The sequence below is a fragment of the Mesoplodon bidens genome, assembly GCF_964165515.1.
Source record: "Mesoplodon bidens genome assembly, chromosome: 8".
Lineage (NCBI taxonomy): Eukaryota > Metazoa > Chordata > Mammalia > Artiodactyla > Ziphiidae > Mesoplodon > Mesoplodon bidens.
In genome coordinates, this window is record NC_138165.1 from 84,162,622 (window position 1) to 84,306,800 (window position 144,179).

Sequence of the window (144,179 nt, forward strand, 5' to 3'; positions counted from 1 at the left end):
TTGGTTCTGACAAAGAGATTGATGTGATTGATGTGACCCGCCAGGCCGACTGCAAGATGAAGCTTGGTGATTTTGTGAAATATTATTATAGCGGGAAGAGGGAGAAAGTCCTCAATGTCATTAGTTTGGAATTCTCTGATACCAGGCTTTCTAACCTTGTGGAGACACCCAAGATTGTTCGGAAGCTCTCATGGGTGGAGAACTTGTGGCCAGAGGAGTGTATCTTTGAGAGGCCCAATGTGCAGAAGTACTGCCTCATGAGCGTGCGGGATAGCTATACCGACTTTCACATTGACTTTGGTGGCAGCTCGGTCTGGTACCATGTGCTCAAGGGTGAGAAGATCTTCTACCTGATCCGCCCAACAAATGCCAACCTGACTCTCTTTGAGTGCTGGAGCAGCTCCTCTAACCAGAATGAGATGTTCTTTGGGGACCAGGTGGACAAGTGCTACAAGTGTTCTGTGAAGCAAGGACAGACACTTTTCATTCCTGCAGGATGGATCCATGCTGTGCTGACCCCCGTGGACTGCCTTGTCTTTGGAGGGAACTTCTTACACAGCCTTAACATTGAAATGCAGCTCAAAGTCTATGAGATTGAGAAGCGGTTGAGCACAGAAGACCTCTTCAAGTTCCCCAACTTTGAGACCATCTGTTGGTATGTGGGAAGGCATATCCTGGACGTGTTTCGAGGTTTGCGAGAAAACAGGAGACACCCTGCCTCCTACCTGGTCCATGGTGGTAAAGCCCTGAACTTGGCCTTTAGAGCCTGGACAAGGAAAGAAGCTCTGCCAGACCACGAGGATGAGATCCCGGAGACAGTGAGGACCGTACGGCTCATTAAAGATCTGGCTAGGGAGATTCGCCTGGTGGAAGATACCTTCCAACAGAACGTTGGGAAGACAAGCAATATCTTTGGGCTGCAGAGGATCTTCCCAGCCGGCTCCATTCCCTTAACCAGGCCAGCCCATTCCACTTCAGTATCCATGTCCAGGCTGTCACTGCCCTCCAAAAGTGGTTCAAAGAAGAAAGGCCTGAAGCCCAAGGAATTCTTCAAGAAGGCAGAGCGAAAGGGCAAGGAGAGCTCAGCCTTGGGGCCTGCTGGCCAATTGAGCTATAATCCCATGGACACATACAGTCATCAGGCACTGAAGACAGGCTGTTCCCAGAAAGCAAAGTTCAACATCACTGGTACCTGCTTGAATGACTCAGATGATGACTCGCCAGACTTGGACCTTGATGGGAATGAGGTCCGGCTGGCCCTGTTGACGTCTAATGGCAGTGCCAAGAGGGTAAAGAGCTTATCCAAGTCTCGGCGAGCCAAGATCGCAAAGAAGGTAGACAAGGCTAGGCTGGTGGCAGAACAGGTGATGGAGGATGAATTTGACTTGGATTCAGATGATGAACTGCAGACTGATGAGAGACTGGGAAAGGAGAAGGCGACTCTGATAATAAGACCAAAATTTCCCCGAAAGTTGCCCCGTGCGAAGCCTTGCTCAGACCCCAACCGAGTTCGTGAACCAGGAGAAGTTGAGTTTGACATTGAGGACTATACAGCAGATGAGGACATGGTAGAAGGGGTCGAAGGCAAGCTTGGAAATGGGAGTGGAGCTGGTGGAACTCTTGATCTGCTCAAGGCCAGCAGGCAGGTGGGGGGACCTGACTATGCTGCCCTCACCGAGGCCCCTGCCTCTCCCAGCACTCAGGAGGCCATCCAGGGCATGCTGTGCATGGCCAACCCGCAGTCCTCATCATCCTCGCCAGCTACCTCCAGCCTGCAGGCCTGGTGGACCGGGGGGCAGGACCGAAGCAGTGGGAGTTCCAGCAGTGGGCTGGGCACAGCATCTAGCAGTCCTGCTTCCCAGCGCATCCCAGGGAAGTGGCCCATCAAGCGGCCATCATACTGGGGAACCGAGAGCAAGGAGGAGGAGGAGAACGCCAGTCTCGATGAACAGGACAGCTTGGGAGCATGCTTCAAGGATGCAGAGTATATTTACCCTTCCCTGGAGTCTGACGATGATGACCCTGCTTTGAAATCTCGACCCAAGAAAAAGAAGAATTCAGATGATGCTCCATGGAGTCCTAAAGCCCGTGTGACCCCAACTCTACCAAAGCAGGACTGTCCTGTGCGTGAGGGCACCCGGGTAGCTTCCATTGAGACAGGCTTGGCTGCAGCAGCTGCAAAGTTGGCCCCGCAGGAGCTACAGAAGGCCCCAAAGAAGAAATATATCAAGAAGAAGCCTTTGTTGAAGGAGGTAGAACAGCCTCGCCCTCAAGAGCCTAATCTCAGGGTGGCAGTACCAGCCCCAACTCTGGCCACTACACCCCAACTTCTCACCTCCTCCTCACCCCTGCCTCCGCCTGAGCCTAAACAAGAGGCCCTCTCAGGAAGTCTTGCTGACCATGAGTGTACTGCTCGTCCCAATGCCTTTGGCATGGCCCAGGCAAACCGCAGCACCACACCCATGGCCCCTGGTGTCTTCTTGGCCCAGCGGCGCCCTTCAGTTGGCTCCCAGAGCAATCAAGCAGGACCAGGAAAGCGTCCCAAAAAGGGTCTGGCTACAGCAAAGCAGAGACTCGGCCGTATCCTGAAAATCCACAGAAATGGCAAAGTGCTTCTGTGATCCCCTTTGTGTCCTGCCCCTCACCCCTTCACCCCCATTGCCTTCTCCGTTGTCAATTCTCAGGGCACTCCTGGATCCTACCTGCCCCGGACAAGGTGCTGAGGCGCATTGTCCTGCTTTCTTGGAACTGACCAAAGGCATGGACTCTCCCACGGGCCCCTTCACCTACTCCCTCAACTCCCTTCCCTGCTTCCACTGGAGCATCCTGCCTTCCTTTTCCATATCTCTGAGTAGCCAGTAAATGGGAGAGGTTTCCAGCTGACTAGAGCCCTCTTTTCTGCTGCCCCAATCCATTTCCCTTTCACCAGCTTTGTCTGCCCTTTACTGTCATCCCCACTTAAAGCTGGAAAGCAGGATGAGGAGAGGCATGAGGAGAGCCTGGGCCCCTCGGTATTTCCCTGGTCATGAAGTGGGAGGCCCAGTGCTGAACACTTTCTGCGGCTCCAGCCCTGTCTCCAGAAGCCTGCCCACCTCTGCCCATTCTCCTGCCTCCTCTTAGCCCAATGGATGTGTCCCACTCAAGACTCGTTCCTGGGAGAAGCCTCTGGCCTCTGCCGCCTCTTGCCAAATGCTTCATGGAAATAAAGAGGAGGGCCCAGAGTCTTCGTACTGCCCCACCGTGGGCCATTTCCAGAGTGGCCTAGAAAGGCCATGGGCTGACTTCATTCATCCTTGGGAAGGAGAGAGATTCCTGTCACTTCTCAAGGTGGGGAGAGGACCAACACCCAAGACTTTGACCGAGACTTTGTAGCCCATTGGAGGAAAGAACTTTTGGGTGGCTACAGATGAAGCCACCTCTCCCAGGGTGAGCTCCAGGGATTTGCCTAGAGTTTGAGGTGCTACAGAACATTCTCCACATAGCTTTGGCTGGGCTCCAGGAGGCAAAGACCATCTCCCAAACGCCTTGAAAGCATCTGCCACTGAAGCAGATAGCCCTTGCTCTACGGCCTGATCCCTTCACCCGTACCACAGAGCACAGCCTGGACCTTCTGGAGAGGATGTGGCAGGACAGCTCACCCCAGGTTCTCCATCAGGAGCCTCCCTGCTTCTCTCCCCACCTTGAGGTCTTGGTCTGAAGAAGACTTCAGAACTCACATCTTCACTCCTGGACCTTTACACTCCCAGATGTCAGGTGGACGCTCAAGCAGAGTGCTGATGTGGGGGGAGCCCGAGCCTAGGAGCGGAGATGCCCACCTGTAAAGGAGCAGATCATCTGAACCTCCCACCCCCTCTTCCCTTTGTGAGTGTTTCTGTTGTCCAGAGAGTGCCCACCCCCTCCCTCCCCCTCCCCCAGCTCCCTCCACCTCCACCTGTCTTGCCTCCCTGGTGACCTGGACTGGATGTAGAACGTCTCCCTCTCTCCATCTCAGCACTGCCCAAGTGGAGGGCTTCATTGTCTTCTACCCCCCACTTTAACTTCACCTCAGTTTTCCCAGTGCTTCTGGGGAACTTAACAGCTACCGTGCAGGCCACAGGGAATATGTGAGGCTTCCCTGGTCGTCTTCGTGTCTCCAGTTTGTCTTTCTTTTCTCCACAGCCCGACATTTACTCTCCTTCCTTGGAATCAGGGGTCCCTTAGCCCCAAATCCTTTTCCTATCTTGGGGGCCCCAGGGGCCGAGCAGTCCTCCATCTATACACACCAAAGGCAAAAAAGCCTTGCTACCTCCCCCTTAGCACGTGAGGTTCCCACTCCCCTCCCCTCTGTTTCTGCCCAGCTTTGCTTTTCTTGGGGATTTCAAAGCAACAGTGGGTATTGAGGGGAGGCAAGGAGGGCAGCCCGTTCCCTGTGTAGGCAACTGCCTGACTAGGCCCTGACTGCTGTAACCAAGACCAGGACCCCAGCCCTTCTGCCCATTAACACCCCCCTCCCCTTGATCTTTCAAAGGCAGCTAATTGCTAGCATATCCCCCCTGGTTCCAGGCCTCTTTCCCTTCTGTTTCTTCATTAAAAGTTTTGTGGAGCTGAAACCCAACCTCCATTTGACTGGGTTTCTGATTAATTTAGTTGGGCTCTCAGAGCTGGCTGTTTGTTGTTTTGTGTTTTAAATGAAAAGCAAGTTTACCCTCAGATTTACGCTTTTCCAAAGAGGCTAGTGTGCCGTTTCTTTCTTTCTTTTTTTTTTTTTTTTTTTAATGTTTCAGGTTCTAAGTGAAGTGAGTTGGGGAGGGGTTGGGAGTGGTTGTAACCAAGGTTTAGAACATGATGAGAGAGTTACCTCTGGTCTCCAATCCCCAGCACAGAGCTGGGGCTTGGATAGGGGGCAGGGAGAGAGGATTTCTATTCACCTTTAATATATTTTTACAAAAAGGCAATTTAAAAACAAGCCCACCGCTTCTGTACATGTCTAAATATATTTTTAGAAGTGGGTAGGATTGTGAATTTCTGATGCAGGGCCTTTTTATAAACAGGTTAGAATAGCATCATACAGACTTCTCTGTTGGGTTTTTTTCCCCTGTTTTTTTCTTATGTTGTGTTACTAATGTAATTTATATATATTTTTTTAGATCCTCCCTTTCCTATAGAGATAAACGTGATTTATCTTGGCAAAAAAAAAATGAGAGAAAGTAATTATTTTTACAATCTGATCCTAAATGTTATAGAAGCACCCTATTCTTAAAGGCTGGCCCCATCATTTGCAAATTAATGCACTGCTGAAGATGCAAACTATCTATATAACTGCTCTCAAATTTCATTCAAATTAATTGGAAGTCCTTTTAAATGTCTTTGAGAATTGCTTCAAGTGGCAAAAATCAGAAAATCTACCCATGGGTCACATCAGCTAATTGCTATTTACTTCTCCACTAGTCATTCTTTCAGCCTAGTCTGCAAGTGCACAAAACTGAAACAACTCTCCGGATGACAAATGCCAGTCAAACCAGTTATTTAGCGTCATGTCATTTTAAAGGACCCGTTGGTTTCCTGAATATTTTTTAACAAGTCAGAATGATGATGTAATGGATTGATTCCAGATGTAACTTGTTAAAATTATTCTATCAGTAAGTTGTACCTGCCATATGCTCCCTCCCAGTTGGTATTGGGGAGCCAATAGGGGAATAAGGATAGACTAGTGTGAAGAGAATAGAGGGTGACAGTCAGTGTATGTGTTTGTACAAGCACACTGTTTAGGACAGATACCTGACAATGTGTAAAGCTAAGTGTTGGAAAAAGAAGCATGTTCTACTATTCTTACCAACTAACTTACTCAAGGAAATTCCCTTGGCAGCAAACTGGGGGGAAAGAGGAGAATAAATGTGAGACCATATATAGGAAAATAATGTTTAGTAAAATGTAGGTGCTAATCAAATGTGTGTCATTGTTAGAGAGAGGCTAGTCTGTGGAAATGAAACCACAGGGTAAGATATCAAACTAAGCAAACTTATGTGTTTAACAGAGTATTAAATCTTTCATTAAAGTGGTTTGATGGTGGCTTTCTTTTTCTCGAAATGCAAGAATTAGTGTGCCATTTTCCTCTTGCAATTATTAGTAAGGTTCAGATTAAAGATACATATTTCTTTCCAAGAATCTCTCCAAATTGCCCTAAGCAAGGGATTCTAAATGTATGTTCCAACAGAATATATAGTTTTTAAGATCTTCTAAATAAACATATTCATAAGATGACTACTTAAATTTCAAGTGCAAGTTGGTAAATTGTCTTTAAGAGAAATGTTTAATCAAAGCATTATTTTCTAGACTGGCACTATAAAAAGTTTTACTAAAGGTCAAAACTTCCAGTCCCAAGTAATTATATCGTCAAGAAAAGAAAAAAAGTAAATGAGCAGACACTAGCTAGGCTTTTAAAAATATATATTTTGAAAGTCTTTATACATATATATGTATAAAAATATATATTTTTAAAGAGTTGTCCTAGGATTTCTGGTTGGGATGGCAATGTCACACACCCTCAGCTTCTATAAAGCTGGGGTGACCATTTCAGTTTATTATCTTATTATACTTATATCTTATTATAACTTATTATAGGACAGTTGGAGCCCAACTACAGTGGTCTTTACCTTCACTTCGCTTCAGCCACTCACTTCAGAGGCTGTGCTCAGAATACAGAGCTGCTCCACCTCTGAAATCTGAAGCCTGAATATCCCTCTTCCCGACTAGTACCTTTCAGTGTCCCCTTTTTTACTCCTCTTACACGTGTTTTTTCCCTTCAACAGGGCTTCCGTTTTCTTCATTTCCAACCAGTCTTTCATCTCTCTAATCCTCGTCTCTTCTTTTTTTCTAACTTATGTATACCCTTGATTCCTTTGCATCCCTCTCCTTTGTCAGCATTTGCCCAAAAAAGTTCTAACACAGGATCAATATAATCATGACCGTTCTTTTCTCCTACATTCAGTCAGATGAGCACTGAAGGAGAAAAATAATAACTAGCACTTAACAAACACTTTGCTACATGCAGCACCATTCTAAGTGCTTTGCATGTATGAACTCATTTTATCCTCACTAGCCATAGGGAGATTTTTGCCCATTTTACACACAAGAAAGCAGTTTCATAAGGGTTAAGTAACTTGTACAAAGTATTACATCAAATAGAAGACACCGTCGATTGTAGACATCTCATTATCTGAGAAAAGCAAAAGAAAAGATTGCAATTCTGATTGTAAGGTGCCTTCATTTGATAGATAAAACCTGATTTCAGTGGTGTTCAATGTGAAAATTTCCATCTAAGAATCCATCAAATATGACACATGAGGGAGATATGGTGCAAGCCCAGGCAGTTTGGAGCTTCATCCATATGCTATTCTGCCCCATAAAAACCTAACAAGCATGCAAAATGGTCTGTTACCAATTCATGGTCTCAAATTTTGCCTGGGCCTTTAATACTTCCTTTAGTCTCTTTCTCTCCCTTCTCTTATCGCCTCTCTTCTTTCTCTTCTTTTCAAAGATTATTCAAAGCCTTTTCACTCTCCTTAAATTCCTTACTTAATACCTCCTCTCATTCACTTTTTGTGAATGACTACGGACCTTAGTTCATTAAGAAACTGAGACCATTGGTCACCATCTCTCTCAACTCCTGCTCTCCAGCCAACATACCATACACAGATGTATCCATATCCTTGTTCAGAGAGCAAAGCTATCCCTTCTGTGTAATGCTGACTTCCTTATTCCCTTATCCCTGTTGCTTCTATGTCTTCTGAGGTTGTTAGTTATCCTTCTGTCTTGAATTTAAACTCCTCCCTGTCTGTTGGTTTCTCTCCCTCAGCTTGTAAACATGACAAAGACCCAACCTCTAACCTCCTGTTCCAATTCTTCTCCCTCTTCTTTGCTATGCTTCATAGAAAGTGCTTCTCAGGGGCTGTCTGCATTTCCTGGCTTTCCATTTCTGCCTCAGCTCACCATTTCTCCCCCAACACTCAGTCAAAATTGTTCTTAATAAGCAATTTGGTGACGTACTATTTTTTAGAGCCAATGGAAAATTCTTTGTCTTCATTTTATGGACTCCCTTTTCTGAATCTGTGTGCTGTGGTTTATTTCTTCCCCCTGTGAAAATCTTTATCTCAGTGGTTTGCAAGGCACCACATTCTCCTGGTTCCTCTTAACTCTACTTTTTAATCACTTAGATATTGGCATTTCCCAGATGCAATCCTTAGGTTACTATTGTACCCACTTTACATACTTTCCTATGACGTTTTTAACTATTGCCCACAGGTTGACAAAATCCCGAATTTAGACTTCTTTCTTGAGCGCTATGTATGTGTTTATCTTTAGTCCCCTCCTCTTCCTTGACTATTCAGCTTCTCCTTTGGATGTCAGTCACCTCAAGCTTAACGTGTTGAAAGCAAATTCTTTTTTTTATTAGTTTCAGGTGTACAACATGGCGATTCAAAAGTTTATCTATTGTAGTCTGTTTGAAGTTATTATAAAATATTGGTTATATTCCCTATGCTGTACAATATATCCTTGTAGAAAAGCATATTCTTGAGTTCCCTTTCCCAAACCTATTTCTCAAACCATTGCTCCTCTCTCAGCTGATGGTTCCAAGCCTCCATTTGCTTAGCCCCCAAAACTTGAAGTAATCTTGAATTTTTCTCTTTTTCTTGCACAACACATCCAGTCTATCAATAAATCCTGTCCTTTCTCCCATCAAAATAGATTCAGAATCTGATCACTTTCACCAACTCTACTGCTACCACCCTTATCTAAGCAACTATTCCATCTCCTCGGGATTATTGCAGTAGCTCCTAACTGGACTCCCTGCCTCTGCCCTTGCTCCCCTCTAGTCTGTGCTCTACTGAGCAACCAGAGTGGATTTCTGACCACCTTTCTGACCTTATCTCCCACCACAATATCCAGAAAACACTCTTATTACACCACGTAGGTTCCAAGGCAATTATGCTTCCCCTGTGCTCTACCTGGAGCCTTCTCTCACATACGTATGCATGACTCACTCTTTCACATTAATAAATCTTTACTTAAATATCTCTTCCTTAGAAAGGACTTCTCAGTATTCCATATAAAATAGCTCTTCCCCCATTATCCTTTCCTAGTCCCACTTTACTTTTTCTTGGTGATCCTTTGTTTTTTTCTTACCATAACTGACACATTACACATATACTTTACCACAGGCTTCAGAATTATAAACACTCATTATTGACTCATGACACTATTTGTTTAGTTAATTAACTAGTTGTGTGTTTGTTTTTGATACACAGCTGTAAACTCATCATTTAACACAGAAACTAGAGTCACAAATCATTATACATATATAATTTTTAAATTAAAATATAAATTTTCTTCTCCCACCCCCACTACAGTGTAAGCTCCATGAGTACAGGGACTTTGTTTTATTCCTTCTGTGTGCACAGCATCTAGAATAGTGCCTGACACACAGACACTTGAAAATAAAGTGAGCACTGCATATTTATATACCAATATTTTCAAGGGTAATGTAACTTTCAACATGTCTAAAACCAGAATTAAATCCCCACATCTTTACCTCTGTTCTCCTTTCTCTCTCTGCACTCCTTCCCTTGACTTCCCTTCTTCCTATCACTTGACTTGTTTCCCCAGAAGCACAGGACTGCTTGGAGGCTCCCTCCCTGCCTTTGATCATGCTAACTTCTCTGCCTGAAGGAGACCATTCCCCCACCATGGCTCCAGGAAAACTGTATAACTTTTTCTTCAAGAAGGTCACCAGTCACCTCCTCAAACACACTGTCTCTGCCCCCTCTTTCCCCTTTCCCTTTCTCAGGGTTCTCCCACACCAATCTCTATCCCTTGTGCTCACACACTATGCTTCTGTAATTCTCTTCTCCAAGAGGCTGAGAGCTCCTTGAAGTTCAGGAAGCAAGTTGAAGCCCTCATTTATGATCTTTTCCCACTTCCTCAGAAGATAAATAGAAGCAGACATGAGTATGTTCAGTTCACAGATTGAGAAACTGATTTCAGAGGAAGAGAAAAAGCCCAGAACCCCTAGGAATCCTCTCGAGATCTCTTGCTTTCTACCGCTTGGGTAGAGGGAATGTTCCTCGTGTCTTTGGTAAACCTTGCTATAAGCCTGGGTTCCTCCCTGTGCCCCTCTGGAAGGTAACCATGGATACTGTTGAGCTGGCACAAAAGCCTTCAGTTAGTGGAGGCTACCAGTGGTTTTCAGGATGCTTAGAGGGTTTTGAGGTGAGGGGGCAAAACCTGGAAACCGTGGCAAAGGTAAGACTTTTGCCTCAGGCTCTTGGTCTGGGTGTATTTCAGTTCGGGTGGGCCCTAATTCTCAGCAGAGCCCCGAAAAGGTGACAGGCCTGACTAGGATGTTAACTAGCTTTGAGCTGAGAACCAAAGAGAATCCCAGACGTCTCCTCTTCTTGGAAAGCAGGAACCCCTCTGTGAAATCTTGAGCAGTGGGCTGACGCAAGCAATACGAGCAGCAGCTCGGGCTCCTGGGGTGATCCAAGCCACAGAGCCTGGAGATAATGGGGTCTCCTGTCCCCAGTCAAGGGGAGCTTCCAGTGGTGCCTTGTCCCTACCCACATTCTTGCCTCAAGGGTGTGTTTCTTTTTGGAGCCCAGGACCACAGGCAGGCAGGAGAAATTCACACCCAGGATGTCACTGGAATGCACCTTTATTTCCTTACTGACCGCTGTGAGGGCACCCACGTGCATTCTCCGACCCTAGGAGTCCTGAGTCTTCCCTGCTATCACTTTATTCTCAAACAAGGAACGTCTGGAGCGTAGAGATCTAGGGAGCCCCACTTGCTCCTTGAAGGGCGCGGGACTGGGCCCCAACTTTCCAATTCCTGGCCAGCAGTGTCACGCCTCCCAACCACACAAAGGCTCAGTTCCGCTGGTGGAGGCGGGGTGGGGGTCAGTGTCAATGAGGTGTGTGCGGCTAAGCCTCCTTGTTTTCTGAAAAGAAATCTTGAGGGGAGGGAGGGAAGAGGAGGGTGCAGGAGATGGACTTGGGGGCGAGAGGTGGCGGCCGTTTCCCAGAGTTTTGACGTAGACTTGAAGAGGCGCCGAGCACCCCCGCTGCTTAAGAAGAGGCACCGTAACCCTCAGGACGCTGAAGGTGGGGACCGTCGCTTCCTCAGGGCGAAGTCTGAACATTTTCTCTCCACGCACTCCAAGGAATCCAGAGAGGGCTGCGTAGGTAAGTGCGGACTGGCTCCCTTCTGTGACCTGGGAGTCAAGCCGCGGAGTAAGGAGGCTAATGGGGCAGGAAGGACACAGGGTGTCCCAGGCAGCTCCGCCCTGAGGAGGGAGAGGCGCTGGAACCAATTGCGGGATCGAGACGTAGGGAGCCCAGCGCGGGGCTTGTGGCAGGACACACGCAGGATCCCAGGGTTGAGGAACTTCCAGGCTTGGGTAAGACACTCCGAAAGGAAGGGAACCTGACGGAGCCAAGGTGAGCGCTGCGGCACGAGCGGGCATTGAGTCCCGGACTCGCCGACTTCAGCACCCTGGACAGTATCCCGCCCCTTGTCTTCTAATAAAACTTAGCACTGACAGCTTCGACTTGTCCCCTAAGGAAAAACAACGTTTGCGGCCCCTCGACTTTGATATTTTAGTTCAGAAGAGAACATATTAAATTTGATTTTGTTCAGGTAGGTATCCTGTGTAAATAATCTGAAATATGGAGGAAATATTTTTGAATAACTATGTATCTCAACACGCTTCTTCAGGAACGTGCCTGTTCAAAGACAGTTTCTGAAATACCGATTTAAGGGAGACTCAATATGTTTTGCTGCTGTACAGAAGAGAAAGATTCCATCTTATGGTGTTATCATGAAATGTTTCCAATATAGACATAGTCTCATGAGAATTCCCATGAGCTGTGCCTTGCTTGCCTTCATGATGCTAACATCTAAAAGATTTGGAAATATAAAACTGAACGTCAGCTGTATATGCCCTCCTGCTTTTTCTTTACACTAGAGTTGTTTAAGTGTAATATACATTTTGTATACCATATACATTCGTGAAGATTCAGGTAAACCTTTTTATCTGGGAAAAATTTGGTTTGTTTATTATTATTATTATTATTTTTGCGGTACGCGGGCCTCTCACTGTTGTGGCCTCTCCCGTTGCGGAGCACAGGCTCCAGACGTGCAGGCTCAGCGGCCATGGCTCACGGGCCCAGCCGCTCCGTGGCATGTGGGATCTTCCCGGACCGGGGCACGAACCCGTGTCCCCTGCATCGGCAGGCGGACTCTCAACCACTGCGCCACCAGGGAAGCCCAGTTTGTTATTATTTTAAGTACATAATTTCTCATTGGATTTGTCTGAAGTGTAACATAATAATTTCAAAGTGTATATGGATGTCTTGGTTTTATTGCAACCGGCTATGAAAGCCAGAAAAGCTGGATGAGAGGCAAATAATTTTTGTTAAAATTCTTGAGATTTATAGCAAGATGAGAAAAATGAGAAAAGATCCTCTTTATGAAAATTATGTCAGAATTGCAGAACATTTCAGGTGTTTGTAAAATGTTTATTAATTCTACTCTAATGGGTTGAATAACCTTGGTTCCCATACTTTTATCACACTATCTTGTGTTTATTTTTATTTATAACATTTTACAATTCTTATACCTTTTTTTAATAATAAAAGGAACCATAATAGGAAAGCATCCAAGGGTAAAATATGTTCAAATTCTTAATTGCATGGGAGTCCTGGTTCAGGATAGCTAGGCGAAATTATGCAATTATAGAATAATGAAAGCCATGTAGCAAGACTGAAAAATTTCACTTAATACTCTTTTAAACTATATTTCTCTGTACTAGGGAAAAACAAGTTTACTTATTTATCTTACAAAAGCACATCTTAGGAATAAATCTTTCTTAATCTAAACATCTTGGTTTTATACTACCTGGCTTGATAATGCATCATTTTAGATAGAATGGGGCTTGTGAGATGGGAGGTAGGATAGGACTTTTCCCAGAAATGATGGTATGTTTCCTTTGCTGGCACCAAGGTTCTTAAAGGCATAATTATTTTCTTTACTGAGTGGAGCACAAGCAGGAACTCATATGAAATATTTCCATCTTGTGCAGTTTCAAGGCCATGGCCGATCCTGGGAACAGAGGAGGGATCTACCGCCCCTGGAGTCTCACCTGCTCCCTGCTCATTGTGGGAATGTGCTGTGTGTCTCCTTTCTTCTGTCACAGCCAGACAGATCTGCTGGCTTTTAACCAAGCTGATCCTCAGTGCTGGGAATCTTCTTCAGTACTCCTCCTAGAAATGTGGAAGCCTCGAATTTCCAACACTGTTTCAGGTTTCTGGGATTTTATGATCTACCTGAAGTCATCTGAGAACTTGCAGCATGGGGCACTGTTTTGGGATCTGGCCCAACTCTTCTGGGACATCTATGTGGACTGTGTCCTCTCCAGAAACCATGGCTTAGGAAGGAGGCAATTGGCTGGAGAGGAAGAGAAGATCTCAGCAGTGCATCCACAGCACACAGGGAGAAAAAAAGGTGGTCAACCCCAGGTCCCATGTCTTTTGAAACGATCAATCAAGTATGAATGTGCTGAATTGTGAGGAAGAGGGAAATGGCTTTAGGGGAATCCATTGCCACACATAGCCTCCTCGGGGGTGAGCCCAAAGAGCACGCAAGTGATAGGAAGATAGATAGCACTTCCTTTTGTAATTTGCAGTAGCTGTTTTTATCAACATATTGTCTTCATCTTCATACTTCAACAGCAGCAAAGAAGAATCAGAAAGAAAAGTAGGAAAAGACATGATCCCTAAAATACAATATCAAGGTATAAAGGGATGCCCCCAAATTAGCATTATTTTTTTCAGTTAGGCTGAACATTGGTAGTCATAACCTGTGTTCATTTGCTATGGAATTGGGAAGATTTGAATATAAGCCTGGGGAAGGCTCACAGCACACAAGCTCTTGCCCCTTTTAAATAGAAAAACAAAAACAGAAACAAAAACTAATTGCTTTCATGTAAATGGGAAGGACTCCTTGAGATGTACTTACTTAGTTGATGGATAAATGGTAGAAAAATCAGCTGGCTTGCAAATTCACTCTTCCTTGTTGTTTTGAACAAATTGCAAATAAGTAATTAACTTCCAGCAAGCTGAGTAATTAATTTTTAGAAATCTGGAACTTCCTACAAATTTAGAGATTTTTCACTGAAGTAAATATGGTATTCAAATGCAGTCTTCTCCAGGGGCACTAGAAAAAATATCCTCTATAGAATTAGAAGGAGGGTGAATAAATCACTGTAAGCTGAGAATAACAGCCTTATTCATACTGTTTTTGTTCCTTTTTTGGTGTTGTTTCAACCAATGTGCTTCTAAAGCTTGCAGCAATGGCTGTTTGGGTGGTAGTAACTATTTATGCACTAGTGGAAAACTGAAGCATAAATAATTTTTGCAATTGTACATTTGATTGTGAGAACTGCTATATGTTCCTGTAAAAAATCTATTAAAATAGCAATTAACAGTAATAGTTATAGATCAATCTTTCCCCAAGATACTGTAGAACCTTTAAATATCTAGTTTGTTTTAACCTCAGTAACAAAAAATATTATTAGCTGATCCATAAAGCCAGATAGATAATCCACCACAATTATTTATAGATAAATTTATTATTTTGGCAAGTGTTATTGTCACTTAAACCAATTTCCTTTTTTAGAGGAAATATTCTTTTAGCAGCTTAGCTACTAAAGCAGAAATACAAAATGACTATCTTTAAATGTTGGTTACCAATATTTTAAAAATATTTTGAACAGAGACTTCCCAGGCATCAGCAACAGTAAAGACTGTATATTTTCTTCATCTGTACTGTAGGCTCTTTTTTCCATTCTTACTCTACTTAACAGTGGTATTCAAATTACTACCACTATTTCTTGTTTTTGTATTTTGCACTCACTTTGAATTACTTTAAGTATCTATAGAATAAATGAAAATAATATTTGTGTTCAACTTAACAGGAAAATAATTATCTATAATTATATAATATAATTAATTAAATTAATTATATTATATAATTTGTATATTAAAATTACTATATATATAATCTCAAAAACAGCTTTCAGTTTGCTTGCTTGCAACAGGCTACTATAATAGTCTGAGACTACATGTAATTTTCTGAGCATACTTCAACATGGCATTTCTTTTTTTTGTTTTGTTTTGTTTTGGTTTTGGTTTTTGCGGTACACGGGCCTCTCACTGTTGTGGCCTCTCCCCTTGTGGAGCACAGGCTCCGGACGCGCAGGCTCAGTGGCCATGGCTCACGGGCTTAGCCGCTCCACGGCATGTGGGATCTTCCTGGATGGGGGCACGAACCCGTGTCCCCTGCATCGGCAGGTGGACTCTCAACCATTGTGCCACCAGAGAAGCCCAACATGGCATTTCTATCTTTTTTTTTTTTTTGAAGGTAAATTTGTCTTCAGCTTTGGAAGTCACTTCCTTCATCTTGCTACAGAGTTGCTATTGACCCAGCTGGTCTGCAAACTTTACTAGGAGTTGCTTTGCAAATATTAGGGGTAAACATTTCACCTTATTGAAGTTATTTTAATGATTGACATAAACAATTGTTGCAGACCAGGAAATAAGACTTTCCATTCCTATTGTATAATCAGTCAAAGAGGGTCTTGGGTCAAGAAGACACCCTGTCTGAAAGTTAGTTTCAGGAACATGGAGATTTCATCTCAAGAGGCTTGATTAAATCTCCAGTGGCTCAACTGGGCTCTGGATGTACCTGCACAGATTCTTCACTAATTTTTTTTTTTTGTCCCCGGGGAATTAATATGCTACTAGGTTGGGATGGGGGTGAGGGTGAAGAGGTGTTTGTCTCCACAGTTCTCAGGGAAATCACATCATCAGAGCAGAAGGGAAAAACTAAAGTAAGTGTCTACATAATACCCGGAAAGGTTCTTGCTATTTTGATATCTTCAAGTTAAATAGTTTAAATTCACTTGAGAAATGTTGCAATGAATCATGCCTTATTAAAAACACAAAACTCCTATATAACTTTGTATGTTAATATATTTGTTAATATTGCATCAGCAAATATGAAAACAAGAGATATCAAATAGCTACATAACCTTGGGCAAGTTAATTGACTTATTTAGCTCTTAGTTTCTTCATCTGAAAACGAGGGATATCAAAGAATTAGAAGGCCCTTAAAGTCTCTTCACATTCTGTGTTCTGAAGTTCTGTGATTTTATAAACAATAAATGTATGAAAAGTATGGATTTAACTACAGAAAGACTCTGGAAGAGCTTTACTCCAAGGACAGCTTACTGAGCTGAGTGATGACCTAGACATTGTGGTGGTTTATAACTTTAATAAGCAGAAACAGAGGCGATCCAGAAATGAGAATTCCAAAAATTCTGAGGGCCAAAGATATCATCGTTTGAGAAGACACAAAAGAGCATTGTTATTTTGTCTAGAAAGATACAAGCTAACAGCTGAATGCCAAAATAGTCAGAAGGCTGAAGAGGGTATACCCAGGCTTCACCACTAAATTATGATGGATTCTGTGAAGGCAGAGAGAGAGAGAGAGAGAGAGAGAGAGAGAGAGAGAGAGAGAAATTGATTTAGGAAAAGTGTAGGCTGATAATATCTCCCAAATAGAAAATAACAGAGTTGAGGTGAACACAAGGGTTAGTAAAGGCTTCAATACAAATGAAAGGATTTTGAAGTATATCTTTGTTTGTGTCAAAAATGATCTCTTCCTTCAACAAATCTTGCTCTGCCCCTGAGAGGAACAGAAAAACTTGCCTGCCTGAGCCTGGCAGTTTGGATGGTCTAGAAAAATTGTGAGTCTTTGCTTTCCTCTGTGATGTGAAAGTTAAAATTTAGATTTATAATTTGATGATGTCTGTAGTCAGTGTCTAACTAGCTGGCAAATGTTCATAATGCTTATTTTTTAAACATTAGGCAGAAGAGAAAACAATGCTTCAGAAATATGTTAGATTCACAAATGCTTGATTTTCTACTTTACTCACTCTGAGAAATTTTGTAAGCAACATATTCAGAAATTACCAATCTAGAAATCTATTCTAAAGAATCATTCAGAGCTGTAGCCAATTCTGCAGTATAAGGCTCTTCACTACAATATTATTTATAGCAACAGAAAATTGGAAATAATCTAAATGTCCCATAATAGGGTAATGGTAAACTAAATTATGGTATAAAGTATGTATGTGTAAAACTATGGTTCTCTCTGGAAGATTATATTATAGGTGGTTTAAACATTTTTCTTTATATTTTTATATTAAAATTATATGATGACAATTTTTTACTTTTTTAGTCAGAAAAATATTTTTTAATACATATTAATCAAATAATTCATATTATATAATTAAACTTCATAGGACACAAAGTTTTGCATAAATAAAAATTTCAAATACACCTCTGCAATAAATTTATACAGAATATTAATAGCTGAGTGGCAGAAACAGCAAACATTCTTTTAAAAACCAAGTCATTGATAATTAGCCTGAAAATAATTTGGTGACCTAATGACTAGTTGCTTTTCTCTACTTTCAGGTGTATATCCTCAGCCACCAAGAATCCCTTCCTTAAAGAAGAAAGAGTTGATTGAAGACTTGATAAACAGGCATGCACATAGGAGTGGGTCTAAGTTCATTGGAAAAGTGACCAGTAGCCTGGAAATAAAGAGAAAATAAATCGAACCTCAGAGCTAATGCACATATTGGAATATAAATATATATATATTTTTTCTTGACTACTGATCATTTATTTACTTGGAATGGTGGGAGCATCCAGAGACAACTCTTAAGCCACATTCTCTCACAGTACTTAGTTTCATCCTCTTAGGACGCTAGCATGTTCCTTCAAATGGCAACATTACTGCCAGATCATCCCACTGTCTGAAACAGTTAAAATAGCTTCCAAAGATGAGTAGGGGATCGTGCTACTCAGATTCTTTGTATTCATCTGGATCATTGTTTTGGGATGCTTGACATTGTTAATGAACTAGAGTGCCACACATTTAACTTGAATACACTGCATGACTTTGAAATATTAACCACTGGATTGCTTATGCACAGGCATATAAGAGACTATATTTATTAATTACCAGTTATTGGTGGTAATTACCTGAATTTTGTTTGAAAGAATATTTTTGAATATTTTGAACTGAGTGAAGCAAAAAACAAAACACATAACTGGTGAATAAAGCATTCTTCTAATAGAAACAAAATTAATAAAAGCTCTCGACCCCAAGTAATGTTATTAGAGTCTTTTTATTTCAATATTTAATGTTACCATTAATGATAATCCAAACTCTAATAAAATAGCAGTAGGTATAAATTTTTTCTCAGCATATTTTCTATTGGATTAAATATTAAGATTATAACTGGTTACAATTTACAATGCAAAGAAAACTAAAAATCAAATGAAGAGCATTATGAGAAAAGATCCCATAAAAATATTTGCTCTCAAAATGACCAGGCTTGAATGAGGTTCATAGGAAAGAAGTCCAATTAACAAATATATTTGAGTTCCAGACACAATGCTATTTTTATCTCTAATTATGCTCATCTCTCCAATCATTCTATTATAACTGATGGTTGACAACCAGTTTGAATTTCAGATATGTTAGCATTTCACTTGCTTTTCCCAGGTCCAAAGGAAGCCTCAGTGTTTTCACTGAAGGTTTATGGCCCTCCTTAAGTGAAAAATCTTATCCAAAGGGTTATTATTAGAAGACACAGCTGCATCTGAAGATTAGCCAAATCTCAACAATAGGGGAAGGAAGTCTGGGGAAGGAACAGGGGAGGGGGTCCAGCCTCAGCTTTAACTTGATTAGAAGAATAAGCACATTAAAAGCTCCCACTCTTTGACTACCATTTCTACAGAGGCTCATGGTTTTGCTTCTGTGCTACTTTCTCTAATGTCTTGCATCATATTCTTAAAAACCATTATGTAAACTCATTACCTCTTATAAATCGCTGAAGAGATGCCTGCCCCTTGCTCCTCCCACACCTTGGTACTACACAAGGGGCTGCCAATTTTTTCTGATGCTTTGTGGGCCATCCAGTCTCTGGAGTAACTAATCAGTTCTGTCTTTGTAGAATTAAAGCAGCTGTAGATAATATGTAAATACATGAGCACGGTGATGTTCCAATTTTAAAACTTTGCTCACAGACACTGAAATTTGACTCCATGTCATGTCCAACTGTTACAAAATATTACTCCTCATCTGATTTTTTCAATTATTATTTTTTAAATGTAATAATTTCACAGCCTGCACAAAACTGGCAGCGGGCAGATTTGGCCTGTGGGCTGTAGTTTGCTGACCAGTGCTCTGGGGCATACTTACCAAACTTGTAAGGAACAAGCTGGAATGAAGTAAGAAGGAGAGTGAATATGTTGAACAACAAAACCAAAATAAAAAATTCATGATAGGCTGAAAAGCAAATTCAAAAAGATTAGGATGAGATTGAACAGGGGTAACCTAGTCTTAATCCTACCCAGTTGGACATTATTTCACTCTGGAAACATTACTAGAAGTTATGGATCATATAAATCATAGCCCAGAGCCTCTCTGAATGTAATAGGGACTGCACATCAAGAAAACAGGTGAGGGCTTCCCTGGTGGCGCAGTGGTTGAGAGTCCTCCTGCCGATGCAGGGGACATGGGTTCGTGTCCCGGTCCAGGAAGATCCCACATGCTGCAGAGTGGCTGGGCCCGTGAGCCATGGCTGCTGCGCGTCCGGAGCCTGTGCTCTGCAACAGGAGGGGCCACAGAGGTGAGAGGCCCGCATACCGCAAAAAACAAACAAACAAACAAAAAAACAAAGCAAAAAACAGGTGAAACAATGGAACCATAACAATATTTATTTAGAGAAAGTGCAAGCAGTGGTTAGAGTACAGGCTTAGGAGCTGGGTTCCAATCTCATCTTTGTCAAGTAGTGACCAAACGACTTTGGACAAGTTACTGACCCTCTTTGTGTCTCAGTTGTCTCATAAAAAGAGATATCTTCTTACCAGGTTTGTTGTGAAGTTTAAATTAGTATTAATACATACATGGCGCTTAGAAGCTAAGTGCTCTCACAGTCAAAAAATGTTGGCTACTACTTTGGACATTATTAAGTTAAGCATCTATACCCTAATCATACATACAGAGGATGGAGGCACACAAGTACTTTGGCCAAATTCAATAAATGTGGGGTTTTAGTGAGAAACATTCATGTTTTTAAAATAAATTTATTTTGAGATAATTGCTCATTCATATACGTTGTAAGAGATAATACAGAGACATCCTGTATACCCTTCATCCAGTTTCCCTCCATAGTAACATCTTGCATAACTATAGTACAATAACACAACCAGAAGATTGACATTGGTACAATCCACAGAGTTCATTCAGATCTCACCATATCTGCATGCACTCAAGTGTGTGTCCGGTATGCACATATGTGTGTGTGTGTGTGTGTGTGTGTGTTTAGTTCTTTGCCAAGCCTATTCTCCAGCAGGAGCATCTAGATAGAAAATTAGGTCATCAATTCGGTAATTCAGATATTGAAGAAGATCGTTGCATGAATTCTGTAGATCACACACTTGAATATTACTACCAATGTTTTCAAAGAAGGGGCCTCTATTGGAAATGCAGCACATCTGGATTTGACTCGGCTCCTTCCCATTTTCCTCTATCACTCCTCACTCCCAAGGCTTTACTCTGAAGAACTAAGACACATGAGTAGAGACATTAAAAAATAAAAGTTTCTTCATGCTTCATGCCAGACTATTGAGAAAGAGGTAGAAGGTTTAGTTCTTTTAGTACAGATTTTGAAAACATGTTGCGTCATCACCACAAGGGGCCTTTGAGCCTGGACTCTTTTTCACTTCAAGTTGGGCAAAGTGATCTGATCAACAAGGGCAGAGAAGGCCCTGCATACTCGCTCAGCTCCACAATACAGGTCCATATTTACGGAAGATTGCAGGTCTGAAAACAACAAAGAGGAAAGTCCTTCAGAGAAAGCACCTGTAGGTTCTCAAGCTGATCTTAATAAAGCTCTAGCACAGAGAAGAAATAAAATCCATCTCCCTGCAGGTCCTGATGGCAATGCCCTTTCTCTAATCTAGTTTGCAAATGAGATGGGTATCATTTACCGTGATCAATTACTAATTCAACCAAGTTGTGGGTTCTTAAAGAGCATTTTCCCATAACTTCAAGCACGAATCTGAGTAGCCAGAAAGCCCAGTCTAGAGCAGTGGTTTTCAGACTCTGGTGTATGTTAAAATCATCTGGACAGTGTTAAAATAGATTGCTAGGTCCCACCCTCAGAGTTCTGATTCAGTGTACATGATGGTTAATTTTATGTGTCAATTTGATTAGACTGTGGTGTCCAGATATTTGATCAAACATTATTCTTGGTGTGTCTGTGAAGGTGTTTCTGGATAAGGTTAACATTTGAATTGGTAGACAGAGTAAAAGCAGATTGCCCTCCCTAATATGGATGGACCTTGTCCAATCAACTGAAGGCTTGAATAGAACAAAAAGTCTGAGTAAGAGAATTCCTTCTGCCTTACTGTATTCCAGGCGAGACATCAGTTTTCTTCTTCCTTTGGACTCAAAAGGAAATATCAGCTCTTTCTAAGGCTCGAGCCTGCCTGCTTTTGCATTGGAACTACACATTGGCTCTTCTGGGTCTCCAGCTTGCTGACTACTGATCTTTAGACTTGCTAGCCTCCATAATTGTGTGGGCCAATTCCTTAAAATGAATCTCATTCTATATCTATATATACATCCTGTTTGTTCGGTTGCTCTGGGGAACTCTGACTACCACAGTACATCAGGGATGGGGCCCAAGAAATTGTGCTTCTAATAAGTTCCCAGGTGATATGGATGCTGCTGGTCTAGAGAAGATGCTTTGAGACCTCTGCTCTATAGTTACTGATTAATGGTTTGAGTGGTCCTCTATGACCTATTGTAATAGGAATTGTGTTGTAGAAAGCGCTACAATTCAGCAGTTATTAACCAAAAGTTGGATATGCATAATTTTTAAGCTAAAAGTTTCATTTCTAAGAATTGATCCTACAAAGATATTTATACCTGAGAACTAAGATATATGCTATAACAATACTCACCAAAACATTCTTATTATAATAAAAAATTGGGAGCAACTTAATTATACACCAATAAATAAATTATGGTATATTTATACCCTGGGATATTATGCAGAACTTAAAAAATGACACTGCCCAATGTCTAAGATATTTTGTCAAGTGGAAAAAGCAAAACAAGTACAACCTAACTTATGATGAGAAAGTAAAAACACATATATGCAAAGAAAAAAGTCTGAAGGAAAAACTCACTAAACTGCCAACATTTTTTACCTCTGAGAAACAGGTGGCAGGGAGTGAAGGATATGATGATGAATTCATTTTTGAAAAACATGCACTTAGGCATTTTAATTTTACAATGAGCATGCTGCATAATATTGTTTGTATAATTTAAAAAATAAGATCACAGGAAATAAAAACATGTAAAGGCTTAGTTTGTTATACACTTTAGTTACATAATTTATTATGGCTCCATCTGTGCTGTTTTCTGTTGAACATAAGAGGAGAGGGTTCATGTTTTTTTTTACTGTCTATTCTCTAACACTGCCCCAGAACTACAAGGACCCTGAATAAACAATATTTTATTGCCTGAATAAAAACTTTGTCCAGAGGCAAACTTATTTTAGGATATTCTATTCCTCAGCCCACAGTTATAAAAACTTTAAATACAATAAAGAAATAGAGAGGCAATAATTCATTTCATACATTGGTTCTTTTTTTCTTGTTTGGTTGTTTTATTTTTAAGCTCTAGTCCCTTGAAATGTTAAAACTAGCCAAAGATATGCACCTAACACCAAGCATGTTGCTTGGCATAAACTTGGAATTCCATACATATAGGGACTGAATTAATATAGTATATAGTCAGAGGCCTAGTGAGATGTTAGATAGACAAACCTGTGAAATCAGCAGTCCAGAGGAAATCACAATGGGAGAATAATTCACTTGAGTGTAGTTAACAATCTATCTGGTCTCTGAATGAATTTGGGATGTGAGAGAAGGCTATCAGAATGATGGGTATAGAGGTTTAAAAGTATTAGATTATCTACTCTAGGATTACTCTTCTGGCAATTGAAATACTGAGCCCATGTCTTCCTTACAATAATAATTAATGAAGCAAACCAATATGTATTGAATATCTACTCTGGACTAAGACCTTGAGCTCCAGATTGTACATGTTGACTGCCACTCTGATATTTCCATCTGGCTGTCTCCAAGCAATTCACACTTAATGTGTTCAAAACAGAATTCTTGATTTGCTGACCTCCCTCCATCTCAGCTTTCCCAGCTTTCCTTATAGCAATAAGTGTATGACAATCTACCAAGTCCAAGCCGCCACCACCTGCCCCTCTCCAAGCCACTTTCTACACAATTACAAAGTGTTTTAAAAACATAAATTTACCCCTTTCAAAATGAATGCCCAGCATCAAGCACAGCTCTTGGCACATAATTAAATCTTGATGACTATTTGTTGAATGAATGAGTGAATGAAGGATGAACCAACTAGACATTTTTTTCTACCTTCATGGAGCTTAATGCTGGAACTCTTGTGTATCTTTTCCCATCCAGAAAAATTACTTGTACTTTTATATATATATATGTGTGTGTGTGTGTGTGTGTGTGTGTGTGTGTATGTACATATATATATCAGAGAGAGAAATATTCACTAGGCGTTCAGTATATATCCTTAGGATTCCCAGGCAGCATTTGAGAAGTCTACCTTCTAAATATGTGAGATAAAGATCCAGTGTTGAACTTCTCTTACCTGTGGTTGCTAAAGCACTGCTCTTTATTTTTCTACAACCTGCTAAAGTCCAAACTTTATCTTCTGATTATTTAAAATAATAGTTTAGATGATGGTTGCAGGTGGGGAATAAAGGAACAGGAATAATTCTTCCACATCCCCACTCTCAACCATGCCCTCCTAATCCCATCATCTCTCCCTCACCTTCCCTTCTCATCCTTGAAACCTACTGTGGTAAACGGATGGCAAAGAGGGATGGAAGAGAAGCTGGGGAAAGAATTTCAGAGATGTAAGTAGGAAATTTCACTCAGAAAGGGAAAGAAAATAATTTAATGAGAAAGTAAGACTAGAGCATTAAGGGTTTTTTTTTGTCACCACAGAAGCAAGTAATGTTAGATGCTCTTTCAAATCTAATTCCTTTACTGCAAATTTGAACAAAATGTTTGCTACTGATTTTCAGTCCAACATGTGGAATTTAAAGAGGTTTGGGGAACCCCTTCTACACACTTTCTCTTTTCCATTAAGCTCTCAGGGTCTCCTGAAATCCTATTATCCTAGATCTTGATATTGAAAGACTCTATTCAGTTAATGTCAACAACTGCCCCCAAACTGACCATCATGCTTGCCATTTTCATCTTATTAAGTCTTATGTAATATAAAGTTCACCTTAATTTCCAAAATGTGTTGACTCCTTAGCAAAGCTCCAATTCAAAAAACTAGTCAGCTACTAGGATAATCACACACTGGGTGAATATGTTGACAGTCTGAGCAAATATTAGTATATTACAAACAATAGATCTTTCTAATTTTTCCAACAATTCTCAAATTAAAAAATAAAAAACAGGGGCAGTAAAATGATTAGAAACTTCCTGTTGTTATCTGATGCATCTGTAACAGAGATAGAAATAAAACAAAAATGACCAATACCTTAATTTAGTTTGTTTGCCCCTCCACATCTTCATATGTGTGGTTATCACATTTCTGTCTCTGATTACATTTGCTGTGGTTTTGATAAGCATGCATAAATTATGGGGTGTATTTTTATAATCCATATTGCCAGTGGCTAAGTAGAGTTTACAAACACAATCATATTCAATACCTGATTGAATAAGGATACAAACTTAGTAAGAAATATTTGAGTGAAGAATGGCAGTGTTTAATAAATGTAGATATTAGCCATGAAGATTAACATAGATCCTATGCTTAAAAGCCTCAAAGAAATAAAACTGATATAAAAGAAATGACTATAAATTTAAATCTTGTCAATTAGTACTCACTGAATTATCACAAAGTATACAATGCAGTAGAATAACAAAAAGGGAAAGATGTACTTCCTTGCTAATATCATAAGCACTTTTGTATAATAATGCATACTACCTACAGAAACATCTCAATGGTCCTATTTAAATTGTAAATGGAAGCAGAGGTAAATTTTTTGAGAATATATTTTTTACATTATCTACAAGATTGGATAATGCTAACAGCATCTTTATACCTTATTGCATTATCTGAATTTAAAAATAAACTTTGCCTTTTCATGATTTCCCTTTAAATGATATAATGATGGGTGTATATATAGATACAGATACATTTATATGTATAGTTACTTAAAATATGCATGGATCTTTTAGGTGTCAAACTGCATGCAGTGCTGGGATATTGTCTCCCAAATATGTGTAGTAGACCTAGTCTATTAGGAATCTGAAATGTACAATATAGCCTACTACATTTGTGAGGGCTGACCCAATACAATATTTTAAAAGTCAACAGCTTTCATAAACTCAATTGGAGAAACAAAAAATAAATAAATAAAAATGAGATGAATATGTGAAATCCTAAAATAGTTTCTAAAATAAAAGTCAAAATTTTATGTGAAATTTTCCTATAAAGGTCAAGTGGATATTGACTTTGCTTTGAATACTCATCATGACCCCACTGATGTTTAGATGGAAATAAGTGGGTGGAATATTGTGTTGGCCTAAGAATCAGGCACAGGGAGTTCTCATCCAGTCTTTGTCTCAGGCAGCCTGAGCATGCTGCTGGTATCTTTGTGATCTTGTTTTCTCTAATACAGGATTATAATTCCAACTCTCTTCACAGTAGATATTTTTAGAATCACCAAGTAATTACTTCATTGACTTGGCTCTACCAAGTTCAATATATAACTGACATTATCATGTTCCCATTTTATAGCTCACCAACTATTATGGGCTGAATTGTGTCTCCCTCCCCAAATTCATATACTGAAGTCCCACTCCCAGTATCTCCAAATGTGACTATATTTGGAGATAGAGTCTTTAAAGAGTTAATTAAATTAAATGGAGTTTACGTGGCTGGATCCTAAACCAATATGAGTAGTGTCTTTATAAGAAGAGGAAATTTGGATAGGGGCATGCACAGAGGGAAAATGGTATGAAAACACAAGGAGAAGACAGCCATCTACAGCCCAAGGAGAGAGGCCTCAGAAGACACCAACACTGCTGACACCTTGATCTCAGACTTCCAGCCTCCAGGAGCATGAGAAAAAATTTTTTTTTAATTGTTTAAACCACCCGATCTGTGATACTTCATTATGGAAGTCCTAGCAAACTAATACACCAACTCAGAAATATTTTGGGAAGGCCTTCTTTGATGCAGAAACGCATGAGGATGTTATCCTTGTTTTATCACCAGTCTCTATATGATCACTCCAACATAAAAGATCTTACACTTTCTTAAAAAGAAATGGATACAAATATAGATATATTAAGATGACAAAATACTCTATAAATAAGACAGTCACTGTAAAACAGAATAGCTATAATAAAGAAGTATTAATAAAAAAAGCCTTTAGATTTAACAATGAGACATAGCTTATGAAGGTGATGATGATGATGGTATTACTAATAATACAGAGACCTTAATCAATTATCTAGGAAGAGAGCATCATTCTTACTCCCATTTTGAAATGGTAACATCAGGCTGCCCAGTTATATATGTTTTAGTACTAATGATAATAACAATTGCAATAACAAAAAAAATAGGTATTTATTGAATTATTGGTATGTGCCAGGTGCTATACTAAAACTTCATATGGTTTATCAGTTTTAATTCTCACAATAACCCCATCAATTAGGCAACACTAGAAATCAAGTTCAGAGAGATTACCAATGTCCAAAAGACTCACAACTGTTACTCACTAGATGAATCGTAGCTGTAGGGCTAATACAGGGCTATAGAATCAAGTGTTTTAAAAGGCAGCCTGACTCCCTGGTCATCACTATCTCTAGTGATTGTGAAAAATCTTACCTGAAGGCATTTCTAGAGTGAAGGCATCCGTGAGTTTTGACAACAATTCTTGCAGTTCCTCTTCCTCCAGCTCATCCCTTCCCTCCTGGATGTTAACTGCCCCTTTCCTTTCCACAGGTGCCAGGGCAGGACGGTTCATTTCAGCAGGGGCAATGTGGGAGGTGTCCTGCAGCAGTCCTTCCTGGGAACTGGGTAGGGACCTAAAGATTTCTTTTGACGTCTTTTGTGCTTGGCTTCGTGCCCTGGTGCTTTGCGTTGACCTTGGCTGCAAAGTGGCCTCTGGTGATTCTGAGTTTGGTGGAACATGTTCTGCATGTGCTGGACCTTGGTAACTTCCATCAATTACAGTGGACTTAGGAAGTGTTTCCTCTTCTGAACCATCCTCAGTGGCAACCTTGATCTGGGAAGACTCTCCTCCCCTCTGAAAACTTTCTTCACCATTTCCATGGTCACGCTTGGCAGCCATATTTTGCCAGGAAGATGAAGGATGAAGGGGCTGCAACACTGCCTGGGTAAAGAAAACTTTACTTATGTAGAAATGAACATTTATTTTACTTTTTCATTAGGCATTAAATTTTAATATTCCAATAGGACATTTTAATGCAAGATTTTCTCTTTTGTCTCTAAATACATTGCTATTAATTTTATTTTATGGTGTTAATTCAATGTCAACCTAAAGGTAGAACAGCTCAGATTCTAAAACATCACAGAGAAAAATCACAAGGAATTTGGGAAAATGCTAGGTTCTGAAAGCTCAGGTTCTAAAAATATCATAAGGAATATCTGGAAATGTCAGGATATCTTGGATTGATAGATAAAAAGTATTACAATAAAACATTCATAATGATTCACTTAGGTAGGTATGTTGTGAGGGGTTTCATAATAAGCCATAGGAATAAAATCTGGGGGGTGCTCTCTCTACAAAGCACAGCCCTCAAAGTGTGGTCCACAGACTCCTGGAGGTCCCCGAGACCCTTTCAGGGGTCCATGAGGTCAAAATTATTTTCACAATAACACTTAAAGGTTATTTGCCTCTTCATTGTGTTGACATTTGCACTGATGGTGCAAAATCAAGAGTAAGTAAAGCTAAAGTTGTTGGTGCTTACCGCACATCAAGGCAGCATCACCAAGCAGTGCTAGTAGTGATGGTATTCTTACCATTGTGCACTTGCAGTTAAAAAAATAGGCAGCTCCTCTTAAGAATATCCTTGATGCAGATGAATGGATAAAGAAGATGTGGTACATATACACAATGGAATATTACTCAGCCATCAAAAAGAATAAAATAATGCCATTTGCAGCAACACGGATGGACCTAGGGATGATTGTGCTAAGTGAAATCAGAGAAAGACAGATGGCATATGACATCATTTATATGTGGAATCTAAAAAAAAATGATACAAATGAACTTATTTATAAAACAGAAACAGACTCACAGACATAGAAAACAATCTTATGGTTACCAAAGGGGAAGGGAGGGGAGGGATAAATTAGGAGATACACACAACTGTAAATAAAATAGAGAAACAGCGAGGGCCTACTGTATAGCACAGGGAACTATATTCAATATCTCGTAATAACCTATATGGAAAAGAATCTGAAAAAGAATATATGTATTTATGTATAACTGAATCACTTTGCTGTACACCTGAAACTAACACAACATTGTAAATCAATTATACTTCAATAAAAAAGAAAAAAAAGACTATTCTTGAAGGTGTAGCAAAAATTCTTATTTTTCTTAGTAACACGTCTTCTTAATATTATATGTGATGAAATGGGAAGTATGCATAAAACACTTCTTATGTTTACTGAAATATAAAAGTTGCCTCTTGTGCAAAAGAATTAGATGGGTATTTGGCAAACATTTTTTCAAAAATGAATGAAGTGAGACTGTGACAGTAAGGAAAACAATGATATGTGTTGCCAATTTTACAGTTGAGCTTTTAAGCAAAAATTAGAATTTTGGAAAACTTGCATTCACTACCATAAGCTTGCTTGCTTTCCAATTCTTAAAGACTTTTCTGATGAGATTCATGGTAGTATTAATGAATATGATTTTTTAATGATTTTTTAAAATCTTGTATAATGAAATGAGTGAGCATTAGGAAGTTCAGCATAGCTTGGTTAACTTCCAAATGACCAATGTATGATGGTATAAAATCATGCCTGGATAAAAGATTCATTCAAAAAGCACAACAGGGGCTTCCCTGGTGGCGCAGTGATTGAGAGTCCGCCTGCCGATGCAGGGGACACGGGTTCGTGCCCCGGTCCGGGAGGATCCCACATGCCGCGGAGCAGCTGGGCCCGTGAGCCATGGACGCTGAGCCTGCGCGTCCGGAGCCTGTGCTCCGCAACGGGAGAGGCCGCAACAGTGAGAGGCCCGCGTACAGCAAAAACAAACAAACAAACAAAAAGCACAACAGAATAGTGCATTTTAATGAAACAGGGTGTGAACGAGATATGGTTTCAGATTCAATATTGCAACCATCCTTTAAAAAACAATCATTTATCATGTTTTGGTGTAGTATCAAAAAAGAAGATCTCCAATTATCTGAAAAGACTATTAAAATACTCCTCTCTTTTCAACTGCAAATCTGTGTGAGGCCATATTTTTTCATATTCTTCAGCCAGAACATCTTGCAACAGATCAAATGCTGAAGCAGTTAGGAAAAATGCAGCTGTCTTTTCTGAAGCCAGCCATTAAAGAGATTTGTAAAAAATGTAAAACAATGCCAGTCTTCTAATTAAATATATATAATTACTATTTAAAATTTTTCCATATATAATGGGTTTATTATTTTCATTTTCAAATTAGTTAATAAATTTATTTTAAAACCACTTATCAGTTTTAATTTTGATTAGGGTAACCAGCAATAGATATAACCCACAGAAGCTCCTTGGGATCCTCAAAAAATTGTAAGTCTCTAAAAGGGATGCTAAGACGGGCTTCCTTGGTGGCGCAGTGGTAGAGAGTCCGCCTGCCGATGCAGGGAACGTGGGTTCGTGCCCCGGTCTGGGAAGATCCCACATGCTGCGGAGCAGCTGGGCCCGTGAGCCATGGCCGCTGAGCCTGCGCGTCTGGAGCCTGTGCTCCGCAATGGGAGAGGCCACAACAGTGAGAGGCCCGCGTACCGCAAAAAAAATAAATAAACAAATAAAAGGGATGCTGAGACTAAAGGTTTAAGAATCAACGCTATAAAGAACCTCTTTGCCCCAGGTCTATTGTTTCTAAATGGTACCGATGCTGTTCTCCCCCAATGGCACTTCCTTCGCAAAAGTGGAAGATATCGGCTGGCTGATGAAAAGGGGAGTTGGTCAGGGTATGGAGAGAAGAGGGAAAGGGAAGAGGCTGATCAGAGTGAGGTGCAAAGCCTCAGGCTGCAGCCGACCCTCAGCCAGAAGATTCTAGGTCAGACTTCCAGTTGGCCCAGATAGTCGGTGTCTCCCACATTCTATACCTGTAGATTCTGTCCCATTAGCTGTAGCTTTGTCCACAGACTGTCCTGGTTGGTTGTGAGTTCGTGAATCTTTGTTTCAAATCTGCAACTTTTTTCTTCCTGGCGGGCATATATGGCTTGCAACTTGTCTTTGTATTGGTTTAACTGTTTTCTAAGGAGCCTGCAAAGAGGACAGGTCTGAGTGGGTTGGAAGGGCAAGAGGTCAGCACAGCAAGACATGCAAGAGCCCTAGCGAGATGTACTCTGGGTCCTCTCTGGGAGAAGATGCCGGAGTAACCTGCACCTCGACTATTACCTAACATTGATCAATCCTGCTTTAAACTGTTTGTTCACCATGTACAGCTGTCCTTCGTGTCTATTATATACACAATTCCCCCAAGAATTTCATTGGTTTTAGAGGTGTTTTCAAAAACTCATCATGCATGTTATGGATTACTTTTGACAGCACACCTTCAGCAGCTCCTTAAATGTGAATATTGACTTTATTCATTATCCTTTTGTCCAGAAACACTCCATTTAGAATGATAGCATACATGTCATGGCTAAATACCTAACACCCAACCAGGGAGGGAACAATGATGCACTTTGTGAATTGTGGGTCTTGGCTTCTCTTCCTAAGTCTAGTTGTTCATTGGTTTCAGAATGAACCAAGTAGTCAGTGTAATTCTTTTAAAACATAAGGCAGGGGACTTCCCTGGAGGTCCAGTGGTTAAGACTTCACCTTCCAATGCAGGGGATACGGGTTCGATCCCTGGTCAGGGAGCTAAGATCCCACATGCCTCGCGGCCAAAACACCAAAACATAAAACAAGCAATATTGTAACAAATTCAATAAAGACTTTAAAAATGGTCCACCTCCAAAAAATATCTTTAAAAATTTAAAGAAAAGAACAACAAAGAAAACCCATAAATCAGATCATGTTACTCCTCTGCTCAAAGCCCTCCAATGTTCCCCTCCTTATTCAGAATAAACCAAAGTCCCCATAGAGGCAGCCAAAGCTGAACAAGACGGCCAAGACCCTCCGCTTCCCTCCCTGACCTCATCTCTGCTTTCTGTTACTCACTGTCTGTCCTTCAGCCACACAGAGCTTCTGGCAACTCTTTGAACACACTGGGCATGTTCTCCCCTCAGAGTTGGCTCTTTTGGCCCCCAGTGCCTCCTTCCCCCAGGTTCTTGCTCAGCTCATCCCCTCATTTTTAAGTCTTTGGTCACCATCATACTCTCAGTGAGGCTCTCCCTCACTGCTCTACTTGAAACTGCAAACCAGAACTCCCAGCCTCACCTCCATCACCCCCCATCTCCTCCCCTGGTCCTTCCCATCTCCTTGTCTCCATGGATTTTTGCCATGTCTAATTGCTACAGAACATGATGCGATCTTAGATTTTGATTTAGTCTCGAGCCTTCAGACTTCTGCACAGCCACTTTATATGACATGCTACCTGTTTTACTTGTTATTTTACTTATATCTTACTTACTCTATTACTAATTGTTTATTGTCTCTTTATTCTGGCAATTTTTTTTCTGTTTTGCTTCTTGCCATATCCCTAGGCCCGGGCCTAAAATAGTTCCTGTTACAGTGTATGTATACAGTGAAAATTGGCTTTCTAAAGTACAGTCTTATTCTTTGACCAGTGCTGTTGTCATATTTGTGGAAGTTGTAGAAATGGGCTCCCTGGTAGGAAATGCAACAACATTTCTCAGTGTTACAGCCTTTGAAATTCTTAATTGCCACAGATCTTGGAGAGGTCTTGGAATTTAGCTGAGGCTCCTATCCAAAGCAGGCATCTCTAAAAGATGGCCCTCAAACTTCCAGGCAGTCACACAGGTGAAAGAGGAGTCTGATTCTAAAATCCTTGATTGTAATTGGAGTTTCAAGTACTTCTTTATGATGGACTTTTCAGAAAGGATTCAGCCCAGGGATTTTATACAGCAGACAACAAAGAAACAGCTTGTTATGACCAGTAGTGACATCAGTTTATCTTTCTCCCATGCTGTCTATCACCCACACCCCCTTCCTCCTTTCTGGCCCATCCACCATGCTTGAACATCTAGAAGACATGCGTTCCCATCCTTCCACAATCCAGGTGAAAGTAGGGAAAGCCCTATCAGAAGTGCAGCTCTTTTCTACTCTGTTTTTTGTTTGTTTGTTTGTTTGTTTGTTTGTTTGTTTAGTTTCTGCTTTATAACAAAGTGCATCAGTCATACATATACATCTGTTCCCACATCCCTTCCCTAATGCATCTCCCTCCCTCCCACCCTCCCCATCCCACCCCTCCAGGCGGTCACAAAGCACCGAGCTGATCTCCCAGTGCTCTGCGGCTGCTTCCCACTATCTATCTACCTTACATTTGGTAGTGTACATATGTCCATGCCTCTCTTTCGCTATGTCACAGCTTACCCTTCCCCCTCCCCATATCCACAAGTCCATTCTCAAGTAGGTCTGTGTCTTTATTCCCGTTTTACCCCTAGGTTCTTCATGACATTTTTTTTTTTAATTCCGTATATATGTGTTAGCATACGGTATTTGTCTTTCTCTTTCTGACTTACTTCACTCTGTATGACAGACTCTAGGTCTATCCATCTCATTACAAATAGCTCAGTTTCGTTTCTTTTTATGGCTGAGTAATATTCCATTGTATATATGTACCACATCTTCTTTATCCATTCATCCGATGATGGACACTTAGGTTGTTTCCAGCTCCGGGCTATTGTGAATAGAGCTGCGATGAACATTTTGGTACATGTCTCTTTTTGAATTATGGTTTTCTCAGGGTATATGCCTAGTAGTGGGATTGCTGGGTCATATGGTAGTTCTATTTTTAGTTTTTTAAGGAACCTCCATACTGTTCTCCATAGTGGCTGTACCAATTCACATTCCCACCAGCAGTGCAAGAGTGTTCCCTTTTCTCCACACCCTCTCCAGCATTTATTGTTTCTAGATTTCTTGATGATGGCCATTCTGACTGGTGTGAGATGATATCTCATTGTAGTTTTGATTTGCATTTCTCTAATGATTAATGATGTTGAGCATTCTTTCATGTGTTTGTTGGCAGTCTGTATATCTTCTTTGGAGAAATGCCTATTTAAGTCTTCTGCCCATTTTTGGATTGGGTTGTTTGTTTTTTTGCTATTGAGCTGCATGAGCTGCTTATAAATTTTGGAGATTAATCCTTTGTCAGTTGCTTCATTTGCAAATATTTTCTCCCATTCTGAGGGTTGTCTTTTGGTCTTGTTTATGGTTTCCTTTGCTGTGCAAAAGCTTTGAAGTTTCATTAGGTCCCATTTGTTTATCTTTCTTTTTATTTCCATTTCTCTAGGAGGTGGGTCCAAAAGGATCTTGCTGTGATTTATGTCATAGAGTGTTCTACCTATGTTTTCCTCTAAGAGTTTGATAGTTTCTGGCCTTACATTGAAGTCTTTAATCCATTTTGAGCTTATTTTTGTGTATGGTGTTAGGGAATGATCTAATCTCAAACTTTTACATGTCCCTGTCCAGTTTTCCCAGCACCACTTATGGAAGAGGCTGACCTTTCTCCACTGTACATTCCTGCCTCCTTTATCAAAGATAAGTTGGCCATATGTGCGTGGGTTTATCTCTGGGCTTTCTATCCTGATCCACTGATCTATCTTTCTGTTTTTATGCCAGTACCACACTGTCTTGATTACTGTAGCTTTGTAGTATAGTCTGAAGTCAGGGAGCCTGATTCCTCCAGCTCCGTTTTTCGTTCTCAAGATTGCTTTGGCTATACGGGGTCTTTTGTTTTTCCAAACAAATTTTGAAATTTTTTGTTCTAGTTCTGTGAAAAATGCCAGTGGTAGTTTGATAGGGATTGCATTGAATCTGTAGATTGCTTTGGGTAGTAGAGTCATTTTCACAATATTGATTCTTCCAATCCAGGAGCATGGTATCTCTCTCCATCTATTTGTATCATCTTTAATTTCTTTCATCAGTGTCTTATAATTTTCTGCATACAGGTCTTTTGTCTCCTTAGGTAGGTTTATTCCTAGATATTTTATTCTTTTTGTTGCAATGGTAAATGGGAGTGTTTTCTTGATTTCATTTTCAGATTTTTCATCATTAGTGTACAGGAATGCCAGAGATTTCTGTACATTAATTTTGTATCCTGCTACTTTACCAAATTCATTGATTAGCTCTAGTAGTTTTTCGGTAGCATCTTTAGGATTCTCTATGTATAGTATCATGTCATCTGCAAACAGTGACAGCTTTACTTCTTCTTTTCCAATTTGGATTCCCTTTATTTCCTTTTCTTCTCTGATTGCTGTGGCTAAAACTTCCAAAACTATGTTGAATAAGAGTGGTGAGAGTGGGCAGCCTTGTCTTGTTCCTGATCTTAGTGGAAATGGTTTCAGTTGTTCACCATTGAGGACAATGTTGGCTGTGGGTTTGTCATATATGGCCTTTATGATGTTGAGGAAAGTTCCCTCTATGCCTACTTTCTGCAGGGTTTTTATCATAAATGGGTGTTGAATTTTGTCAAAAGCTTTCTCTGCATCTATTGAGATGATCATATGGTTTTTCTCCTTCAACTTGTTAATATGGTGTATCACATTGATTGATTTGCGTATATTGAAGAATCCTTGCATTCCTGGAATAAACCCCACTTGATCATGGTGTATGATCCTTTTAATGTGCTGTTGGATTCTGTTTGCTAGTATTTTGTTGAGGATTTTTGCATCTATGTTCATCAGTGATATTGGCCTGTAGTTTTCTTTCTTTGTGACATCCTTGCCTGGTTTTGGTATCAAGGTGATGGTGGCCTCGTAGAATGAGTTTGGGAGTGTTCCTTCCTCTGATATTGTTTGGAAGAGTTTGAGAAGGATGGGTGTTAGCTCTTCTCTAAATGTTTGATAGAATTCGCCTGTGAAGCCATCTGGTCCTGGGCTTTTGTTTGATGGAAGATTTTTAATCACAGTTTCAATTTCAGTGCTTGTGATAGGTCTATTCATATTTTCTATTTCTTCCTGAGTCAGTCTTGGCAGGTTGTGCATTTCTAAGAATTTGTCCATCTCTTCCAGGTTGTCCATTTTATGGGCATAGAGTTGCTTATAGTAATCTCTCATGATCTTTTGTATTTCTGCAGTGTCAGTTGTTACTTCTCCTTTTTCATTTCTAATTCTATTGACTTGAGTCTTCTCCCTTCTTTTCTTGATGAGTCTGGCTAATGGTTTATCAATTTTGTTTATCTTCTCAAAGAACCAGCTTTTAGTTTTATTGATCTTTGCTATCGTTTCCTTCATTTCTTTTTCATTTATTTCCGATCTGATTTTTATGATTTATTTCCTTCTGCTAACTTTGGGATGTTTTTGTTCTTCTTTCTCTAATTGCTTTAGGTGCAAGGTTAGGTTGTTTATTCGAGATGTTTCCTGTTTCTTAAGGTGGGATTGTATTGCTATAAACCTCCCTCTTAAAACTGCTTTTGCTGCATCCCATAGGTTTTGGGTCGTCGTGTCTCCATTGTCATTTGTTTCTAGGTATTTTTTAATTTCCTCTTTGATTTCTTCAGTGATCACTTCGTTATTAAGTAGTGTATTGTTTAGCCTCCATGTGTTTCTATTTTTTACAGCTCTTTTCCTGTAATTGATATCTAGTCTCATAGCATCGTGGTCAGAAAAGATACTTGATACAATTTCAATTTTCTTAAATTTACCAAGGCTTGATTTGTGACCCAAGATATGATCTATCCTGGAGAATGTTCCATGAGCACTTGAGAAAAATGTGTATTCTGTTGTTTTTGGATGGAATGTCCTATAAATATCAACTAAGTCCATCTCGTTTAATGTATCATTTAAAGCTTGTGTTTCCTTATTTATTTTCATTTTGGAAGATCTGTCCATTGGTGAAAGTGGGGTGTTAAAGTCCCCTACTATGATTGTGTTACTGTCGATTTCTCCTTTTATGGCTGTTAGTATTTGCCTTATGTATTGAGGTGCTCCTATGTTTGGTGCATAAATATTTACAATTGTTATATCTTCTTCTTGGATCATTCCCTTGATCATTATGTAGTGTCCTTCTTTGTCTCTTCTAGTAGTCTTTATTTTAAAGTCTATTTTGTCTGATATGAGAATTGCTACTCCAGCTTTCTTTTGGTTTCCATTTGCATGGAATATCTTTTTCCATCCCCTTACTTTCAGTCTGTATGTGTCTCTAGGTCTGAAGTGGGTCTCTTGTAGACAGCATATATATGGGTCTTGTTTTTGTATCCATTCAGCCAATCTGTGTCTTTTGGTGGGAGCATTTAGTCCATTTACATTTAAGGTAATTATCGATATGTATGTTCCTATTCCCATTTTCATAATTGTTTTGGGTTCGTTATTGTAGGTCTTTACCTTCGTTGTGTTTCTTGCCTAGAGAAGTTCCTTTAGCATTTGTTGTAAAGCTGGTTTGGTGGTGCTGAACTCTCTCAGCTTTTGCTTGTCTGTAAACGTTTTAATTTCTCCATCAAATCTGAATGAGATCCTTGCTGGGTAGAGTAATCTTGGTTGCAGGTTTTTCTCCTTCATCACTTTAATTATGTCCTGCCACTCCCTTCTGGCTTGTAGAGTTTCTGCTGAGAGATCAGCTGTTATCCTGATGGGGATTCCCTTGTGTGTTATTTGTTGTTTTTGCCTTGCTGCTTTTAATATGATTTCTTTGTGTTTAATTTTTGACAGTTTGATTAATATGTGTCTTGGCGTATTTCTCCTTGGATTTATTCTGTATGGGACTCTCTGTGCCTCCTGGACTTGATTAACTATTTCCTTTCCCATATTAGGGAAGTTTTCAACTATAATCTCTTCAAATATTTTCTCAGTCCCTTTCTTTTTCTCTTCTTCTTCTGGAACCCCTAGAATTCGAATGTTGGTGCGTTTAATGTTGTCCCAGAGGTCTCTGAGACTGTCCTCTGTTCTTTTCATTCTTTTTTCTTTATTTTGCTCTGCAGCAGTTATTTCCACTATTTTATCTTCCACCTCACTTATCCGTTCTTCTGCCTCAGTTATTCTGCTATTGATCCCATCTAGAGTATTTTTTATTTCATGTATTGTGTTTTTAATCGATGCTTGATTCATCTTTAGTTCTTCTAGATCCTTGTTAACTGTTTCTTGCATTTTGTCTATTCTATTTCCAAGATTTTGGATCTGGGAAATAGAATCTTGGATCATCTTTACCATCATTATTCTGAATTCTTTTTCAGGTAGACTGCCTATTACCTCTTCATTTGTTAGGTCTGGTGGGTTTTTATCTTGCTCCTTCTCCTGCTGTGTGTTTTTCTGTCTTCTCATTTTGCTTATGTTACTGTGTTTGGGGTCTCCTTTTTGCAGGCTGCAGGTTTGTAGTTCCAGTTGTTTTTGGTGTCTGTCCCCAGTGGCTATGGTTGGTTTAGTGGGTTGTGTAGGCTTCCTGGTGGAGGGGACTAGTGCCTGTGTTCTGGTGGATGAGGCTGGATCTTGTCTTTCTGGGGGTCAGGTCCACGTCTGGTGGTGTGTTTTGGGGTGTCTGCGGACTTTTTATGATTTTAGGCCGCCTCTCTGCTAATGGGTGGCGTTGTTTTCCTGTCTTGCTAGTTGTTTGGCATAGGGTGTCCAGCACTGTAGCTTGCTGGTCGTTGAGTGAAGCTGGGTGCTGGTGTTGAGATGGAGATCTCTGGAAGATTTTCGCCGTTTGATATTATGTGGAGCTGGGAGGTCTCTTGTGGACCAGTGTCCTGAAGTTGGCTCTCCCACCTCAGAGGCACAGCACTGACACCTGGCTCCTCAATTTGGGATGATTTGTTGTCTATTCATGTATTCCACAGATGCAGGGTACATCAAGTTGATTGTGGAGCTTTAATCCGCTGCTTCTGAGGCTGCTGGGAGAGGTTTCCCTTTCTCTTCTTTGTTCTCACAGCTCCTGGGTCTCAGCTTTGGATTTGGCCCCGCCTCTGCGTGTAGGTCGCAGGAGGGCGTCTGTTCTTCGCTCAGACAAGACAGGGTTAAAGGAGCAGCCGCTTCGCGGACTCTTGCTCACTCAGGCCGGGCGGGAGGGAGGGGCACGGAGTGCGGGGCGAGCCTGCAGCGGCAGAAGTCGGCGTGACGTTGCACCAGCCCGAGGCGCGCCGTGCGTTCTCCCAGGGAAGCCGCCCCTGGATCCCGGGACCCCGGCAGTGGTGGGCTGCACAGGCTCCCGGAAGGGCGGTGTGGACAGTGACCTGCGCTCGCACACAGGCTTCTTGGCGGCGGCAGCAGCAGCCCCTGTGTCCCACGCCCGTCACTGGGCTCCGCGCTTTCAGTCGTGACTCGCGCCCGTCTGTGGAGCCCCTTTAAGCAGCGCTCTTAATCCCCTCTCCTCGCGCACCAGGAGACCAAGAGGGAAGAAAAAGTCTCTTGCCTCTTCGGCAGCTCCAGAGTTTTCCTGGACTCCCTGCCGGCTAGCTGTGGCACATTAGCCCCCTTCAGGCTGAGTTCTCGCCGCCAGCCCCAGTCCTCTCCCTGCGCTCTGACCGTAGCCCGAGCCTCAGCTTCCAGCGCCGCCCGCCCTGGTGGGCGAGCAGACAAGCCTCTCGGGCTGGTGAGTGCCGCTCGGCACCGATCCTCTGTGCGGGAATCTCTCTGCTTTGCCCTACCCAGGTATGTGGGGAGTTTCTTGCCTTTTGGGAGGTCTGGGGTCTTCTGCCAGCATTCAGTAGGTGTTCTGTAGGAGTTGTTCCACGTGTAGCTGTATTTCTGGTGTATCCGTGGGGAGGAAGATGATCTCCGCGTCTTACTCTTCCGCCATCTTACCCGGAAGTGTTTGTTTGTTTTAATGGAGAAATCCTCGGAGAGTCTCCAGTGAACATGATTTACCCAATGCCAATATTTCCAGCAACTGGGAGCCCCATACTTTCAAGGTAAATATCCACTGTTAACAAAAAAGCTTAGATTATTTGAGAAATAATTCCTTTCAAATGATCTGAAATCTGTCTTTCCAAACTTTTATATCTTTGTATGCAGTTCTGCTTCCTGGAGCTAAGGAGCTTGAATCTCCCATGTACCAGGTCTTCAAATACAACACAAAGGCAAGTTAATTCACCAGGCGAGTTAATCACGCACAGAGCAGTGGAACATTACTTTTCTTGATCAGTACCTAGCATAGAGTAATAAATAGATAACTAATAATTGAATGATACTCTTTCTTGTAATGTAGTCTGAGACTGCATTGTTTTTTAAATCATCAGTGACAAATTGTGGGCTGTTACTGAACTTACAGTTGACTGTATATCTCAGGTCTTTCCATGCTATTTGTTGTGAACCTGGGCTTATAATTGTAGGATTTGCATTTAATCTTTTAAAATTTGGTCTTTATTAATTGTCCCACTATTCTAGACTGTGATATCGTAGTGATTCAAGACTGTCATTTAGCTTATTATCTATGCCTTTTGGTATCATGTCACACACATGCTCTCTATTATTTTATCCAAATCATTGATAAAAATAATGGGGCAGACAGGAACAAGGATAAAGCCTTCACATAGATTTTACTCACTAATCAGGCTCACACTGGTATTCTTTGTGTTGATAAATACCTTACTAGGAGACCAATGGTGTATATAGTGGGTATGAATTATACAAAAGGGAATCATCTAGTTTAAAATAATTGTTTGAGGTAATTATTTTAAGAATTAAGTTTTAAAGAATTAAATTTCAAAATTTCCTTTTTATTTCTAAATTTTAAGTTTCAAAATTGCCATTTTATTCCTATACTATTTCCCTTAATTTTATTTCTAATTTATTTTTCTTATACCATGAAAAAGATCAAAATTGTTTTTAACATTTAAATTATTATTAAATTACTTTAAAAGTGTTATTAAGCTTCTTTTCATGAGTTATCACAGAATTTTAAAATGTTCATTATCTTTCATACCTTTGCATTATGAAGCACATCTCATCATATATATATATATATATATATATATATATATATATATATATATACATACATGCACATATATATTAGATGCTCAATAAATTTATTGATGACCTATTTTTATTTTAATACATATTTATTAATATATATTTACTCATTAATTTATTGAGCATCTACTAGATACCAAGCATTGTGCCTGCAAACAAAGGTCTTCCCTCAGGGGGACCTTCTTATTGAGGAGCCAGGAATTTTGTCTTCTAAAGGAATGACAACATGATACAGGAACTCAAGGGATGATTAGTCCTGGGACTTCCCTGGTGGTCCAGCAGTTAAGACTCTGCACTCCCAATGCAGGGAGCCTGGGTTCTATCACTGGTCAGGGAACTAGATCCTGCATGTTGCAACTAAAAGATCCTGCATACCACAACTAAAGATCCCGCTTGCTGCAACTAACAGCCGGCACAGCCAAATAAATAAATCATTTTTTAAAAGGAATAATTAGTGCTTTGAGACACAATAAGATGGTAGACAGTTTCCAGCCAGCCTAGTAAATCTTTGAGAAAGTTAGATACTGTTGGAGAAATGTACTGATTTATTTTAGAAGCCATAAGACACACACAATACTTCACTGAAAATGCTTAACCAAATTTCAAGGAATAAAATCAGTCAACCAAAACCCCAAACTTAATGTAATTATCTGGGTGGTTTTAGTTATACTTAACTACTCAAATAGAGTCAAAGCCCCCTTTTACCTTCATACTGGAATCATAGCATTTCTCTGTTTAAGGAATGTCTTCCAAATTAAAGAGAAAAAAAGAGCACTGTAAAAACTTTGTAGAATTTCTTCCTCTAAAAGCGAAGCAAAACGCTATTGATGTGTCTCTGCTGTTAGTATTTGTCCACACGTGGTTCCTACCTTCTGTCCCTATGGAGAGCATTAATGGATTCGTGAGTCCTCCACAGTTCATTCCTAATGCTGACTATGGTCTAGAGAAGCGAGAAATAGAGAAAATAAGTTTTGGGTTTGAATTTAACCCATATTCCTAAAAATTCATAATAACATGATAATGATATTTCAAAAAAAATTCTTTTTCAAAAAGTGACTGGTGTTCATATGCTCAAAGTGCAGTCACACCATCTTATTTTTACGAGACACTTTTCTTAAAGATACGTAAACATGAACAAGATTTTTAGGTTTTAAAAATAAGTCACAGTAGTCTTTTGCCCGAGGTAGGCTGCTGCTCAGAACGTCTCCTTCTCTAAAGGCATCTGCAAAAAGCAGTTGGGTTATTTTATTTCTCTTGGCTCAAGAAATCTTTCACTTCTACCTTCCACCTTCTACTGAGAGTTTCTTATCTTTCCATTGCTTGTGGACTGGGACTCATCACTACTCTTTCTGTTCACCAAGTCTCTTTGAATTGATAATGATCAGCTCAGTTCTCATCTAGGATTTTCTCACCAAACCTTATGTCTCAAATCACAGTCTGGTTCCTGAATTGCACCCCAAGAGCAAGTCCTGACCTGACCCAGCCTGGCCCAGGTTCCTGGGGCACCATGTACCAGCCCATGGCACCCACTCATCTGAATGGGAGGTTGGATTTCATTACTCTATATTTATAAGCAGCCGTGGCTATACTCTGTGGCCTTTTCTCTTCCCTACAAATGATCTGAAGAGGCACTGGCCATCTTGAGAACATTCTTCCATAGGAACAGCCTACAAGAGGAAGAGAGTAGGGAAGGGAGAAAAAGTGAGCTATAGACTTGAAGTCACATTCTCTGGTTGTTACATGCTCTTTGTGGCCCTTCTGAGGGACCGGTGCCTGTCTGCCTCTTCATTCAAATATTCAGTTTCTACATGCCTAGCGTAGATCACTTTGAATCAGTGAGCTTTACATCATTGATATCAATGTTATCATATGGTACATATCGATATGCAACTGAGAAGCATTTCAGGTTAGCACATATGGACCTACCATGGTATATCCAGAGAATAGATACCATGGTTTATTTAGTCATTTGCAATGGAAGGACACTAGGCTGTTTTCAACTTTTCAGAATTATAAGCAATGTTGCAATGAACAAAGTGGTACATGCCTCCTTGTGCATACATGGGCAAGGTTCCCAGGTTTTAAGTTTAATAGATACTAATAATTTGCCCTCTTTGGGCACACACACGTATGAATATTTGAATATTTGGATGCATAGTATAAGGTCTGCAAAGATATACCCCAAAGAGATTACCTCTGGAAAACTCGGGACCAGATGTGGGGTGGGAATTATGGCTGAAAAGGACTTTACCCTTATCTGTAATATTTTAACTTTAAGACAAACAGATTCAGGTCTTATTTGTATAATTTAAAATGTCTTTCTTTTTAATCAAAGAAAGAAATGTATTACATACAAAAGATAGGCTGTAGCAACTTTAAAAATGAGAGAGGTGACAGGGAGTAAAAAGAAAGTGAAATAAAGGAGGGAAAGCAAAACCTCTTTTAAACTTCTTGCCTCAGAACAAAGCAATGTTAAAGTGAAACAAACTGTCGCATTGTGAAAATGGCTTTTTTTCTTCTTTTATTCAAAGCAGGAAATGGAGCAGCTCTTCATTTGTCCCCGCACATGTAACTCCTGCTCTCTGCCCAGCACTCCAGCCAGAGGCATTCTTGGATGTGCAGTGAGGGGTGTCTGAGTGGTGCAGCTGCATGAGCTGCTGATGAAAACGCACACAGACCTGAAAAACCTCACCCAGAGGCAGCGCACAGGCTTCTCATTCCTGGGTGGTCACAAGACACTCTCCTCTTCACACTTCTACCAGGAACAACTGCAATATGAGAACTCTAATTTCTCTTTGATGATTGAAAAACATCACAGATGATCATATTTTGAAGACCTCCCTTAGGATCTAACTGTACTGATTACAATGATGAAGGGACACCTACAAGTGGAGTTGCACATGGGAGGGAAAGTCAACAACTGGTTGAAAACATGATAAAGGAGTTGCAGACTGTACGCTTAAAAAAAAAAAGAAGCATTTCTAATTCCTTTGATGAAAAAAATTTCACTGGGATTTTTTTTTTAAGTTTCTTCCCTCTTATGTTTCTTTCACTTTCCTCTCTCATCTCTTCCCTTTGAAAATTCCTGAACATTTTCTTTATGTACGGATGAACTAATTTTCCCTTTTCCCCTACTTTTTAATTACATCGAATCTTAGATACTGAATAGTCAAGTTAAGGTATTGTGGGCAGAAGAAAGCCTTGTCTGTAAGTAAGCTACATTTAGAAGTTTCGGGCAGGGACTTAATATCTATGGACACTGGAGTAATTTAAAAATATCAAAGTTGAATACAGCTTCCCTTTAGGATGCAGACTTGGGAAGAGTCCCCTCAAAGCTAAACTTTATCCAGTAATTGTGCCTTAATTGTTCTTTTCCCCTTCGGACTCACCTGATGATGTGTGCTACTGCCGTTGGTTTGTTGAGCCAGAGATACTCTTTGAGGTATTTGTTTGAAGGCCTCTGTGGCTGCTGTTTCTACTGGTCTAGTTGGACTTACATACTTTGGTGCTTCAGATCTATTGTACTGAATGGAGAGCCTGTTATAAAAGTAGAATTTTATGAGAGGTTGTAATAATTTTTAATGATCAGGTATGACATTGAGGAGAGTCTTTTTAGAAAATGTCAAATCAGCTATTCAATTTAATATCCAAAAATAGCAATAAAATAGTTCAACTTTTTCCTCTGTGCTCTTTTCCAACTACTTAATTGATATAGAGCTAAATAGCCAATAATAGGAACAAAAATTCCATTTGCCTCCTTCTTGATAATCTAGAAATGAGAATGCAGAGAAGTTCAGCGATGACTACAGAAAATTCCCCAGGTCATCTTGTCCAGGTCACATACTAGGGGTTCTAAGTGCAGATGTGTGTTTATTATGTCATATCTAAAAGAGCGTAGAATAGAGTAGACTAGTTTAAGGTCAGGCATATTCCATTTTATACAATTCCATTTAATTTCGTTCCCTTATTCAAAAACTATTTGAAGCATCTTACCATCTTGAGTTATTGCAGATAAAAAGACTTCTTTTAAAAGAAGCAGAGAACTCCCTGCTCACAGAGACTTTACATGTAATGAACAGACAAATACACAATCATTTCTGACATAGGTCGATTATTTCTACAGGATGCAATGAGAGTATAAGGGAAGAAGCGATTACTCTGGTACACTTTAATTATGTGTTTAAGGAGTGGGCACTTTGGGGTAGAAAAAAGCGTAACCCATGACTTCTTCATCACACAGCTTCTGAGTAACACACTCTATTCTTACCCCGTCTCAAATCATTTTAACACCTTGGGGTTGTTCAACACCATTTTCTGCATTCATACAGATGCTTACAAACAGCAAAATACATATTGAATTTGTTTTTGAAACAAAAATGGCATCATTCCATACACATGATTCTGCCAATTGCCTTTTTCTCTTAATGTATGATGATGAATGCCCTCTAGTATAGTAGATAGGTGCTAAAATCTGTCCTTAAGTAGATTCACTATGTTCTCTTGTATGTTGTATCATATATAATCGACCATTTTTTCTACCAATGGATCTTCAGTTTGTTTGTTTAGTGACCCACCCTCCAATGCTACAATGTTTATCTTATTTTCTATGTAGTAGTGCTCTTATTCCTATAGGACAGAGTTCCAAAAATGGATCAAGGGCCAAATCAATTTAAATTTGCTACCAATACTCCCTCTAAGTCTTGCTCTCTCTTACCTGGCTCTTCTTTCTTTCCTTTCCTTTAGTACTTTTGGCTCCTAATATATTATTATAATTCATGTATATGCCTATTTTTAATTGTCTAGTTTCCCCAGTAGAATGAAAAACTCCATGAGATCTTCATCTCTTCTGTTCCCTGATATATCCCAAGTGCCTAGAAGAGTGTTCACTAAAGATTTATTGATTGAATTATTTTTCAGATTATTTTCTGAAAAGTCTATAGCCATTTGTACTTCAACCAGATGTCAAGAGCACCTAATTTCTTCCATGTCCACCAGCACTGGACGTTATTCATTTACTTTTTACCATTCTGATAAAGAAAGTGATAATATCTCATTGTTCCTTTAATTGGCATTTGTCTAACCACTAGTTAAGATGAGCATATTTTTGTGTGTTTAATGGCCATGTGGAATTCCTCTGCTGTGATTGCCTATTTATATATTTGGAGTATTTCCCTCCTCACCCTCGCTCCCCTCTTCCTCATTTTCTTCTTCCTTATTTCTGTTTCCCTCTCCTCTTCCCTCTCCCCCCTCCTCTTCCTTCTTTTCCTCTTCCTCTTCTTCATCTTCTCTTTCTCCTTCTTCTTCTTTTTCAGTTTTTCCTATCAATTTGTAGGGACCTTTCCATAGCATAGTTTATCCTCTTAGAGAAAATATTTTTCCAAGTCTGAGATTTATTTTTGATTTTGTTTATAATATCATTTACCATGAGAAAATGTCTACATTCACATGTCATCATATATATGTGTGTATCTATTACTTCATGATTCCTTATTTTGTTGTCTTGCTTAGAAAGGTCTCCTCCAACCCCAGGTTTCCTAAATTTTTAAAATATTTTTATTTTAAACTATTTTTACATTTAAAGTTCAGTCAATTTGGAATTTATTTTCGTTTATGGGGCAAAACAATGGATACCTGATGGATAGACAGTTATGCATCTTTTTGCACTGAACTGAAATACCACCTTTCTCATATGTTAGGCTCTCATTTATGCTTGGATCATTAATCAAATTTCGTATTCTTGTCCTCAGATCAATATACCCATTTCTGATTTATACTATATTATTTGGTCATGGTGGCTCTAGAGTAAGTTTTAACGTCTGTTGAAGAACAACCCTTCTCACTATTTTTTTTAACATCTTTATTGGAGTATAATTGCTTTACAATAGTGTGTTAGTTTCTGCTGTATAACAAAATGAATCAGCTATATGTATACATATATCCCCATATCCCCTGCCTCCCACCTTCCCTATCCCACCCCTCTAGGTGGTCACAAAGCACCAAGCTGATCTCCCTGTGCTATGTGGCTGCTTCCCACTAGCTATCTATTTTACATTTGGTAGTGTATATATGTCCATGTCACTCTCACTTCGTCCCAGCTTACCCTTCTCCCTCCCCATGTTCTCAAGTCCATTCTCTATGTCTGTGTCTTTACTCCTGTCCTGCCCCTCTCACTATTTTTTATTTCCACAATTTTAAATATTCTTGTATCTTTATTCTTTCAACATGTCTTCAAAATTATTTTATCTTATTTAAAAAACATCATGATTCTATTTGGAAATGCATTTAATTTAAATGCACTTCATTCTTATTATCCATGGTAGTTATGCTCTTTGAAGTCACGTGAACAATGAACTAGTGGAAACTGAACGATGGCTCCTAGGAAAAAACACAGGGTTAGGATCTTGGAAGTCTCTGGTCAGAAGATTTTCATCAACCTATCAATATATAACCTTGTTTTTCATGTGTTTCTTTTCTTTTTTTCATTAGTTATCTATTTTACACATATTAGTGTATATATGTCAATCTCAGTCTCCCAATTCATCCCACCCCCCACCCCCATGTGTTTCTATTTAAAGATATATGTATACTGTTTAATGTTTACTGTTGATTCATTAACATTGAACCCATGTAACTCGTGTCTGAACGAAGCTTATTTCATACACGTATTTTTTTGTTAAGACATATCATAGCCTTCTCGCGCCTAGGAACGCTAGCCAGCACTTCAGCACCACGTTTGGAGGCTATTTGCAACAGTGAAATCACCAACAAAAAAGCACAAAAATGTGAAAAACATGGCACAAGATAGACTGTGTAAAGGACATGTGTTTATACTATAAGGGCAGAAACCAGAAGGCAGGGTATCACTCAATTCTACCTCAGCTGTGCATCAGGCAACTCACATTTTTTTGCCACTCTGTGCATGTCTGCAAATGACCAAAGAAGCATCGCGAGTACTGATTTTAAGGTTCTTTTTTTTTTTTTTTTTTGCGGTACGGGGACCTCTCACTGTTGTGGCCTCTTCCTTTGCGGAGCACAGGCTCCAGACACACAAGCTCAGCGGCCATGGCTCACGGGCCCAGCCGCTCTGCGGCATGTGGGATCTTCCAGGACCGGGGCACGAACCTGTGTCCCCTGCATCGACAGGCGGACTCTCAACCACTGCGCCACCAGGGAAGCCCTTAAGATTAACTTTTGAATCGCGTACATTGTTATGTTAGTGTCTTCTCTTTTAGGAATTTGGTATGTTTCTCCCTTTTGCTCAGGTCTTGTTTTCTGTATATTCAATCAAATATTACAGCTTTCCTTATATGGGTTTTGTATCTTTTTTGTTAAGTTTTTTCTAGTTTCTTTTAAAAATAATTTTACAAGTATTGTAAATGGGATTTTTATAAAATTTCTGGCCAGCTATTGCTGATATAGTGAAGAGCTATTTGTGCATGCATATTTTATTTTCCACCACTCAAAACCAATTAATTCTACTAGTTTTTGCTAGAGTTACTCGTGGTTTCTTGGGGATTCACAATCATATTAGCTGTAAATGGAAGTAATTTTGTGTTCTTTTTCACAGTTTTTATATTCTTTTTTAGTATATTTGTAAGAATGTCCCAAAATATATAATAATAGTGGTGATATTTGGTACCTGGATTTCAGTTATGTTTTGGAAGTGAAAATATTATCAGTGTAAACTATTGCATGGAATCCACATTAAAAGGAAGGAGGCTTTTTAGGCTGAAGAATGTTTGCTGAATCAATGAATGAATTCAATATTACCACTTGGCAATAACCATGAATCTCTTAGAAGATGGTCAGTACCAATGTGCCAACTTAATAGATAGTAAGGATATGATTTTGCCTATTATCACAATGTAAAATAGTAATATTCCACTTTAATTTCTCCTTGACCAGTCACTAATCAGAATTTTTGAATTCATTAGTAGCTAGGCTAAAGTGGAAATTATTACATTAGAATTTTACTTTGGTGAACAACTCAATTGTACTCTGGTGAACAGAATATAACACACCAACATTTAAAGAACGGTTAGCTTTGTGTAGGACTTGCAATTCCCTTTCCTCATCTTGTCTCCACAAATATTACTCTGGGAATAGGAAGGACAGGTTATCCCTATTATCAGGTGAAGAAACCAAGTCTTAGAAGCAGTCCCCAAGGCCACACACAGAGTTGGCTGAGAACAAGACTTCTGTGTCTCTCTGTCCCAGGTTCAAACTTCACTTACGTCTTCCAACACTGGGTAATTACTCCTTGAGACACTTTCATACCCCATTCTAAAAAACCCACTTTATCAATCAATCCATTAATTCCTCCATCATGCATCCATCCATTTTATTACTCGGTCCGTCAGTCATTCAACAAACACTTATTGAGCATTTACCACATTCAGATATTTTTACAGATTCTGGAAATACAACTGGAAACAATAAAAGTTTCCTCCCCCGATGGAGCTTACATTATCGAAAAAAAATTAAAAGTAAAAGTGAAATTTGTATAACGACAGATGCTGATGAAGTGCTTTGAAGAAAAATAAAGCAAGGGAGGAGGATTGGGAGTGCCAGAGTGGGGACAGGGGCTAAAATGATAAATGGGTGGTCAGGAGAGGCCTTAAGGATGAGATGACATTTGAGCAGAACTTTTGCAAGTATTTAGGAGGTAGGCGTCAAGTCATACAGAGAAATGGTCTAGGAATATGAATTCTTTAAAGTAAAGGTTTACATCTTAAGAGTGGGGGGATCTGGCTTAGTCTTATGAGGAGGAGGGAGGAATCAGGGCTGGAGCACAGAGGTTGGTGGGGAGGTGACACTGGAGAGGTTCCCAGGGTAGCTCAAACCTGCAGGCGTTTTCTAAGTCATCTTACAACTTTTAGATTTTAGCTTAAAAACAGTGGGGAGCTAATGGAGGGGTTTAAGGCACAGAAGTTTGGGAAAAATGAGTGCGTGAGGAATGTCATCATATTTTGAATTTGTAAAAGGTAAGTCAGGCTTCTGTGGCCAAAAGAAATGCACATAAGAGCATGGATCTTTGTGTTCTAACTATGAGAATGGAGGAATTTAGACAAGATCTCAAGTATTCAATAAATCCAGCTGATTACTTGTCCTAGTTTACTGTCATTCTGTCAGGGAAAGGTGAAATAAATGGCTTGAAGAAAGATGAATTGGCATCTGATATCTTTGTTTCTATTTTTAAATTTAAATTATTGGCTTTTGCAAGGAGCCCGCGAGGGGGGTTGGCGCGCGCTAAACGGGAGAAGCACTGGTTTGAGAAAAGCATGGGTCGCAAGTACACATTGGGACCCTGCCATTAATGGAGGGGAAAAGCGGGGAGACGCCAGCAGATTCCATCCTGTAAGCTGGTAGGAAGCCTGAAGGCTTGATGGGATTCCAGTGTGATAGGAGGCAAGGACATGCTTCAGGACCCCGGAGGAAGATGGCGGAAGAGTAAGACGCGGAGATCACCTTCCTCCCCACAGATACATCAGAAATTCATCTACACGTGGAACAACTCCTACAGAACACCTACTGAACGCTGACAGAAGACCTCAGACCCCCCAAAAGGCAAGAAGCTCCCCACATACCTGGGTAGGGCAAAAGAAAAAAAGAATAAACAGAGACAATAGGATAGGGACGGGACCTGCACCAGTGGGAGGGAGCCGTGAAGGGGGGAAGGTTTCTACACACTACAAGCCCCTTCGCGGGCGGAGACTGCAGGTGGCGGAGGGGGAAAGCTTCGGAGTAGCGGAGGAGAGCACAGCAACAGGGGTGCGGAGGGCAAAGCGGAGAGATTCTGGCACAGAGGACCGGTGCCCTCAGGCACACACCAGCCCGAGAGGCTTGTCTGCTCGGCCGCCGTGGCGGGCGGGGCTGGGAGCTGAGGCTCGGGTATCCGCTTTCAGTCGGAGCGCAGGGAGAGGACTGGGGCTGGCGGCAGGAAGAGAGCCTGAAGGAGTTAGTGCACCACGGCTAGCCCGGAGGGAGTCCGGGGAAAGGGTCTGGAGCTGCTGAAGAGGCAAGAGACTTTTTTCCCTTTTGTTTCCTGGTGCGCGAGGAGAGGGCATTAAGAGGGCTGCTTGGGGAAGCGCCGGTGACAGGCACGAGCCGCGGGTAAGGCACGGACCTCGGAGACGGGCGTGGGCCGCCGCCGCCGCCGCCGCCCGCCCGCCGCGGCCCGCCGCCGCCGCGGGGCCTGTGTGCGAGCGCGGGTCACTGTCCGCCCCGCCTTCCGGGGGGCCTGTGCACCCCGCCACTGCTGGGGTCCCCGAGACCCGGGGACGGCTTTCCCGGGAAAGCGCACGGAGCGCCACGGGCTGCTGCAACGTCACGCCGGCCTCTGCCGCCGCAGGCCCGCCCCACACTGCGCGCCCCTCCCTCCCCTCTGCCTGAGTGAGCCAGAGCCCCCGAATCAGCGGCTCCTTTAAACCCGTCCTGTCTGAGCGAAGAACGGACGCCCTCCGGCGACCTACGCGCAGAGGCGGGGCCAGGTCCAAGGCTGAGACCCGGGAGCTGTGAGAGCAGAGGCAGGGAAATCTCTCTGTGCAGCCTCGGAGGCAGCGGATTAAAGCTCCACGGTCCATTTGATGTGCCCTGCGTCTGTGGAGTGCATGAATGGACAGCGAATCATCCCAAATTGAGGAAGTGGACTTTGAGGACAAGATTTAAGACTTTCCCCCCTTTTCCTCTTTTTACAACGAATTATTCCAAATTAAGGAGGTGGACTTAGAGAGCAAGATTTCAGACTTCTCGCCCTTTTCCTCTTTTTACAACGAATTATCCCAAATTGAGGAGGTGGACTTGGAGAGCAAGATTTTTGATTTTTCCCCCTGCTCTCTTTTTGTGAATGTGTATGTGTAATCTTCTGTGTAAGATTCTCTCTGTATAGCTTTGCTTCCACCATATGTCTCAGGGTTCTATCGGTCCGTTTTTTTTTTTTTTTTTCAATAATTACTTTCTAATTTTAATAACGCTACTATATTTCATACTTTATTCTATTTTCCTTTACCTGCTCTTTCTTTTTTTCCTACTCTCCCTTCCTCCCTCCCTCCCTCCGCTCCTCCTTTCCTTCTTTCTTTTTCTTTCCTCCCTCCCACCCTTCTTCTTTCCACTTTCTTTTTCTTTCCTTCCTCCCTCCCTCCTGTCTTTCTTCCTTTCCTTTCTCCCTCCCTCCCTCCTTTCTTTCCTTCTTTCTTTCCATCCTTCCTCCCTCCCTCCCTCCCTCCTTTCTTTCTTCCTTCCTTCCTTCCTTCCTTTCTTCCCTTCTTCCTTTCTTTCCCTCTCTCTTTCTTTCTTCTACTAATTCTTTCTTTCTACTTTTTCTCCCTGTTACTCTGAGCCGGGTGGATGAAAGGCTCTTGGTGCTGCAGCCAGGAGCCAGTGCTGTGCCTCTGAAGTGGGAGAGCCAACTTCAGGACACGGGTCCACAACAGACCTCCCAGCTCCACATAATATCAAGCAGCAAAAATCTCCCAGAGATCTCCATCCCAACACCAGCACCCAGCTTCAGTCAACGACCAGCAAGCTACAGTGCAGGTCACCCTATGCCAAGCAACTAGCAAGGCAGGAACACAACCCCACCCATTAGCAGAGAGGCTACCTAAAAACATAATAAGGCCATAGGCACCCCAAAACACACCACCAGACGTGGACCTGTCCACCAGAAAGACAAGATCGAGCCTCAACCACCAGAGCACAGGAATTAGTCCCCCCCACCAGGAAGCCTACACAACCTACTGAAACAACCTTAGCCACTGGGGTCAGACACCAAAAACAACGGGAACTACGAATCTGCAGCCGGCAAAAAGGAGACCCCAAACACAGTAACATAAGCAAAATGAGAAGGCAGAAAAACACACAGCAGGTGAAGGAGCAAGATAAACACCTACCAGACCTAACAAATGAAGAGGTAATAGGCAGTCTACCTGAAAAAGAATTCAGAATAATGATAGTAAAGCTGATCCAAGATTCTATTTCCATGATCCATAATCTTGGAAATAGAATAGACAACATGCAAGAAACAGTTAACAAGGACCTAGAAGAACTAAAGATGAATCAAGCATCGATTAAAAACACAATAAATGAAATGAAAAATACTCTAGATGGGATCAATAGCAGAATAACTGAGGCAGAAGAACGGATAAGTGAGGTGGAAGATAAAATAGTGGAAATAACTGATGCAGAGCAAAATAAAGAAAAAAGAATGAAAAGAACAGAGGAGAGTCTCAGAGATCTCTGGGACAACATTAAACGCACCAACATTCGAATTATAGGGGTTCCAGAAGAAGAAGAGAAAAAGAAAGGGACTGAGAAAATATTTGAAGAGATTATAGTTGAAAACTTCCCTAATTTGGGAAAGGAAATAGTTAATCAAGTCCAGGAGGCACAGAGAGTCCCATACAGAATAAATCCAAGGAGAAATACACCAAGACACATATTAATCAAACTGTCAAAAATTAAACACAAAGAAATCATATTAAAAGCAGCAAGGCAAAAACAACAAATAACACACAAGGGAATCCCCATAAGGTTAACAGCTGATCTCTCAGCAGAAACCCTACAAGCCAGAAGGGAGTGGCAGGACATAATTAAAGTGATGAAGGAGAGAAACCTGCAACCTAGATTACTCTACCCAGCAAGGATCTCATTCAGATTTGATGGAGAAATTAAAACCTTTACAGACAAGCAAAAGCTGAGAGAGTTCAGCACCACCAAACCAGCTTTACAACAAATGCTAAAGGAACTTCTCTAGGCAAGAAACACAACAGAAGGAATATACCTACAATAACGAACCCAAAGCAATTAAGGAAATGGGAATAGGAACATACATATCAATAATTACCTTAAATGTAAATGGACTAAATGCTCCCACCAAAAGACACAGAGTGGCTGAATGGATACAAAAACAAGACCCATATATATGCTGTCTACAAGAGACCCACTTCAGACCTAGAGACACATACAGATTGAAAGTAAAGGGATGGAAAAAGATATTCCATGCAAATGGAAATCAAAAGAAAGCTGGAGTAGCAATTCTTATATCAGACAAAATAGACTTTAAAATAAAGACTATTAGAAGAGACAAGGAAGGACACTACATAACGATAAAGGGATCGATCCAAGAAGAAGATATAACAATTGTAAATATTTATGCACCCAACATAGGAGCACCTCAATACATAAGGCAAATACTAACAGCCATAAAAGGGGAAATCGACAGTAACACACTCATAGTAGGGGACTTTAACACCCCACTTTCACCAATGGACAGATCATCCAAAATGAAAATAAATAAGGAAACACAAGCTTTAAATGATACATTAAACGAGATGGACTTAGTTGATATTTATAGGACATTCCATCCAAAAACAACAGAATACACATTTTTCTCAAGTGCTCATGGAACATTCTCCAGGATAGATCATATCTTGGGTCACAAATCAAGCCTCGGTAATTTTAAGAAAATTGAAATTGTATCAAGTATCTTCTCCGACCACAATGCTATGAGACTAGACATCAATTACAGGAAAAGATGTGTAAAAAATACAAACACATGGAGGCTAAACAATACACTACTCAATAACGAAGTGATCACTGAAGAAATCAAAGAGGAAATTAAAAAATACCTAGAAACAAATGACAATGGAGACACGACGACCCAAAACCTATGGGACGCAGCAAAAGCAGTTCTAAGGGGGAAGTTTATAGCAATACAATCCCACCTTAAGAAACAGGAAGCATTTCGAGTAAACAACCTGACCCTGCACCTAAAGCAATTAGAGAAAGAAGAACAAAAATACCCCAAAGCTAGCAGAAGGAAAGAAATCATAAAGATCAGATCAGAAATAAATGAAAAAGAAATGAAGGAAACGATAGCAAAGATCAACCAAACTAAAAGCTGGTTCTTTGAGAAGATAAACAAAATTGACAAACCATTAGCCAGACTCATCAAGAAAAAAAGGGAGAAGACTCAAATCAATAGAATTAGAAATGAAAAAGGAGAAGTAACAACTGACACTGCAGAAATACAAAAGATTATGAGAGATTACTATAAGCAACTCTATTCCAATAAAATGGACAACCTGGAAGAAATGGACACATTCTTAGAAATGCACAACCTGCCAAGACTGACTCAGGAAGAAATAGAAAATATGAATAGACCAATCACAAGCACTGAAATTGAAACTGTGATTAAAAATCTTCCATCAAACAAAAGCCCAGGACCAGATGGCTTCACAGGTGAATTCTATCAAACATTTAGAGAAGAGCTAACACCTATCCTTCTCAAACTCTTCCAAAATATAGCAGAGGGAGGAACACTCCCAAACTCATTCTACGAGGCCGACATCACCTTGATACCAAAACCAGGCAAGGATGTCACAAAGAAAGAAAACTACAGGCCAATATCACTGATGAACATAGATGCAAAAATCCTCAACAAAATACTAGCAAACAGAATCCAACAGCACATTAAAAGGATCATACACCATGATCAAGTGGGGTTTATCCCAGGAATGCAAGGATTCTTCAATATACGCAAATCAATCAATGTAATACACCATATTAACAAGTTGAAGGAGAAAAACCATATGATCATCTCAATAGATGCAGAGAAAGCTTTCGACAAAATTCAACACCCATTTATGATAAAAACCCTGCAGAAAGTAGGTATAGAGGGATCTTTCCTCAACATAATAAAGGCCATATATGACAAACCCACAGCCAACATTGTCCTCAATGGTGAAAAACTGAAACCATTTCCACTAAGATCAGGAACAAGACAAGGCTGCCCACTCTCACCACTCTTATTCAACATAGTTTTGGAAGTTTTAGCCACAGCAATCAGAGAAGAAAAGGAAATAAAAGGAATCCAAATTGGAAAAGAAGAAGTAAAGCTGTCACTGTTTGCAGATGACATGATACTATACATAGAGAATCCTAAAGATGCTACCGAAAAACTACTAGAGCTAATCAATGAATTTGGTAAAGTAGCAGGATATAAAATTAATGTACAGAAATCTCTGGCATTCCTATACACTAATGATGAAAAATCTGAAAATGAAATCAAGAAAACACTCCCATTTACCATCGCAACAAAAAGAATAAAATATCTAGGAATAAACCTACCTAAGGAGACAAAAGACCTGTATGCAGAAAACTATAAGACACTGATGAAAGAAATTAAAGATGATACAAATAGATGGAGAGATATACCATGCTCCTGGATTGGAAGAATCAATATTGTGAAAATGACTCTACTACCTAAAGCAATCTACAGATTCAATGCAATCCCTATCAAACTACCAATGGCATTTTTCACAGAACTAGAACAAAAAATTTCAAAATTTGTTTGGAAAAACAAAAGGCCCCGAATAGCTAAAGCAATCTTGAGAACGAAAAACGGAGCTGGAGGAATCAGGCTCCCTGACTTCAGACTATACTACAAAGCTACAGTAATTAAGACAGTCTGGTACTGGCATAAAAACAGAAAGATAGATCAGTGGATCAGGATAGAAAGCCCAGAGATAAACCCACGCACATATGGCCAACTTATCTTTGATAAAGGAGGCAGGAATGTACAGTGGAGAAAGGACAGCCTCTTCAATAAGTGGTGCTGGGAAAACTGGACAGGGACATGTAAAAGTTTGAGATTAGATCATTCCCTAGCACCATACACAAAAATAAGCTCAAAATGGATTAAAGACTTAAATGTAAGGCCAGAAACTATCAAACTCTTAGAGGAAAACATAGGTAGAACACTCTATGACATAAATCACAGCAAGATCCTTTTGGACCCACCTCCTAGAGAAATGGAAATAAAAACAAAGATAAACAAATGGGACCTAATGAAACTTCAAAGCTTTTGCACAGCAAAGGAAACCATAAAGAAGACCAAAAGACAACCCTCAGAATGGGAGAAAATATTTGCAAATGAAGCAACTGACAAAGGATTAATCTCCAAAATTTATAAACAGCTCATGCAGCTCAATAGCAAAAAAACAGACAACCCAATCCAAAAATGGGCAGAAGACTTAAATAGGCATTTCTCCAAAGAAGATATACAGACTGCCAACAAACACATGAAAGAATGCTCAACATCATTAATCATTAGAGAAATGCAAATCAAAACTACAATGAGATATCATCTCACACCAGTCAGAATGGCCATCATCAAGGAATCTAGAAACAATAAATGCTGGAGAGGGTGTGGAGAAAAGGGAACACTCTTGCACTGCTGGTGGGAATGTGAATTGGTACAGCCACTATGGAGAACGGTATGGAGGTTCCTTAAAAAACTACAAATAGAACTACCATATGACCCAGCAATCCCACTACTGGGCATATACCCTGAGAAAACCATAATTCAAAAAGAGACATGTACCAAAATGTTCATTGCAGCTCTATTCACAATAGCCCGGAGCTGGAAACAACCTAAGTGTCCATCATCGGATGAATGGATAAAGAAGATGTGGCACATATATACAATGGAATATTACTCAGCCATAAAAAGAAACGAAACTGAGCTATTTGTAATGAGGTGGATAGACCTAGAGTCTGTCATACAGAGTGAAGTTAGTCAGAAAGAGAAAGACAAATACCGTATGCTAACACATATATACGGAATTTAAAAAAAAAATGTCATGAAGAACCTAGGGGCAAAACGAGAATAAAGACACAGACCTACTTGAGAATGGACTTGAGGATATGGGGAGGGGGAAGGGTAAGCTGTGACAAAGCGAAAGAGAGGCATGGACATATATACACTACCAAACGTAAGGTAGATAGATAGTGGGAAGCAGCCGCAGAGCACAGGGAGATCAGCTCGGTGCTTTGTGACCGCCTGGAGGGGTGGGATGGGGAGGGTGGGAGGGAGGGAGATGCATGAGGGAAGGGATGTGGGAACAGATGTATATGTATGACTGATTCACTTTGTTATAAAGCAGAAACTAATTAAAAAAAAAATTTAAATTATTGGTACTCTATTAAAGCTATACATCAAGATGATATCCAAAATCTCTAACTTCAAGAATACATTGGGGCTTCCCTGGTGGCACAGTAGTTAAGAATCTGCCTGACAATGCAGGGGACATGGGTTCGAGCCCTGGTCCGGGAAGATCCCACATGCCGTGGAGCAACTAAGCCCGTGTGCCACAACTACTGAGCCTGCGCTCTAGAGCCCGCGAGCCACAACTACTGAGCCCACTTGCTACAACTACTGAAGCTGGCGCGCCTAGAGCCCGTGCTCTGCAACAAGAGAAGCCACTGCTCTAAGAAGCCTGTGCACCGAAGAGGAGCCCCCGCTCGCTGCAATTAGAGAATAGCCCACGCGCAGCAACGAAGACCCAATGCAGCCAAAAATTAAAAAAAAAAAAAAAGAATACATTGCTAACCACCTGCTAGGAAAATGTGGTACAGGTATAAGGCATGGCATCTAATGCGAAGTCAACATGTATTTTTTCCCTTTAAAGAGCTGTAAAAATACATTAAGTTATACCAAACTGTAAAAAGTGACAAAATGACCACAGAAATAGGGTCTGGGATCGAGATGGAAATATGCTGGTAGATGTCTGAGAAAAGTTTAGAGAATTACAAAAGAAATTAATAAATGAATACCAATTTGATTAAAGTGATCTATTCTTATACTTCTGGTAGATAAAATAAGAGTGAATGAATTATTCTGGGTTTTTTTCTCCCAGAAGTCTGATGATCATAAGCCCATGGAAACAGTACCTCTCTCCTTTATCTTCTGAAATGTTAAATTATAAAGAAGTGGTTACTTCACTAGTTAAGGTCATGAAGACTTTTAAAAAGTCATCTTTAGGCTGGTGCTCAGGTATGTGATGGGCGATCTCAGATACCAGTGGTGCTGGGATATCCTTTGAGATGACCCTCTGTAGCATAGTTTGGCATTCTGAATTTTGAGGATTAACAAAATTCACAACTTTTGATGCAATGGTTTTACTTGAGAGAATTTATCTTAATAAAATATAAGAAAATGCGTGTGTAGGGATGTTGACTACAGAATTTTGGTGGGGGACAAAATTGGAAAATAACCAAAATGTTAAGGGATTACTTGTGAATTATGGCACTTCCTTATAAGGATAAGAGTGAGGTCATTGAAATGATATTTTGGAAGCTAATGACAGGGAAAATGCTCTCCATTTAATGTAAATGGAGAAAAGGATGAAAAGTTGTGTCTGCAGCATAATTCCTGATCTGGTAACACTGAAATGTGAATAGCACTCCCCTGTGAGTGATGGAATGTGTCTTTCTTTTCCTTTTTAAAAAAATAAGTATTAATTCTGAATTAGGCTTTCAAAAGTAACCCAACAAAAAAAGAAAGATGTTGGAGAAAGTTATTCAAATACTCTAATATTAAAAATCTTGGGCTTCCCTGGTGGCGCGGTGGTTGAGAGTCCGCCTGCCGATGCAGGGGACACGGGTTTGTGCCCCGGTCCGGGAGGATCCCACATGCCGCGGAGCAGCTGGGCCCGTGAGCCATGGCCGCTGAGCCTGTGCGTCCGGAGCCTGTGCTCTGCAGCGGGGAGAGGCCGCAGCGGTGAGAGCCCCGCGTACCGCAAAAAAAAAAAAAAAAAAAAAAAAAAAAAAAAAACTTCTGTGTCTGTCTGAGGTCTTTAGTTGGGATAACTCTAAATGATTGGATGGGCCACTTAAAGGTATTTTTGTCTCGTGTTCTACTTTAAAATTAAAGGTCGCTTCTAGAGGGGAACAGCGTCTTTACCCCTCCCCTGCTTGCTGGCTGCATAACCCAGTACCCAGGCTCTGGGCTGCCAACCTGCACGACAGTCACTTGGAGACACTCACCTGGCCTGTGCCTGGTTAGCCACATCTCTTGGATTCACCTGGTCCAGCAGCCACTGCCTTCTCGCAGCTTCTTTCCTCCTACAGCGCCCTTGGAGCAGGTTGTTTCTGAGGGTCCTGAGGAAGAGTTTTGTATTGTCTTTTGCTGACATCTGCTGGAATGACCAACAGAACAAATTGTGTCAGATCAGTCTTAAAGTGGTCTTCTTTCCTTACTTGGGTGGATTGGCAGCCATGGAAGTTTCTGAAATTATTTCACTTATCGTGATGTCCACAGAAAAATCATCTTACTTCCTTACTACCTGAATTTCTTCACATCCTCTCTCTATACACATACATATAGTATATGTTTCCAAATTAAATACTCCCCAACTTCTGCAAAAACTCCTCTTCCTTAGAGCAACCCAGGAATGGGGAATGTTAAAGCTAGAAGGAGGTATGAAAGAGGACTAAGCCTGTGGTTACTAATTTGGAGGATTCCTCTGAGATTTTATTTCCAGAAAAATCCTCATACATTTAGTCTTGTATAAAATATCAGTGGATTCTCAGACCACCTGAAGTCCACCCCACATGTAAGGCAAAAGGAAACAAAGCAACGAGTCCTTTAATTAAAAATATTCAACCCTTGAAATCTAAAGTGTAATAACAAAATGACCACATGGTGTCAGTGTAATATCGATAAGCCCTATTTCTCCCCAGACTTTAGAAACAAGAGGATCATAGGCCAATAATCTGAGAATCTGGGTTAATAAAATTTAGTAAAGCAATATCCATTGAAAATTATTTGGCAAGATTGAGGCACATGACTTTTGTGGACCATTCATGGTAAAGAGAGAATGAGGGGAGAACTGTCCTCAGTAAAGGTAATTAATCAATATTTTTCACTATTGTGAAATTTGGGGATGAGGCCATCTGCATGGAGAAACTGATTCATACTCAGTGATGAAAAGAGAGTGTTCTTTCTGGAAAAATTGAAATGCTCTCTGCTTTAAAATTATCTTATTTCTCTTTCTTCTTAGCAAGAGCTGAATTCTCTTGCTGAGTATTATAATTTTCTTTAAAAAAATTTTGAAAGTCAGCTATGAAGTCTTAGTTTTACACTTTTCCAGTCAAAACTGAGATAGAAATCTTTCTCTTTTGTTTTTCCTAAGGAAAAAATTACTTGAATTTTAGTGCTCAGGAAAAGACATGTTAAAAAAGAAAATTCCCGAAATGTACTAGCAACTAGAGGCCTTGATGCATCATTTTACCAAACCAGGGCTTTTTCTTTTTAATCTGTATCCATTTCCAATGCCTCTCCCCTCTTACTGCTCAGATATTTTCTAGTACACAGTAGGAGTCAATGGCTTCAGATTAGACTCTGGCCTTTTCTTATCCCCAAAAGGTTTATTAAAATCTACAGTGTAAAGAAAGTATATGTATACTGAGAGATATTTAAGGTTGAGCTTGCCACTTCCTTAGTCTTAAATATTATATGTATGAAAGGAGCAGAACCTGTGGTTTTCCAGGAGGGAAAGTTTTTTAATTGCTGTAGCTTTCACTGATAAGATTCATGAATAGTTTGGTACATGGCATTAGATGTTACCTGGATGCAGTTCTCAATCACAGGATGAGACTTCTGGTGGGACTTGCTCTGAAGACCAGATAAGAAACACACCTGACAGATGTCAAAGTTGAGACACTTCAGACAGCGGTATCTGCCAATTAAAATGGAAGTGTGACTTACATCACTAGTAGGTGAGCAAAGAAAGTATTATTCAGGTGGAGAATGAGCATCCTAAAATACACAGGAGGTGTCTGAGCTATCGAATGAGTATAAAGTTGTCTTCTTTTGGGTTTCCCTGGTGGCGCAGTGGTTGAGAGTCCGCCTGCCAATGCAGGGGACACGGGTTCGTGCCCCGGTCCGGGAAGATCCCACATGCCGCGGAGCGGCTGTGCCCGTAAGCCATGGCCGCTGAGCGTGAGCGCCCGTAGCCTGTGCTCCGCAACGGGAGAGGCCACAACAGTGAGAGGCCCGAGTACCGCAAAAAAAACAAAACAAAAAACTTGCAATGTTCCTGAGGCCAGATGGCAGAAGGGCTTCTGACCAAAGTCATTGGAAGGCAGAGCAGGAGGATGCAAATGCCATGAGACCAACTCTCACAGTCTTTGTTCACTGCCGTCCCCAACACCTAGTCCCAGGGTAGGATATTAATACAGAGTGTTGAAGGGCTATCGCAGTAGCAAACATTTTTGAGCCCTTACTATGTAGCAGGCAGTGGACATGCACTGACATAGTTAATCCCCATGAAAGTTCTTTAAGGCAAGGCATCCTTATTATTATCCTCATTTGAAGAAACTGATTCAAAGAGAGTTTAAGCAATTGCACAAAGTTACACAACTACGTAGTAAGTGGTAGCATTAGACTTTGAGCCCAGGGATACCATCTAAATGGAGAGCCAGCTATTTTAACCCCTGTTAATAGACCACCAAGGCAGGAGACTTGAGTCTGAGTCACATGCCACTGTTACTAGGTGACCTTGAAATGGAAACTTAAGCTCATTGTTTTGAAGATACCTGGAACAACGCAGGTTTTCAAAGAACATTAGTTGAACGAAATTAAATGAATGAGTTTCTTCAATGAAGAAAATGGGGCTAGTAAACCCTGCCCTCTCGGCCTTGCAAAGTTTTTACAAAGCTTTGAAAATTATTCAGCGTGCGTAACTGGGGAGACATGAAGTCTATAACATAAAGTATTTTTTATAAAGATGATTTGATGAGCCACCTGTCCTGGCTGCTTTATTTAGCATTACTGTATGGTTACAGTTGTCTCGTTAGGACAATACACTGACCCTAATCTTGGCTTATGTCCTCCATGCTCTGAAACTACCGACAGGTGTGTGAGAAAGGGTGCAGTGTGGATAATGAGATTGGCCTGTTGTTGATGGCTTTACTCATAGAGAACCAACTTTTTTCCCCTAATTTCATTTCAAAGTTACATGGCTATTACAGAGCATAAATGTGACACATTCTGCTAAAATTGAACACTTGGCTTAGGAACAAGCTCTGGTCTTTGTAGCTTCTCTTACTTTAGGAGGTCAAGTCTTTGCCCTCTTCCTGCTATACCTCGGGATCTGCAAACACTTCTGTTCTAAAATGTCTGTATGAGTCTCACTGAAACTAAAAGCCTTGAGGCTATTGCTGGAGTTTTCTGAGAGCCAAAAGCACAGGTTTAAGGTTAGAACTGTGATACATTCAAGCAACTTCTAATAGACTCAGAAGGTTACAGCTACAAGAAGCCTAAGTCATCATTTGACCCACCTCTCCTCTTACTTACAAAGAAACCAAGGTCTAGAAAGGTTAAAGGCCATGCCCAGATCACGCAGCTGTCTGCATATATGAGAACTGTACATCGCCTCAGATTTCTAGGAGGAAGGGTAGGTCACACAGTGGCATTTCTTTTTTGTTTGTTTGTTTGTTTTTTGGGTTTTTTTTTGTGGTACGCGGGGCTCTCACTGTTGTGGCCTCTCCCATTGCTGGAGCACAGGCTCCAGACGCGCAGGCTCAGCGGCCATGGCTCACGGGCCCAGCCACTCTGTGGCATGTGGGATCTTCCCAGACCAGGGCACGGACCCGTGTCCCCTGCATTGGCAGGTGGACTCTCAACCACTGCGCCACCAGGGAAACCCCACACAGCAGCATTTCTAAGAGGGAGCTTACTCTCACTCTCAATAGATAGGGACATAATCTAAAACTTAAAGTATGGCACTTCTAGCCCTCTGCCTTTGCTTTTATTTTATTTTATTTTATTTTTTGAGTGACCTAAGCAAGTCCTTCAAATTCTGTGAGACTCCTTTATAAAATAAAAATAATACATGCTTTATGTTACACATAATGCTTTTGAAAAAATATTTCAATGTAAAAGTTGTATTTTATATAACTGCAAAGTGAATTCTGTACCTAACCCAGTGCAGAACACATAGTAACTGCTTAAATAATACTTGTTTATTGAGTAAGTCAGTATGATATACATATAACATGGAAAATCATATTCATGTTTGCCCACTGTCCAATAAAAAAAGGTTTATTTTTCATTGTAGTATGCAGATTTCTTTGGTTTGGCTTACTTGGTTTCTAACAGTTGGGGCCATTTTTATGTTTTATTGTTTCAACTTGAGTTATTTGTGAAGAGTTTGTCATGAGTGAAGTTTCAGTGTGTTCTCAGAATTCTCGGCAAATCCAATTCATTTTCTCAGCAAAATTAAAACCTGCTTTCCAGTTTCTTAGTGGACCCAACAGACCTATTTTATATCAGTCCTCCTGCTCCTCCTGAGCACCCCCTTTTTTACCTGTTTTGAGCTCCCCAGTTGCCCCAGCTCTTCAATCCTACCCCATCTCCAGCCCCTGTTACACCCATGTTCGTCCACCATGGTGGCCCCCCTGCCTGGCCCACACCTGTACGCTTCCTTCTCTTCTCCCCATCTTTAATAATAACTCGAATTTCACTTCTTTATTGTTTTATTGACAAGAGAACTACAACACCCTTTCCCTAATATGGGATTTTGACTGTCATCCTCAAAGCTGTGGAAAGGTCTGAATCTCCAGTGTCCAAACCTAGCTTTCAAATCTGCCTTTTCCTTGAGACCAGAGAAGCTCTGGTGTGAGCTGCTCCCACAAAGCCTCATCATTCCTTTGGGTTCAAGGAATGTTCTCAGTTGTCTGCACAAGGTGGCAGCAGAGCATCACGGTTGCAAAGCAGGCACCCTGGATTCGGTCGGTAGCCTCTGCCACTTGCTAACCATGTGAGCTTAAGGTTAAGTTATCTAGTGTCTCTGCAAATTAGGCATAATAATACCACATTTATACAGAGTTGTAACAGGCTTTACATGAAATGATGCATGTGAACTACACAACCTAACGCTTGCTCAACATTTAACAAATGTAACAAGGTCCTACTATATTGCACCAAGAACTATAGTCAATATCCTGTGATAAACTGTAATGGAAAAGAACATGAAAAAGAATATATATATGTTTAATGGAACCACCTTGCTGCACAGCAGAAATTAACACAACATTGTAAATCAACTGTACTTCAATAAAATTTTTTTAAAAAGCAAAGAATGTAAACTATTGTTATTGTTATTATTATGGATGGTTCCAAAGTATTTAACAGCATTTTTTGGTAACAAAAGACAAAAAAATTTCCCCTTAAGGAACAAAAATATCTAGCAGTCAGAGTATGTGTCAATAGAACTTAATATTCCATTAATTATAGAAGGTAAAATAAAATTTATTATAAGCAGGATCACTCATACAGGAAATTATTCACCCCCCAAAATCAACTGAGTTCTAGATGTGTAAGAAGGACCACAAAAAAATCTGGAGAGATGCAGCTCCAACTCCAGACCCATTTGGAGAGTGACGGTCCATGTAATAGTGATGAATGACTCTACCTCAGTCCTGTGATGGGGAAGTTCCTGCAGATTCTACATCGAACAGGGTGAGTGACCATTTCAGTGGCTGACAGTCGGTAGCAGGTCGGGAGCCACAGGAGGATGGGAGGCTCAGATTGTAACCAAGATAGGAATTTCTCTTCTTTAATTGCTGAGCTCAACACCTGAAAAACAAGGTCACACTCAGTTGTGTTTCTAGGCAGAACTTTGGTTTCTTGTAGAGATGAAAATGTATTTTCATCTTCTCTTCTGGCTCTGTTTCTGTAGGCTCTGCTTAAGAAGTTTATCACATGCAAATTCGGGGCAAGTCTACCTCTAAATTAGGTTGTCTAGGATGCAGTGTAGAGTAGTAGGTCTGTGATTTAAATGGGTCAACAGTGGTGTCTGCCCCCCAGGTCCAAGGGACACGTGAATGGCACTCACCCCTTGGAAACAGCTGCGTGTAGCACTCTCCACAGAGCACAGAGCTCGACTTTCCCCCATGACAGTCGGGATCTACAAGAGGCAAGAAACCCCACGTCAGCGATCAAGAAATGGAGAAATAAGTGGCCACCAGTCATGCCTGCGCGGTGGCGCTTATGGCCATAGCATCACAAATAACTGTTGTCTGAGACTGGATGAGCTGTCTCAGTCTAGGCAAACAGGACATGTGTGGGTTTTGTGCAGTGTATGAATAGAGATAATGAATGAACAAGTGGGAAGAAGTGGAGCTGGGAGGAGGAGTGAGAAGAAAGTCTGGCAGTGGGGGAAATACAGGGAGGGCTTGCATTGTTTCTCTTCTTTTGACCCCAGTCAAATATTTAATCTTTCTTTGCCCTTGTGCACCTATGAATTACAAGTAACGACGATACTGTATTAAAGTTCAGGGCAGTTTTAAGGAAACCTTTTCAAACACTTTCACGTTGTCTCATTTTAACAAATCCCAATTTCTGAGGTAGGGCAGTCATTATCCTTGTTTAAAGCAAGGAGTAATTGAGATCTGATATTTCGTCCAAGGTAAAACAAGCAAGCAAGCAAACAAACAAACAAATGCAAGTTAGCTGCAGAATTGAGATCTCACTCCAAGACTCCTTACTCTGTTGAGGGGTTTTCCCAAAGCTTCGTCACACCCAGACCTGACGTGTATTCCAATGGCTTGATTTACACTACCTCACTCAATGGTTTCCACCTTTCAATCAGTCCCATTAAGGAGTTTAACTAAGGGACTAAGAACCCCTTGTGACTGCCGAGATGGCTAGGGACTTGGCCCTGACTTTATCTATATGCACACATACATGTACCTGTCACCTCCATTTATGCCCATTTAGTTGTGGGTCCCAGTTTCACATCTGATGTCTTCTACAGCACAGTCTGTCAGCAGGCATTGCTCCTAAGCTCAGAAGTAATTTCAAAGACCCCCCTGCTGAGTCCATCAACTCGAATAAACATTCTTCTAATCAGGAAAGTGGCACTTAGAGCCACTTTGCTGACAATTAGCCAGACAGAAGTCAACAAACATTTGCGTAATCCTGACAAGACGGCTTGTACTTTAAATTGATAATAACCCCATCACCAGCTGAATAAGTACTATGCATTATTCGGCTTTTGTCTGAAAAAATAACTCACTAACCATACTTTGACCTGAGAGTGCTGATGAGCTAACTGGAGCATTTATTTGGATGGCGTCCTTGAGCCCTGAGAAAGGGGTTTAGCCTCATTTGTAAAATAAGGAATGTGGATCAGATAGGACCCACTTGCCAGCTCTGTGATTCTGACACCAGTCAAAAGAAAATTCACTTCTGTAGTGGGTTCTAACCTACACTTTTGGCTTTTAAGTGTGTGCACAAAGATTTTGTGGATTAATTGCCCATTTGACTAATTTCTTGCAGGTGTTCTAAGGAAGGAGGCAGTGTGGCTGGATAGCATGCCAGCACAGGCAGAACACCACTTGAAATGATAATTATGATTCTTGGGGGAGGGATTGGGATTACACGGTAGGGTCTGGAATTTTCTATGGGAACCCATCTCAGTGCTCTTAATGGTAGTAAATGGGATGATAATTTGCTGTGCAAACCTCCATCTTCCTAACAGCTTTCTCAGGAGCCTACTAACGCATTGCGGGGGAGACAGCGCTGCAGGAGCTGCCATTTCGGCAGCTCATTGACCTCAGTTGAGCCTGAAACAAGGGCAGATTTTTAGGGCCTCTTGGATGGGGAGCCAGCCTGGGGCCAGCTGTAGTAGTGAGAAAGCAGCACAGGATTTCAGGAGGAGGAAGATGCCCCTCCGTCCATCTTCTTTCATTACATCCACCTCAACACCTTAGTATAACAAGCCTGATTGCACAAATGGATGGACAGATTTTCCCAGTCTCCCTGGCTCCCCGCAGCTTGAGTCCTAAGATGTTGGGATTGTTGGGGAAGTAGCTCCTTAACATATGCCTGGAGTCGGCAGAAAACAGGGCCCATGTGCTGCTGCAACCACCAGAACGGCTCTTAAATAACTACATATGATGTTTGAACCTTAGGAATTAAAAAAAAATCATTGCTCCACTTAAAAACTATGAACATCTTACATATTATTTGGAATTTGCAGAATACATTAAATACTAATTATTACAATCAATATGAACATAAACTATTACTATTAAGGCCAAATCAAAGCAAAGGTAATTTTGGATAGGTTTTTCTAAATCATATTCCCTGTCTGATAATCTCTTTCCTTACCCACTCCCACCTGTATCATAATTATCCCCAGTTCAGAATCCTCGGTTCTGAAGGGTACCAGAATATATCACCTCCAAATATGAGCCCTTGGCATATGTATTATTTTGAACTAAAGGCCATTGAGAACCAGTAGATGCAGAAAAAGCTATAAAAACAGGGCACACGTTTTCCTTTTGTAAAGGAAATTTACATTTATAAAGAAAATTTCTTTTTACCAATAGTGTCTCCCTCTCCCTATCAGGAAGAGGAGGACTCTTAACAACACTTATTAATGGAAAAACCACGGACTTAAATCTGCATAACAAAACTTACTAAACAACCCTTGTTCACCATCTATTTCCCGGTCACTTTCTCATAACTTGCCTCCCCCCACCCAGAAGCCCAGAGCCCCCTTCCCTTTGTTTAGTGTAAAATAATTTACAAGCCTGAGTTCCATCCACCTCTTTGAGTTACTCATCACTGGGTGTTCCCATGTGTATGCACCATACACATTTAAACTTTGGTTTGTTTTTCTCCTGTTAATTCTGTCTTTTGCCAGTCCAATTTATAGGGCCCCAGTCATAGAACTTAAGATGGGTCAAGGAAAAAGAAATTTTTTTCTTGCCTACAGTCCAGATAGAAAATGACAGAAAATTACTATGGCTTCACTGTGAGGAAAACCTAGTTTGGGGATTTTACAGGGGCTTGAAGAAGAATAGACACATCCCTGAAATAGAGGTAAAAGATACAGAGGGACAGTAACCACTGTACACAAGATAAACCAGAGCCTGCTTAACCCATTTGCAGAAGATCTTCCTTGGTTACATGATTTTACATCATTTTAATATTTAAGAAACGTATTTACTTTAAGGAGGTTAAATTCCCTTGCCTAGTATGGATAAAAACAACACCACATTTGCACATTCTTAAAGAATAGGAAATGATGGAAAGCAACTACTTGAGTATTCGGGGCTGCATTTCACCTATGTTTCCATTAAGCACCATTGAAGGCTTTAGAACTTTTCAAGCTATAAAGATAAATGAGATAAAATTCTTGCCCTTGAGAAGCAGCCTAGTGGGAAAAGCATATACCTAGGACATAATGGCAACAAAATTTGACAAGTGCTATAACAAAGTTATGTACAAGAGTTAAAGAAGCTTTCAGTGAGGAGGTGACTAATACTTGAGTGATCTTGAAAGACAAACAGTATTTGTCAAGTGAAAGGAGAGGCAGTGGTGTTGCAGACAGATTGCACCTGCACGAGTCAGGCATGGAGAACGTGGTGCATGTCAGGTCCAGTAACAATTTTGATACACAAGAGTGACAATGATGGAAGGAAAAATTAAACACTGTGGAATACTCAAAAGAAACCACTGGATATTGTTTCAATGGGGATTATCTGAACCTATAGAGATATGCATCACTGTCTTTGACTAAGCTGTTTCATAATTTTGTAGACATTAACGTTAACTTGTAGACAACTGATCACAATGCAAATAATTCTTATCTATAGACATGCAAATAAGTTCTGTCCTGGTTGAGGGACAACCCTCCCCTTCAGCCCAAAGTCAGTCTTGGGTCCACCTGCAAATTCATTGTAACATTCTTAATCTATCAGCTTGTCTGTTCTTTGGTTATTTCTTTCAACTAGTTGTAACTTACTGGAGCCCTCTTTTAATTAACAAATTAAATAAAATTTTGAATACATGTTCATTTTATATTTATATAGTATCATGATTTACCTCTTTCTGAAAAGAGAAGGATTGAGTGATGAAAGCTTTGCCTGTGATGCTGAGTTCAGGTTTTATTCTATGACAGAATATGGCCAACGAAGAATTGTAGGCATTTACATTTACATTTTGGAAGAGTCACTGGCTGCTGTGTGGAGGAAGAGTTGCAGAGAGGAGAGGCTTGAGTTGGGCAAACCAGTTAGGAAGCAATTGCAATAGATCAGCCTATATTCAGATAATACCAGGTAAAGAGGAGAGAGGTTGCATGGAGAACTATATTAAGGTAGAACTGACACTGTAAAAATCAGATCCTTTAATAATAAATGTGACTAATATAACTGGAACAAATTTAGAATTCTTAAGTATTAGAGATTTACCTGTTGTAGATCTGTTAGTAGGTTTCTCAAAATCCTTCGAGTCATGCGTCCCCCAGAATCATAACCTCCCTTGTTATTTTCTGCATAGAGCTGAAAAAGAGCTAGACACATAAGGGGGGAAAGAAATCTTTAAACTGAATACTTGCTATATATCTTCGAAGAGTATGTGCTTTGAATTCTAAACAGTTTATTTGTGGCTATAAAGGCGAAAGTTATAATTCTTGGTTATTTGCTTGCTCTTTTGAAGGCTTCCCAAATGAAATAATTTGATAACTAATGAAGATCCGTTCACATTTCAACTTTTTGATAATCTAGCACATCAATAACAAAGACCACAAGGTTGGTAAAGGCGATGTGAGCAGAGTCTGTCTTTAAAGGAATAATAGCTACTGGTGTCTGAATAATCTCTATACAAATAAATATCAAGGATAACCAAATTATGAATAGTTAGAAAGCATAGATCAACCTCTTGAAAAATTCTACGTCTTGCTGAGTACTTGCCGAACCAGAGCAGTGTGGCGGGGATACAGGAGGGAGTGAAGCAGATAACGTGTTGGAGAGATTTGGTGGTCACTGCACTGCAGGCATTCAAAACTTCTACATATGTTACCTCTGTATTTTGTAAGAGGACTATCCCCTGAGAGGGCAATCAGGGCGGCGGCTGCAGGTCCAAGCTTGAGAAAACCCGTTCCCGTGCTGCATGGCAACAAAACAGAGATAAGAATGGGAAAGGCAGGGTTATTCTTGGTGAAGTGGTTTATAAAAACCATGACTATGAATGGACATTTCTTTCTTTCTTTCTTTCTTTTTTGGCTGCACTGTGCAGCATGTGGGATCTTAGTTCCCCAACCAGGGATGGAACCTACGCCCCCTGCAGCGGTAGCTCAGGGTCCTAACCACTGGACTGCCAGGGAAGTCCCTGAATGGACATTTCTGACACCATGTTACAAGTTCACGCTTTTCATGGTCAGTTTTCCTGTATCTAGAATTTGACAGAACTAAGAATTGAATGAAAATATTTCATCCTTCATTTATTCATTCATTCATGTGTTCAACAAATGTTTATTGGGTGCTTCCTCTGTACTAAGCACTGTCCTAGGCACTGGAGACACAGGCATCTTCCTGGGTCCTCCTGGACCAGGCAGTCTCACTTCCTTTAGGGCTCACATGCTGGGAAACCAAACAACAGAGACAAGAACCAAAAGGCAGGCAGAAGGAGCAAAGCTTTATATTTAAAAAAATCCACCCGTTCTCAGGCCCTCACTTAGAGCCTCATCACCCTGTGCCCACTGGCTGTGCAGTTTCTAAACCTACAAAATACAATGTATCAAATGCAGGAGGATTGTTAGAGGCAGGCATTGATATAAGAAAGGACAGCCAAAATCATAATGCTTAAGGAGACTGAAATCATGAAAAAATAACTTGAGAACACGCTTATATACTATTTGTACAACAACAACAACAAAAATAATAAACTAGTAAGGAATTTGCCGAGTGGTTAAACTGTGTTTGCCTTTGGGAGGCAGGCTTTGGGGTGGTATTTCTTCTTCCTCACTCTTTTCTGCACTTTCCAAATGTTTTATATTTACTGTGAGCTTTAAAAACTCCATTCTACAGGATGAAGGCTACTGGGTCAAGACCACGTAAGATAAACACAACTGAAGTGGGGCAAAAAAGTGGTAAACACACACACCCGACACCACTGACTTAGAGCATGCATCATCAAGCCTTTGACAGGGTGTAAGCTGTTTTATGTGTGCCTCTCCAAGTCATATGTTGAAATCCTAACCCCCGATGTGATGGTATTTAGCGATGGGGCTTAGGAAGATGATTAGGTCACAAAGGTGGAACTCTTATGAATTGGATTGCTATTGCTACAAAAGAGACCCAGAGAGCTCCCTCGCCCCTTTCACCATGTGAGGACACAGCCAAAAGATGGCCCTCTATGTACCAGGAAGTGGGTTTCCACCAGACCCATCTGTCTGCCGGTGCCTTGACCTTAGACTTCCCAGCCTCCAGAACGGTGAGAAATAAATGTTTGTTAAGTCACCCAGCCTATGGTAGTTTGGTATAGCAGCCCAGACTATGACAATAGGTTAGCCATTTACGCACACGTTATTCAACTCTATCCCACAAACAGAAACTGACAACTGGTTATAAAGGAATAAGCAAAGACATATACTACGGGGGACTGGAGAAAAGTGTAATTTATATATATACATAGATGCATAATTGCCCTGGCAAAAGGTGTGCGTGCTTCTCTAGAGTGGAAATGAGTCTGTATGAAAATGTGGATTTTCCCCCTTTTTGCTGTCCGTGAGTCATTCATATTAGTGAAGTTGATAAGCTTCTTTGATAAGTACTTCTTTGTTCCCCTCCTGAATAATACATTTGAGGAAAACAAACAAACAAAGAAGCCTTCTTAGATATCAAGCCTTGAACGAATATTAGACAACCCCAACTGGTCAATGACCAGAGACAACTAAACACCTCCTGTGAGGTCACAGCATGGTCCCCTCAGCCTCACCTGTCATACATTGCTGTGAGAAGGCTCAGAGTGAGTTCCGAAGCTCTGGGGTGCACTTGTCCTGGTTTTTCCACCCTGACTCTCTGAAACAGCTCCTGCAGAGCCTGAAAAAGCTGCTGCACAGAGACAGCACTTTCTCTTGCCTCCCAGAGACTCTGACGTAGTAGGACATGCTGAATCAGAGAACTGTCAATCAAGTCCACTGCAGGAAGCAAAAGAAACACTGCATCACCTCTGATCTGAACAAAAGGCTTCAAAAAAGTAAACATCATCTAGTCTTTAATGAAGACTGTTTTTTATGGCAGCTGTTTTTTTTTTAAGGGAATTACATATGGCCACTATTTGGATACATCTCTCTTGTGTATAATTCAGGCGTTCCTATTCTAACAGTCGATTTGATTTTGGAAAAGTGCATCTGTTTGTAAAGCATAGTTAGAACATTATTCCCAGTATAACCTCTAGGATGTGGCTTTATAAAAGGAAATTAAAAGGGAAAGAAGTGAGAAACTTGAAAATAGCTTTCCGAGGAAGTTAGAACACTGGTGAAAAGTTGGGAAAAACATTTTTATACTGTTTATTAAGTGGATTGAGAAAATTCATCTTTCATGTTCAAATATCATTTTTTCTTGTCTGCAGCCTAGCTCGAGAAGGAATATTGTGTATAAAAATGCAAATGCATGACTTAAAAAACTCAGTGATCTTTATAAAAGAGCAGTTGCTGAATTAGACTCCTTAGGTCTCACCCTTGCTTTAGTAATGTTTATTTTTTTGATCTTGGTCTCATCAGTATTATTATCCAGAAAGGCACTTAATAAAACCAAAGTTGCTTACAAAAAATAATGGCTTATTTCTTACATATTTTTTATCACCTTCTCCTAAAAATGTGACAAGGCAATAAATATAAGGAAGAATGAAGTAGAACTAACCCCATGGTTTCTTGCAGATGGAGGATGACAGACAAAATGAATAAACACCCACTTGTGCCATCTGAGATGGGGATGTCGGTGGCACCAAGAGCTGCTGGCATTTAAAATGCTTCAGCCTGTGAAGTGATAAAACCCTGCACTTCTGTCTACTTTGTAAATCAACCTCACATACACAAATCTAGCACGTATAATAAAATTTTTATTTGTTCTCTGATACTGCTGTTAAAGGGAGAGTCTAAGAAAGTGAGGGGTATGTTTTGGGATGTGACTGTGATAAAAAACGTGGCTGCATGCGGTAGAGACTGCAAACTCTTTTATCGTTATTCAATCACAAAATCTATCACCTCGGCCTGGCGTGCTGTACACAGGATGCTGCGTCTTCTGCCGAGACTTCTGTATTACAGCAAAACAGATAATAGTGGTGTCCATTAATCTCACCACCAGATTTGTGCAGGAACGCTCTCCGGCTCTCCAGATCCTGCTGCCTGGAGCTCACGATATGTTTATCTCGGTGTTAGGGACTTTTGTTTTCCAATTTTTGTTTGGTTATCTGTTATAGGTAAAACTTTTCAACTTCTGATTTCGTGTACTGTTACTATTTTCCATGCATATTATTTATATTCACTGTTTCTGATGCAGGCTTAATAAAAAATTCAGAAAGGTACACCCTTGAATTACACTGTTTGTACACACCCAGGCTCATATGAACAGTGATGGAGGCTCATGTGAGCATTGGCTGCTAACTTTCTTTAATAGGAGACATTCTCCAGGAAAATAGCATGATTGAGGGTACATTTTTAGGGAGCATCTTCTGCCTTTTGTTGATTTCTGGAATAATATAAGTAATTCGTCTATATCAGTGATTTAAAAAAAAACTTTTTTTAAGCCAAGAATCCCTTCTTCCAAGGGTACTTTCACAGAAATGCAATATGGAAGATAGAGCAAAACAGAGTTGTTCTGGTAGAGCAGATAGCCTCTTGGGTTTTCTCTACTTGCCTATTCTTCCTTTTCCTACCTTGCTGGCCCTTTTGGATTTTCTTGACTTGCCCATACTTCTTTTTCGCACCTTGCTAGCCCTTTGGGTTTTCTCGACTTGCCTCTACTTCCTTTTCCCACCTCGCTGGCCCTTTCTTACCCTACTTCACACCCATGTCCACTTTGTGAAACACAGTTTGAAAACCACTGGTCTATCTAACTTGCAGAGGCAAAATATTTTTAAAATTTCAACCTTTAGGAAAAATGACATATATATGTGTGTGTGTGTGTATATATATATAATACAATTTATATATATATATATAAAACACAATTTTTTAGGTCTGCTGTAATAAATGTCATAAATTACACAAAGTGATTTTTTTTAAATGCAATACAGAACTTATTAGAAATCAGTAACTTCAGATATGCTGAATGCCTGTGGTTTTTCACAGCCAGGACCCAAGTCATTTCATTTTGGAGAATTTTTACAGGATAAAAATTTTTACTGTATTTTACCTAGATAACAGTATAGGAAAAGAAACCATGGCATTCAATCAGATAAAATTTAATGCAAAAGAGTAGTTCTCATGAAATTCTCAAGCGATTTTTAAACTTTATGGCCTGAGGATTATTCATCTGAACTTACTTTTGCAGGTTCAGAAAGAGACAGGGGTACAACTTAAAAATGCAAGTCTTAAGTAGTAGAAGGAATTTAGAAATGTTTATATTTGAATCTACAAGTTATATTAAATTATTTTGTGATTTTATTTTGCATCAGTATTGGTATCCTGAAAAGGAAATAAACAAACAAAAAATTTGCAGAAACCAAGTAGGAACATTTTTTTAAAGAATTAAAATCCTCATCCATGAATTATTGTCTATTGTCAGTCAGCGAAGCTACATGTGGGTGGAACACACAGGTGTATCTTTCACACTCCATCTTCTCTGTTACCAGTAGGGTAGATGCACAGGTCCAACTTTCCAGATCCAGCAGTCACTCACATGGGGGGAGTTTTTGGTTTTCTATGAATTTTACATTACACATCAGGGTCAGATTATTTCAAGTGTTTCAAGAGAACCTGTACTTACATTGGCACAAGGTTTGCACTGATCGTAATTTGAAGGCTGTTCTATAAATGGAATTCTCAATACTATTAAGAGCATCTGTAAAGAAAACATGAAATATCATAGGTAAAGGACTGTCTCATTAGATAAATCCCATCTCCTAGAAGGAAATCCTAGAGAGCATGTAGCCCTACTTTATTTTGCAGGTGAGGAAATCAAGGTCTAGAGCTCTCCTTCCTACCTGGGAACAAATAATAATGGACTACGCTATCCTAGGCTGCAGGTGACCATAGGGAGCCTCCTCTGAGCCCACCAAACTAAGGAATCCCCCAGTGAGGAGGACTCCTCCATGAAGCTGTCCACTTTTTATATAAAAAGGAAATAGCCTATGAAACAATAAGACAAAAAACTATCTGTAGAATATAAATTCATTTTGTTAATATATTCTAGTCATATGTACACACATATTTATGTAACTATGAAAATGACTATCCATCCATTCATTTAGCAGATTTTTATTGAGCTTTTACTATATGGCCCTGGCATGATTCCAGGCTCTTGAAATATAGCAACTAACAAAACAGATAAAAATTCTTGCCCCGTGGAGCTTAATTTCTAGTGTCTTTCATCAGATTGTTAACAGTGGATATCTTTGAGTGCTTGAATTCTTAGTTATTTTCTTCCTACTTGTCAATATTACCTAAATTTTCTATAAAAAGCACGTTATTTTTATAATCAGAAAAGAATTATTAATATACCTTCTTTTACCAACCACCAACATCACTACATCAGTGGCTAGCATTTCTGAGCTCTTACCAGGCACTGAGTATGTATTCACCCCTTTCACAGTGTGGAGGTGAAGAGAAAGCTCTGGAGCCATATCTAGGTAATAGAAAATGTATATGTAATATACAAATGCCCTGTACATTTGTATATGTAATAGAAAATGTATATGTAATAGAAAATAGAAATGATCAAAACATATGAAAAAAAAGTTGAAAGACTAATTACTATAGAACACTTTTTGACGAGGAAAATCAGTCATCAAAGATAAACAACCATAAGCAGAGATAGTTTTGCAGGCAAATTCCTTTAAACTTTCAAGGGATAGGGGAATCCCTGTTACTCAACTCTTCTAAAAACTGGAAAAACTCGGAAAACTTCCCAGCTTATTTTAGGAGGCTAACATAACTGTAATACCAACATTTGATAAAGTTTTATTGAAAATAGTGTTATTACTGAGAGAAACTAGTTAAATTCTGATTTCAGACTTTGAAGGAAATTGGTCTAATTGGCCAAGGAAAATTGTCCAATATGGAACGGTTTCAGCATCAATTCAAAAGTCTAAAGTTTGAAGTCTCATCTAAATACCATCTAAATCAGATATATAAAAAATAAACAAATCTTATTTAAGATGAAAGCAAAGATAAAACATAATATATTAGCAAATATTTTCAAGAACATATTAAAGAATTATGTTCCATGATATGGAAAGATTTATTTCAGGAATTTAAAATTTGTTCAACAGTTAATTAATATATTAAGAGAAGGAAAAAAAGTTACTGAACCAGCGGATTCTCAAAATGCATTGGTAAAATTCATCAGCCATTCTGATTTTTTAAAAACTGGTACATGATCTAGGAAGAGAGGAAACATCCTTAAAATGTCAGAAATAAAAGGCAAATTTCATATAAAAGTGAGATAGACAAAAAACATCCCTGTTAAAGTCAGGAAAAAATCACCCCCATCCCCCTTTTCACCACTGTGATCCAACTCTAGTCTGAAGCAGAGAAATAAAATACAGGGCATCAGGACCACCCCTGTCCCCTCCACACTGTGCCAGATAGGGCGGAATCTCCTTGATAGACCTTGAAGGATAGCCCTCCATGATGTCAGTATGAGTCCATTGGAGCTGGCATATAATAATAGAATTGGAACTTATTTGCTGTCCCTGTTTTGGAATTCTAATCTACAAAAACAAATAAAAATAAGAGTTATAAATTTTAGGAAGGAAGAGATGTACAGATGTTCTGATTGCCTCTCTATCCAGATAATTCATGAGGATCATCTGCAAGTTGGCTGGATTTAGGACAATTGTATGAGAATCAATAACTTTCCTTTATATCAGTGGTTTTCAAACTTTATCTTGCATCAGATTGCAGAGCTTACCCCCAGAGTCTGGATGGGGGGGCCTGGGTATTGCATTTCTAATCCCAGGCGATGTTCATGCTTTTGGTCCAGGAACTATACTTTGAGTACCACTGCTTTATACCAAGAATAATCAGTTAGAACAGGTAATTTTTAACATCTAAAAAATGCCTAAAGTAAACAAAACAATGTGTAAGAGCTTATAAAGCTTTATTGAAAGCTATATTAAAGATAATATGAATAAATGGAGAGATCTATTTCCTCCATTCCTGGATATTCCTAGATTAGGAATGTTCAATAGCATAAAGATATGAATTCTCTTCTATAAATTTAAAGCAATTCCAACCCAAATTCCAACTACCATTTTGAACTTGACAAAATAATATAAAATTAATCTGTAAGAATAAATGCAATGTGTGCTTATTTCAGGAACAGATAGAGTAATGGAACAGGACAAAATCAGAACCTGACCTATGTATACATAGGGTTTTAGCATATGATAAAGATGATGTTTTAACTCAGTGAGAATCAACAACTTCCCTTTATATCGGTGGTTTATATCAATGAGGAAATTATAGATTATTTAATAAATAGTGTTGGGGTCATTGGATGGATAACTAGTTAGAAAAATATAATATAGGTACTTTAGTTCAGATCATAAACAAAAATAACACCAGGATGTATTACAGAGTTAAACATGAATTCTTAAAACTCTAAGACAATTAAAAGAAGAAATTTTTGGCCATCTTGAGGTTGAAAGATGTTTTAAAGCATGATTATAAGCCCCAATCCACGGCAATGTGTCTACAACTTAGTATGGTCCTATTTTTGTAAATGATAAAAACTAATAGCAAGAAAGAACACAATAAACACAGTAGGAAAGGTTATATATCAAATTTCTAACTGTTTATCTGGGCACTGGGGTACATTATGGGAGGGGTTTAATTTTTTACTTCCTATAACATGATAGAGATCTGAATGGTACTGGGGAGAGAAAATTGGGGAGAGATATGAGGCACAATCTTCTAGTGAAATTGACAGGGATTGGTGGCTGATTGGACGTGGGAGGGAGACCAAGTGTAGGAAATAATGGGGGAGGATAAAGTTTGTGCATAGAGGTGGAATGGGAATTCATTTTCAACATCTGAGTTTGAAGTTTCTGTAAGACATCTGAATGGAGCTGTCCAATAGGCAGTTGAAACTACCTCCCAGACACTTGGGAGTCCAGGATTCTGGAACTGGGACTTGTCCCCAGAGACTTGGGCTTGGAGTACAGGGAGTTGAAGGGCATGGTCCTTGGACTGCAAATCCTGGAGCTAAGGTGACCTGAGAGAATAGGCAGACATATTGGTCAAGGTATCTTTCTGAGAAGGCTTGTGGATCAAGCAGAGTCCAGGTGAAAGGCAACAGGTCAGAAACTAGGAATGCTGGACTAGAGCCAGAGGGTTCCACATGGTGATGAAAAGGAGAAGCTTAAAGAGATTTCCCAGCATGGAGGGAGTAGCCATGAGAAATTTTTAGAGTATTGCTGTCCAATAGGAGAAATATAGTATGATTCAAATATGTCACCTTAAATTTCTAGCAGCTATATTTTAAAAAGTAAGAAGAAACAGGTGAAATTAATTTTAATGATTTATTTCATTTAATCTATCAGAATATTAGTTAACATGTAACCAACATAAAAATTATTAATAAAACATTTTCTGTTCTTATTGTCTTCAAAATTCAATAGTTTTTTACACTTGCAGCACATCTCAATTTGGACTAGCCATATTTCAAGGGCTCCATAGCCACATGTAGCTAGTGGCTACCAGACTGAGAGCTCAGTTTTAGTGAATACTGGCTGGGAGGAGGAGCTGTTCAGGGTGTTGAAAAGGACTCAATTTTTGATTCTGTATCTGGGGGTCAGGGTTGCTATTTAGGATGGGATAGAGATTTAGGAGTCATTAGTGTTGACTGTGGGCAAAACCATGTCCATCTACTAGGTTGCCTAAGAAGAGTGCTTTAAGTGAAGAGAAAATTAGGCTAAGTAACAGTATGCCTGAGAAACATAGTCATTTAAGTACCAGAGGGGAAAGAGAAACCTAAGAAGAAGAAGAAGAAGAAGAAGAAGGGAAAGCCAAAGAAACCAGGAGACAGCAATGGTACAAAGGCCAAGGAAGGTGAGTTTCAGAAAGTAGAGACAAGCCAATAATTCAGTATCTGGAAGCCACAAGGAGATCAACTATGTGCTAAAAATTAGTCTCTGTTTTTGATTAACTTGACTATTAAAGGCTTCATAAGAGCACTTTTATGGGGATATGGGTGCCGAAATCAAATTACACAGGATTGATCAATGAATGTAAGGTAAAGAAAAAAACATAAAAGCAGACAACTCTTTCAAGATCCTTAATCTGAAGGGAAGACAAGAGGGCCATCGCTAGAAAAGCACACAAAATCAAAACTGATTTTCAAAGGCAGGAGAGATTCTAAAATGTATGTATGGGTCATGGAGGAGGGGTCAGGAGAGAGGATGAGGTTGAGGGTCCAGGAAGTAGAGTTCCAGGAGGTACCTGATATAGCAAAGTCTGTCTCAGAGGACAACATGTTCCCGTAGCCACCCAACATCCATTCACCTTTCTTCTGGTGAACCACCTTCCCCTGACCTTAGTTCATGAAATTCTAGTTGGTTTCATTCCAATGCTCCTGTTTCCATGGAAGACATGTGGCTCAGGTCTACCCGATCAATGAGAGCATCATTGCCCTCCCCAGATGTGGACTCATAACCAAAGTCAGGCAAAGAATATACCAATGAAATTTGGATCAAGGGCTCTTTGTTCAAGTTACCAGGGAAGAAGACTTGTTTTTTCCTGTTGGACTTGAAATTGTAATCATAGCTGGCAGCAGCAGTTACTCTCCTGTTGTGATGTGTAGCTTGAGCATGAAACCATCTCACAAAGGAGAGTAGAGATGAACTTGGAGATGGAGAGAAACCACGTCCTACTGACATTGTCTGGGCTCAGAGCAAGCTAGTTCTCCCTAGGGTAATTAATTATATAAGGCAATAAATCCTTTTTGAGCTGAGTTCTCTCTTACAAGTAACTGAAATGTAGCTAACTGATACAATCTCTGAGGTAGAGGCAATGGATGGAGGAAGATGTACAGGTGAAGGAATTAGCTTTGGCAGAAGCCCCTGAGAGGACTTCCCCTCATTCCCTGAGAGGAAGAATAAAAGGATATGATGGTGGGTGTGGAAAAGAAGGTATGTCTGAGGGTTTCTGTTTTCTTTATGAAGTTGGGGACAAGTTCACTCAGAATTAGGAAGAGATGGTAGAGCAGAAAACTTGAGGAATGGTACAGATATGTTACAGCAGGCAGTGAGAGAGGAAACCAGTCACACACTTTGGAAAGAACTGCCAAGCAACGTTGCATCTCTACTATTTCTTGTGATAACAAATTTCAATTAAATACACTTTATACCCGTAATGCTCACTTGGAAGCAAGGTTTCACATGCAAACAAGCTTTGAGCCCAGGACTTACTTGTATTTATTATGCTGAAGGGAAGATGCCTTGAGGAAAATAAAGCTATTTTCAAATTTATTGTCTGCTGATTACCATAAAACTCAGGCAATTGGGAGTAAATGGTTTGTGTGCTGGAGAAGTGCTTGTGACTAGAAACACAGCAGGCTCTTTAGCCTTTGCTAAGCAGGCCCTGAACAAAACAAAACAAGGGATTGATGGGGGATTTCATTGATTCAAACGTATGTGGCAGGATAATTTATGGTAATATTAATTTCTTACTTGTTCTTGCAGCAGTGGGAGAATTTAAAGAATGAAAAGGCAATGCTTCCATGTTCATTTCTCTGTGTGTTCCAAGGTCTAAGCTCTTTTTACTCCTTTGGGAGACTTACCACCTTTTAAGGGGTCAGTGTTTCAGGGGCCACCCTGAAGTCAACCCACTCAGGCTTTAGTATGAAAGGCCCATCAAAAAATCAATGCCATCCATGGAAATGGGAGAGTTGGGATCAACACTACTAGAATTTCATGGACTAAAATCAGGGGGAAGTTGTTCTTCCAAAGCAGGTGCACTGGTTTAGCAGAAGAAACGTGACCAGATGCTGGATGGCCAGAAGAGCAGGTTCCCTCTGAGAGGGGCTTTGCTGTGGCAAATATCACCTGGATCCCTCACTGCCTGAACCTCAACTTCATCCTCTATCCCGGCCCCTCCTCCCTGACCCATATACATACAGACATTCTGGAATCTCAGTTGCCTTTGCAAACCAATCTTGATTTTAGTGTTGTTCTAGCTATGACTCTCTTTTCCCTAGAGCGGGAGAGATGCTGATACCTGGACAGGAAAGTGAGAGATGCCTAACTGGGGTTCAAGTTTGAGGGCTGATTCCGGGGCTTCCCTTACTAGCAGTTCCCCGGGTGGAGGGAATGGCTGCGTTGTGTAACTAGGGAGACCAGACACTAGGCTTGGCAAGGATTTCTGTGTCCAGTCTTGACAAGGAGTCCCCTGTCTTCAAGTGGACCCCAAAGCCAAAGGCAAAGAGCAGAGTTGAGTGGTGGCCACGATGGTACTTCAGACCAGATATTCTGAACACTTCAGACCGGATGTTCAGGAAAAACCTGAAAGAGTTTCTGTCTCAGGACGGCTGCTTCCCAAACTTAACTTAGTCTAAATTTCATACCAAGTGACAGTGACTAGCTTTTGGTTTGGAAAAGGCTGTTTCTTGCCCTTGAGTGTTGTGGCGTCAAGTCCTGGCTGTTCCACATATGGATATTGAGTGCCAGGCACTACGTTAAGCCACTCAGGGCGTTGCGGCGCTGAACCAAGTCAGACCCACCCTTGAGACCTTAGAGCACACCCCTGGCCTCTCCTCAAATATACCTTGATTCAATGATCAACATATGATCATGAGTCAAAGACACCTACCTTAGGAGGATGTGGGCTGTGCCTGGAAGTGTCATTAAACAAGACAGCTTATTTAAAAACCCTCTATATTTTGTTATTCTTTTTTGAACAGGTGTAACCGTATCAGAGACCTACAATTTACTCTCTTTTGTTGTTTACTATTTCCTTATGTTTTAAAAATGCTTAGTGTTCAGATAAGAGTCCAATGTTAGAGTAGGGGAAAAGTCATACCTCTGCCCTAAGTCTGGAGAAGGAGAACACATGGAGAGTAGCCACAATAGTGTGGAAATGGTTTACAAAAACGTAATGGCCAACATTGTTTTTCCTTCTGGAAACTGGCCAATTTTTGTGCCTTGGTTCCTCTCAGATGCACCAAATGAACACAGAATCAGCAAGCTAGGGAGTCTGCAGGCTCCCAGATGCTGCTGTTGGTGGAAGAGTGATTCTATGGCTGCTCTACCATCTGGCCCATCACACTCCTGTCAAGTTATGTTTTGCAGTGTCATCTGATGAACGTATGCAGCATAACATGGCAAGCCGTGATACAGTACTTGGGGAAAATGAATGAGTATCCCAGGTGATTCACCAGCAGCCGTGCCTCCTCAATGCTTCTTCTTTTTTTTTTTTTTTCTCCTGCTGGTAAGAGAAGACTCAAGAAAGGAAGAAATTGCTGGATGTGTCAGACCCAAAGCTATAAACAAAGTAATTTGAGATGTTCACAAAAATAATAATATAAGCTACAAAGCTACATATGGTCTTGTTCATGGAAGCAATTTAACTGGGAACTTTGTTTTGCTTTAAACGATTCATATTTTTACTTAGCCAAATCAATATGTGTCATTTTCTACAGATACTAAGAATGTAATAAAATGTCTTTCAACAGCCCATCATCTAGTTCGATGATCCAGAAAGAGATATTTTAGGCCAGTCGTCCTAAGTGGGCAGCATCAGCATGGCCTGGGAACTTGTTAGAAATTCATGTTCTTGGTCCCCACCCTGGACCTACTGAGTCACAAACCCTGGAGGTGGAGCCCAACATTTTAACAAACCCTCTAAATGATTCTGATGCACACACACTACATTTAAGAAACACACCTTAGGGAGAGAAAAGTGGGCTTTGAATGGATTATCTACTGCTTTATGTTAAGCTTACTAATATGAAGGCCCAATACTGGGAAACCCAAAGATAATTTGAATCATTCAAAATGTTGATTTAGATAAATAACTTGAGATAGTACAGAATTTTATATAAAACAGGCCAAGTTAACAATCTAGATCTTAGCTAGGGGAATAAGGCTGCCACTAGGTCCAACAATAAAAATATCACAAGCCAGTCCTGGGCCTACCCTGGCATTCAGAGATGCTGGAAGAAAAGGAAATTAGTTTCCCTCTATCCATTTATCAAATAGTCATATAATAACAGTTGTGAGACTTTTCTCTCAACTTTGGCCTCAAATAGTACAGTGAACTTACCCCTGACATTAAAATATCTACAGTGATGTCATTTTAATAGTAAACTATGAAGATATATGTAAATAAGATAAGCCACTTTTTGTGTATTTGAATAGCAATTTAAAGTGCAATTATATTGAGATCAAGTCTTTTGTTAAATTATTTTTTGGTGCTTTGGGTACAACAGACCAAATACTCATCAATATGTTATGAATTTCTGTTTAGAAAATGGAGAAAGTCTTTTCAGTCATCCCATAGTTTCTTTTTCAGCCAGGCATTTGCCAAATGTCACTCCTCTGCAACTTGGAAGTCTGAAAATACAACATCTGTGCCTGAGTTTTTTGTTTGCAAACTGTGCTCAAAAACTTAACAATAATACTTACCTTGTTTATCTGGGTCCATTTTAGGAATTTCTTGGAATAACAGATGGCAAGAAGGTCCTTGTAACTGGAAATGAACCAATATTTTAAGCAGGAGCTTTTGCAGTGGAATTGCTGGATGTATCAGAGATATTTCAGGCCAGTGGTCCTAATTGCTGGGTGGGGAGCAAAAAGGCAACTAAGCAAAGTCATTTCACCAGTGGGACGATGACTACAAGGTGCTCAGGGAGACTAAAAACTCCTGGGAGGGTAAAAAATAAGGAAAGCAGGGAGAAGCTTCTTATACTGGTCACTTCTCTAGGGAAGCTGGCAACAAACTCCTGAAACTAATACGATGAATACTTAGAACTTTTGAGGCATTATAATTTTAAGTGTGGACTGAATTCTCACTTCAAGAAAATGGAAATTTACTTGAATTTTGAAGGACAAAATTTGAAGCTCTCAGTGCTTGAATTTCTAATAGCACTATAGTGCATCATTCTACATACTAAGTATCTGAAAAATACTATCCATTTGAACACCTTATCACATATATCTGTGTATCTATGTGTGTCTGTGTGTGTATACAATTCAGTTTGCTTTCAACGAGAAGAATGGATTATGCTATAATAAAACCTTAACACATTTCTAAGAATGACATTTCTTAATATGGGTAGTTGAAAACTGTTTTTAAAAATTACATGGTAATTAAGTTTAGGTAGGACTTTTCCTCATCTTCTAATGAGTATATTAATGAAGGCACAAATTGTTGGGCAGATAAGCAACATTTTACAAAGAGAGAAAGGAAAACAAAATTGATTACATTTGTTCTTTAAAAATATGAGAGCAATAGTGAAAAATACCAGACTTGCCCCAAACCAGGAAGGTTCCAAATATATTCAAGTAAGATTTGTTTTGAAAAGTTGTAGCAAGGACAATCAGGTTAGAATTCTTCTTGGTGTAGAAACACTTCCCCGAGCCCTTTCTGAAGTCCCCAGGTAGGTGCAGAAGGGTCCAGTCTCCCATCCTGTCAACAGTGCACCTGGAGATACAATCTATCTGCCTCCACTCCAGGTCCTTACCTTTCTTAGTTTCCTTGGGGAAGCAGTTTAGTCAAACATTCTGTAGAGGTTACTCAGCAGTTTTGGAAGAAGGAAAAGTTGAGTACTAACAGATTTCCAGATGTGGCATTCCTATGGAGAGTGGATGTCTTGTTCTGACTGTCCAGCAACTACACACAAAACTGATATCGCGGCTGCACTGTTTTTAAGGGCTCACAGAAGTGCATTCATTAGTAATAGAGATGTTGCATAATTTAAGACTACTCCTACATCTCTGTTTCAAAGGACTATTTCAGTATTGATTTCGTGTGTGGGAGAGACAAGTAAAACTTCTGGGTGCTGTTGAGAACAAGGGTTACCACAGAGATTAAGAAACAGTATGAAGAACTCCACATCCCAGCTACCTTACTAACCATGCCAGATACGAGTGACCTAGGGATGGAATCTAAGTCGTTTGATTATTAATTCTTTTAGAAATACAGAGGTACGATTACAGATTTTTTAAAGGCACCAAATATAATACAAGTCTTCAAAAGGATAATAATTTGTTATGAATGCACATTTCCTCTTAAGTTCTAAGTATAATCTAAAAATGTATTTTTTAAAGTTCAAATTAAAAGTAAACCTGTTGTAATCCTAATGGACTTTTTTTTTCTAGTTACCATCTTTTTTTTTTTTAATTTATGTATTTTTGGCTGTGTTGGGTTTTCGTTGCTGTGCGCGGGCTTTCTCTAGTTGTGGCGAGCAGGGGCTACTCTTCATTGCGGTGTGCGGGCTTTTCATTGCAATGGCTTCTCTTGTTGCAGAGCATGGGCTCTAGGCACGCAGGCTCAGTAGTTGTGGCTCACCGGCTCTAGAGCGCAGGTTCAGTAGTTGTGGCGCACGGGCTTAGTTGCTCCGTGGCATGTGGGATCTTCCCGCCCCAGGGCTCGAACCCATGTCCCCTGCATTGGCAGGCAGATTCTTATCCACTGCATCACCAGGGAAGTCCCAGGCTTTTACTTTATTTTATTTTATTTTATTTCCAGGATTTTATTTTTAAAAAATGAAGTCATATCAACCAAATGTATTAGAACTTTACCATGAACGTCTTCAGGTGGCTGGAGACAGGTCTTTCAAAAGGGCTGGAACCCAAAGCATAGGTATATTACTCCATGAGCAGTACCTGGAGAGCCAGAATATCTGGGTCCATGCTCCCAACTGATGCTCCTAAAACAATTATGGTGTGGTCACTAATCCGCTCCAGAATGTGCCATGAGAAAAATCAGTATGATCTCCAATGACAACCAATCTATCCCTTTCTTTTTGAAAAGTATTAGTATCACACTACTGGTTTCTTAAAAACAGAAACTTGGGACATTTTTTAAAATGAAAGTTGATTAGTAATGGGGCAAGAATGGGATCAAGTGGAGGGAGGAAAATGTATCATTTGTTTTTCTCTATATGAATTTTGTTGATATTCTGGGAGGAGATAAGACAATGTAGGAAGAGAAAAAGTCTTTCTCATAGGAAATCTGTATCTGTATGAGTGCTACAGACTCAAAGTTGAGAACATATTTAGAAGTTTTGTATTTCATTATATCTGCATCAAGACATAACAAAATATCTGAGGTATTGGCAATAGAGGGAGGTTGGAATGTTTTCCTGAATGCTGCCATGTTGAGATTTGAGCATATCTCTGGCATTGATTAATTACATGGATCAAAAACTTTGCATCAAAAAAAAAAGTTGTCTGGAGTTCCAGGCAAAATGATATAATTAAGTAGACAAATGTTTAAGTACATGAGAATGAACTAGGGGTTGTTGGAAAGTAATTTAAGCAAATGGGCAACTGATAGTCCTGAGCTCTCAGCCTGGCTGATTTTGGACAGCTGAGATAAAAGATAGAGGACAGCTTTGGTTTCACTTACTTCTGTTAACTGGAAAATTTTAATTACTGTTGCACCTCCTGGTTCAAGCTCAGATAGACTTAATTGCATAAAGACTTTCTTTTCTTTTTTGTAGTATGTTTTGGGTTATAAATCAAAGCAAGTTATTATAATTTTACAATATTATAGGTAACTGACAAGGGGACATTTTTTACTAGTATGGCAGTAGTTTCTGTAAATCAAAATTTTGTAATTGACACTGTCTTTACCTTCTGAAACGGAGTAGCTCTACCCTGAGGAAGCAGGTGAGAAGAGGGTTCAATCTCCCCATACAATCACACCTTGCTCTGATTTAGACGGACTCCACACCAACCAGAAACTGGGTGACTGTTCCTTATCGTGCATGGGTAGTGTTTTTTGAGGCAGCCATTTTCTGTTCAGTATCTGATAGCTCTTTACACATGCATCTGAAGACTCTAACTTCCAAGAGAGAAAGAAGAGCCTTGACACATCATACCCTAAAATGTCTAGGTAGTCCCTTACATAAATTACAGGATAATTTTATATACATATTTATATACATGATGAACAATTTTAACAAATCAAGTTACTAAAATTGACTCAAGAAGAAATAGAGAAAAGAGAACCTTTGTGAACTGTTGGTGGGAATGTAAATTTGTACTGCCATTATAGAAAACAATACAGAGGTTGATCAAAAATTTAAAAATAGAACTATCATGTCATCCAGCAATCCTACTGCTGGCTATATAGCCAAAGGAAATAAGATCAGTATCTCAAAGATATATCTGCACTCCTACATTCATTCCAACATTATTCACAGTAGTCAAGATATGGAAGCAACCTAAATGTCTGACAGTGGATGAATGGATAAAGAAAATGTGATGTATATATATAATGGAATATTACTCAGCCTTACAAAAGAAGGAAATCCTGCCATTTGTGACAATATGGATGAGCCTGGAGGATATTATGCTAATTTGAAATAAGCCAGACAAAGAAAGACAAATAGCACATGATCTCACTTACACATGGAATTCAAAAAGAAAAGAAAGAAAAAGTCTACCTCAAAGCAACAGAGAGTAGAATGGTCGCTCCCCATTACCAGAGGCAGAGGAGGGTGAAAGACATGCAGGGAAGGGGGTAGACATTGATCTAAGGGTACAAACTCATTCTTTGGGCTTCCCTGAGGTCTTCCAGGACCACCTTATCTGAAGTAGCTTCAACATATAACTCCATTTTATTCATAACTATTAGCACAACCTGTGGTCATCTTGGTTCTTTATTTGTTTACTGATTTATCATTGTTTTCTCTACTAGAAAGCAAGCTCCTCAGGGGCAGGAATAAGAGCTCTTTTGTCTTGTTTGTTCATGTGTGATACTGTGATTCATAAAAAGAAATATATATTTGGATTTTGTCCCTTTGTCCCCTTTCTGGCACTGAGCTCCTAAAACCCTTGGAATTTCCTAAGGGATGAAAGTGATAAATTGTCTTTTATTATGTTAATGAGGTGACTTCTGGAAGCACTTAAGGATAGGGGGTTGGTTACCAGAGGAACCAACCACCTGTTTAGTGGGTTAGAACTTTAAGTCTCACCCCTTTGACTTCTGGCGAGGGGAGAGGGGCTGGAGGTTGAAGCAATTGCCAATGACCAATGATTTAATCAATCATTCCTACAATGAAGTTTCCATAAAACCCCAAAAGGATGGGGTTCAGAGAGCTTCCAGGTTGGTGAACATATGGAGAATTGGGAAGAGTGGCATGCTGGGGAGGGCATGGAAGCTTTGCAACATTTCCCCATATATTGCCCTGTGCTTCTCTTCCATCTGGCTCTTGAGTTATATCCTTTTTTAAACAAATTGTTAATTTGTTAAGTAAAATGCTTCCCTGAGTTCTGTGAGTTGCCCTAGGAAATTAATCTAACCCAAGGAGGGGATCTGATCTATAGCCATTGGTCAGAAGCACAGGTGACGACCTGGCCTTTTGATTGGTGTCTGAAATAGTGTATGTGTGCGTGTGTGTGTGTGTGTGTGTATGTGTACTGGGGGGCAGTCTTATAGGACTGAGCTCTTAGCCTGTGGGATCTGACCCTATCTCCAGGTAGATTGTATTAGAATTGAGTTGGATTGCAGGACATGCAGCTGATGTCAGAAAATTGTTTAGTGGTGGGAAAGACCCCTACACTTCAGAATTAGGAGCAGAATTATACTCTGGATCCTCAGTGTTTGCTTCCCATACTGTATGAGCCATTGTAAGCATCCAAGAAATGTGTTGAATAAAATCAATCAGGAGAGACTCATTAGCATTGTGCATGGAGAGAGTCCCCTGCCTATGATCTATGTTGCATATTGCTTTCCTGTGGAGATGAAAGTTAATTATAGTCTGAGGCTCTCAGATTTCCAAATTATTTAAATACTTCTCCTTGTTCTGACTCCAAACCTTCTGATTATAATCTGTGTCTCCACGTAGCTTGCACAGGAAGTGAAGTCACTCTCAGGGCTGTGGACATCTGCTCTCCTTGGTAGGTTCTATTTTAAATCTAAGACTTATAAATTGGCATTCTTGTTCTATCATTAGTCTTGGTTGGTTTTGTGAGGATCATTAATAGTGCCCACACATTATACTTCTGATTGTGCAAGGATGAAGAATAGGCTTTGGTGGTGGATGCTACCAAGGTAATATCACCCTAGGAGATAACCTACTCACTTCCTTGGAGACTTACTGGTTTTCCTTTTTTATAGATACTTCAAAAAATAATAATGAGTACTGTCAGAATTTAGAAGAGAGGGACAAAAACATACATTGATTGATTGCAATTATGTGTCAGGCATTATTCCAGGTGCTTAGAAAACACTAGAGAATAGATGATGATCCTGTCATTTTAGTATGGGAGATGGACAATATGATAAGTAATAACATAGGAACAAACAATAATATTGATTATTGTAAGTGCTATGGAATAAAATGAAAAGTAGAACAGGATAAGGGGGTTTAGATATTGCTGAATATTACAGTCTTTCATAGTGTGGCATGTGTAGACTCCATTAAGAAAGTGAAATTTGAGCAAAGATGTGAAGGAAGTGAAGGTGTTCGCTAAGTACCATTTAAAGAAAGAGTGTTCCAGGTAGAGGCTCTGAGGTGGGTGTCTGCCTGGCAGATGAAAATTGTAGCTAAGAGGCCAGTGTGGCCAGAGCAGCGTGGGATGAGCAGGGAGGAGAGGAGTAGGGAAGATCAGAGGGATGCAAAGGTGGGGCGGGAACAGGCCAATGTAAGGACTTGACCTTTACCCCGTAGTAAACTGAGAGCCTCTACAGGCTTTTAAACATAGGTGGGATACTACCTGATTTACAGGAGAATATTTTGAAGTTAGCGCCAACAGGACTTCCTAAGAGATTGGGTGTAGAATGTGAGGGAAAGAAAAGTAAAGGGCGACTCCAAGGGTTTTGGTTTGAGCAGTTGGGAGGATGAAGTTCCCTTCACTGAGATTTTGTGGGTGGAACAAGTTTGAGGTGTGAGATGTTGGAATAAAAGGGAAATTTGGGGCTTGTTAACTTATTTGTCTATTTGCAATTTAACTAGGAATCTCAAGTAGAATAGAGGAGTATCAAGTTTGGAAGAGATGACGGCTTGGAGATATAAATTTGGGAGTTACCTACACACAGATGGTATGTAAAGCCATGCAACTAGATGGAATTATTAACAGATGAGTGTAGATAGAGAAGATAGCCAAGGGTAGATCCTTGGGGCACTCCAACCTTATGAGAGGACAAGAGGATGAACCAGCAAAGGAAACAGAGTAAAAGTGGGACGCCTCATGGGGATGAATTAGGAAGAAAACCATGAGAGTGCTGTGCACTGGAAGGTAAGTGTAACCGAGAGAAGGAAATGATCCACCATGTCAATCACTGCTGATAGGTCAAGTCTGTATGAGAACTACGGACACATCCTGGGATTTTTCAGTCATCGCAGTAACTTCTGGGGGCTGTGGGTGTAAACTTGACTTGATGGCATTACTCGAGTGTGAATACTGCATGCTGTTCTTGGGCAACAGACACTCGGGCCTGGGGCCACTTTCCCTGAGATTGAGATAGGTAGTATACCTACATGGAAGGAGGAAACCGTGGCTCTGCAAAACCCTTGCTTATGGCCCCTTTGTATAGAAACCATGCTTCCTTGGATCAAATGAGAAACTTGTGATTAGAGATCCCTGAGGGCTGATAATGTCTGCCCAGAAGAAATTAATCTAAGGCGCAGAGCAGCTGCTCAGGCTTGGGAGGGTTACGGGTTTTGCTTCCAGCAGCTCAGCTGTAAGCTTGGGTAACATTTCTGTGTCCTCTGCAGAATGAGTAAGTATGCAGCTCTGGGCCAGGACCATTTCAGACATAAAGATGCTCATGTTAAGGCCAACAAAGGAGCAAATGAAGGTTATATATGACATTTCCCACCTGGTAGGAGTAGAGGGAGGAAAAGGCTCTTTAACATATTTCTGTCTGTTGGAATCCCATAATTTTCATCTCTCTGATATAAAAAGAAATGATTTGGCCAACAGAGGGAAGGTCACCCCACTGTGTCAGACCTAAAGTAGCTTCAGTGAGATAAGATTCTAGGCGGGGCAAATGGTCTATGCAAATGTGGTGGGGCAGCAAACCTAAGGCTCAAAGGATTGTAGTGAACCAGTTTGGATGACATTAAGAAGTCCTAAAACAACATGCTGGTAAGTGTGGAGAGGAATCCTGCAGTCAGAAAGTGAAATTCAGACTAAAGTACCAAGACTGTAGATGTGGATAAAGGGAATTTGGGAGGTAGCTGACTTAGGACGTGACTGTCCATTGGCTGGAGCAGTGGTTGTGAAAGTGTGGTCCTCAGATCAGCAGCATCAGTGTCTCCTGGGAACTTGTGAAGAATGCAAGTTCTCAGGCCCCACATAAGACCTGCTGAATCAGAAACTCTGGAGATAGGGCACAGCAATCTGTTTTTAACAGGTGATTCCGATTCATGCTAATGTTGAAAACCACTTGTCCATTGAGCTAGGCTGATGACATTTACTCACTGGAATTGAGAATATTAAAAACATGATAGCATATACACACCATAATACATAAAATAGATAACCAACAAGGACTTACTGTATAGCACAGGAAACTATACTCAGTATTTTGTAATAACCTCTAAGGGAAAAGAATCTGAAAAAGAATATATATATATGCATATATGTATAACTGAATCACTTTGCTGTACACCTGAAACTAACACATTGTAAATCAACTCTACTTCAATAAAAAATAAAAATAAAAAAGAAATTAAAATATAAAAAAATATGAAAGTCAATACAGGTTTTGAACCTGAGTGGGAGAATTGCCTAAATTATCTAAATATATTTCTTATTCATTCCCCTAGAACAAATGACAATAACAAAGTGAAAGATATTTCTCTATCAAGTTATGTAGCTTTTGGCTGTAAGTATATATAGCCATATATATAAGTATGTATTTGTTGGATGTAAGTAACAGAAACCACAACTCACAGGGGCTTAAACCCTAAAGTTATTTGTTGTTTATTCGACAGGAATTCTGAAGTTGGTCCAGGGTTGGCTCAGAGGCTCTTTGAAGTCATTGAGGCCTTGGGCTCAGGCACCAGGCTTTTTCTATCCTTCTACACTGCCACTCTCCTGGTGGTACCCTGCTGGTGATGTCTCACCTCATGGCCACAAAATGGCTGCCCAAGCTGCAACCATTAGGTCCTGGTAGAGTAGCATTTTAAGCAGGAAGGAAGTAGGTGGAAGTCAAAGTGCTTTCTCCTTGCATACCATTCATTCATTCATTCATTCCCTCTTTCTCTCTGCCTTCCACACCCTCTCTCACACATACACACAACCCCGCTGGAAGATGATTCCTCCTTATGTATCACTGTACAAAACTGGGTCACATCCCTGCCCCTAGACCAATCACTGGCAAATGGGACTAGCTAAGATCTACCAAGATTCATGGCCTAGAGTTGGGACCATTGCCCATCCCCACAAAATCAGAGTTCTGTTAGTCAAGAGGATGGGAGCAGAGCTGTAGGGAGGGCAACTAAGAGTGCCTGCTACAGTTACAGGCTATGTACACTTCACCTATATTTCAGTGACTAATAAAGTAATTACTCTGAGTCATATTCTAAAAGTTCTACTGAATATTCTTCCCTCATGCCTTTATCATGACAGTTTTAATAACATGGAGAAATTTTTTTTCATAATCTCACATTAAAGTTACTCCTAATGTGAAGACCAGACTTGAGATTTCCCAAGTTGGGTCATTACAAATCATAAGCTACTGTGAGAGCTAGTGCATCAGCTGAAAAATGAACAAACAAACAAAGACAAAATAGTAATTCTCTGAAAGATGTTATTTTTGAAATGGCACCCTCATTATTTTTAACAAATAGCAAGCACGTATAATTCCATATCTTGTATTAATTTTGGACAAATGTATGGTAGTAGGTATAGTCGTTAAAATCACTTTGTTCTCTTCTCCTATGGGAAGAGACCCATCCTGGACCATCCTGGTCATCCCATAGTGGTTCAAACAAGCGATTGTTCAGATTCATACTGGAAAGTACAGCGTGCTGGGGATGGGGCTGAATATTTCCTACAGTGTCCCTAGAGAGGAGAAACTCTGCCCATGTCTCTCTCTAACCCCCTCCTAGATGTCCAGCTATTGGAGAAGTAGCGATTATCTGATCGGTCAGGGCTTGACACCCACTGGGAAGAGTCTCACTAAAGGGCAGGGCTACTGGATTGAAAGGTGATTGTGTTCATGGTTGTATTCTCTGTTCTGACTTTTCCTCTTGGTTCTGGCTGATAACTGATGGGCATAGCTGACTCCAGGGGAATGGAACAGGAAGCTTTGCTTGAGCTCCTTAGTCTGAGTCACACGTTCTAATCGAGTTCAGTTTTACCGTGAAGAAGCCCTGTGTGCTGCGGGGCAACTGCCACATGCTCCACTGTGTGTTGTCGAGCACCAGGGGATTTCCCCTCCAGTTACTCTTCTTTGTGGTCTCACCCCTTTGGTTGAGAACCCCACAAGAAGGGGCAGAGGAAGTGGTAGGATTAGGGCACAAAACCTCACCTGAAGTCCTTAAGTCCTTAAGTTTTCTTCATAATAAATGAGGTGCTGACTTCAGAAATAAGCCAAAGTTAGTCATGGTTTTAAAATCATCCAATTTATTATGATGGTACAGAAGCAATGCAGAAGCATCTGAAAGCTCCCTGAATTTTCAGAAAGTAACTTGTACCTGAAACGCCATTTAAAACTACAGAGGGGGGCTCCCCTGGTGGCGCAGTGGTTGAGAATCCGCCTGCCAATGCAGGGGACAAGGATTTCGAGCCCTGGTCCGGGAAGATCCCACATGCCGCGGAGCAACTAGGCCCGTGAGCCACAGCTACTTAGCCTGCGCATCTGGAGCCTGTGCTCCGCAACAAGAGAGGCCGCGATGGTGAGAGGCCCGCATACCGCGATGAGGAGTGGCCCCCACTTGCGCAAATGGAGAAAGCCCTCACACAGAAACGAAGACCCAACACAGCCAAAAATAAATAAATAAAATAAAGAATTATTTAAAAAAAAAAAAAACTACAGAGAAAGCACAGGTATCAGCAATTTTTAACATCACTCCTGGTCTTTCAAAAGTTCCTAACTGGCCTTTGTAAATGGTCTTATTAGCTCGAAATATAAGAGCAGATGGGTATGACTCCTACTACTTTAATAAAATACTGTAATTTTCTTCTTAAACCATGCAATTATAAGGTAAAATATTATGCTTTTCTTTTAAAATTCCATTTACTCAGGCTACATACGGTATCAAGAAACAGAAATCTACAATCTAAAAGCAAATCCAAGGAAAAACAATACACAGTCGGTTCTTATGAAGGCGGTAAACCTGACGAGCTCTGAAGACCTCACAGGCAGAACTTGGTGGCCTTCTCTTGTTCGCTACCATTACCATCACTCAGACACCAACTTACTCATTTTTTCTCAGTTCAAATTTTTTGAGAGAGCAAGAGAAAAATCTGATTGGTTCTCCTTGAGTCAGGTGTATCCATTCTGGCCCAATCAGCTGAGTTCAAGGTGGTAAGGACATCTGAGCAAACATGGCCACCTAGGCCCATGTCTTAGGTACGGCCTGCGGGAGAAACAGGTTCTCTCAGAAGGATGTGTGGGCAAGGATGCAATGACTGACAATTCTATTTTAGTGTAGTTTAAAAAACAGCAGTTGACACCAAACTATTTAGAGAGAGAACAATAATAAGCAAACATATAAATAGATACAAGTAACAAAAAATGACTGAACTCTGACTTTTTGTGTGTGTGCTGTCACTGTTATTTAATTGTCTCACATAATATTATCCAAGACTGAAGTAAATCTTTCGAATTATTCTTCTCTAAATACAGACATTCATGGGTCTTTCCATATTTATTACACTACCAAATAATTTTATAGTTGATCTAATTTGATCTGCTACTGTTCCATAGTTTTGCCTTCAGAATCTGTAAAAGGAAGGAAATGAAACGATGTAACTATTTAAAAAATATGTTAGTAACATGTTTTTATTAGTTTTTCCTTGGCTACCCTTTTCCTTGTGTTTACTGGATTCCTGTATTCAATCAGATTCAATAGCTGAGGAAGTGCATGTGTGAGAAGGATCCTATGAGGGGAATCAAACCACATGATCATCATTAGACAGTTTCATATCAAAACTAAATTCTGGCCACTTTCCTGACCTCAATCTATTTCTATGTGCCATCTCTCTTGGCTCCTTTGCTTCTCATTTTGAAAATTTTTAGCAGCTATATTGTCAGTTCCGTTTCCTCTTTTGGCCCTACTTTTCCTCTATGCACCAATTCTAATTCCCCATAGCTAGCCCCACGCCAAAGCCCATCACACTGCACATTTTCAGATTGGAAGGTGCAATGGATCTATTAATCTTATTGGATATTTAAATGAAAGTGTGGAGCCATGGGTGAATATCCTGACTGGTCAACCACAAAGAAACCTACATCTGCCTTGTTTGAATAAAATATCATGACAACTTAATTACAATCTTTGAAAATCTGGACCTGCAGATACATTTGTGTGCATTTCCTCACTTACTCATTCTGAGGGAAGGATTCGGTTGTCACTGTCATAGCCCTGCTTATAAAAGTAGGAAGCTAGGCTCTAGAGAATCAGCAAACATGGCTGAATTTCTGGGGATGTGGGAACGCGGAGGGTTTGAGAAGAACCATATTACAGGGACACTTGACCTCTTCTACCCAGTTCCATTTATAAAAGGAAAGACCACCTTTTTTTTTTTTTTTTTTTTTTTTTTTGCGGTACATGGGCCTCTCACTGTTGTGGCCTCTCCCATTGCGGAGCACAGGCTCCGGACGCACAGGCTCACGGGCCCAGCCGCTCCACGGCATGTGGGATCTTCCCGGACCAGGGCACGAACCCATGTCCCATGCATTGGCAGACAGACTCTCAACCACTGTGCCACCAGGGAAGCCCAAAAGACAACCTTTTAACATTAATGTTTGTCTACCACCTACCGTGTGTGTTCTTGACTGTGTGGCTTTTCAGAGCTGGTTTGAGGAATCAGATCTAAAAAATCTACTGCAGTATATAGAGAATTAAAAGAACGGAGTGTTTTAGTATTTAAAGGACATTGAGTTTTGCAGTTTTTCTCATTTTTTCCTTTTTCCTTCTACTCCAAGTTTCTTGAATGCCTTGTCCTCTTTGAAAGTTGCAAGATGCCAGATCACTTCTATATGGCATCATGGATAAGCCACTGTCAGGGGCAAACGGGTGTCTAGCCAAACAGCTCAGTGTAGCATCTTTCTACCAACTTCCCTGTGAAACCTTGGTCCCCACAAAATAAATCACTGGCAGTGTTTCAGTGTTTGCCAGCTCCCTCCTGTACAAAGGGTTTTAAGTAAAGAAGTAGTAAAGATGGAAACAGACTAGATTATTATTATCTTCTGGATATACAAGTCATATAGGCAGATTTAGAAAATATATAAGCCTCTATACAAATATATACAAGATACATATATGTATGCATGTATAAAAATTCCCAGGTTTTCCCTGTTAAAGAGAATTCTAACTTGGACTTGTCAGGGTCTTCCTTTCACCCACATTCTGAGGAGGATCCTGACATGCCATGTCAGCTATTTTGAGCTTTGTAATGAAGGATTGAGAAGGAAAGGTGAGAAGGATGAAACATAGAGGCTGGAGCTGAAGTTAGAGTATTTGTGGAGCGTTTGAGGTGAGTATGACATGGAAGCAATTTCAGCATTAAAAAAAAATTTGCTTACATCTTTTATCCCTCCTTCAAAGTGTTTATGAATAAAAGAAACAGAGTTATTTCAAAATTACTTTGGTTGCTGGACTGTGTTCTCTGACCACAGGGTCATTCTCTAAGACTGGACAATGTGTGTCATGACCATTAGCACCACGCAGATTGCTTGTCACTTGACAGACTTACCATCTGACAAAATTAGATCCTTTTCATCATCTGACATTAGATCAGAAAACAAATTTTTATATTCTGAAGGCAATATTAGATAAAACATGGTGGTTTAGAATATAACTAACAGCCCGTGAGATGTTCTTTGTGAGTGCTTTTCAAACTTTGTTGACCAAAACCCAGTGTAAAAAAAAAAATACATTTTACATTCCAGTCCAGTACCTTCACTTGTGTGCATATAATGAAACAAAAAGTTAAATGAAAAAAATACTCACCCTTTTCTAATCTATTCTTATCCTTCTCTTATCTTTTCTAATACTTATCTTTTTCTTTCTATCCTATTCTCATTCATTGGAAAAAAATTCTGCTCTCCTTACCTACCCTTTTAGCATCAATTTTATTCTAGTTCAAGGAAAAACACCAGTTATTAAATCCATTTCATGACCCACTAAATTTTTTTCACAACTCACCTAACCCACAATATGGAAAGCACTGTATCTCGTTATATTTGATTCCAGTGTTCATTGAATAAACAGCCCTCACAACAACCTGAAATCAACCCCATTTTCTTCACTTAATTACCACTAAAGTTCTTTAAGATTATGAATTAGTTAAGCCTAAGAGCCTTAAAATTTGAATGACCAACTTAAATCGTTCTGATGCAAAGACTTGGGAATACCTACTCGACAATTTGTCTTTTCTTCCGCCATCCTGGGAAGCTGCCGGTCATCCCCTTCATGAGAGGCCGTATAGCTTTTTCTCAGTTCTCTCACGGGGGCCATAGTGCCCTCCCTCCTTTGCATGAGTGTTGCTTATCACCAGCTGGGCCGACTAGAATAATAGTGCTGCCACCCAGGTACCCAGATACACTGTCTGACTGGGCCTCTTAAAGATATGTATTCTGGCTGGAACTGAATTCACCAGGCTCCTCTGGATAGTGATTTGGGCTGCTTGAGCATCTTCCAGAGGGTCAGTGATGAAACTAGATTAGTTCTCTAAGCATGCTCCCAACAATTTCATGTTCTGTCCAGCCACCAGCTATGCTGCTGAGCCGTCCACCAACTATTCAACAGATGGCCTCTACCTAGCTTTTCCAGCTTTCTTCATCCTTTTTGGATCCCCTACTGTAGCCCAGCTGCCCTACTTATCATCTTCTGAATATAATTTGATGATGCCTCTGGTTCACACTTCTGGCCATGCTTTGATCCCCTGAAATGCCTGCTTTGCCCCTGTTTTTCCTTCTGGTGGGACACCTTTCACAACCTCTTCCCTACCTGCGCCTCTACTTGCACACCTCCTCTTCACCAAATTACATGAGTAATTCCTACTCCTCCTAGACTCAGCTTCCATTTCATCTCTTCCCAAAAGCCTTTTCTAACACTCTCTATGTCAGGAGACCCCCTATGTGGTCCCACTATACCCTCTATCATAACACTTACCTCTCCATAAGGTAGTTTTCGCTTTGCTTTGCAGTCACCCACGTTAGACGGTGAGCACTTTGAGGGCAAGGACAACGTTCAATGTATATTTATGTCCCTAGCACCTCTCACAGTTTCTTCTTTCAATGGTGGTAAAAACATATAACATGAAATCTACCTTCTTCACAAAATTTTACATCGACAGTACAGAACTGTTAACCATACAGACATCATTGTACAGCAGATCTCTAGAATTTTTTCATATTGTGTGACTGAACCAGCACAGCTTCTGAATAAATAAATACATGCTATTGGATTATTTTTAGCCATCTGAAGTCTCAACTAAATTTCAAGATATTATTAAATTTTTCCCTTCATACATTACAAGGATCTTTTCTTTCCTTGTGAGTTTCTAGATTATATACTTTCTTTCCTTGTGTACTACCTTGCCCTGTTTCATCAAGCTTTTTAATTCATTGTGTGTCTTCGCATTTACTTTCTCATATTCTCATGGCTCCTTTCCCCCAGATGTGATTGTGTGGCCACAACTCCCTTACTGTGGGCCCCGGTGTCTCTCACAGTGACCAGCATCTAGAAGGTGCTCAGTGAATGTCTGGTACCTTCCTTCAAAGATTTCAATAGATTTTTAACAATGATTTTTCTTTTTTGAGTATAGGATGAAGGTGATGAAAGACTTAACTCTCATTTTTTTATGGCTAATAAATGATCAAACTCCTTTCTTTGAAATTTAGTGTTAAGCCTTGGATAAAAAGGGTACTTTTTTTTTTCAAGTGATATACCTACCATCTGAGACTTTCCAATGTTCCCGGTTGTCATTTGTGGTAGGTAAGGTGGTCTTTTCATCTTCTTTGGCTAAGTCAGTTTCTAAAAGTCAGGAAATTAAGTATTAAATTAATTGAAAAGATTAAACAAACCTCATACATGAATTATCTCATTGATATGGTAATAAGCAGAGATCTCCAAACTCTACAAATGTCTGATTATTTTCAATGCTCTGAGCTTGGAATCTCTGGAACAGTGTTTTGGGCGAGGACCAATGGTAACAGAGTTAAGGTCAATGAATGAATATATATATATATATATATATATATATATATATATATATATATATATGCCTTGACTTTTATTAATAAAAACACAGCATAAAATCAGGTCATTTTCTTTCACAAAACCATCTATAGTGCAAGTGTTATGGGAAATTTAGGACTACCTACCAGTCAATGGAGTCAAATTTAGAGTGACTGCCTTATAGCTCATTATCGTAAGAGGAATTTGCAACTCTAGTCTGCTAGGCAGGAGGAGAGGGCCTTAAATTCTGAGAATAAAAGAGTTTGAGGTAAAACCAACTGGTCATTGGACTTCTGTGCCCACCCGCTCCACCTCCATGCTGCCTTGGGGCTTTGTTTGGTTTGGCCCACTCCTGGTGACTTGACCACCAGCCACAACCGGCTCTCAATTCCCAAACCCCACGCTCTGCCCTTCCTCCCACTGCTGGTACTGTGACCTCACTAAAGCCTCTTGGGTCTGACCAAGGGCAGTCCTCTGTCCCCTGCCAGCTTCTTTCTAGTTAATCCATTCTGAGAGGCAGCAACTGCTTTAATTGGTTGTCATCTGCGCCATACTGATTGTTAAATATTTTCAATATCACCCCTGCCTGGAGCTTTTAAATTTTATTTCTATTTATTACGTCCTTCTTTGTCCAATGGAGACCCCTGTAGTCCATCACTTCATCGGCTTTCTTGCAATTGTCCTCATCTTCACTGCCTCACCTGCTTCCTTCCCAAATGCTAAGTAAAGTAACAAAACTGTACTCATTTTCCATTCCCATATTCAAAGCCAATGAGCAAATCACCAGAGCACTCATTTAGGGCACCAGTAAAACAAGGAAACAAAAAAAAATGAGAAAAATAAAAACTTTGGGAAAATAATTTGATATTCCAAATGAAGTCGTCATGGAAATACTCAGACTTTTGTTGGAATACTGTACAGTATTAGTTTTATTCTAATTGCAGGGGTGGCAGTACTCTCTAATATTTCAGGGCTTACTACAAATCATACATCTAGGTTTCCTCTCCTGCATCCAGGTAGCCGAGCACCTTTGCAGGGAATCACGCAACTGTTCATTGGAGTTACTACAAATTTCACGGTCTCTAAATTCCACTGAGCCCTCAGCTCTGAAAAAAAAAATCTGGCTTTTTCCATTGTTCTTCTCTCCTTTCCTCTTAACAAATTATTTCAAATCTTCACCTCTTCCCTTATAACCCTAGCCCTTCCCCTAGTTTTTAATCTTGGGACCTGCCCTTGCTGCCCATTTTGTTCTGAATCCCCCCATCCGACATAATTCCCTGCATCCCATCCATCACCCCTTCCCTTCTCTTAGGTCTCAGCAGCAGAGATGCTTCCTGTGTGAAGCTGACCCTGAGCTCTGAAGCTGGTTTTCTATTGCTGTCTTGATGACCTTTCTCTTCCCACCCCTCCATCTTCACCCTCTCACTCTCCAATGGTAGTTAAATGTTAACACCCATCCATCCAGATATCTATCTCTCCACTTATTTATATTTTTGAATGTGTCAAACATGCACCTGGAACAAAATTCAAAAGCCACGAGAGACCATGCAGTGAAGAAGTCTTCCTTCCCCAGCCACTCAGGCCCTTCCCCACAGGATCACCATGGTTATCAGCTTCTTCTAAAAAACTACCACCTAGTTGCTGATGACTTCATAGCCTCATCTCCAGCCCAAATCTCTCTGCTGGCTTCCAGAGATATGTGTCCCTCACCCACTGGACATAAATTCCTCTTGAAATTCTGCTCCTTCTATATTCCTTACCTTGCCCACAGCTTCCCAATCATTTTCATGACTTAGCACACACAGCAAATGTCAAGGACAATAGAGGTAACCAGCCTGGGGATTCCAGCTGCCCCATACTCAGTCTGTGGAGCTAAGGGGACCATCAGCTCCACACTCCCAACCCATTTGTGGCTGATGGTTTGGGAATTGCTGTCTTAGGGAATGACACCACCATATGTCGAGATGCCAAAAACACTGGGACATTCTTGACCCTCCGGAGCTCTCTCTTAGCCTCTATCTCAGATTGGTCAAGTTCTGTCAACTTTATATCTTCAAATCTAGCCCCTTCTCTACATCTTCATGGCCACTTCTTGATTAGGGCCCTCATCATTTCTCTACCTGCAAAAAGATTGGTCTTACCACTTTTGGTCTCTCCCATTCAATTCATTCTTCTCATTAGGAACAGAATGATCATTTCAAAATTTGAACTTGCTCCTGTCCCTCCCCTGCCTAAAATCCTTCACTGGTTTTAACAAGATAAGTAACCTCTCCACCTCCTGACATTTCTCACTTCAAATTTTATTTTCCAGATAAAATGAATTGGCGGTTCACAGAAAGTTCTGCCTTATGTCTTTACCTTTGTACACTTTGTTGCTCCCTCTGAATGAACCAACCATCCCATTTATCCCCACCTTAGCTAATGCCTTTTTTCCTCTCATGACTTGGTTTTGATGTCACCTCCTTCAGAAAGCCCTTCTATTGTGTGAAAATCCTGATGGGGGCCCTTCCCACTGTTCTCAGCAGCCAGCATGTTCCTCAGGCCCGCAGCACTAAGCACCCCAGCTCCACAGGGAGCTGCGGTCCTCCCCTCCCACTCTGGTCTCACTTCTGCCTTCCTCATTCCACAAAATTGCTCTAATCAAAGTCACAAATGACCTCTGTGTCCTACATCCATTGCGTACTTTTCAGGCCTCATTTTATTTGACCCCCTTGCAGCTTCTGACAGTGTAGACCAGCCCTCATTCCTGAAACACTCTCCGCCTTTAGGTCTTCCATGGTGTCAGAGTTCAGGGGCTGTCCTGACTGATCATCCCTTTTTCACAGTCCTCTGTCAGCTGTTCCTGTTCTACTTAACCATTAAAGGCTAAGTTCCTCCAGGCACCCCCGCTCTCTCCAATCTCCATCATGCTCATGGCCTCATTCCTATTTATAGGCAACAACTCCCAATTTGATAACTGCAGTCCAGATCTTGCTGAGCTCCAGAAAGTATGCAGTTCTCTATGTAATGTATCCATTTGAGATATCCCGTAGGTATTTCAGAATCAAAATGTAAGAAACTAAACTCATCCTTCCTCTACTCTGGCACTGCACCCGTCCTCTGCCACCCAACAGACACACGCATAGGCAAACACACACACTCTCTCTCTCTCTCTCTCTCTCTGTCTTTCTCAAATAATTTCCTCTACCATTTTTTCCCATATTGGTAAACCCACCCCATTGCTCAAGCAAGTGAAGTCTGAGTCCTCTGACATTCCCCAGAGCCAGACTGTCATCAAGTCTTTGATAATTCCACTTCCTAAATATCTCTCAAAATTCTACAGCCTCCAGCCTCAGCTGTAATCACCACTTCCTTGTGTCACTCTGCTACCAGCCTCCTGATACTGGTCTCCCTGCAAACAGTCTAGCCTTGTTCCAATTTATTTTCCAAACTAATCACAACCCGATTGGGTCATTCTCCATCCAGAAGCCTCTGCAACTCTCATCTACCCTTCATGTCTCTCTCAGCTTCATCTCGTTAGGCTTTGGCCACACAAACTATTTTTGGTGGTTTTTCAAACAAGGTGACATGATTTCCTGCCCCAAGGTCTTTGCTCACATCCCCAGGTATAAGCTCTCATAGCACAGCACCCTGTACTTCTCATGCCTAAGTCTCACCACAGCTGCAGACATTTGTGTAAATTATGATCCCCTGATGGACTGTAGGTTTCAAAAGGCAAGAACAGGTCTATCTTCTCCACCCCCATATTTCTAGCTCTTAGCACTGGCTTACAGTTGACACTCCATAAACACTGGTACATGGAAGGGATGTTGGGCTCTCAAAAGGCACTTGAGTGCCTTTCTGTAAGTGAATTAATTTATTTATGTTTGTATTTTCATATTTCAGATGAGATTTTCTTTAAGGCGAAAGAAAGAAAGATGAGACCACTTCCTTGTAAGTTTACAATTAGAGAAAATACCAATAGGAAAAATAAGCTTATTGAAATTTATTTTTTTTAAGTTACCTAAAAGTAACTGTAGTGTTGTGGGTTGTATTGTGTCCCCAAAAAAGATATGTTGAAGTCCTGCTCCCTGGTACCAGTAAATGTGACCTTACTTGAAATTAGTTTTAGCAGATATAATTAAGTTAGGATGGGGTCAGACTGGATTAAGGTGGGCCCCCAATGCAATTACTGGTGTTCTTATAAGGAGAAAGAGATTTGGCAACATAGACACACACAGAGGGAAGACAGACTTGTGAAGACCGTGGCTGGGACTGGAATGAAGCAGCTACAAGCCAAGAATGCCAATCACTGCCACCAGAAGCTAGAAGAGGCACAGAAGGGATTCTTCCCTAGAGCCTTCAGAGGGAGCATGGCCTTGCTGACACATTGATTTAGGTCTTCTGGTCTCCAGGACTATGAGACAATAAATTTCTGTTGTTTTAAGCCACCCAATTTGTGGTAATTTGTTATGGCAGCCCTAGGAAACTAATACATATGGTATATATAAACTTTATAAGGCAATAGTGTCTTTAAGATGTGATTTCTTTAGCATTCTTTTAAGAAACTTTATTTCAAAGGACACACTAAACCTGGTAGTTTATTTTGTCAATAAATTACCTTAGAAGTGAGGAAATATGAATTATACTTATTTATATTAAATAGTGATTCCATTTTAACATATATTTTAATACTCTTTTAATAGCAGCCCAGTAAAACATCATATCTAAAAGATTACCTGATTGATATGGCTGAAAATTTATCAACTCTCCAAGTGCAACAAGTTTCTCCTGTGGAAAAATTTTGTAATCAGAGAATTAAATGACCACAATTACTAACAATCATTCTTTAATAGAAAAACACTTTGATTCTTGATGTTTAAGTAACCAACAACTGTTTTCAACATACTAGAAATTACATAACCAAATGAGTAGTGTTCTTCTGCTGATTTCTTCAAACCTTTATTGCCTCCTTATTGTTCTTAGGAATAAGATGCAAATCGAACCCACAGAAAATCAGTGTATGCCTTGATCTAGGGGAATCGGTTTCAGGCTATTATTGAAGTCAGTTCCCTTGGAGCTATTCTGACATTACCTGAATTAGATCACTTGTCATTCTGGTCATTATTTGTTCACTTATTTCAATGTCTTCGAGATCTGTAAGAACCACCCAAGTTCCATTCTCAAATTTCACAGGCATAGAAAAGACAATCCCTTCAGGAATACCAAACTGGCCTGCAGGGAGCAAACACAAAGCAAAGCAAAACAAAAGCACTCAGATAAATAAACCTTCCTGGTAACACTGTAGAAAAGGACAGACATTGTACATGCTTTTTAATGATAATGGTGGATCTAATGGTGGATTTAATGATAATGGAGGAATTTCTGCGAATTCCTCCCCAGGGAAGATTGAAACACTTACTCGAGAAGTATTTATTGAGCACCTCTCTGAGTTCTGACAACTTGCCCTTCTGTGTTTCTCTCAGAAGGAAGAACCGTTGTTCCCTCTTTATCCCTTTTGTCCCTGCTGGGTTCAGATGCCCTGCCTCTGCCTTGGGAACTAATGCAGTCCTTCTCTTCCACCTTGTCTGGATTCCTTTTGTCTGCTTCCTTGGCTTTTCCTTGCCCCCCTAGGTAGCCCCTGAGCTGAGCACTTGTCCAATCTCGCCTTTGCTCTTCCAGCCTACTACTGCAGTCACAGAGCCAAGGGGCAGAAACTGGGAAGGGAAAGCGGTGATCTCACAGTTCCTAGTTTAAATGTGCTCCAAATAAAAAAATGGATAATGCTTATTACTAACTGAGCAACCTTCAGATAAGATGCCTCCTGTTTTTTGTGTCTCAATCAAATAAGAAGATTATTCTTGCCATTCTAGTCATCAAAAATGTTGCCAGTATGGAGGTTCCTTAAAAAAACAAAAAATAGTTACCATATGATCCTGCAATCCCACTCCTGGGCATATATCTGAAGAAAATTCTAATTTGAAAAGATATATGCACCCCAATATTCACTGTAGCACTATTTACAATAGCCAAGACGTGGAAGCAACCTAAATGTCCATTGACAGATGAACGGATAAAGAACATGTGTTACTTTTATACAATGGAATATTACTCAGCAATAAAAAAGAATGAAATAATGCCAGTTGCAGCAACATGGATGGACCTAGAGATTATCATACTAAGTGAAATAAGACAAATACCATATGATATCACTTATATGTGGAATCTGAAAAAAAAAGATACAGACGAACTTATTTATGAAACAGAAATAGATGCACAGACATAGAAAACAAACTCACGGTTACCAAAGGGAAAGGGGGGGCTAAATTAGGAGGACGGGATTAACATATATACTCTAAAATATGTAAAATAGATAACCAACAAGGACCTACTGTATAACACAGGGAACTATACTTAATATTTTGTAATAACCTATAGGGGAAAAGAATCTGAAAAAGAACATATATGTATAACTGAATCACTGAACTGTACACCTGAAACTAACATGACATTGTAAATCAACTATACTTCAATTTAAAAAAAAGTGTTGTCACTAGGGCAAAATATTGAGGAGAGTCAAGAAACCAGGATCTAAAAGACTTTTCTGTAGAGGATGTCCCAGGACCTCTGTTCACTCTCTATTTGAGAGCCAGCCTTATGAGTGAACAGCAGATGAGGGTTTACATACGTGGTACCATTTCGGGGACACAATGATCACTTGCTCTTCACTTGCCCCCAACACTGAACTGCTTATTGATGAATTCCTACAGAGATTAATTCAACTTTTTTTTTGGCTGCACCACGTGGCTTGCAGGATCTTAGTTCCCTGACCAGGAATCGAACAGTAGAAGCAGGGAATACTAACCACTGGACTGCCAGGGAATTTTTTTTTTCTTAAATTCCATATATATGTGTTAGCCTACGGTATTTGTCTTTCTCTTTCTGACTTACTTTTACAGATAAAGATGAGGTTTTAAATGTCTATTTCACTAAAAAGGTAACACAGTGATTTGAATTCACACGTGCAGATGTTCGTGCACGTTAACTTTAATTGAACAAGACGCATTGAGAGTCTACCCATGAAGAAGCAACAGGTAGACCCAGTCGAAGCCCTGCCCTCAGGGTGGGTGAACTCTAATGCAGAGGGCGTATGCGACTAACCACCCCATCCATAAAGGCAGGCTGTGATATGCTCTCTGATAGAGGAACAAATGCTATGTGAGTACAGAGGAGAGACAGAGATTAATTCTGACTTGGGGGATTTAGGGAGATTTCCGTGAGCTACACCGTAGTCACTGAAACGATGGGAAGGATCATGGTTCCATTAATAACATAAAGGATACAAGAGGTGGATCAGACTGGGGAGGACGACAACAGGTTCAGTTTGGTGTGTGTTGGTTTGAAGCGACAGCATGACATCCAGGTGGCAATGTTTGACAAGGGGGGGCTCAGCAGCAAGGCCCAGGCCTGGAGCTTCGGGAATGGATGGGTTTGTTCAGGGAGAATGTAAAGCACAAAGGGAAGACATGCTCTAGGTAGAACCTACAGCGCACACAGCATCAGCTATTCTCTCTTTCCTATTTTTCAAAAAACAGTAGAAGTGCTCTGAATAGTTTTTAGCAGATTAAAATAGTAAGGATATAAAAATGTTTTGTATTTGTGGATGGAGAGCAAGCTTTCCACATTCCGCTGCTGCCTGGTACTCTGAGATCTGGGTCTTGCTGTGCCCTTTGTATCGTGTGTCTGTGTCTTTGCTCCTGCAGCTCCTGTGCCCAGAAGTTCTTTCCATACTTGTCTGTCAGGTAAACAACTACTCAAACTTGCAGGTGACACTTCCTGAAGTGTCACCTCCTTTATGATGCCGGTCCTGATTCTTCCTGCTGCCTGCTGAAAATTGACCTTGCTTTCCCTTCCTCAGCAGGGATACAGTGAGAAAAACTTAACAGAAGTATTTCATTTATGTATGTGGCTCTTCTTTACTCTTCTGTGAGCTTCCTGAAAGGCAAAAGCCAGGCCTACTCCCTATGTGTGTTCCCAGTGCATGCACACAAAATACTGTTGCACTGCTGAATGGATAACTGAATGAATGCATGCATGAATGAATGATTATGGAATTGTGAAAATCCAGAGAGCTTACAGAGCCTTTAAAGAGGTAGGACGGGCTTCCCTGGTGTCACAGTGGTTGAGAGTCCGCCTGCCGATGCAGGGGACACGGGTTCGTGCCCCGGTCCAGGAAGATCCCACGTGCCGCGAAGCGGCTGGGCCCGTGAGCCATGGCCGCTGAGCCTGCGCGTCCGGAGCCTGTGCTCCGCAACGGGAGAGGCCACAACAGTGAGAGGCCCGCCTACCGCAAAAAAAAAAAAAAAAAAAAAAAAAAAAAGAGGTAGGAGTCTGTCTAGGTAAGGACACAAAAGTAGGAGCATAAGGCATACATGGAGGTTTTAAAATATCGTAAGATATGAAAAACCCAGATTTACCTTCACTCAGTACCCCTAAAGACACAATCTCCCCAGGGGGTGAGCCATGGTACCAGTATTTCAACGTAGTGGCTATACTGTGTGCAGCTAAGATGCCCCCAAATTGTCTTCCTGTGGCGGTGAACTTTTTAAGACTTTCCACAAATTCTCTGTTTACCCACTCACTGTAAGGAGAGAAAGAAACAATTTTACAATGGAGGAAGGAATAGGAATGAATAAGAATGTTCCCTGGGTCAATGGATCTGAGTACAAGAAATCACCTCCACAAAACAGAAATATGACTTCCTGCGCCCCTTCTTCAAGCTTCTTTAATCCCATAAAGAGTCAACTGAAAAGTAATGAAACAGAGCAGAAAGGAGTCCTAAAGTTTCAAACTAAAAACCTGATACCATAAATATGGAACACAGAAAAGTGGCCAAAGGCTGCAAGAACAATTAATTTCATCAAAGAATTTATTCTCCATAGAGGCTATCTTGGAACCAATGGTATCCTTCACTTAAAAAAAAAATAGTATCATGAAATGTTGAATTATTCACATTGAGAACTAAGGAAATAATTACGTTTTCTAATCTGAAGTTTAAACTCGGGGAACAGTCCAGCTGGACTAGAACAAGCATGAAACAGCTGCCCTTGCTGAGCCGGCACGATACACCTCCAGGAGATGCTGCCCGCACACACGCAGCAATGCAGAGGAACCGCGCTCCAAGACAATGAGTCCAGGGACACAATTTCTAGGTGTGGGTAAAGGAAGGGAAGGGAAGAAAGGGGTGATGGAAAGGACATGATACCACTGGGAAAGCGCTGCAAAGTTTCAAAACTTGTTCCAAAGGCGTTCCTCCCCCTTCCTCCTTCCATGGCCTTTTCGTAATGGTGGTGTTGACTGTGACAGGCACAGTTTCTAAGTGCTTTGCCTGTCTTAACCCATTTCATCTTCCCAATGACCCTATAAGACCCATACTCTGCTACCATTTCCACTTGGCAGATGGAAAAACCGAGGCACAAAGACGTTAAGTAACTTCTCTAAAGTCACACAGCTAATGAGTGGCTGAATGAGAATTCCAACCCAGGTGGCTTGGCTCCAGAGATGGTGCCCCTCACCACGTCTCAATTCTGCCTTTCCTGGAACCCAACACCCAGCATGGCCTGGGCCTGCTCACCATTGTAATTCCTTATTCTCGAAGCTTTTTCAACTAATTTCAACTTGGACAGAGGTCTTTACATTAAATAAGATTCACTTTACATATGTTTGCTTTAGTGATAACGTTAATGGAATCTGTGAGCCACTTTAAGGATAATCTGAAATATAAAAATTCAAAATTCCAAAATCAAATAAATTGGGGGTGGGGATGACTAGTTGAAATTCTGTGGAATTCTCTACATTTCTTCAATAGAAAGCATAAATGAGGATGAGTGTGAACAAAGTTACTTCTGCACACAGATTTCTAAGATGAGTTTTAAATGATTATAATAACATTACACATTTATTCAATGTTAGACTACTTCACTTAAAAAGATACTGTACCTATCAAAAATCAGGCTTAAAACAGGGCGTGAATAGTGAGGAGGTCCCCAAACAGCACTCTCGTATCTGTAAACCTTGGCTTTTCTCAGATCGACGTAGTTATTTCCACTAATATTACCCCAAATTATCACATCTTTGATGCCTGTGAAGAAAAGAAATTTTAAAAAATAACGTAATATAAAAAATTGACTGTAGTCTACCTTCTGTTTGTGTGGTTGTTTTACAATTGGTCCTTTTGCTATAAAACAGACTTAAGTTTATGCTCCCTGAAAATGTGCAAACAATGTGGATCATCTCCTTAATCATCAGAGTCTGGCCATTCCTAATAATGCACGTGGATGGTGTGAGCATTTGACTGACTTCAGGGAACACTGAAATGCTCCCTGAAAGAAATTGCTACTGAAGATTATACCCCTGCTCTGGTCCTAACTTCACCACTCTGCTTGCCATGAAGAGGATTATTTATCTGCTTTGATTCTGACAGAGAGTCCCTGATTTTAGACTGGAGTAGAAATTTGGGCAAGTCACTTGACTCCCTGGGTGCCTTTCGTTTCCTGCAGAATGGAGGTGCTGGAATAAGAGGACCCCAAGGAACATCTTAATCAACAAAGGTATTGAATTAGCTTGTATGTGTGAGGCACTTTTAGGTGAGAGGCTCAGAAGAAAACAAATCAGCCCAAATCCTTGCAATATTCTGGGGGTAGAGGGGAGTGGGTGAGAAAACAACTACTATACAACGTGATATATACTACCAAGAGAAAGAAGAGGATGGGGGTAGAGAGAAATAGGAATTGGTATTTCATATGATTCTAATATATGAAATTCTCTCTAATAATTCTCTCTAATAATTGTGGATTTTCTGGGAATGTATCTGAAGTGAAAATAGGGGATTTTATTGATTTATTTATAAACTTATTTCTTTAAAAACTTAATTCACTTAAAAGGTCACACCACTTTCCGTTACGGAGATTAAATTCTTTCCTGTTCTGTATAAGATTGCTGTTGGCTTCAAGTAACAGAATATCTTTCTGACTTGGCTTAACTAGAAGGAGTTTACTTTTCTCAGATAACAAGTCTGAGGTAGGCAGTGACACTGGTGCTTGTTAAGCAGCTCAAAGATGTTACTCTCTTGGCCTTCCCCTCATGGTCCTAAAATGACTGCAGCAGCTCCAAGTATCACACACTTACAGAGTTGTGTTCAAAGGCAGGCAGGAGGGAAAAGAATTTTTCTTAAAGTTTTAAGGCCCTTTATAGCTCTAAATGCCTTAAATCAAGCTAGAGAAAATTATAGCGGACATCTGCTTTATTTATTTATTTAGTTTTTTGTCCTAACATCTCTTCCTACTTTTTTTCTTTAACAGCACACTGGTTTTTCTTTAAATAGGTACCCTTCCCCAATTTCAGGCCATTTGGTTTGGGTGAAGCTGTCCTCACCCCTCAGGTCTATCAATAGGCATCAGACCTAGATTCTAGATTTCTGGCCACACTGATTGACTTGGAGAAGGGCATGTGGTCCAAGCCCAGTCAATGAGATATTATTCTGCTACGTTTATACAAAGAATCGAGAGAGAATGCTCTTTTTCTACTGGGGTAGTTAAGCTATGATGCCGGTAGCCATTTTGCCACTTTTTAGAGAAAGCCTATCTGAGAATCAGATCAAAGCTAAGGAAAACAGAGCTGAGTGATGAGCCAAGTGAGAGCACAAACCAAGCTTGACATCATCCCTTGAACCCCAGCATCCGGCTATGGCCCAAATAAGAACTACTCCTGCACTCTTCAGTTATGTGGAAAAAAAGCTCTGACTTTGGTCGCTTTGAGTGGACTTTCTGTCACTTGTACAGGAAGAGTTCCAACTAAGCCAATGTACATAGTCTGAGAAACAGGTTTATGTGTGAACTGAACTCAAGGGATATCCTGAAAAGGTTTGCTCCCCTCTTGGCATCTGGAATTCTCCTGGAATAATTCTCCCTGATGGTTTTTCTAGTTCATATTACTTTGTTTAACTCTGTCTTTGTCTTTGCCAACTTCCTCCTTACTACTCCACTGACAATTCCATTTTAACAGCCGTCCCTCTAACATTTCCCTTTTTTGTCCCAACTTGTCTCCACTTTTCTTTTTTCTGCTGCTCCTGTGCTTATCGGCTTTGAATACAGCAGGGTTTAGAATTTATGGTACCACCAGACCCACAAGAAAGCAGCTTTCTGGTTGAAAGTGACTACCCTGTTTTAAATTTTGTGACACTGCCTCTTCTTGACACTTTCATCAGTGTATCATAGATCTTTTGTGAGAAATCAGTATCTACACATATACATATAAGGTTGATAACACAGATAAAATGATTAGGAAATGTTTTCCTACTGAATAATTTTAGTATCCATTTGGCTGAGGTATGCACTGACCCTGGGGGTAAGACACTAATGATTTGTATGCAAGAATACCAGAAGTTATGGTCCCAGGGCTTTGCCCTAATGTGTTAGGGGCTCACCAAAGTCCTTTATAGATCTGACTGAGAGCATTGTAGGCTCACATTTCACTGTCTTCCCAATTTTGCTTGATGTCATGCCTTGCATTTCCTGGCATTCTAAATGGACTTCGCTGCACCTGCTCCATCTAAGGGCACAAATAGCTAAAGTCTGTCAAACATGACAAATATTTTTAGATACAGCACTCCCCCTTTAGATACAAAAATCCATTTTCTGATTCTGTCTCATCCTCCTGTGATTTTGACCGCTATAAGTACAAAGATTATTAGGAGCAGAAACTGATCACATAGCATAATCACCTTAACAAGTTTACTATCCTTGCAAATGTTTACCATGTGTCGGGCACTCCTCCAAGCACTTTAGAAACATTATCTCTTTAAATCCTTGCATCAATTCTAGGATGTAGGTGCTATTTACATCCTCATTTTACAGGTGAGGAAGCAAGGCACAGCAAGGTTAAGTGATTTGCCCCAAGTCACACAGGTGGGAAGTGGGGTGGGGTCACTTTAACAGAGCCCTGAGTATTTTTCTAAAAAACACCGATTACACTGGTTGACTACTATCACGGAAAAAAAAAAAAAAAGGAATATTAAGTTTCAAATTACTACTTGAAAAATAGAAATCTTATTATTTAAATACTTGTTTCTTAATTTTTATAATGATGGGAAAAGATCAGCTAGTCATCAAAGCTAGTAGAAAGAAAATGCACAGTAGTGAAATCCCACAATCAGAAGTTCTTGGCCTCTGTTTCATAGTTTCTAGTCCAGATATTCCGACTGATTTTAGAGGGGACAGTGTTCTTCCTAGCTGCTGTGAAATCACGCTGTTTAAAACCAGACACGGAAACGGGAGCTCACTCACATGACGGAGTCGTTTTCAGTTTTCTGGCCAGCGCTGCCTTCGCTTTGCCTTCTACGCCCAAGGCCACAGCGATAATATTGTGGGCGAAGTTTGGGGCATATTTCATAAGCAAAGACGTTTTGAGATTCACAAAGGTTTTTCCTCCCACAATAATTCTGACGGAATCATGAGCATTTTTCTCAATCAGGGATCCGTAGAGGTGGCACAGACTAGCCCTGCTTCGGATGCAGTCTTCCAAACTGTACACCTCCTTGTCCACATGGTCGTCGAGGAAGATGATCACGTGGGCCTGGCGGAAGGCCTCCTCCGCTCGGGTGCAGACGGACACACTCTGCAGGAAGGGCGACGCCAGGTCCTGAGCCTCTTTCACAAGGCTTGTGAGTTTCTCTTCTGCCTGCTTGTTGTCAAATAGGTTTATGATAATTTCCATATGTGGTCCAAACACTTCACCACTTGTCAAGATGGGAATTAGGTTGTAGCAGGCAGGAGCCGATGCACTAATAAAAATGCAAAGCCGATTACGAATGGTTAAATCTTTTGCTCCTTTTCAGGCTTTATTCTTTTTTTTTTTTTTTAAGTATCAACCATGTATTGAAGTCTTTTTTTTAAATAAATTTATTTATTCATTTATTTTCGGCTGTGTTGGGTCTTCATTGCTGTGCGCGGGCTTTCTCTAGTTGCAGCGAGCGGGGGCTACTCTTCGTTGTGGTGCGCGGGCTTCTCATTGCAGTGGCTTCTCTTGTTGTGGAGCACGGGCTCTAGGCGAGAGAGCTTCAGAAGTTGTGGCATGCGGGCTCAGTAGTTGTGGCTCATGGGCTCTAGAGCTCAGGCTCAGTAGTCGTGGCGCACGGGCTTAGTTGCCCCGCGGCATGTGGGATTTTCCCGGACCAGGGCTTGAACCCGTGTCCCCTGCACTGGCAGGCGGATTCTTAACCACTGTGCCACCAGGGAAGTCCCCAGTCTTTATTCTTAATAGATATTCTTCTGCACGTGCATTAATAGGGTGATTTAATATATTAAATTGGCATACACAGCTGCACAGACATTTTTAAGGCTAGAAATCAAAAGTAGAACAAAATAATTCTCACTGCTAACTTCTTGCTTTGGCCATCTGAAAACAATACAAAACTAAGAAATGTACCTGTTTATAAGGCTTTTCAAATTAAATAGAATGGGCAGAAAGCAAAATTTAAAAGAACTGTGTCATATTACTGTAATTACGTGTCTACATTCTTTTAAAAAAAAGATAAGGAAATCAGTTTCATTTAACCATAACTCTTTTCTATTTTGTACCCTTATCTGCAAAGTAATGACATCTTCTAGAAAGCCCTATTTTTCCAAATCCTTATAAAGAAGCCTAGGATCAACACAGGCGAGGTATCATGTATCTGCACCCACAATTCAGCCAGTATTTGAGTACTCTATAGCTTGGCTGATAACTGAGAGCCCTAATGACCCCTGAGGGGGGAGTTTAGAAATGCATCCGGGCATTTTTTCACAGTGGCTTTGGAGAGAGGCGCAGTGGTGTTTTCAAGAGAATCTGTACCATTTTAATCCGTTAAAAATATATAGGGGCTTCCTTGGTGGTCCAGTGGTTAGGACTCTGTGCTCCCAATGCAGGGGGCCCGGGTTCGATCCCTGGTCGGGGAGCTGGGTCCCGCAGGCCACAAGGAGGAGTCCGCATGCCGCAAATAAGAGCCCGGATGCCGCAAATAAAGATCCCGCGTGCTGCAGCTAAGACCCAGCGCAGCCAAATAAATAAATAAATATTAAAGAAATTCTAAAGCAGATGTAATATTATTAAATCTGGGTGTAAAGTTCATGTACGGTTATTACATCATTCTCAGTTCTTTCCTGCATTTGAAATCTTTCATAATAACAAATAATTTTTCAGATGAGCCTGTATATTAGGATACACACATAGGTAGCAAGAAGGGCAGTGTGAGAGACAGATTGAGAGGTGGGGAAAGGAAAGGGGGAGGGAGAGATAGAGCAAGAGGGACAGCAACAGGACAAAGAGAGAGACAGAGCACAGAGGTAGAGAGAAAAAGCGATGACAAGCATCGAATGTGTCCACCCACCACTGAGAGTGAGAGTGATGAGGAGAAAAAGTGAGACGGGGCAAGAGTGAGGGGGGTGAGGTTACAGAGAATGAGTGCACATGGAAGAGCTAAGGATGAGGACAACTCTAGCAAGTGGGAAAGAGGAAGAGGGCAACGGTCAGGAAGATGGCGGAGGGAAGGAAGGAGACAAGGGAGAGGGAAGGAAGGACCGTGAGGCGAAGAGCAAGACGGTATGAGCAGCAGACAGCATGAGACACACAGAATGAGGGCAGGAGAGCTGGAGACAGTTATGCAGAGTAAATATCTTTGCTATAAAGTTGCTCTTAGATTTAGTATGTATGTGTATTATATGCATATTACATACACATTAAATCTATATATAGTCTAAAACTCATACATGGGGCTACACTAGGGGATATATATGCATATACATATATTACATATCTATAATATTCGTATACATACATACAAATCTCAAACTTGACACTCAGATATTCTTCCATCATGTAATTAACCCTACATCATTGTCCTTCTAAACATAAAAAGCCAACCTCATGAATCCTGGGATGTGACGGTCCCACCTGGTGATCCAGACCTGCAAGGGGTTGATAAGACCTTTCAGGGCTTCTTTCTCCAGCTCTTTTTCCATGTGTGCCCCCAGGTTCTCTTGAGCAACTGTCTTCATCAGCTCAGTCGTCATGCTAGAGGTGACACCATAGTAAAGCTAAATATTGGGAAAGAAAAAATCAACACCAGAATAGCTGACAATGGCTATAATGGAAAGTTCTTGTTTAAAGCCCAAATAGAGTAAAAAGAGAGCTGAGAGAATACCTTAGAAAGCAAGACATTTGAAAAATATAATAATAGGAGAGAACAATAATGTTTTAGACAGATAAATCAACTTAATTTGTATACCTGGGCATGTTCTAGGAACTCGTTATATCCTCCCAAAAGCAAACCCTTTCCTCCACGATCCAACAGCTCTCTCCAGATGATGGGGGAATTTTTGTGACTCCACTTATTCTTTTTACACAATTCTTTCAGCCACTCCTATTGAATGATATAGTCCACGAGAAGTCACACATTGAATCTGCCTTGGAATTCAATTCAATGCTTTAGAGTTCAAACATTAAAATACTAGTTTTTATTTTTTTATTTTTTATTTTTTACTTTATTTTTTTTAGTGGTACGCGGGCCTCTCACTGTTGTGGCCTCTCCCGTTGCGGAGTACAGGCTCCGGATGCGCAGGCTCAGTGGCCATGGCTTATGGGCCCAGCTGCTCCGTGGCATGTGGGACCTTCCCGGACCGGGGCATGAACCCGTGTCCCCTGCATTGGCAGGCGGACTCTCAAACACTGCGCTACCAGGGAAGCCCAGGTTTTTTTTTCTTACTACCTCTGTGTATACATAATAAAATTTAGATATCTTTAAACTGTAAAATATAAGTATAGAAATAGTGATGAGTTGAGTAACAAATTAATCAAGTAAGAAAGAATATTCTTTGAATTCATCGACCAAATAAAGGTACTGAATGTTGCTTTCTTTCCTGAGTAGACCTGAAGTGCAAGGGTTTGGCTTAAAAAATAAGCCGAGTTTTCCAACTCAAATGGTCTTCTGTATGAGATGTCTCTGGTCTTAGGGCCATATAAATTTGATATTGCTTTCCAAATATGTGAGTATAGTTTATTTTTTTTAGATGGAATTAATGAGCTAAAAATTATCTGGGGATTTCTGATAATATTTACTAGAAAAAGTTTAAATCATCATTATCTGGTTTGTGTACCCTAGGCCTTCCAATGACAATATCTGCATAGAGACAGAATGCAACATTTCTATGGGTAAAGTACATGGCAACATTCTTGTCTTTGGAGGAATGTATCATGAAGCTACCTTACAAATAAAATCTTACAAATGAATTTCCCTTGTTGATATTTCCACCATGATGATTCCCCCATGGCCCCTCTAGTCACAACGTAGCCTGACCAGTGAAATACTGGGAATCTAGAAGAAAGAGACTCTACCTCAAAGGACCTTCAGCAGCAAGCAGGGCATGGTGATGTCCTGGCAGGAGCTGGAAGAATATGTACAGGACTGGACCCTGAGGGTGCTGAATCAAGAGTGGAACATAAAGCTGGACAAGAGAGAATTTATCAAAATGAATCACTCTTCTGCTATTCAAGAGTGTACACCCTGACAAAGACCTCAGAAGAGAGTGCTAACATGTTGCTAGGATGGCTCTTCAGAGCTCAGAGGAAGGGATGAAATAAAATGGAAATGCCAGAACTGTCATGGAAGACCATGGAAGAAGGGATGAAAAAGCTTAGAAAAAATGGGCTCGCTAGAGTGGATATGCTATGACAGAAGGCTGGAAAACTATTGGTCACCTATGTTCTCTGGAAGGGCCTGGAGGACACTACATTCACCAAAGTGACAAGGAATGCACTGATGAGAGGGGTCTCAGCATCACTGAGAAGCCTGGGGTGGCTGTCAATTCTGGGCCATGGCTGTTAAATGACATGCTGTTATAGAGCTGCACCCCATGGCAATTGGGATGATAGAATTCTGAAATAAAAGAGGACAGGGGGCAGTGCCCACCAGAGAACATCTACTATGACAGAAGCACTAAGCAACCCAGCAGTAAGATAACTTAGATAGCTGAAGGCACAATGGGAACGTGAAAAAGTTAGAGCTTATGCCATGGTCTAAGAAAACAAGCTATCACTCATCAAAGCTCATCTAGCCATTGCTGCTGCCATTAACAGAGATCAACACAGACCTCCTGTTAATGGCACTATCCCTCAAAGACAACAACCAGCCTCTTGGTGGCAATCTGATTACATTCTACCCTGGAAATAGCAGTGATTCACCTTGATTTTAATCAACATATATTCTGGATAAAGAATTGCCTTTATTGCTTGTAGGACTTTGGCCAGCACCCTGTTCAAGACTTTTCAAAATATTTAACCTACCAACATGGGATCCTGCATAACATCACTTTGAACCAAGAAACCCATTTTAAAGTAAAGGATGCATGACATTGGGCATGAAACCAGGGACCCACTGGCCCTATCATATATGGCAACGTCTAGCAGCATGATAGAGGGATGGAACAACACACTGAAGATGCAGGCACCAGCTTAGAGACTGATACCTTGCAAGGATGGGGGTATCACCTTTCAGGATGCAATATACACCACAAATCAATAGAGTTTTGCCCCAATAGGTCGAATACATGAATCCAGGAACCAAGGATGGAATTAAGAGTGACCCTGCTTACCATCACTCCCAGGGACCCACCCAGGGTGAGGGGTGCTTCTATCAGGAAGAGCCCCATTAAACTTTAATCTATGGCTGCCACATGGTCACTTAGAGCTCCTGTGCCAAGAGATCAGCCAGTAAGGAAAGGAGTTACCATCATGGAAGGGGTAATTGCCCCTGTTGCTCAGGAGCACGTAGGGCAGCTATTACCCAATGTGGGCAGGAAAGAATGGTTGGCATCTAGGTAATCCATTGGGGTATCCTTGGTAGTGCCTTGCTCAATTTTGACAGCAAATGGACAGGTGCAACAGTCATATCCTGAAAAGGGAATAGAGACGAGGGCTCAGACCCCTAAGGATACAGGTGTAAGTCACCACCACACCTAATAAGTCACCTGAATCAGCAGAGGGTGAGGGGAATCTACAATGGATAGAAGAGAAGAAAGGTGATGAGTCAGTTATGGTGCTGAATGATGCATAGTGCTGAAATGATGTGCAGCGGAGATTATTGTTCATTTAACTAAACTTCCTCTTATAAAGTTTCCCTGGGGAGAGATGCCAACCAGAATTCTGGAAGAGCTGTTCCCAGACGGTGTGAACGTATTATAGGCAGTATGTGGATCCAAAAGGCACAACTGGTGAACGAGCAGATCCTGTCACGTGTAGTCCCTATTCCTCTTTCGTGACCAAGGCACTCATTCCCCCTGCCACGAGGTGTATTGGCTGTTGATGGCTCAGTGCTGAGTCTCTCTCTGGAAACTGACCTCAGCCAAAGGATGTTCCCTTGCCTAAGGTTAAGTCTCTTCCCCAGGGCAGCCCACATCCTATGACTGTTAGCTGTAGGAGAACAAAAGCCTGGCCTCCTATCTCTGAAGGGCCATCCCAGCTTCAGAGTTCCCTGTAGGGCTGGCTGAGCCCTCTGTTAGAGCTGTATGGCAGTTCAACTTCCCCCAGTGCCCAGTCCTGCTGCCCTCATTCTTTCTAAGGATGTTGTTCCCAAGAGCACTCCCCAGTAAAGGAAACTCCTTCACCCAAATTTCCATCTCAGTCCCAAAGAAGGGTGTGTCAAATAAACAAGTCCCTCATGCCATTAGAAATCAATACGAAGGAGACTTGAAAGTTAAAAAGTGCAATATAAGCTATGTGGATTCTTGTGGGGGAAATACCAAGCCAAATTGATTCTACTTACTGGTTAGGGCCTCATTTGTTCTATTAGGTACTAGGAAAAAAATATAAATAATGTTTTGAGGCTGATAAGTCAGGACTTATTTTACTAATATTAAAATATCAATAGTACATGAACATTCATTACTGGAAAGTTATCTGATACACTAGCTAATATTTAATTAAATCAGAACACATTTTTCTGTGTGTGTAAGTTTAACAAACTGTAAAGGCCTCTTACCTCCCAAACATCAGGATGTTGTGTAATTTTATGTATCCGAAAATCAGGAAGATTCGTTTGTAAATAATCTGCCAGAAGTTCTGCTTTAGCATAATATGGGCAATCTGCTCTACCTAAAAAATTCAAATTAGCAATATTTTCTTTCATCACATGGAAATTATCATGTAGTTACAAGTATGTGTCATATAATTACAGAATTAATCATACAGTTACAATATAATTTATATAGTTATAGCATAGACTGCCATAACATAAACTTTTGATTTTTATTATATTGGCAAAATAAAATGAATTTCATAGGAGATCAGAATCATTAGTAATAAAATGTGGAAAGGAAAAAAGACTATTGAATATTTATTCCCCTCCAGTGCTATATTAGACCTCACTTCCTCTAAGAGGCTGCCAGGCTACTAATTAAGCATGAACTACTTATAATGAACTACTCATTAGTAGCTACTAAAAGGCAAAGTCTTAGGATACAGATATTGCAGGCATAAACACAGAGAAAGTGACAGCAACTAAAGTTGGTGGGACTGGACGTCCGGAAGAGTAGGAGGGGCGGGGCCAAGGGCAGAACCCTCTCTATAGCATTCTTCCCCGATTACTCCCAATCACCAGTTCTTCAACCTCCTGGTGACTTCTAAGTCATCAACCCCTCTCAAACTCCCCCTGGCTATTAGCCTCCTGTTTAGTTCAAATCCATGGCTCATGAATTCAGACCACTCTTCAGGTTCATGTCTTCAATTCTCTTGCCCCACTGTGCTTCTGGCAAGTAAGCCTGGTAAAAGCCCTTCACCCTGAATGAACCCAGTAACTTGCCTTTTCTGTGCCTGGGTTTCATGTATGTGGCACCCCTGGATAAACATGATAGAACCAAGCAGAGCGGCACTATTATAAATTCATGGTCACCAGTCTCAACTGGCCCTCAACTCTTCCTGGAGATCCCTCTGTTTCCCTTGGCAGCACTCTCTTCTGGTCTCTACAATTACCATTCCAAACTATCTACTTCCTTCAAGCCTCTTCCTTCTCTCCAATATTTTTCTGTACTATCAGAAGACAGCAGAAAATTCTGCTTTCTACTTTATGCAAACTAAACCAAATCGTACAAAAAGGCATCAGTTGGGAAATCCCCCAACCTCCTGCCATCAGACCTACTAGCCTATCTGCATTTGGACTCATCCTTCCCTTCTTTCTTCTATTCAGTGGAAGAGGGATCCTACATCTTATCCAGATCCAGTCTCACCACTTATGCTCTGAACACCACCCTCTTCCACCTCCGTTGGTTATCCCCTTTTTCTAGCATATTAGCTCTGTTTCTAATGGCCTGTTTCTACCATAATTAAAATATACTCATTATATTTAAGTCTCTCCTGTCCTGAGAAACAAAAAGCCCCTTCAGCCATTGCCTTCTACCTGCCCTTTTCTATTAAAACTTGAAATAGTTCTTGAAATAGTTCTCTACACTTGCCATCCCCAGTTCCTCACTTCCATTTCTCATGCCACTGCTATCTGGCTTTTCCCATAATTCTCTAGAAGGTCACCATGGACCTCCATGTCCCTAAATCCATTGGATACTTTTTGATCCTTTTCTTGTTGACCCTTGGTAGCATTTGTCTCCAACTCTTGAAATACCCACTATGGTGGGGGCATCCTTCAGGTTTTCTTCCTACTTCTCTGGCCACTCCTCATTACACTTTTAGGTTCCTATTCCTTTATTAATGCATTAAAAGGTTAGCATTCTACAAGGCATCTTATCTTCATACGCTATGATCCTTCCTGGATAATCTCCTCCACTCCTTTGGTTTCAAGTAGAAATCTGTATTTCCAGTTCAGAACTATCTCCTTATCTAGATGTCTACACCCTCCTGTATTTTTTCAACTCCTTCTAAATGTCTCATAGGCACTCAGCATGTCTATGACAGATTTTGCCACCACTCCCCTACTAAATTTGCTCCTTCTCTTATGTCCTTTATGTTCATCTACCCAGTTATTTGAGAGTATTAACAGTACCCAGAGTATAAAGCCTACCCTTCTGCTTTTTTTCAATGACTTCCTATCTACCCAGTTATGCAAACTACTGCTTGGGAAAAATTTTAACTCTTTCTTCTCCCTTCCTTTCTTCCTCCACCTAGTTACATGTCTAGTTCTATAGATTCTCCTCCCTAACATCTCTCCAGTCCATTCACTTCTTCCCATTTCCATTGCCCACCTTCCTAGACCAGGCCACCAGTATTTCCTTCCTGGACTACAGTACCTAACTGGGCTCTGGGCACCCAGTCTTTTTCTTCTCACATTGTAGCAATAACACTCAGATAAAATGCAAATTTGATTATGTATCTCCTTCCAAAAACCTTCCATGTACTTTAGATAAAGTTTAAAATATTGAGGGCTTCCCTGGTGGTGCAGTGGTTAAGAATCCGCCTGCCAGTGCAGGGGACAAGGGTTTGAGCCCCAGTCCGGGAAGATCCCACATGCCGTGGAGCAACTAAGCCTGTGCACCACAACTACTGAGCCTGCGTGCCGCAGCTACTGACGCCCGCGTGCCTAGAGCCCATGATCTGCAACAAGAGAAGACACCACAATGAGAGGTCCGTGCACTGCAATGAAGAGTAGCCCCCACTCGCTGCAACTAGAGAAAGCCCGCGCACAGCAACGAAGACCCAATGCAGCCAAAAATAAATATAAATAAAAATAAATACATCTAAAAAATATTGAACGTGGCTCACAAGAATATGCATTATCTAACTCTGGCCTTAACATATGATAGTCTCTTCCTTGTACTCTATGCTCCAACCCTACTAAATATTTTTCAATTTTCTGCTTATTGTATACTCTCAAAAATCTCCAAACTAGCGTTCCTCATTGCAGCCCCACTCCCTGCTACCCGTGCCTAATTTACTTTCCTCCTCCCTACTTATTTCCTCTCTGATAGGTAACACTCATCTTTCAGGACCCTGATTAAAAAATCACTTCTTCTGGGAAGTCTTTGCCTAAGAAAGGTCCCCTGCCACTGCCCCTGCTCCTACAGAACCCAGCCCTGCCACTGCCACAAACGCAACGTTCTCAAAAATACTCTTCTGAATGAATAAAGGAGCAAAGGAAATAGGTTTTCAGGCAGATGGGAGATGACAATTGTGTTAAGGCATCAAAGAGGTCAAATAAGACAAGGACTGGACAGCTTCTGTAAAGTCATTGGTGGCTTCGGTGAGGGCCATTTCTGAAAGGAGGCAGAAGTAGAAACCAGATTGAGTGGAAGGAGGACCTGGAGATAGAAGAGCAGTCTACCCTTTGGAGAAACTTGCTGAGAGGAAAGGAGGCAGGTACAATAGCCTGCTGCAGTAAAAGCCTCTTTGGTGGTTTTCTGGATGCCAGTCGACATTTCCAGTCCGTCCCCTCCACTGCTGACAAGGTGGGTTTCCTAAAATGCAAGCTCATTAAGATACCCTCCTGCTTAAACATTTTAAATGATTCCTCGTTGCTTTCAGCATACAGTTCAAAGACCTTTGCTTGGTGTTCTTGAAGTGCAAGGATCTGGCTTCTGCTCCCATTCTTGCCCCAGGTCCAGTCACTTCCTCCATATTCAGAGGCCATGACACTTCTAGCCTCTGTGCCTTTTTCTGGAATGTCCTCCCTATTCCAAACCTTCACAAATCAGCTCTTGTAACACCCCCCAGAGCCCTGTGCATATACCCCCCCCATTGCATTAATCACACTGTATCAAAAGTACTTGTTTTCATGCTTCTGTATCCCAGGAGACTGAAAGCTCCTCGAAGGCAGGGATGTGTCTTTCCCCTCACTGTATCCCCTGTGTCCAGCAGTGCTTTGTACACAGTCACTGCCCAACATACATTTTTGAATGAAAGCATAATAAAGCCTGGGTTGTCCATATAGAGGCTGGAGTTGTTAGAACATAAGCCAGTTAAGAAGATCACTGGCAAGCGGTCATAGGAGGAGAGTAGCTGTCAGTGTTTTGAGCGATCTGCGGGCGGACGCGGGGATCACTCACCAGCGAGTACGAATTTGGCCATGGTGAAGCCGGGACCCGCGGGCTTGAACCGCGGCTCCACCGTTTCCAGGCAACCACGCCGCTCAGGACTTGGCGCAGGCGCACTCTGAAGCTGAGCGCGGACTCTGGCGCCCAGCTGGAGAGGTTGCGTGTTGGGATACACAGTTATACACTGTCATTAAAAGCTCTGTGGTCTCCCCCGTTCCTTGCAGCTAAGAAAAACTAGTCAGTTTTTCGGTAGCCTTTCTTCACTCCAAGTAAACGATTTCCAACCTCCCGCGAACATAACACTTTTTGACCTATGAGGGATCCGTAAAATCTCGCGATTCGCTCAGTTCGCGCGGAAGCTGTTATGGCCGCGCCTCTGAATAACCGTGGTGCTCGGAACTAAGGTGAGTGGAGGATGAAGGTGAGTGGAGGATGAGCATAGGCGCAACAGGTGGTCGTACTACGCCTTAGACTTATTGCCTTTCAGAGAAAGGTCTCAGGAGTTGCCCGGGAAGTAAGTTTAGGGAGGTGGGTTAATACTAAGAGGTCCAGCTCCGGAAGGACGGACCCCTGACACCGGTTCTGAGAGCTGGTGAGACTGGTTGTTATCTCCAGACAAGCACAGGCCACGTGCAAGCATCACTTTAGTTTGCTGCTTCTTCTGAGCCGTTCTACTTGTCCAAGTCCTTATTCTTAACAGTTCGTGTTTACCTGTAGTTGTTAAATCCTTGTGTTAAAAAGTATCCATCAAGGTTAAACCCTTATTTTTCATTGACGACATCTTCAAGGCAGTGGTAACATAAAATGCCTTACTGCAAAGAAAGCTTTGTAGGAAAACTTTTCCATCAGAAATCCACTTCCTTTTTTATTTTTTTAAAACCTTATTTGTACAACGATTACTTCCAAAGTAACCTTGCACCTTTAAGACTGTGTATATACACATTGTGGTAGAAATGGAGAAAGCCCATATTGCTAACATGGTTTTACCTTTTTAACGGAAATCTTAATGTCTCCCTAGGTTCTCACTTTAGTCTCTGTTAAATGCATTTGATATTTTTAAGTAGAAGTTTTACTCTAATTTTTCTTTTATAACCCCTTCCCCTACAGGAAAGCGACGGCATGTGTTTTCTTTCATATTTAGAAGCGACGTGTGTGAGTGATCTTGACAACTTTAAAGCCATTTGAAAGTGTTTCAGTGGCTAGGAAAATGAATACCAGAGCAGGTTCCTTTTTATGGAACCTCAGACAATTCAGTACTTTAGTTCCAACAGGCAGAACTGTGAGGCTGTATCCTTCGGGATTTTGCAGACCAAAAATTGTTTATTCAAACTGGAACCCAAGAAAGCTCTTAAGTAACTTTGATAATAAAATGAAGTCATCTATTAGATATCTCTTTCAGGATGCCTTAATTTTTAAATCAGGAGGTGATGACTTTCAAACAAAGGGCATAAGCACGGCAACAGTCCTTACAGTTGACAGACTACTTTGTCCTAGAAGGCTGTCCTTTAACTCAGAACACTTTGTCTCTGATAATGGATTGAAGAAAAACTTTCATCATGAGCCTTCCAATGAAGATGTTCTCACCAAGAGAACAAAACCAACCCCGATCAACTATAGAAAACTGTCTCAGGAGTGTAATTCCCTGAGTGATGTGTTAGATATATTTTCAAAAGCACCTACATTTCCTAGTAGTAACTATTTCTCAGCCATGTGGACAATTGCCAAACGGATGTCTGATGACCAGAAGCGCTTTGAAAAACAGTTGATGTTTAACCACCCTGTGTTTAGCCAGCTGTGTGAACAAATTATGAGAGAAGCCAAGATCATGCACTACGACAACCTGCTGTTTAGTCTTCATGCTGTGGTGAAGCTCGGGGTCCCTCAGAATACGCTACTCGTACAGACTTTGCTGAGGGTGGTCCAGGTAAAATCAAAAGGAGCCTTAAATATACTTTTACTTGGTTTAGTATATCTTGAAAGAATGATGGGACGTAGACATGTAGCCTCCTTGAAAGAAACTTATCTTTGGAATGGTAGTTTATATTTGTTTCTGCATAGATATTATATGATTTAGAGACCTTAAGTTAGCCAGATCTTTGCTGTAGAAATTTATAAAAGCTTGCCCCATTTTTCTTCTCTGGAGTTGAGTAATAGTGAATAAGCTAAAATGGGAAGAGGTACAAAATATACAAGGAAAGGTTGGGTAGTTGAAAGAAGGAGAGAAGGGAAGGGAATTAGTATTTATTGACTACCTATACCTTTTTCTTGTGTTGTCTTATTTAATCTTCACAATAGCCCTGTAAGGTTGATGTTACCTCAGTTTAGCAGATGAGGAAAGAGATTTAGTGATGTTAACTTGGCTAAAGTCACACAGCTACTGGATTGATTTATTCATACAGCAAGCATTTATTGGGTGTCAACTATGTATCACTTACTAGACTTGTCACTAGGGATGTAAAGATATAGAAGACATGATCCCTGCCCTTATAACCTAGAGGGGACAACAGATATTTTGTAGGTAATCACAAAAATAACCAGTGTTCATCTGATGAGTCATACATTTACTGTGTTGTAGGCATGGTGCTGAGCATAGGGAATACAGTTACAAAATAACGGCCACATAGAGCTTTCAGTGCAATGAAAGAAAAATATAGAGAGTGTATTACAAGGGCTTCAAACCTAGTCAGGAGTACGCCTTCATGATGGGAAGGGGTGATGGGGGAGGAGGATACAGGATTACTGTTTGAAGCAGTGATAGGTACAAAGTTTGAAAAGAGGATTGTCTCCTGTAATTCTCAGTGTAGGTTTTTTTTTTTTTTTTTTTTTTTTTTTTTGCGTTATGTGGGCCTCTCACTGTTGTGGCCTCTCCCGTTGCGGAGCACAGGCTCCAGACGCGCAGGCCCAGCAGCCATGGCTCACAAGCCCAGCCGCTCTACGGGATGTGGGATCTTCCCAGACCGGGGCACGAACCCGCGTCCCCTGCATCGGTAGGCAGACTCCCAACCACTGCGCCACCAGGGAAGCCCCTCAGTGTAGTTTTTAAAAGTAGGTATTGTTACTTTCATCTTACCGATTAGGAAATTTAGGCTTAGAGAGGTTAAATAACTTGCCCAAGGTCACATACCTGTTAGTGTCACTATCTGTAGGTACTTGATAAATATTTGCTGCGTGAATGAACAAACACCTCGACATAGTAGAGCTAAAATGCAAGCCCAGTAGGAGATGATGTCTAAGTTGAGTCCAAGAAATGGCCAGCACTTAGAAGATGGGTAGCGAAGGGGACGGTGTTTCAAGCAGAGAAGAGTATATGTTCAAATCCTGGAGAATAGTTTGCGGAGCTGAAAGTAGTTCATTGTGGCTGGAAGTACAGAATACTGGGGTTGTGAGTTTGAGGGAATGGAGAGGAAATTGTGTCTGTGGTTGTCAAGGAGGAGGGGTTGGGTGTCATGGCAAGGCATGAGGTTGGGGAAAAAGGGGATGAATCATGAAGAGCCTTTTCTGCCTGGCTAAGGAGTTCGGATTTATCCTGTAGGCAATGGGGATCCAGTGAAATATTTTAAGCAGAGGTCATCAACATGCTCCAATTTGTATTTAGATTACTGTGGGAGTGGGAAATGGAATGGAGGAAGGAGCCATTTTTAGTTTCAAACAACGGAGTCAGTGTCCTGTTTGATGTCACTGAAATGACGCCAGATTGGCTGAGGAAAAGATGAGTTCATTAAAGTAATCATTTACATTTTAAGAATGGACTCCTCAGACTTCTGAACTCAATGATCATAATTAAATAATTTTATTTGAAGACAGGAGTTTCCTGAGGATGATCTAATATATATCCTGTCCTACTATAGAATTCAAGAATTGGATTCATAGGTATATGAGAGTTTTTAACTTTAACTTTTTACATTACTGTGATTTCCGTGTTCTCGCCCAGGAACTAATTTGTGTGTTGTGTGTGAGTGTTTAAACCACAGAATCTCCGTGTTTTTTGGTAGACTGTGTTCCCTATATAGTTATTTTAAAGTGATTACAGTAAGTCACTCTACCTGGTCAGTGATGCTCTAGATGAATTTTGGACACGTATTGACATCAGCATAGTATCTGCATTGGTGAGGAATGAACAGTGGATATTTGGGGTCAGGTTATCTGTATGTATAATTGTATCTCACTAACATGTTGGAATGTTGCGAAGACATTTTAGCTAGGGATGAAATATGTCATCAGTGAAGTTTGCCCTTCAAACACATAGCCAAGTGGTCTTTTCTTTCACAGTAGGTATTGATGGAATGCTGTAAATTGTTCATAGAAACCCTCTCATGGGAATGAGACCTTTTTTCCTTCCAGCAGTATCCATTTCTTATCATTATCTGGTTCTGACTTGAGACTCTGTGACTAGTTAGTCATGTATTGTGATTTTAGCAAAAGAGCTTACATCTTTCAGATGTGATCACAAGTGCTCTTGTGAGGTGTGTAAGCTAGTTGTGGTTACATTGTAGAGCACTAGGTAAGCTGTGCTGTTACTATTTGCTTTCTAAATTAGGCCATTTCTAGAACCTAAATTAGTACCCTAATTCAGAGGATTTGAAAGAAGGATCCATGGAGCCTGGGCTCCTCTTGAGATCCAGGTAGTGGTGGTAAAATGTGACAGCAGGTGTGAATCGGAAGGTTCACAACTGAGGTTGCAGTTTGATACCCAGGAAAGGATATAGGGAAATTGTAAGCACAGCTGTGTAAGATTCTTTAGGGGTAGGAAAATTGTCCTGTAGCTCTAATATTACTGCACTTGTCATCATGATGGCTTTGGGTCTCAAGAAGAGGTAAAAATAATGTTTGATAAAAGTTATTTCAGAAGGGGAGGGAGCTAATCAATGTCAAATCATTTTCCGTGATAATGGAGAACGTAAAAAAACGGTTGATACATAAAAGAATGTGTCAATTATTTGGAAAATTCACTTACATATGACATCTTGTTTTCCAAAGATGCTGTTTATTATGGACTGACTCTGTGAGTTATTGGTTTGATACTTAATCCTTTAGTTGAAAGCATCAGTTCAGTGGTTTTGCTTGGGTGAGATAGTCTACTATGAGCCCATCACCTGTGGTATTTTTGTAATTATATTTCAATAGGAACGTATCAATGAGTGTGATGAGAAATGTCTTTCAGTTTTGTCAACTATCTTAGAGGCAATGGAGCCACGCAAGAACGTGGATGTTCTTCGAGCAGGATTGCGGTGAGAACTCTGTTACCCTTTCTTCAGGTGCCTTTCTCTGTTTCTCTTAAATCAAAAACGAAGATGAAAGTTGAGCTCCCTTTTTTGGAGTGGGGGCATGGAAGGCTTTGTTAGTAGTTATGGTCTTTAATACCTTATTAAACTTAAAATAGTGAATCTGGATCAGGTAAAGCTGGAAATAATGCTTCTTTCAGGGTCCACCGTAAAATAAAAGGCGTGGGTAACATTAAAATCTAAAATTATCTTAAAACATAGTACCGATGTGGGCTGGGGGATAACTGATATGTACTCAGTTCATAATGGTTAATTGGGTACTATGTGAAGGTCACATGACACTAGCCCAGCTTGAAAAGGAGGTTAAGTTTTACAACTTATAAAATTGAGGCACCTAATATAATGTCATAGGATGATGAGAATAATTTTTAATTCCCTTTTTCATTGACTATGCATTGGGATGTCTTAATATAATCTCCTGATATTTGTTCATGCATAAAGATAGCAAAATAATGTGAGAGAAAACAATACCAGGCTGGTCCTGGAGCTTTCACTATTTTCACTCTCTTGGGCAGGTAGATCATTTCTTTGGGCTTCATATTCCTTGCCTAGAAGTAGAAGCTGGACCAAATGACTTTTACGATTTCTCTCCTGGTTTTAAGATCCTAGGACTGTGGTATTTATTGTGTTTGATGACAGGATGCTAGTTGATCAGCAAGTTTGGAAAATAGAACGTGTCTTCACATTACAAACTGTAATGAAATGTATTGGAAAAGATGCACCTATTGGTCTTAAAAGGAAATTGGAGGTAAATAAATACCTTCTGAATTTTCTCTGTTGGGTAAAATTTGAAAAAAATATTTCTTGTGATTTGCTATCACCTCCTAAAGTCAGTTTATTAGGAGGACATTATGCTTTTGTATGTAACTTTGCTAAAGTGAAATAATAGAAATAGATTTATTTTTATCTGTATATATATTTACATATATTTATCTATATATCTGTTTGTCCGAGTCATTTTGCTCAAACTTTATCCTTTTTTATTTAAATATAGGAGTTTAATTTATTTTGCCACAAATGTAAATTAAATTTAAGTTTACTTTTGTTTAGATGAAGGCCTTGAAAGAATTAGACCGGTTTTCTGTTTTGAATAGCCAGCACATGTTTGCAGTACTGGCCGCCATGAATCACCGCTCCATTATCCTTTTGAATGAGTGCAGTAAGATAGTCACAAGTAAGGGGAATTTTTCTTACATGATTTGTAGCATCCAATCTGTTCTGGACTATATTTGTTTTGTTTGTTTTAACAACTTTGCTGTTATATGAAAAATATCTGATGATATGGTTAGATCTAAGTTTTATTTTTGCCTATAGTGGTTTTTTTTTTTTTAAACAAAATATAGCGCTATTTTTTCTAAAGAAACAAAAGTACTGTGTATACAGTATCTTGGATCTTACAGTCAAAACCATCTGGTAATTCTTGTTTCTCGAACTCATTCTTAAAGGTAATATCCATGGGTGTCCTTTTAAAATATTGATCAGCATATTGCAGTCTTGCAGAGACCTCCAGTACTTTAATATGGATCTTTTTAAGGGAATAGCAGATTATGTGGCTACAACTTTTGACATCTGGAAGTTGAAAAAAGTAAGTATGTTAACAGTTTAGAGTAAGCCTCAGAAACTTTCAAGAAACGTATTAATTTATTTAGCATTCGAAATAATTTCTCTATCATTTTAAAGTGGTTTAGATTCCAAAATATTCCAATGCTAAATCGACTTGAAAAATTAGCTCCTTATAATTTTTGTCTGGGGGTTACCTATTAATATATTATTCAATGTCTGGACCATCTTTCTATCCAAAACAAAAATTATATTGTCCAAAGTTTGTTTTTCTATTTGTTTTTCAAAAGGTTGTGTGGTACTTTGGTTGGATACTAAGGATTATTTCTGTCTTTCTACTTTTCCTTTATTAGATTTAGAATAATGGAGATAGGTGATGTGAGAGGCTTACGCTTTTTGAAGAATAAACTGTCATTACTTAATGATCATGTCTGTTTTTTATTTATGGAAAGTTTGCTTGTTTCTTCCAGAGTAAGAGCCTTTAAATTCAGGGCGTGTGTTAATAATTAAACATCTAAATGAAGCAGCTGGTTAAAACAACTTTTTGTAGTTAAGTAGTGGTAACCATGTTAGGTCACTGGTTTAGTTCACTTTGGAGGGTGAGGTTGAGTTTAGTATGGAAATTGTTTTGGAAAGAGAAGTACTCATTGTGAGAAAGACTAAGAGGGAAATGAGAGGTGAACTGGAACATTTAATCATCGTATCTCAGCTCTATTCTCAGTTATAGAAATTAGTATTGAACATAGAAATTTTTGAGTTATCTTTTAGAATCTAGGAAGTGACTAGGTTTGGAAGGAGAGCAGTTCAAAATTGGTTTGGTCATTTTGAAAAACTTCAGAAGAGGTGTATTTACAGATAATTTTCAGAGCTGTTGTATGAAAAGCGTATAGGAAAAGATTTATTTTAAATGAGCTGGAAATATGGAAACCGTTGTGTGCTCTGGTTCTCAGCTTATAAAAAGAGGTTGCTTGTTAACTCGATACTCTGATTCAAGAATAACTGGAACAGATTTTGTAAGGAAAAGATAATTGTTCCTTTTAAGGGAATATTTGGTCAGTCAGGACAACTCTATTGTGGTTTAAATTTTTTGAGATCTAAAAGATTGCTAATAGCATACTGTAATTCTTAAGAAGTTTTCCCTCAATTCTTTCTTTTTTTTAGGTTCTTTTTCTCCTCATCTTATTTGAAAACTTTGGCTTTCGCCCTGTTAGTTTGATGGACTTGTTTATGAAGAAAGCAGCAGATGAACCTGGCTTCCTAAACGTGAAAAGCCTTGTCTCTATTCTTCATGTGTATTCTTCTCTCAATCACTTCGACAAATGCTGGACTCACGAGTATGTACTTGTTCTTTTTTACTTTTTTATTGCCACATATCGTATTTATAGAAAAGATTATGAAGCTCAATGAATTCTTACATGCGAACCCATCCATGGCCTTCATCCATGTCCAGAAATAAAACATAATATTCCTTATTTATGAAGTTAAACAGAATTTTATTTGATCTTTGCTAAGGATATGTGCTTTGCTTTTGCCAGTTTCTTTGTTCTTTGCAATTTATTTGGTAATTCAGCATAGGAGTTTTCATTTCAAACTCTCCCCCAGCTTATTCCCTCAGCTCCTGAGTTTATAGTTTAGTTTTGACCCTAACTCTTCATTTGGTCCCAAACTACTGCTTTCTGCTCTTTTCATTTTAACCACAACCGTGCATTTCTTCTATTAAACACAGCAATTCCTCAAACATGCTGTGCTCTTTCATCTTCTTTCCACCCAGAACATCTTTCCTTCCTCTCTAGGTCAGTTCTAAGTTTCATTAAAAACCAGAAACACATATAACATGTCATTTGTCATTTGTTAGAAGAGTGATTAAAAGCGCAGACCCTGGAGACACCTTGCTTAGGTTTGAATCCTAGCTCTGTGATTCATTAGCTACTTAACTTTGCAAGTTACTTATCTGTGCCTCAGTTTCTTCATCTGTTCAAATGGGGATGAGAAATAGTTATTTCTAATCGTATTGGGTTGTTATGAGGATTGAATGAGTTAACCTGTGTCAGTTCTTAAGGCAATGCCAGACACAGTAATGGTTAGATTAAAAAAAAACTAGAATGTCAGTCACAGAGGCCTTGGAGGAATAAACAAGGGCAGTTCTGTGGGTCTCAGTGGCAAGGTTCACTGGCCATCTCTTTGCCATCGAGTAGCTTGACTCCAGCAGCTTTTTGTCCCTGTGGTTTTCCCTCAAGATTCAGATTTCCAAAAGAGAAAAACTGATCGAACGAGTTTGGGTCACATGCCCATTTCTTTGGGGCAGGTAATCCAAGAAGTGCTGGGCCAAGAGAAGCAGCTGCCCACTGTGCCCTCCATTGTTGTGAAAGCCTCAGTTCATACTGCATGTCACGTGCCTTCCCTTAATTGCCTCCATCACAGCCCCTGTGCTTGTCATGTCTTATATAACTCTTTGGTGGAGCCTTGACACATAGCTGCAATTATTTGTCAATAAGCCTGTCTCTGCTCCATAATTGAAAAGCGCTCTAGAGCTTTTTAAACCACTTTATCGACGTATGAATAACAACATGTAAAATGCTGTGCATATTCAATGTATACAACTTGGTGAGTTTTTAGCTCATTATCCTTGATTCTTCCTTTTCCATTAACATTCTCCTCCTCCTCATCTAAGTTTATTTCTTCTTTTAGTCAGAAAACTTGTACCAAGCACTCAGGTACTTAAGACAAAAATGAATGAGACATAATCCTTTCTGCAGTTAAATACAGCATGAACATTGAAGTGATAAGAGTTTTATACAGTGTATATAGGAATAGAGGAGGGATGTACCAGGATGCTAGCCTGGCGAAGTGGAGGGTCAGGGTGGGTGCCAAGCATCCTGCCTGGAGGAGTTGGTCCCTGAGCAGATCTTGAAAGATGGAGAGAGAGCAGTTAACGATGGAAAGACCATTCTGAGCAGAAGGGACTCCGTCTTCAAGTCAGGAAGGAGAGAAACAGCAGAGTACATGCAGGGAACTACGCACATTTGGTGTCGCTGAAGCATGAGGTAACAGCATAAGAAGTGGGATGCGAGGAGACCGGGGAGGTGATTACCGCTGGGCTCCACATCAGTCCTCTGCGGCCCCGCCGCTTCTTGCTGCATACTCCAAACTCCATCGGTTCTCCCTTTCGTAAGCGTTGCCTCACTGTTGTCTCTAGGACCTACTAGCAGTCCTGCTTAGCCTGTCACAGCCTTCCTCACTCGTCCATCTGCTCCCCACGGGACCTCCCAGTTCATCTCAGACATTTCCCTTTATGGCTCATTGGCTCATTGGTACTAAGGGCTGACTTCAGGGCATACTCGCCCTGCTGGGAGCATCCCTGCGTGTGCCCCAGCCTCGCTAGTTATTACGGCGTGACTAGCATGTACTTTCAGGGGTTAGTTTCAAGTGGTCTTCCCTTTTGCCATCTTTTCCACTTAACTGAAATCCTCCTTATCCCCAAAGCTACCCTATCTACTTTCTTTCCTGTACACTATCGTAGTACTTCGCAAGTATCAATTCTTCCTTTTGTCTTATATAATGATATATAGCTTATGCCCTAAGAGTCAAATTGACCTGGGTTCAAAGCGTATCTGTGCCATTTATTAGCACTGCCACCCTGCACACGTGACCTTACCTAATTTTGATCTTTCCTCTCTTCCTCTGTGCTTAGCTGCTTTGTCATACTGCGTAACATTAGCTCGAGTGGTAGGATTAGCCTAGCAGTTCTGTTAACTCAGAGTATTAATAGCTAGAGAATTTTAATTGATCATAAAACTGCAGTGGAGTTCCAGGTCTTAAAGACTTACTCATGATAAAAAATCTAGCACAATGGTTAAAAGCCTCTGGACCCTGACAACTTGGATTCCAGTGCTGTCTCTGCTACTTCCTGGCTGTGTGTTCTTGGACAAGTTAGTTGACCCTGCTTAGCCTGTTTACTCATCTTTATTATGAAGAAAATAATGATACCTATCCCATAGAGTTTGAATAGGACTTCAATGAGTTAAAGCTTATAAACATTTGCCCTGTGTAAGACATATAGCAGTAGCTAACATTTATTGAGTGTATGTATTTATTACGAGATAGTCACCGACCTGAAAGATGTGTGAAGACTTATTGCAAGCCTGATTGTTTTATCCCCTTAAAGCTGTCAGTTCTGTGACACCTCACTAGCTCTACCATGACCTTGTCTACTCTTCATATATGAAAGCTGACTTCCCTTTCTGCCCCTGTAGGTTTCTAGAAGTTATGGCTAGTGCTCTGACTGGTAGTCTTCACCACATCTCTTCTGAAAACCTGTTGAATGCTGTGTATTCGTTTTGCTTGATGAACCATTTTCCCCTGGCCCCTATTAACCAGCTTCTTCAAAAAGACATCATCCATGATCTGCTGACGTCAGGTAGGATGTCAGTGCACGGTGGTGACGAAAATAAAGCAGTACCACCAGGCTACCAGGTGATTCTGATTGGGGTCTCAGTTGCAGCAGTGTTAGTTAAAACGTGTGGAGCGGGTGCCCCTGATGAAAGGACCAATGGTGGTGAAGTCAAAGGGCCATGCTTCAAACCGGCAAACTGGTGGAGGCTCCTTTAGTGACAGATCCTGCCCACAGACGGCAAGAAGAAGAAACACAGCGTCACTGTTCTTTTTATTTACACTTCATGCACCGGTGCAAAGGCTAAATGTTCAGGTGGTTCTTTATGCCTTGATCAGAGGTGTTTGTACTTCTAATCCTTATGTGTCACGTTTGAAGCCAAGTTAAGTCAACTTCTGCAGCTATAAACACTTTGTCACTCATGGCCTGTAATGAGGGCACAGCCGTTAGATCCAGAAACCAAATAGTTACCAAAGTAGTGAATTTATTTACTCTTGGAACCAAATTAATTGTTGTCTTTCAGTCTTTACTATTAAATAAGGAAAAGCAATATCAGGCTAGATGTGTAAAATTTGATGATGTATCTGGGAATAGAGTATTTTAAATCCTTTTAAAAACAACAGTATGAAATTCCAAAGTTGAAGTGTGGAGAAGGAGCACCATGTGCTGATTTTTCAAGCAGTCTAACATGGAGGAAACAGCCGTGAACCCAGGAGACCTGGAATCTAGTCCCAACTTTGCCTTTAGTTAATCAGGAGGCATTTTAACATTCCTGAGCAATTTCCCATCTGTTCAGTGAAGAGTTGAGGCTAAAGCACCTTGAAAGATATTTTAAAGTTCAAAACATTATCAGGGCACTGACCTACACACTGTGGGACCTAGGGAGACACAGAGAGATTCCTCCTGATAAGAAGCAAATAATCAGAATTATAGGTGCATTAATACACCTATAATTAATGTACCTATAGGTGCATTAATACACTTTCTTTCTCTTTTTTTTTTTTTTTTTTTTAGGTGATGTGGAGAGGAATGTTCACAAGCTTCATGTTTTGGCTGCCTGTCTAAAACTTGATGATGTTCCTTGTCACAAGGACACACACTTAGTGCTGCCACAGCTGCCCTCCATGCCATTACATCCACATGCAAAGGTTGCCGAGGTGCTGAGTAGCCTTCTGGGAGAAGGACGCTTCTCAAAAAGTGTATGGTTGCCACATAATTATTATATTGGTATGGGACTTTATATGATTTTCCTCTATTTTACTTTTTTCTGACAAAAGATAAGGAGTTTACTGCAGCAGTCTAGTGTGGTGCAGCATTGGCTCTGGAGCTGGACTGCTGGGTGTGGATTTTCACTCTACTGCTTACTAGTGCTATGTGTTAGGCACTCACCAGCCTCTTTCCTTATCTGTAAAATGGCAATAATAATAGTACCCACCTCATAGGGTTCCTGTGACCGGCAAATGAGATTATACATATAAAATCCAGACTAGTATTTGGCACATGGTAAATAAGCTCAGTATAGCTTACCTGCTGCCATTATAATTATTGGTAGTGGTAGTATACTTTTTCAAACAAAAAATCACTTTGCGCAATGTTTGCAAAATTAGTATCAATTTTTTTCTTTCAGATTTTGAAATCAGAATGGATGCTAACAGGAGCCAGGTGCTTCCATTTTCTGACGTGGATATGGTAACTTCTGCTACAGATATTCAAAGGTTGTTTACACATACGCATTTGCTGAGCTTTCTAAATTTAAATCTTAATTCTCAAAGACTTCATATTAAATAGCAGTAACAGTACAAAGACCTTATATTTGTATAGAGCTTGTAATGTACCAAGGGACTTCTCATCCATTAATCTACCCCTTAGGTATAAATGTGGGACACTGTGGTTGAAGACCGTGGATTGGAGTTGTCCATTTAATGAAACAGGCAATTTTTAAAAATCAGGTTTTAAAGCTAAACAGTTCAATAAAATAATGCTAATATAATTGAAACAGTGCAGTGTAAATTTTTGACAAGATAATGCAGTAGTGATCATAAAGAATGAAGGCTTCTACTAAAATCAAATACCCCAAAAATACTTTTCTCTACCACCAAACCTTTCTAAAGGTAGAGAAGCGTTAGCTTTTTAATTAAGCTGTATTGTATATGGATCAAACCCTATTGAAGTTAATTAGAGGTAGTTTCCTTGACTCACACAGTACAGAGGGTGTTTCTGGGAGAAATTGATGCTACTCCCTGAGAGAATATTCTGCCTTGTAAGCATCTGGATCAGGTCGTATTGCACACACCCTGTGTTCAGTCATTCTTTGTGGAAAGGCTCTGCTAGGGCCTGTGGGGCACACAAAGATGAGTCAGATGTGGATCCTGACCCCAAGCGACCTACATCCCCTACTGCTTTGTAGCACATGCACATAAGTATGGTAGAGAGAGGTACAGAAAAAGGCTGTAGGGGTTCAAACTCTTATCTACTCATCCCTCTCCACTCATACACAGCTCTGTAACTTTTGCGCCTTTCTAAATCCATCTAGCTTGTTCCTTGGCCATCTTTTTCAGCCACTATCTTCCTTCTACATATGACCCATCTTCCCTCAAAAAGAGGCTTTCTCTCTGACCAAGTTGAAAGATCATTTTTCTTTTTCAGGTATTCATCTGTTCTGGCATAATAATATAATGTAGTAGCTCTCAGCCTAAAGTACCGAGAAAAAATGAGGAATCAGTGTTCCTTTAAAGATATGAAATTTCTCTTACTTTATCTCAGATAACAGCCAGAGTATGACAGAAGACAGTAAGGATACAAATGTCTTTGTCTCCCCCAATGAACTTAATCTTTCCAAAAGGCCATGAACAATGAAAAACAAATTACACCTTCCACATTTTTGTTACACGTATACATTTTATCTTTTCAGCAGTCTTGCCTATCTCTTAGTGTTTTCTTTTTTTGTATTGGGTCTCCCCATTCTGGTTTTTAAATGTGTCTGTCTCTGGGAGACAATATGTACAAGCAGAGCATTTTCCATTTGGTATTATCTACATCAGTGCTTCTAGTAGCATAAATAATTATGTTTAGATCAGAGATTAGCTCTGCACAGGAAAGCCCTAAAATGGGTGCTTTCATATCTGAAAATTTTCCTCATCGAGAATGTAGCCATTCTTAAAGATGGTTAAGGGATACTGTTTGTATAAAGCATTTCTATAAGCTTGTGGTTCCTAAAATAGTCTTCATATACTGGAATATCTACATAGTGTAGGTAATGAGGAAGTGAAGGACTAACACAGGAGGGAATGGTGAGGAGTGTGGTAAGTGGAGAGCTCAGCTTTGAACTCTCCAAAGAACAAGGATGCGGCAAGATTGTGCGTGGTCATCTCGTTAGTAACTAGTCTCACGTTTTGTGTTTTTGTTTTCAGAGTAGCTGTACTCTGTGTTCCTAGATCTATGTACTGTTTGGATTCAACCCACCCCAGAGGATTCCTTGCTATGAAAATGCGGCATTTGAAAGTAATGGGTTTTCATGTGATCGTGGTAAGAAAAAAATGCAAATGAAATAGTCTTCAGTTACTGATGTTCTTTCTGCTGGGAATGTTGTGGTTGAAGTTGGTTACTAGGACTAGTGAATTGTCAGCAGTATTGGAATAAGTGATTCAGTTATTGTTTTCTTTGAAAAAGAACATTTCTGGTACATGATTTGGCTCCTACTCAGCTGATTACTGTTATTTACTTGCGGTTTTATAAGTGCTACATTTAGTCAACTTTAATCATTTTTTGTTCAGTGAAAAATGTAAATAATATGTGTACTTCTTTAATTTAAGACACATGAAACCATATTCAGTTTCTAGGTTATCTTGAACAGGAGAAGAAAAGATGTTAATTAAAGCTTTGTTTTCATGGGCCGTTGTGAGGCTGTTAAGGATGTTTGTCGCTAGAAAATGCTGGATGATTGTAAGAGGATGCTTCTTCCTCTTCCTTCCTTATGCTTTGTTTGATCCTGAGCACAACTGTTCTTGAACAGCCTCTCTAGATGTCTCTGTATGGAGCAAGAACCATACGAATAAATGTATATTTATGTTAATCTTAGGATCTACCTAAATGCCACTCATTTGGTCCTGCATATAACGTGAAATGTAAATATTTGAATCTTCGTTATGGTACTTTAGTATCCAAAACTGGATCATGCCCAGATTACCAAGGTTAAGACGGCCCATTTCTCTTAATGGGCTACTCTGTAACACTTTTTTTTTTCATATTGGCTATTATTTATATTCTAAGGAAGATTATCCCAAGAAAGGAATTTTTGCACCCTTTAGAGGACCTTTAAAGTTTTTTTATAATTTTCACTGTGAGAGCTTTCTTCGACCCTAGCACATAGTCTTACTAAACTTCTAAAATGTGCGTAATTATAAGTGGTTGGCTGATGTTATTTTAACATCCTTGGATCTTGAAACTAGCTTTTATTTTATATGTCGTCATCTTCTTCAAACTGATTATTATTTTCCTCTTTCTTTGGTAAGGTCAATAATTGGGAGATGGAAAAACTAGAGATGAAGGATGCAGTCACATTTTTGAAGACTACAATCTATTCACCGGAAGCACTTTCTACTGCTGATATAAATTTGCAAAGCACATGTTAAAGTAAAAAGCAACCTTTTAATGTTATTAGACATAAATTTATAAAAATAACTTTAATAAAGACTGCAATTCAGTTGTCGATGGAACTTACCTGACTGCTCACCATAATAAAAAGTGTTATTTCAGTTCACTGCTAAAATTAAAGTTGAGAATGAAAGAAATATTGTTACTGGCACTTTAGAATATGCTGAGAAAATTCCAGAAGGGTCATTTTTGCAGTCATACCTGTTCCTTCCAGTGCCCAGATACTTCATAAATTCACGAGCTGTAGGTTTTACTGTTTCTCATTAGCTTTGATGCATTCAAAACTGGTTTCTTAGTTGTGATGGGTTGCAGGTAAGTTGCTGTGGGCAGTCCTCAGGTTTGGAATCTAAGCTGTTTTAGGACTCAAGAATGGACCACATTCAAGCACTGGCCACAAAGCAATTGGGCTAGGGTCTCAAACTGTAGAATGTATAAGAATTAATGAGGTAGCCTGTTAAAAATGGGTGAGGATCAGGCATCTGCAGTTGTAACAAGCGTTCAGGTAGAAGTGGTTTGTGGACCTTACTAAGAGAAACACAGATGAGATAGTACAGAGATGGCAAGGAGTCCTAATGTCTTAAGACTGATAGGTTGTGGGTTGTTGACACCACAGTTCTTGCCATTGGTGAGGTCATTCCTTTCTCCCTCTTCCCCTTTCCCCTCCCACCATTACACAAAGTCTTTTCAAGTAAATACATAGCCGAGCTGTTTCGTGAGCCAGACCTGAGGGCTATTTTTCAGTTAGGTTTGTTCATCCTTTTTCGGAAGTACTTGTTCAAGTTTGTCATACGCCTGTCTACCTAGTATTTGACTCACTGGGGATACAGCAGGTTCCGCTTGTGAAGCCTGAGTGCCACGTAAGTTGGTATTGTGGTAGCCCCGTGTGAAAGACTGAGCGCTTGTGCCGCCCCTCCACCCCAACCCCGCAAGGCCTGTGTTGGAACCTAACCCCTAGTGTGATGGTCTTTGGAGGCAGAGCTTCGGGAGGTGATTAGGTCATGAGGGTGGAGGCCTGATGCGTTGGATTAGTGCTCTTGTAAAAGAGGCCTCCCCCTCCCTCATTTTATGGATGAGGAAGTAAAAGTTCAAAGAATTGGATTTTTCTGGAGCCTCAGCCACATCATTGATTTCCATATTATCTCCACGTTATCTTCCACGTTATTTCCACGTTTCATCTCCCACTGCTCTTCAGCTTGTACCTCAGGAAATCTGGACTTTTGTTCCAGATTAGACGTCATCTAGTTTTGCATACTTGACCAAATGATTTAACCTTATAAGGCTTCAGAACAAGAGCTGAAAATATTCTATTAAGGAAGCTAAAATTTTCATTCTTTAAATGGTAAGTGCATATCTGTTTCTTCTGGTGGCTAATTATGACTCATTTTCAAAGGATTGGACAAATTTATGAATACTTGTAACTACCTTTTGGAAGAACTAGTTTTCTTGAATTTGTCCCAATTGGCATGGCAGATAAAGAAGCATTCTTCTTTTACCAGTATTACTAGTATTAGCATTCTTCATTGCTGTGTTGCCTAAAAAAATCTTTTGAGACTCAGGTATAGAGTGAAAGAAAAGAGTTTAAAAATATGTCTTCTCAGGATTGTTAATATAAAGATTTACTCTCCTCTCCAGGAGAATATGTAAATATTCTCCTTTTCTGGTATTTATTCAGTTGATTCAAAACAAACAAAAACTACTCAACCCCAGGTTGATTTCATGGACCCATTTCTAACGCAGTTAGGGTCAATAATCCAAATTCTGACTATTCTGATTAAATCACAAAATATGTTACACCTCAGTACCAAACTCTTCATTTTAAAGAGGATAAAACTAACCTACTTTACTGTATTAACCAACTAAAAGAGTGAATATGACAGGTATAAGGTTGATATGTTTATGTATATGGCTTGCTTCTGATGTAGTTTTATGCTAATAAGTCAGACACCTTGTGGAAGAAATAGGTGTTGTAAAGATTTTTGATTTTTTTTTTTATGTTTAATTCTATGTCCTGACTGAGCTTTTTTTGTTAGTGTTTTGAGCAGTGTTAAGATTGGCTTTTGTTTTTATTTTTTTGATTCTTGAACTGATTTAAAATGTCTATTTATGTTATAATTACATCACATACACAAATGTAAACATCTAGCCAAGAGAAAAACAAATAGGTGATGTATTTATGACATATCTAAATAAAGAGCTCCTATAAGTTGATAAACACACAAAAGAAAAACGAGTGAAGAGCTGATCAACGTGAAAAAATTTCGGTCTACTAGTAATCAAAGACACACATTCAAACGAGAGATTTTGCCTTTCTAAATTAGCATCATGGGGTTTTTTTTCTTTAAGAATTATAGTGCTGACAAAGGAAATGAGGCAGGCACTTGCATATGCTGCTGGTGGGATGTAAATTAATACAACCTTTCTGGAACATATTTTGTGGCTTTTTCCCCCATATTTTAAAAAATAGGTTTATTGAGGTATAATTGACAACAAACTCCGTACATTAAAAGCGTACAATTTGATAAGCTTTAACAGATTATATATATATATATATATATAATATATATAAATACATATATATATATATATAATATCCATGAAAACATCACCACAATCAAGATAATGAACACCACCCCTAAAAGTTTCCTCCCATTTTGCCTTTCCCTTTGTTCCCTAGAAACAACTAATGGGCTTTCTGTCACTGTGGAACGCCCTTCAGCTGTATGCATGCAGAGTCTTGAAAATATTGGTATCTATTGACATTGACCAGGAGTTAGATTTTTAATTATCTTTGCGCCTGTATGCACCCTTAGTATACACTTGATAAATATTTGTATTATTCCCACAATATGTGTAAGGATTCTTATCACTCCATTGATTTGATATTTCACCGTGTATGAGCCAAACACTGGAAACTATTTAAGCATTCATCATTAATGGAATATATATCTTCTAAGCACTTGCTACTCAGAATGTGGTCCACAGACTAGCAGTATCAGCATCATCTGGGAGGCTGTTAAGAATGCAGACTCTTAGAACCCATCTCAGACTCACTGAACCAGAATCTGTATTTTAACAATATCCCAGGTGACTTGTATGCTCATGAAAACTTGAGAAGTGCTGTTCTAAGACATCATTTTAATATTTGTAAAATATTATCTGGACATGCCATAAGTTACTTAATGATGTGGGGAAAACTTTACGATTCTATTAAATGGAGAAACAAACACTGACTATCTATATACAAGGATTCAAATTTTGTTTTAAATAATGGCAAGAGGTGCATGAAAGGAAGAAAAGGGATAAAAATGTAGGAAGTGGTATTTCTGAATAGTATTGATAGAATTGTAATTTTAATTTTCTTTATACTTTATTTTTCGTACTTCAAGAATGGATATGTATTATACTTAAAATCAGAAAACAAATCATTAGCTGATCTCAATCCATTTCTATTGTTTGATTTCCCAAACAGCATTTTAGAAATTAATGATAACCACTAAGTTTAATATATGCCCAGAACTATGGGGGAGATAAAGAAATTAACACAGAGATCCTCTCAAGTTGTTTATAAGACACCATTATTGTATGTTGAAAGATAATCTGATGTATGACAAAGCAGAAGTTAAGAGGAAGTCAGAGGGGAAAGGGGTCACTGGGGTGGGTTTTCAGGGCTGAACAGAGGAGGGTGAACAAGATTTGGCAACATACAAAGGGAGACCATATATGATCTGAAAATTGTTTCTCCCAGGTTTCTTGAGATGGAACGATATTGATGGAGGTACATGTGATAAATTTTGATATCTGAATTTTAAAAGGGAAAACAGCCAGGAGAATTATCCTTTGCTGAGAATGTTTATGTTGCAAGTAAATAACTTTCTTAGATTTACTGTGAAATCTTGTGTATGTGACACTGTGGCATATATTGCAAATTGGCTCATTTTACTCCATTCCAAGCCTTATATTTTTTATGTGCTGGTGCACAAAGAAAATGACAGCTTTCATAGCACTAAGTGGGAATGTATTTTGGTGTTTATTTGGAGCTTAGTAGAAAAAAATATATTTTCTTTATATGATGTAATAAGAACTAAAATCAGTAAAATTCTAAGTATTAAGGAAGATTTTAAATATTGACTTTGTGTTAAATTCCCAAACACATTAATTTTTCCAAATTCCTTAATGAGAAGCTTGATCTTGCTTTCTAGACATAACCATTAAATACCAAGTTGTATGCTTGAAATGGCTATATGCAATTCTTGATCAAAATATTTGATCAAATTCTTTGTTGTCATTGGCAGGAAACTTTACATAAGTAACCGATGGAACAATTTTAAACTTTTTAAAACCATTCGAAAATTAAAAATTATGTTTAGGGCTTCCCTGGTGGCGCAG

At 40.2% G+C, this 144,179-nt stretch overlaps 4 protein-coding genes and 1 pseudogene across 7 annotated transcripts in view; 3 read left to right on the forward strand and 2 right to left on the reverse strand.

The window, feature by feature from the left end:
* LOC308621863 (histone lysine demethylase PHF8-like) overlaps positions 1–3,885 on the forward strand; it is a 4,463-nt pseudogene extending 578 nt beyond the window's left edge. The window contains exons 1-2 of the transcript in view: positions 1–2,617; positions 3,594–3,885. The exon at positions 1–2,617 is cut by the window's left edge and continues 578 nt beyond it. The product of the transcript in view is annotated as a histone lysine demethylase PHF8-like (transcript). The remainder of the gene's footprint in view (positions 2,618–3,593) is intronic.
* Positions 3,886–13,122: 9,237 nt separating this feature from the next.
* Positions 13,123–17,711, forward strand: FAM237A (family with sequence similarity 237 member A; the record flags this gene model as incomplete). Its single annotated transcript, XM_081242366.1, has 2 exons — positions 13,123–13,534; positions 17,572–17,711. The coding sequence occupies 2 exons, from the start codon at positions 13,123–13,125 to the stop codon at positions 17,709–17,711; spliced, it is 552 nt and encodes a 183-aa protein (XP_081098492.1).
* A 3,180-nt stretch (positions 17,712–20,891) lies between these two features.
* DYTN (dystrotelin) lies at positions 20,892–83,975 on the reverse strand (the record flags this gene model as incomplete). Its single annotated transcript, XM_081241759.1, has 12 exons — positions 20,892–20,995; positions 27,146–27,653; positions 30,607–30,766; positions 59,359–59,507; positions 60,941–61,052; positions 64,791–64,954; positions 65,214–65,285; positions 69,580–69,680; positions 70,190–70,275; positions 72,107–72,308; positions 75,100–75,174; positions 83,957–83,975. The coding sequence occupies 12 exons, from the start codon at positions 83,973–83,975 to the stop codon at positions 20,892–20,894; spliced, it is 1,752 nt and encodes a 583-aa protein (XP_081097885.1).
* An 11,015-nt stretch (positions 83,976–94,990) lies between these two features.
* MDH1B (malate dehydrogenase 1B) lies at positions 94,991–115,952 on the reverse strand (the record flags this gene model as incomplete). Its single annotated transcript, XM_081242398.1, has 8 exons — positions 94,991–95,037; positions 99,583–99,663; positions 104,586–104,637; positions 104,942–105,081; positions 108,324–108,487; positions 109,846–109,987; positions 113,190–113,686; positions 115,834–115,952. 8 exons carry the CDS (start codon positions 115,950–115,952, stop codon positions 95,027–95,029), a joined length of 1,206 nt encoding a protein of 401 aa, XP_081098524.1. The 3' UTR covers positions 94,991–95,026.
* An 8,102-nt stretch (positions 115,953–124,054) lies between these two features.
* FASTKD2 (FAST kinase domains 2) lies at positions 124,055–139,848 on the forward strand. Of its 3 annotated transcripts, none has more exons than XM_081241816.1 (12): positions 124,055–124,329; positions 125,016–125,832; positions 129,033–129,136; positions 129,830–129,938; positions 130,241–130,364; positions 130,636–130,775; positions 131,912–132,084; positions 135,004–135,167; positions 136,155–136,367; positions 136,768–136,855; positions 138,551–138,665; positions 139,652–139,848. In XM_081241816.1, exons 2-12 carry the CDS (start codon positions 125,116–125,118, stop codon positions 139,769–139,771), a joined length of 2,067 nt encoding a protein of 688 aa, XP_081097942.1. In that variant the 5' UTR covers positions 124,055–124,329; positions 125,016–125,115; the 3' UTR covers positions 139,772–139,848. The 3 variants fall into 3 exon arrangements, with proteins under 3 accessions (XP_081097942.1, XP_081097941.1, XP_081097943.1); XM_081241815.1 differs by having other exon boundaries at positions 124,055–124,312; XM_081241817.1 differs by lacking the exons at positions 129,033–129,136; positions 129,830–129,938 and having other exon boundaries at positions 124,055–124,312.
* Positions 139,849–144,179: the final 4,331 nt, after the last annotated feature.

Bases quoted from the DNA above. Each gene is read 5' to 3' on its own strand.
- FASTKD2 (XM_081241816.1), top strand. From the start codon at position 125,116: ATGAATACCAGAGCAGGTTCCTTTTTATGGAACCTCAGACAATTCAGT. The intron at 130,776-131,911 runs GTAAGTATGTTA...TCTTTTTTTTAG, and splicing joins ACATCTGGAAGTTGAAAAAA to GTTCTTTTTCTCCTCATCTT. The intron at 138,666-139,651 runs GTAAGAAAAAAA...TTCTTTGGTAAG, and splicing joins TGGGTTTTCATGTGATCGTG to GTCAATAATTGGGAGATGGA.